A 124,586-nucleotide genomic window follows, 5' to 3' on the forward strand; every position below is an offset into this window, starting at 1 on the left:
TGCACCTATCGCGGTCGCACCAAAAAAGAATTCGGATAATATTAGATTGTGCGTTGATTTCTCCAAGCTAAATAAATTTGTGCGACGTGAACGTTATACATCTTCCTCGCCGGCTGAAGCTGTAGCCGACATTGATGCAGAACAAGCACGTTTTTTCACAACATTTGATGCTTTAAAGGGTTACTACCAGTGTCCTTTAGAAAACAATAGCCAACTGATAACGACCTTCATCACTCCATTTGGCCGGTACAAATTTCTACGTGCCCCATTTGGTATTTGCTCAATCTCTGAACATTACAATCGAAGAATGGATGAAGCTTTCTCTGGATTAGACAACTGTCGAAAGGTAGTAGATGACGTTATTATATTTGACTCTAACGTAACCGATCACATCAATAGAGTAAGAAAATTTCTTCAAAGATGTGCAGAACGAGGGATCTCTCTTCATAAAGAAAAGTTTATATTTTGTCAACAACGTATTAAGTTTGCTGGATTCGAATTATCCCAGGAAGGTTATAAAATTGATAGCTCCTTGTGTAATGCACTTAGTGACTTCCCAATACCTGCTAACGTCACTGACTTACGTTCGTTTTTTGGTCTCGCTAACCAGTTGTCTAGCAACAGCAAAACTGTAAGCAAGTACTTATTGCCTTTAAGACCTCTGCTTAGCAGTAAAAACGAATTTATCTGGACTCCGGAATTTACTGAAAGTTTTAAACAAGCGAGAAAAGCGTTGTCTGAAATCCCTCTTATTGCTTTTTACGACGTTAACAAACCAACGCGATTACAGACTGACAGCTCGAACAGTGGTCTAGGCTTTTTACTTCAACAATGCAGTGACAGCACCTGGCGTACGGTTCAAGCCGGATCGCGCTTTTTGACGGATACAGAAACTAGGTATGCCACAGTCGAAAAAGAAATGCTGGGTGTCACCTGGGCGATAAAAAAATGCCACAAATTTCTTGCAGGCCTGCCTCATTTTGACGTCATAACTGATCATAACCCTTTAATTTCGATTTTAAACCACAAGCGTTTAGATAAAATCGAGAATCCACGGTTACAGCGCATGAGGATGAAGGTCATGGAATACAACTTCACTGCTCACTGGCAAAAAAGTGCATCGAATCAAGCCGCTGACGCCCTGTCTCGTAGCCCTGTCTCGTAGCCCCGTGTCGGACCCTACACCAGATGATGAAATAGCAGAAAACGGTATCCAATCTGTGCACAGGTTTGCAGAACTCAACGCTTGCGTAGATTTAAATTTAAGGCTTGTCAATCTCAAGGAAGTCGCATCAAACGACCAATGTTATCGCCAACTAAAGCAGATCATCGTCGATGGATTTCCCAATTATAAATCTCAATTGTCTAATACCGTCCGTTAAAACCCTTTTGGAAGATACGGCATGAATTATCAGTTGACAATGACTTTATTGTGTATGGTGGTCGATTATTCATTCCGAAAAAACTTAGAAGTGAGATACTTGCTAATTTACACGAATCTCACCAAGGCGTTACCCGTACCAGGGAACGCGCTCGTTTGGCCGTTTATTGGCCCGGCATAGACCATGACATTGAAACCGTAATTTTATCGTGTCAAAAATGTCAAGATGACCTCCCCTCGTTGTGCAAAGAGCCAATGGTGTTGAGAAATCAACCCATTCGCCCTTTTCAGGAACTAGCGATTGACTTAGCTGAATTTAATGGACAACACTATCTAATTATGGTAGATTGTTTTACAGACTGGCCGTCAATTTATTTCATGAGGCATAGCACCACGTCTATTGTGATCATCAAAGCTTTACGTGACTATTTTACTCGCACTGCAATACCAGATGTTATTTGGTCTGACAACGGACCCCAATTCAAGTCTGAGAAATTCTCCAAATTTCTTGATGAATGGGGAGTGGGGCATCGTAGGGGAGATGTGTCACCAACGGGTCATTTTTCACATATTTGTTATTTTCTCTCCATACAAAGGTCATGCATCCTCCCTTTTTGGCATAACAGTAGGTTACATGCCCTGGTATATTTAGCCAAAAAAGTTTTTTAATTTTCCAACTACTAACTGCCGAAAAAGAACTTTTAAATGATAATAAAAAGTGCCCCGTTGGTCAAACCCCTATACGACCAACGGGCCACTGCTATTCGACCAACGGGTCACTTCTACTTGGCAAAAAGCTGATGCACTGGTGCTTATTTTGGACTATTTAATACACGAACAACATACAAACAACACAACAACATAAGCAACAAGCACTAGAAACATGCTTTTATTATGAAATTTCATTTCATATTTTCATATTCAATTCAATTTCATAATATGAGATTCAAGGGTTTTTGGTGTTTATTTTACTCTTTTTAAATCTCATATTTTTCTAAAGCTGCAGAAAACTGTAAGATAGGCTATCAGACAGGTGTTTTGTAGATGCCACGGGTGTTGGTGCAGTAGTTTTCTCACTATCCATTGATTCATTCTTTAACATAACGAGCCAACGTTGTTCGTGGTATATCATATTTTTTCACCGAGTTTGGAACAGAAATATTTTGTTTCAAAACATCTTCGACAGCTTTGTTGAGATTTTCAGAAGTAAACAACCCTGTTTTATTGGTAGTTGTTTTAATTTCTGACATCTTTAGTCTGACCACATAAAGGAAGACGTTGTTGAACAATTAGCTAGTGACCCACTGGTCAAACAGATGGGTGGTCCGTTGGTCAGATACATGATAGTTCTTGGATTTTATGACCTAGTTTAATGATGGATAAAATTTAAACATTTAACTCATTGAAATTTCATTAATCAATGAATAAGCAATCAGCAAACAAAAAATAGTCTTGAAAAAATAAACCGATGGGTGAAAAAAATTGCAGAAAAAAAATGTTCAAAATTTACTTTCTACCTTGTAAAACATACTTTCCTTCATAACAATATGAAAAAAAATTACAGGTCCTCGCAAGGAAGATTTCCAAAACCAAAAAGGTTAATCTTGATACCACAATAACATTTTTTGTGCTTCCAACTTTTATTTTAAGAAATAGAAGGGTGGTCCGTTGGTCGTACCCTGTCCGTTGGTGGAACATCTCCCCTACTTCTACTCCAACCTATCCGCAATCTAATGGGAAAGTTGAAGCAACCGTAAAGAGCATGAAAAAGTTAATTCGTCATTCATGGACGCATCGCTACCTCGACGAAGATCAACTAGCAAAAGCTTTGATGCAGTATCGAAATACGCCATGCAGGAAGGACGGATTGTCACCTGCTCAGAAACTGTACGGACGACCGACTCAAGACACCCTTCCAGTACATTATCGGGCCCTCTCTCATAAATGGAAGAGCGAGATGCAACAAGCTGAAACGCGAAAAGAAATGTCCATTGAAGACACCAAAGCCTACTACGACAATCGTGCTCATCGTCTTCCTGAATTCCCGATCGGAACTCACGTCGCAGTACAAAATTCGAACACCAGACTGTGGGACATTTATGGGAAAATAGTCGCTGTGGACGACTACCGGAAATACACTGTTAAAACTGCTAGCGGCCGATTGTTAATTAGAAACCGCAGATTCATTCGACGGAGAATATCTGCGTCTATCCCCTGGCCCATCGAGCCGCCGGACAATGTCAGACCTTCCGCTAGTGTCAACGTGGACTTGCCTGCTCGACCGCGCAGACAGGTTAAGAGACCGAATCGACTTATTGAAGATCCGAGTTGGCCTTAACCTGCCTGGTGGAATGTATTAATTTTGGTGTTGTATTTTGTAGTGTCATTGAACTTAAGGGGGAGGTGTTGTAGTATTTGCAATAATATGCTGGAAGCACTGCTTGTTGCAATCAGCGCGAGGAATGTCCGATTCTCCAGAAGCTACATTCTTGCGCTGACTGCAACGTGTTTATGTTAAGTTTAATCAGTTCGACTTATGCACTGGTAGAGAGCACACGTGTAGTTCTTTTCCCTCAGTTTTCACAAAATAAAAAGTATCAAACAATATCAAACAGACTTCATCAAGTTCATGGCCGCGTTGCGTTATGCTCCTACCCGCGTAACGCGCAACCGCCAAACTCACATCGGCGATGCCTTATTCCTCTGCTCCCATGTCTTCATTCGCGACGACTCAGTTAGATCACCACTGCAACGTCCTTATCAAGGTCCTTTTCGTGTTCAATCACGTTCTGACAAATATTTCACCCTAGACCTCGGTTCGCGTATTTCCAACGTATCCATAGATAGACTTAAACCATTCTACTCTCTTGCATCACTTGACGTCACCCTTTCACCTACAACCACACCTTGTCCATCGTCCGCATCTTCTAATAGTGAAGACAACTGTTCTACCTTTTCTCAATTGCCATTCTCCCTATCAGAATCCATCGTGCGCGAACCTTCGTTCATTCGCTTTCAGCCCAAAGCAACTCATAGTGGACGCATCATCGTCCAACCTTCCAGGTTTACAGACTATCCTCCACTCAACCAATTTTTTTTCTACAGCAATTAACCGTCCTGGGCAAGACGTCAAAACTGCATCCATTCTGCAATTTACCGTCCTGGGCAAGACGTCAAACCTGCATCCATTATACAGCAATTAACCGTCCTGGGCAAGACGCGAAAACTGCATCCATTCTTCCATTCTATAGTCACCAGTTTAACTACAGTCACGTGACGTTGCAACAACTTTTTGTACTCATATTTGTCGCTACTTTTTTTTAAAGTGACCTTTCAGCAGCCGGCATTTGCCGCCATGACACGTCATGCTACGTCATTGCAACAACTTTTTATGCTCGTGTTTGTCGTTTTTTTTTAATGAGTGCTGAGCCTACTCAGTACTCAACTCGTACGCCTGCATGTATCGCTATATTTTTTTTCATTATGTGTCCCATCGTCAGCCGGCGTCTGCCGCCATGGCACTGCCATGCAACATATTGCAACTACGTGTACCCCCGCATGCATCGCTTTTTTTAATGTGTCTGAACTGCTCATGTGTAACTTTCTAGCGGTCGCTACTTTGTCTCAATTTTGTTTCAGACGCGCCCATCAACACGGTTGCTGCGAGACTTGATGCGAGACTTCATGGGACTTCTATATTGCACCACGATGATGTCACGACAAGCTCCCAGATGAGACCACTTCAACATGGCACCACAGCACCCCATGTTCTCCACCACTTGCACTGAGTTGATCAGTCCCTCATCACATACCTTAACCACGAGATGCCTCCACGGAGATGACTTGTATACGGCTATGCACAGCCGGCGACGCAACCAGCATGGTAAACCCCATGTCTGCCGCTAGGCCTACTTCCTGCGACATACCTTCGACGTGCAATTGCTGCATCATTCATCATTCAAGCCTTCTCTGCGTCAGAAGCACACCGCGACGTCAACCAAACCAGTGCCGCTATTTGCGCCACTTTCGACATGCAATGGCTGCATCGTCACACAGCTTGCAATTATACAAGCTGGCCTCTTTCGTGTCATATTAGGCACACATCAACGGACTCACAACTCAACAGCTGTCGTGCTCGTCATCCATCAATGGACTACTAACTGAACTGCTCATCACCTGCTGTCGTGCTCATCATATATCATCGAACTTCCATATCAACTGCTGTCTCGTCCTCACTCATCAAAATACTCAAACTAATAGTATAACTCTAGAACATCTTTGTCTCGCACAACCGCGCGCGCACACCGTTAGGCTACGTACATTTTTCTTACTTTTCTGGTTTGCTTCCATGGGTGTCAGGTCCTACCTCTTCGGAGGCAGGACATGGACAGCCATGAACGCTTACCTGTTTGTATATATGCTTAATTTTTCTCTAAAAACGCTTGTAAATATTTTTCTCTCATGGCTGATTTTACAGTTGCGCCCCAGTATTAAATTTCAGTTCCTAACACTAAATCATAACTTATTGTTTTCGTCATTCACGACATCTCTCCTACGTTTCAATATCGTTTTGACGGGGGCCAACGTATGTACCGACTGCTGTCTTATATTCGTCACTAGCCAATATTCGGCAGTCCAGCGTTCTCATAATTCAACTGTTTCAAGTTTTATTAATTCATTTCCAATGCGCCGGCAGCACCGGCGGATGAATACTTTCGTGTATAAAAGACACTAGCATGGCAATATTCGCCCTTTTCAAATTGACACAACTTGGCGTTCGTGTTCTTGTCTTGGCTATCTGATGACATCGACATAAATGCTGGGTAATCAGAGAAATCCTTTTGAGAAGCAACAGTAGACTAGTGCTTTGTCTATGTACCGTATACAGAATGTTAGCTTAACCACTTCTGTCCATCTTGCGTAATCTGCTTGAGTCCTTTTCTGAATTAATTAATTTCACTTCTCAAATACTTGACCCGCGGTACTGCGTAATTTTTAGTTATCAGTTTGTGTGAGGTAGTTAGTAGGCACTTTAACATCACCCACTCGTCGAAAAGTGCCTGCTTTTCAATGTGAAATTGCTTTGTGTTTTAGTCACAATTTTTCTTCTCCATTGATTGCAGTCATTAACATCCTTTTTGCACTCAGTTCAGTTGCAGAAGAAAAAAATAATATTAGCAGAGGGTGGAAATCGAACCCACGAAACCGAAATTACTACTCCTCTGCCCTAACCATTAGGCAACGCTAGTTATAGCGAGGCATTCAGTTAAATTTCTTTGTATCAAAATTTTTCGAACAGAATATCACGTGTCGAGTCACATGACTGAAATCAGTTGAATCGCGAGTACGCTTTTCGACGAGTGGGTAATGTTAAAGTGCCTACCGAGGTAGTTAAGCAAGTTTCTCAAATGTTTAGATTTGTCCATATTTTGTGGCGATAGTGTATTATTCTTTTAGTATTTCTTTTAAAAATATTTTTCTTATAGGCTTGAAAAGGGCTGTATGATTAGCCGAAATCGTTAGCTTTTGGTTTTGTTTTTATTATGTTAAACGTAGTGTTGTTGCTGGGTTACGTCTGTTTATGGTTTGAAAAAGTTACCTCTCTACCCAAATTGAATTACATAAATAGTTTTGAAACTCTGAACGGGAGTTCCCCTGATACCCACAGACATCTTATTATATAAGATGTCTATGCTGATACCACGGTGATATAGTTTAGTGTTGCCATCTATGGTTTTAGCTTTGCCAAAAAAGTATTTCCTGATGTATTGTATGCTTGCAAAGAGAGTTGAGCATAGACTTGGGTTTGGATTTAAATCCGGCAGGAATTGAGGTCAACGACTGGATTTGGTAGAAGTAACAAAAACGTTGTGACGTGCTTGAGACCCAGGGCTTCCACTAGTGAGGAAATTTGACTTCAAAATTGATAAAAATGTAAAAATACACATTCTTGTAAGTTAGATCCACAGGAACAAAACTCCTTTCCTGTTTACATGATTTAACAAGCAAAGTGTTGTGCTTTATAAAGAAAGTGTTGCAAATACAATAGAATAAATAGTAAAAATATTTGACTTTTTCATTGACATTGCATGTGTGGAGATTCACAATAAACTGTGTGATGGTTAGGTAATTTTTTAAGCCACTATTTGTGTAAACTTTGGACAAGCAGGGCAGTAAAATTTATGGATAGTTGAACTAACCTTAGTTATAACATTACCCTGTTGCAGTGTCTTGACATGACATCTCTAACTTTTTGCCTGGATTTAACACCAACTAAAGCCTTTTGTCATAAAAGTTTTGGTAAAATGACTGGTTTAAAGGATTACAATTACGGTACCAATAAATCAAAAGACAAAGCATAAACAATTAGTGTATTAGAACTGTAAACAGTTATATTTATGTGATTTTGCAGTACGTTTTGTTAAGGATTTGTGTCTTGTTGTAAAAAATGAGTTGTCAGCTTCGAGGAGAAAGCTGGTACTCATGGTATGCTGCAATAGTGTTAATGAGCTGTTATGCTGTTGGGGAACTGGGACATTTTCTGATAGGGATTGTGTCACGTCCGTTGGCACAGGATATTGAATTTGGTGACCAAGGTTGTATTTCCACTAATTCATCTTTGGAAGAAGAGGCACAATTTAAATGTAGAGGCACTAATTTAACAAGGTAAGCAATTTAAAGTAAACTTGTGATTACTTCAAAGGTTACCTACAGAATTTTTTTGGACTTTGCATTCAACTTGAATAAATTCTAACTTGAATTGTGTGTACTGGTTTGCTGCAGTTGATGCTTTTATTTTGTTTTAGTTTTGCTCTATTTTCTTGGTTCAATCTCAATTCGTAGAATCAGCTACAGCAGCAGCCACTAAATATAGACAATAAATCCATTTGCAAATTAAATTGAATTTGCTTTGCAAAGGAATTTTTTATACGTATTATATATAGCCTATGCATTATCTTTTTAATATGAAATTCACCACTGATGAAATCTTAAGTCATTTGAGACCAAGGTGGATTTATGTAGCGGATTCTTCTGTATTATATTTAAAAAATTTCATCCCTGTCTACACCCCTGGACAGTGACCAACTTTTCTACTGTTACGAATATTCAACCTGTTAATCTTTCTCATAAAGAATTCAGTATTTCTTCTTGTGGATCTGCGTAAAGCCAAGCTACTTCCTCCATGACCAAGTCTATTATGCACCCCCGAGCCAACATTTCTTTTGGCAAAGCCAAGCCACTGTGATGCCAGACGCCAAGCAAGCTGAGAAAAAACGTTTTCTTGCTGAATTGAGTGCATTATGAAACAAGAAAATTCGTATCAAATTCAACCAACCTTACGTCAGACTTCTTTGACCAACAACACACAAATTGGAAGTGTAATCTTTCTTGTTCCTCGAGTGTGGCCCGCAGGAATGAACCACATCATCGATGCCTACACTAGCCTACTATTTCTTGTCCATTGAATCGGGATTAAAGTCTGCATGTCGAAAATGACAATTCTTAACGGAAATTGCCTGATAATGTATGAACATTGGGCGCTCTCTAGTCATGTCTCAAGTAAGTAGGCAATGGGCATTTACTTTTGTCTCCATAGCACATCAAGTAAGGCTCATACAAGTGAGTTGTATGTTGACAATACAAAAAATGCTCTGATGCCTTATCAATTTCAAATGCCTTATCAAGTATTTAGCTGCAAGACCACAACAACGAACTGCGAAACATGAAGCCATCTTTGTGAGCAAGTGTCTCTTCTGCAATCTTTTTAGTTTTGCATGAATACGGTATTCAGGTGGTTGCAGTATAATATTACTTTTGTTGATGTTGATTACTTTTTTTTTCACAGTTGTCCGCTATTGTCAGTGAATGAAACCAGATATTGTGAATGGAATTATACTGGTTCTGGCGTTCAATACCAAGTTCTGGCTGGACCAGCTTTTATTGCCATTTTTAGTGTCATGGGCATTGTTATTGGAGTAGTTGGTGATATGTATAACCGGTCAGTCAATAAGTAGCATTGTTAAAGTAGATTTAACAAGCAAAATGGTCGGAACACCTGGCTAATTTAATTAAAAACCCTGAAAACCATTTTGCTCCTAAGTTTTTGGAGAGCCACTATATGGACCTGCTTGTAAGTGCATGCTGCGCAAGTTAGAATCCCTTCAATCCAAGACTATCAATTTGGGCTCTTTATTTTTTAATTTGATTTAATTTTAACGAGTTGTTTTTATATAGCGCTGCATGTACATCGCAGAATGTGTCCAATGCAGCCGTATAGAGGCCCAACTGAGTACATAATTACCTGAATCCATTCCATTGCTCAGTGCCAAGCAGGAATTAGATTCAGTACCATTTTTAAAAAGTCTTTGGTATGAGCTGATGCCCGACAGGGCATCGAACCCATGCCTACCGATTCCGAGACAGACACACTAAGCCACCGAGCTGGTGGCTTACTGGTTAGTGCGTCTGCCTTTTCCAGTTTTAAAACACTAAAGAAAATGAAGGGTGGTACAAGCAAACATCTATTGGATTGGCCCAAAGAACTGATTTTAACAGTAACTTTAGTCACCCTGACATCCCAGTATGGTTATATCGGAATGGCCCATTTCGGTGAGTCCGATTCAGTGAGTCCGATTCGGTGAGTCCGATTTGGTGAGTTTCCTATTCGGTGAGAGCCCTGTTCGGTGATTTTTTTTTAAATTATTGGGTACCGTAGCCTAATTATCATTGCCGTTATAGGGTTAGGGGTTAAGGGTTAGTGCTTAGGGTTAAGGGGTAGAAGTTAAGGGTTAGGGGTTAGAGTTAGGGGTTAATGGTTAGGAGTTAAGGGTTAGGGGTTGGGGTTAGGGGGTTACGGGTTAGGGTATGATTTCAACATTTAGCGACGTTAAAACGATGTAAAAGCGGCAATGATAATTAGGCTACGGTACCCAATAATTTTCAAAAAAAATTTCACAAAAATCACCGAATAGGGCTCTCACCGAAAAAGGCTCTCACCGAATTGGACTCACCGAATAGTAGCAGACCCTGGTTATATACCTATAATAGAGTTATTTAATGTATTAAACATTAATTGAAAACTTAAACTGTGTATATATGATTTAAGTTTTAATCAATGTACCATTATTTTATTGTATCTGAAAGATGATTTTTGATTTTTTGACATGCGTAACATGGCATTTGTATTTTTAGTGTCAAAGTCATTGAAAACTTGTCTTTTTCTTTCAAGGGTACGATTGTTAACAGTTTGTGTTATTTGGTATTCTGCCATGTCTATAATTACTGGATTTACTGCTGAATATTGGCAACTAATTCTGCTGAGGTTCGGATTTGGTGCTGGGTAAGTTTTTAAAGTTAACCAATAGCAAAACTTCTTTTGCATAAAAATATTTTTTATTGACAAATTCTATCTGCTGGTAATCAATGTTAACCAACAATGTGAAATTGTCTTAGTTTCAGTTGTTGTGATTAACATATTACTTTTTGAACCATAGGCATACGAAGCCGAGTAACATGATCAAGTTTAACAACTTCATATAGAAACACAAAAAACTGCGCAACAAATTAAGTATCGAACGTTTTCGACATCACAAGATGTCCTCTTCAGGAATAATATACATACAACTTAACTACATCTGAATAAAATACAATGGTTAACTAAATCTATAAACAGGAAAAGACAAAAACTAAATCTATAAACTGGAAAAGACAAAAACTAGATTTAGTTAACCATTGTATTTTATTCAGATGTAGTTAAGTTGTATATATGTATATTATTCCTGAAGAGGACATCTTGTGATGTCGAAAACGTTCGATAGGCTACTTAATTTGTTGCGTAGTTTTTTGTGTTTCTATATGTAATAAACTTAAAGATGTTAAACTTGATTACGTTGCTCGGCTTCATATGCCTATGGTTCACCAAGTCAAACTCTCTACCAAAGCTCTACCGTATTATTACTTTTTGATTAATATTGTCCAGTTTTTAAAACACTAAAGAAAATGAAGGGTTGTACCAGTAAACATTTATAGGATTGGCTCATGATACAAGAGAAGGATCCACAGAGGGTCCTACAAACTTATATGCATAAATCAACAAGTGAATAAAAAAATATCAGTAACCTCTCAAGTACATGTAGCTCCACACAAAGTGAAAATTACATGACTTAATGACCCTTTTTATTTTTCAAAAGATAATGTCTAATTTTTAACTGCAGACAGAGACCAATGTTTCGATCTCTTCACAGAGTCTTCAGTGCAGTGAAATGAAAGAGAGTTGTCTTGAAGTTTCGGATGAGATGATGGTTTTCAAGTGAGGATTAATAAAAAAAAAACAAGACAAGTTCTCTCTACTTTCATTTTACTGCACTGATGGGATCCTTAAGATCGAAACATTGACCCCTGTTTGCAGTTAAAAATGTCTTTTTAGACATTATCTTTTAAAAAAGGGTTAATAAGTCATGTAATTTTCAATTTGTGTGGAGTTACACAAACTTGACAGGTTACTGATATTTTTTTTATTTACTTCCTAAAACATCGTTGGCATTTGCATAAAACTCATCTTCCCAACTGCTCAGTAGTTAACCCTTTTTTGCTTTCCACAGGCAAGTATCGTGATGTAATACCAGGATCCCCTATGCTTGTATAGTCGAATGATTAGTTTCCTTTTTAACTTTTCATTTGTTTTTTTGCCCTTCTGAGACATTTTGATTTCTTATCTGCAAGAAAAAAATATGCAAAACATTCATCACAATTGTTGTGACTTGTAAACACATTGTTTCGAATTGAATGTGGCACATGAACATGAAAGCAATGAATGAAAAAAGCGTCAAATTATATTACTGAATTCTACTATGAAAAGTGTATATAAAAAAATCGAAGAGTGCATTTTTAGTATCGCAATGTTTAAAAACCTTACCGGGTTAATTGTACAATCATCGGCATTTTGTCTTGATTTTCGCTGTTTAAAAGTGGCCAGTTCATGATCGTAGCCTGCTATTTCCTTGCAAGCAACCTACGCCCATTTGATGACTACTCTGTTCTGTGTGATTGAGCCATTCTTGATTTATTTCTCTAATAGCTTCATCACATGCATGCTGAAAATATGAAAGTGTGCCTATTCAACTATCATTGGTTCTGAATCTTAAAGTCTTCCATAAATTATATTCATAAACATTAAACAAGATATTTGAAAATCGTTAAAAAAAAAGAGTGAAATGTGCTCAGTATGGTGTCAATGAGGCTGGTGTTCACAGCTTAATGATGTCGTGCAGGGAAGCTGGTGTTTCCCCACTCACTGCAAGCATTGTTGCGGATAAGTTTGGTGCTAGAAGTCGTGGTTTGGCCATGAGTATTTTTAACTGGGGAATTTATTTTGGATATGGATTAGCCTTCACTGTGGGCAACTATGTAACGGATGCTGATATCTTGGGTCAGGTAAATTGCGAGACAATGTTTATATTTGTGCTTTCTACTGTGATGTTGAATGACTAAGTAGCTTTAACATTTGCTTTTAATACTGGGGTGGACATTTGGGAAATCTGCTGCTCATTTCACTGATTTGAGTTTAGGGAACATACTGAGATCTGCAGGCTACGTTACCACATAAGTTCGTTTTTTACGAACTCATGTTCAAAAGTCCACACAAGAAGCTTCTATTACAACTGAAAGAAAAAAGTGTGAAAGAATTGATCGATTTCAATGATATAACCTCATTTAGATCTAGTTATATGATGGTTTGTCAAACAAACGGCAGCATGTTTAACGGTTTGTTTAATTTGATTTTTACAGTTTGATTAAACTGATATAGAAGACAGTGTGTTTCGAATACACTTGCCATTGATGTAATTGTTTTTCTGTTTTTTTTTTGTTTTTTTTTATTGCATCAGTATGTATTTTTTTTTTATAATATGTAATAATACAAAATAAAATTTCTTGCGAATAGTGCTTATTGATTTGATAATTGTAATCAATATTATATATATAATATAACATAGATCCATGCTTGCAAGAAAACAATACATTTGCTTTTCAAAGTACCCTAGTGGTCAGGCTATGTCTCCTCGTTGGACGCGATTTTGCATGAATTTGTGTTTTAACTGTGAAATTCAGTCCGCAAAATAATCGTATGAATGCTCATAGACTGCTTGCAATAATTTTAAGGAAACCCAGTTACTGAAAATCTGAAATGCATGTAGCAACATTGAACATAAGAAGTATCAATTTTTGCTTTTAGCACCACCAAGATTTTGCGACATCAGTAAAATCCGCCCAAAGATTACGGGTGTAATTTACTAAATAAAAAATCCTGACATTACGATGTAGGTTTGCTCAAGGTTTAGAAAAGGCGATACTGTATATATTTGTTCATAGAAAACTGTAAAACACTGCTAGAAGAACGTTGTTTTACATTGCTTGTGTTATAATAATCAAAAACGTGTGCAACAAATGTTTTTAACGTCGTTGCACCAATACAGTTTTGTGTAACCTACTTTCTTACAATTGTGTTTGTAGGGTTGGCGATGGTCTTACTTTGTGACTGGAATACCCGGTGTTTTCTTGGCACTTTTGCTTGTAAGCACAGTGAAAGAACCTCAGAGAAAAGACCTGGCTGAAGCAGTAACGTCCACTGAACAAACAACCAAACAGACTGAAGCTTCAGACAACTTACTACCAGACAGTACAGACACTCCTAATAAAAACTCTGAACAGCGTGAGTACTTGTTCAGATGGCGTGAAAGCATTGCTTACTCATACTGGTCTTTATTCTGCTTTAAATACAAGCCTAAAATTGACTTAAAGGCATACTAAATGAAAATTTCAAACGGGAATTAAGCATTAAAATGAGTAAACTGAACATTCAAGAATACATTTTAAAAAAAATTATCGAAAAAAAATTGTTTTTGATGGCGCTGGTAAGGCCCAAAGTCCAATGTTTCATTTATTTTCATTTTTTTCAAAATGACCAAAAAGTGCAAACATTGCTCGAGACTACGTCACTAAAGACAGCAATAACAAAAGCCACGTTACCACATCTGATGTTTTGAGCAAACTGTTTGATGTTTTGATGTTGAAATGTGTTGTTTTGATGTACATACATACATAGCCTACAGTCAAATCGCCCGCAGTAACAATTATTGCGAGATTAGCTGATTGCTATAGTCTTTAGTGACGTAACTGTACAGTCGCACGCTTCGTTGCTCAGGCCAATTTCGTTTTGAAAGCTCGGACAAAAGTACGCGCACAATGGTGGTCAGACCGCAATGGGGCAAAATTTTATTGAAAATCGTTTTATGGTAGCCTGTTATACACAAAGAACGTGGAAAATCGCAAAGTCAGGTTTTTCCTTTAGTATCCCTTTAAAATAGTGCTATGTGAGTTGCACTTCACCCTCGATTGAATAAACACTATGTCTCCGGAAGTCATTGTTTTCTTAGCGTTGTTTTACAGAGAAGTCTGGTGTCCTAACGAAGCTGTGGAGAGCTTTGAAAATATTCGCCACAAATCCAGCTATTTTGGTACTTCTGTTAGCAGCTTCAATACGACACACAGGTAATTCGTGGGTTTGGCTATGTTGCTTTATATTTTACCCGATATAAAACTTTTCAATTCCATATGAAATTTTCGGCAAGAGTAGTATTAGTAAACAACTAATCATGTTGCTTTTTATATAAGCTATTGAAAATGTATGGATGCTTTATAGTTGCTGGGTAAAGTGATAATTTTTAACTTGTGAATTTGTTTTCAGCAAGTTTCTGTTGGGCTTATAACACTCAACTATACTTTGATTTCTATTATCCTGACGCCGACCTCGGCATCTGGATGATGCTTTGTTCAATAGTTGGTGGTTCCATTGGAATCGCAACTGGAGGGATCATATCAGATTTTGTTGTTTCCAAATACGGTAAGTATTAATTGTAAAGTTATTCCACCAAGTTCATGTGATACTTTCCCGCACATTCTGTCGGTTTCTGCCATGCCGGTGTGGAACTGTTGATGCCAGGGTCACTTGACAAACATTTTCTTGCACGGACAATCGGACATTAACAAGTTTCGCTCGTTATATGTATTCAATCACTGCTCTTGTGTTAAATACGTCGGCTTTTCCGGTTGACGGCTGACACTATGAATACATTACTCTCTCCAACTAAAAACTCCACATTTCTACACGACCATTTTTTCAGCTAATAGGCTACTCTACAGCATTTCACTATTCACTTTAAAGAACATCTGCTCTTTAAGTCTGGCCCTTATGATCATTTCGGAGTGTCTGTGCGCAGTGCTCACCTGCATCTGAACCATCTTGGAACATTTGGAATGGATTCAACACTCCTCAATTACGCCCCTTGAACACCAATGGGGGCTGTTTTTTGCGCTTTAGACTTACGTAGTTATTTTCTGTTTAGGTTTGGGTTAAATTAATGTTTGAGTTAGTGTTATAGTCATTGTCAGTTGTCTAAAAATACAACAGTTAGGCTAACATCTATTGAAGGATGTAGATCGATCTCTTTGTTATATCGTTGTATTCTCTCATTTGGTCTTCTACATCCTACATAATGAACCTGGCAACAACAATTCACTGTTGCGAAGTAATATTTTCGCATTAACTTCATTTTCGTCCTAATTGAAGGTTGCTTCGGTTTGCATGATTACGTCAAGAGCCGGCGTGCCGATCTTTTCTAGACTAATAAAACATGTTTCTAATTTTTAAAGTTTGGTCAGTTTACAAAAAAAATAATACATACAGTGTAAATACGATAATACGAGTTACATTTACACTCCCAGGCCAGTGTATTAGACAGGGGTTGACTTACTGGAAAAGGAAGGGAAACTGCCTCATCTTAACAACCTGAATGTGGGCTTTTCAAGAGTGATTTTGTGCTATAAAAATACACCAAAATATTGCTCATGCCAAGGTGGCCATTTTGATGGTGTTGGCCTTTATATCTCGAATCTTGATTCAAGACTGCAGTTCATCGTTGTGATGAGTATTGAGTAATCATACAAATATTAAATGAGGTAATGCTTTCAAAGCGCAAGTGCTTTGTAGTGTTTGTACAACTGATTTTGTGTCATCAAAAACTCAACAACTTTATTTTTGCAGGTGTCAGAACCCGTCTATGGGTATTGGTTGTCAGCCAAACTTTAGCTTCGCCTCTTGCCGCCATGGTTTTATACCTTCAGCCTCCATATTGTTTCATTGCTCTCCTCTGTGCTTATTTGTTCGGTAAAGATGTTTTATTTGATCGTTCAGAGTCTTGTTTCATATATTGGTTTAGTTCCATTATTTTATCAAACCGTCATAAAAATCTTGTATTGTAAACATTTGAAGTTGCCTAAACTTTGTCAATAGACTTATACTTTAAAGGTCCGTTATTTTTTGTGATTATTTCCCAAATGCCAAAAATCACTTTTTAATGATAAAAGATAGACGACTTGAGTAATCATTTATATCCAAGTTATTCATGTTATTTAAGACTTTTAAGTTATCCAAGTTATTCTGAGAAAAGTGTGTATAAATGGCTCTACAGTACCGTAGCCTATTCACTTTATGAGTTTCTTCCAGATTGATTTGTTCAGTTTATTTTTGTTGCAAGTCATGTTCTCAGTGATCAATCCTGTTCTTTGCTTGTAAGTTCTTTGGACAGATCTAATCAACCTTCAATTCTTTCTTTCACTTCAGCTGAGATGTGGTTTGGAATTCTTTTTACGGTTCTGGTCGAAATTTTCCCATTTAGCATTCGGTCAACGGCCCTCGCCTTGTTCATATTTGTGATGAACAATGTTGCCAGCAGCGGACAGTTGCTGGTGCCAACGTTGAAGCCTCTTTTGGGCTTCAGGGAGACTCTCTATCTCACTTATGCCGGCTTTTACGGCCTTAGTAAGTTTTTACGTGCAGGTGTAAGTAAACCAAGTGTTTGAATCTGGTGATGGAAAGAGTTAATCAAACAGTACTTTTTAAAGTTTGGTTGTATTTATTCTACATTTCATATCAAATCTTCAATGTACATGCGACGCTGAATCAACGAAAAAATAATGTTGCCAGTCATTAGCATGTGGGCCCCAACTAGGAGTTCATGATAATTATCCACATAGACCAAATAACTTTCAAAAAACAAAAAAATTGTGTGAAAAAAGTAGAAGTAATGTAGAAAACGATATGTTCAAAGTTGGAAGATTATATGACTTGAAGTGCTGGTGTGACTAAAATTACCAAGTACTTTGCTTTCATTCGAACTTTTGAGAACTCAAAGTGACATCAGTAAAATTTCGCGCGAACACCTACAACAATCTTAGTTCCAATATAAAAACGATTAGAAGTTCAAGCCTTGCTTCATAGGTTATCTTCTCTCTGTTAAGCTTGTTCCAAGTTTCCTGTGTTTTAAAAAACGACACTAAAAGCAACCGTTGCGTGACGTCATACTGTTGAATTAAAAACCCGGTTTGTTGGAAAAGTCTAAAAATTTTTAGGCACTGACTAAATCTAAGAGATGTTTATTGTCTATTCAAGCAACCCAGACAGAAAAATCGTCATTTTTACATTAATTCAGCGTCTGTAGACATTGAATAACTGTAAAAATGACGGATTTTGCTGTCTAGGAATTGCTTTCAAGTTTGTTTTTGGATCTACACAAAACAATGTGAACGGTATCAATGTAAGCGCTGCTTTTTGGTTTTCAGCCATAGTAGTATTTTGTCAGTTTGCTTGTAAGAAAGTGACCTATTGTTTTTGGCAAAAGTGCTGTGCTTAATCCGGCCGCACCTGACTTAAAGTTAAGATGGGTTCGGCTGATTTTTTACGGTACCGGTACACTAATAACAAATCACTTGTCCTCTGCAATTAAGAAGAAACTAACGATAAAGTGTTGAATGTTGATAGTCACAGAAGATGTTACGCTGACGATTTTGCCATTCGACCTCCACCTCCTGCAGTTTTACAATACGCAGCACGTTGTGTCGGTGCTGACGTTTCATATTTTATGCAAGGGTGCAATCGTCGTAAAAATGTTGACACAACCTCTAGCCCAGCAAGGCACTCACAGTAAATTGAATATACAGAGCCAAGTTTAAACCGACAAAACTGCTTGTTAAGAAGTTTCTGTGAATTGGTGTTGTGAAGTTGAATTAGAACCTCATTGGGCTGGTGTACTGCTAACAACAATTTATTTTCTTTGTGTTAAACTGTTAACGTCACTAAAAACTGACTGTATGCTAAATGATTTTACTTATTTTTACTGCAGCTGAGCATAAGAGACTAAGCTACCTTTCACGATAGCCGGTAATTTTTGGTTGTTACTTATTGTTCCAGTGCAAGGGTTCTCAACCGGAGTTAGATTTACCTCTAGGGAGTAAGATCAACTTAGCTTGGGGGTAATTTTTCAAAATAGACTTTGTAATTTTTGTCTCCTATAGACTGTTTTATTTTTACTCGTTATCAAATTCAAAAAAGTGATTATCGAGTAGTTAAAATCTTTGCTATTGAAATGTTATGTCAGAGATGGTTCAGGCCACACCGTTCTCCTTGCCCATACAAGGTTAGGTGACTTTCAAGAGGTTTAGCTTTAACTGGGATTGACCCAAAGTGAGGCGAACTTTTAAGCCTTCCTGAAGAATGTCAATTTCATCGCAAAGACCTACTGCGGTCGCAAGTTCATTTTCTGAAAAATGCGAGGCAACTCTAGATTATAATATCATAGCACGTTTGTGTAGTATTGAAGGCAGAAAGTTTATCATAACCCACTTGCGACTGCAGTCAAAATGATCTCGAGCATAATTTTCGCGAAGCTTGATATGCGGTAGTTTTCCAATGAAATATCTTCAAGCAGCTATATCTTTTTGTTCAACCTTCCTTCGCTAGGTTTTCTTTTGTTTTTTGCGATAACCATGCTTTGCTTGCCATTGCCACGTCTTTTCCTGAAGGACTTTCTGATTAATCACACCCATCGAGTCAACAGATCACTTAAACTAACCACATTGCGTGCGTATGCAATCGATTTCATATCACAAATGATTCTTGAAACTCTGCAGTATCTCCCCTGCACATGATACGATTATTCCAACAAAGTATGTGCTCCACTATCTTGGTTGTTCAAAGTTCAACCGCGTGATTGAAGATCGGAAATTCTGAAGATGCCAATAAACTTTTGTGTTCAGTCGTACGTTGTGTTTTTGTAGGTATTTCTTGACTCAAGTAGAGCTGTCCTGGAAATTGCTGGTTTGATGAACACTCTTGCTGTCATTGTGCCAATGGATGTATTGGTGTAGTTATGTCTTGCCGTTGATCAAACAGATAAGAGACATATACCCATTACTTTATCACATTTCTTCCCAATAATTTGAACACAATCCCACTGCTTCATTATCCGAAGTTTATTCTTGAAACTAATAGTGGTAAAAATCAACGCTTCTGTCCCGCTGAACATAAAATTTGGCTCTCTTTCTTTTGTCAAATATATGGTATCCAATGGTGGCAGTGATATCTTCACCAAAGACTGCCCTTCTGGAATAATTCTTTGATGTACACCAATGAATACCATGCCATTATATGTTTCTCGGCAGCCGATTTGTAGCAAGAATTGACAGCAATAGACACCGTGTTTCGCCCATGAGGCTGGGCTCGTCAGTATCGCACCACTAATTCTGCCACAAGGGTATTCGACCGCCGCTTTACCAGTCAGTCTTTACCTTTACCAGTCATTCACAATGCCATTATATCTTAAATCGCTCATTTTTTTGTCCCTTTGGTAAAAAGTCATATTTTTTTGTGATCTGTGTAGCTTAGCTGCTCACCGGATTGTCATAGGCTGATAACGTGGATACTTCTGCCTACAGTATAATATTTGTAAAGTCAAGAAATTTAAGCAGAGTTGCAAGAAATCAACACTTAAATTGTTACGGTAGTGTGCTAAAAAAAAACTGTACATGTAAAGCTCTCGGCTACTAAATATCCTCTCTCTGTTTTTGAGACCCCAATTAAATTATATTCAAAAAAGTTGAACTGGATTGCAAGCATTCGTAAGCATCGAAATATTTTCCTGAACAACACACCACTGACACCTAGTTATCATGGACTGAGCTAAACAATTTTATCTTTTATGTTCAAACAGCGGAAATGTGGTACGGTGTTGTAATGACAGTGTTTGTGGAAATGGTTCCAACTGATGTTCGGTCCACGGCGGTGGCCATGTTTGCCTTTGTCATCAGTAACATTGGTGGGAATCTGCCAGTTGTTGTGGCCTACTTGAAACTTGCCGTTGGTGGCCTACGTCAGGCTCTCTATATTGTATATCCTGGATTTTATTTGATAAGTAAGCTAGTTTTACCAATGAGTTCAGTTATTACTCTGATCCATGTGTGCTAACATCATACTATTATAATAAGATATCCATTTCTTTTGGCACGGTCGCTCAACTCACTAAACAAACTAATAATTTGTTTGTGGACGTGTCGTGTTTTGTGTGGACGTGGACATGTCATGACTGTTGAACACTGAACAGTTTCGATCCCTTTAACGTTTTGAGTTTTTTTTGTCAATTTGGATAAAAATAATTACGCATTATAGACATACTGTAGTTTTGCTGCAAAAAAAATACTACTTTGAATCTTGATGATATATTTTATTGTGTTCTAACATCATCAAATTAAATATTGATGACGCAATAGAAAGTAGCAATGACAACTGCTTGACGCTTTTACATTAAACATTTACAAGTGTTTAGTAACTTACAAAGTGAGCACTTTTTCCCGTCGCGGACATATTAACAACAAAAATAACAATGAAGAGAAACATAAAATGCTGTAATTGAATTAAAGTGCAGGCTACTTCAGTATGGTACGAGTAGCCCAACGATACAAAACTGCATTTTGACCCTGGTTGCACAAGCCAGACTTAGACAACTAAATAATTCTAGTTGTCTAATTCGATAAATTAGAGCGAAATGTCGGTAATTCTAATCTAATTCGGTAAAAAAATTGTTTGCTCTGATTGTAGTTCTTATCCAATGTCCAGTTTGCTAAAAATTTTAGTTTGTCCATCAGTAGTTTTTGGCAAATGGAAGGATAGCCTATTGCGCTCTTATCAACGTTATACAAAGAAAATGCAATAAAACGATCAAGATCAAAGTGTCATTTCATCCCTTGAGCAGCAAAGTCATGAAAATTTGATTAATTCATCAATTCACTGACGTTACAAAAAAAAGTATATTATGACGTAAGTTGTTTTGGCGCTATGATGGTGCCTGGTGGAATGACACTTTGATCCCGAGTTGCCACATTGGCGTTTTTATCCAACTTAAAAAAGATATGTGATTGTGACATCTTGTTTAAATTCTACTCTAATTTGTGAAAACTTGCGTAGCTTTAATTCTAATCTTAGTCTAATTTGTAAAAGTTTAAAAAAATGTAAAATTTAATCCAATTTCAAAATACTACAAAAATTTTAGTTGTCCAAGTCTGGCACAAGCCAATCGAAGCGGTTGCGATTAACACGAAAACACACTTTCATTTTTCATGATTTTTGTCTTGGAAGTAATTAACCGCTTTTTTTACATTTATGCTATTTGCCATTTTTTCCAGTTGCTTGTCTTTAATGTAAATAAAGATATTTATGACCTTGTTTTAACTTGAAGAAAATCATCCGTGATTAGACCCGGAGTAATCAGTTGAGGCAATCGCTGTTCTTTTTAAATTCTTTGGTATGACCCGACCTGGAATCAAACGAAGACCTACCACTGCCGAAGACATTAACCGCTCCGCTACTGAGTTGGTACGAACTGTGAACTGCATCACAGCGAAACGAAGGAAAACACAAACCAATATGTGTGCATTTGCTACGCCTGCAATAAGAACAATTCCTTACACAAAAGGATTAGAAATTTGGAGACTTCATCTCTTACGCTTTAATATTAATGCAATCAAATTGATTATATAACAATAATTTTTTCATTGCAATGAATGTGAAATCTAAAATAACATCAAATGTTATTTGCAATGCTAAAGTCTGATAGTGTGCTGGCGTTGTTTCCTAATTGCTCAACCGTGTCTGAAAAACGGCCCTAGACAGTTAGATACAGATATTTTTATGGAGTTCAGCTTTTGTAAAAAAGGCATGATAATTAACATCAACACATGAGTTTAAAAAAACACTGCAAGTAATGTGCTTGGGAGACGACAAAGATTGTTATTCGTGGTTTGATGTGGATTAGTAACCTATAGTTTGTACAAAGCTGCTCAAAGTGGTAGAAAAACTGTCGTAATCGCTCTTATTTTTAAAACTGCAGTATGACAAAATTATCACAATAAGGATAAATATATTAATTACCTTGATTTATAATTAGTTTAGCACTAAAGGGACCAAGGTTGCATGAACTTGTTTAGCAGTGTGGTAGCACTTACTAGTGGTGCGTTAAAAAAAACATAAGAAACTGTTCAAACATTATATAAACCCTTTCCTGTTACAGCAGTCATGTTGCGATATCTAGATTGGCGAAAAGCGTTGGCATGGCATATGCCTTTTCGCCATTAACGTGGCATCATATGAAGGGAAATGATAAGCAAGCAAATGACGTCTCGTGATGTTGAACACCTGTTTAGTTCAATTGATAGTTTCGCTTTTGTCCTATGTATCTCGTGGTGTGACTTAAGTTCGAAAGCCACTTACACTCGTTAAAAGAGGTTTTGTTGGGTGTAGCATTTATTCCACGTGACCAATGCAAGCGACTTGAGTGTCCCACGGTGGTTGCTTTAATGTCCGTTTATCCATATGTTCTGTTGCCACAAAGGCCACTGGTGGGCACTGCACGACAACGGGGACGTTGGCAAGATTATAGAAATTCAACTTTCCTGTCCGGTATTCCATACAATGATGACGACGGTCTGTGATCGTTTAAACGTTTTCAATTTTTTTTAAATACTTCTTCAAATACCGGAGCACAACAGTTAGGTTCGACCACTTAGGCTCCAGATGGGAGAACTCCTGCTGTTTTGTGCTTTAAATATCATGAACATACATATATGCGTGGTAACATTGCACTAACCCGCTGCTTTAACTGTTGTTGTATTGGTCAATTTGCATGAACGTATTTGTTTTGCACTAATATTTGATGTTGGCTGAGACACTGAGTCAACACCACTTATCAAACGGTTGGTCTCGTAACGAGAAGTTTATATTTTGATATGATAGTTGCATGGTTTGTGGCTGCATAGCCAGTTCGCGTTTGTTACACAACTTTACACTTCACTCCAACTCTAATTCCCGCACCAAAGCTGTTGCTTTTGTATTGTCAAATTTTTAGCTACTCCTTTCACCTTTTACAATCCATGAAATGTAATTACCAAAAATTTAAATTATTTTTACGTTGATTCAACGTCTAAGTGTCAATAAACACAATCCCAGCAAACATAAGTTATCTTTTACATCACTTCAGCGTCGCTCGACGTGAAATCGATGCAAAACGGAGAACTTCTGTTGGCTGGAAAATTGGTATGAGCATGTTCGCCTAGACCAGACAGACTTTTGTTATTGAAACGTCTGCCAATGGTGAATCAATATAGAAGGAAATGCTTATAGCTTATAGCTTGATTACTTAAAATCTTAAATGAAGGTCTGATGACGTCTAAGTTGGTTGTGATGATTCAATGGTAGTAACTCACTAAACTTTCAGATTAAAGTTTTCAATGTACTGCAAGAGAACGATTTGCAAACTAGTTTTAACTTCGTGGATTGTTTTGAAAGTTGAAGGCATGATAAGGTGGTAGTTGCTAGCTTTTACTTTTTTTTTAGTTTTTAATAGATTATTTTAGTTGGAAAAGTAACACAATCTCTCTTTACTACGAATAGTGTTATGATGTTGAAACGCAACACAGTGTTCATTTCTGTACAACTAATTCATTTTATTTAGGTGGACTTTTCTTTCTGTTGACTCAACTGTTGGTGAATAGAAACAGAAGTTGTCGCAAAGATGCGCCGCAAGAGGGCGAACAAGTGTCGGTACGAAGTAACGATTTTGCCCCACTCACTGATTGATGGTGTTTGTTGTGAGCCCAGCTTGGAAGAGTGGTTCTTTTCACATTGTTTTAACGTCGCCAGTCGTTGAGAAAATGTAAAAATGGAATTTTGTCGAGCTGGGAAATGGTAAAAGCAAGTTTACTCCCAGACAGCAACATCCATCATTTTTATGGTAGCGTATTGGTGACTTAATTTCATCTGTTTCATCGATTTTATAATGTTTGTTCATGAATAGAAAAGTTCTTCATGCGTGCGTGTTTGATTTACTCACAAATTGCAATGTTGTATGAAACTACGCTTTGAGCCGCATATGTTTATGACTGTGCCAATGTTAGATATGCATTATATATATTTCTTAAACTTGCAGATTGTACCGGAAAATATCATTGTTTGTGCGTTATAAAAATGTCTTCATAAACAATCTTAAAATGTTAAGCAAATGTTATCAAATATGTATTGTGAAAAAAGGAGTGTTCTTTCCTGTCTTTTCACAAGGATAAGAGTTAAACTGACTGGCAAAGGCGGTGGTCGAATACCCTTGTGGCATGAATTAGTGGTGTGACACTGACGAGCCCACCTCATGGGCGAAACACAATTGTCTATCGCTGTCAATTCTTGCAACAATCGGCTGCCTAGAAACAAATATTTATTGTTGGAAAGTTACGTTCTAACTAAATATGTTGCTGATAATATTTAAGTTGCATTTCGGTTTACGACAAAGTCCACGTGCGCGAACAACACTTTAATTTCAATAAGTAGCGCGCGAAGCTTGGTATAGAAATCAAATGGGGTTTGGGTGCAATCACATGTCTTTTTATTTCACTTCATACGAACATGCAATCAGAAATTTGCCTGGGCTAGCAGCTCACGCTTGTCGTCAATGTTGTACTTTTATGGCGAAGTCTTTATTTCATGCAATTATTATTAGTCGGACTACTCGTTCTATCGCGTCACAGTTACCACCATGTCATCAATGTGTGCCTGCGATGCATGCTTCAGCCAACAAAATCCGTCCTTGCTGCATTGATTCGGAGTGATTCATTGTGGCGTCTGCAGACGTTGAAATGATGGATTTCGCTTGCTGGAGTTTGTATAACCACTGTTCTTGTTTGTTTTCTCTTGTTGCAATGCTATGGTTGTGAAGCACGTTCACGTTGAAATTGCAGTAAAAAATAGTGGTAAATTTTGGTTGAAATGTATTTAGAACAACAAAATCATTAAAATATTGAAACATTTTAATATATGAATTAGTTTGTAAATATTTTGACATCTCAAAGTATTTGCAAATTCTAAGCGATAGTACCTGCTGATACTGAAGAACTTCACAATTCTTAGCCAAGAGTAGGCTAAAACTCCTAAACTATAGTTTAGGATTCGTTTTTTCTTATGTGTATGGTCCAAACCAACAAACCAGTTTGTATGCATTGATTAAACGTCTGTAGGCGTTGAATCAATGCAAAAAAGACTTATAGGAAATGACATCAAGTGTTCATTGTTGCTAAAGTGCTGAACTGGGCCTTCATCAGTGATAAAACGGTGATAGTGTGTCTTGACCCAGACAGCAAATCTGTCGTTTTTTACATTGATTCTACGTCTACAGATGCTTTACATGGGAGGTCTTACCTTTAATGTTTGATGGAGCCTCTCACCTGCTATTGAGTATTGAGATTGTTTTTCAGTTGAAGTTATGTAAAGTCTGCGTCCTGCTCATCATCATCATCATAATCCATCGTCGGTTTGTTCCCCACTAGTGGGGGTGGCCGATTGTTTCCGCGCAGCAATTGTTTTAATCCTTTTTCTCCATTTCACTCTGTCCCTTGCAACTTCCTCCTTCAGTCCGACTTTTTTAAATTCATCCCTCACTTGTTGTTTCCACGTTCTTCTTGGATTGCTAGTTTTGAAATAGGTTTTTAACCTGCCATGTTTTGATCTTGCCATTCTTTGTAGGATATGTAATTCAACACAGCAAGACTTGCTGATAAAGACTTGCGTTTACCTCTTGTTTGCATCTTTTGTGTTGAAATGAGATAAAGTTTCGTCTTGTGCATCCAATTTATCATGAAATAAATAAAAGGTGAAATGCCTCACAGTAAGCTAACTTTAAGAGACTACGTTATTCATTACAAGTTACATAGCATTGTTTTGATGCAAGTTACAACTAAACAGTAATCCATACGTAAGAAATCACAGTAAGCACCGAATGCGACGATTTGTTCAACGAAACGGCCTCGCTATTACAATGGGTGGAGGTCGGACCTTTTATGCATTGAAGTGGAATTGTTTTTTTCCAGATTTCACACATTCTTTTTGTTTATGTAAAGAATTCGTGTTAACCTGTAGCCTATTTGGTTCAGCTAAAACTTCCCTATAGCCTAAGTTATTTCAGCAACACATGGCCAGATAACGATTAGGTCTGTAGGTTACGCGCATTTGAGACGCTTATGTGCCAAAGTATTTGCAGATATCCCAAATCGTGGTGCAGCCAAAAACTGGCAGTGTGGCAATGAAGCTAAGAGGTGTAGCCTACTGGTAGCCTATAAATTCTATGTTGAAAACAATTTAAAGCAACAAAGTGGACGACCATTTTATTCGATACCGGCGCACTTGATCCTACATTTTGTCATTCTTTTCCGCTCATTGGCGTGCGGGTAGGCTATATTGCTTATTTTATAGTTACCGTATTTTTATTACCAAAAAACACGTTATTAACAAGACACTTGCGTCAAACTCCAGGTCGCGGGCCAAATCTGGCGCGATGCAACATTTTTTCGCCCGCAAGATGGTATTAAATTTCTTTTAAATATTGCACCATAAACAACTTTAAGTTATGATCAGTAATAAACTAGCCTAAGATAAACAATAGTGCACGTAGCCTAACGTGATTAAAACTTACGCACTGCAGACTGCGTTGTATATTTTCACCAACCAGAGTCCTCGAGATATATATCCAATCGCCATCTCCGCCTGAAGCAGACTGCGCATCAACACGGGTCATCTGCCTCCCCAAGCCACGGTTTTGAACTAGCTCGCCCAGTGTCGCCAAATTGAGTTTGGTCCATGCCTGGATGTTGTCATGCCATCGTTTTGGTTGTCTGCCTCATTTTCTTTTTCCGTTGACCTCGATACTGTAGCCTAATTAGCCAGATCAAAATGAAAAGTTTATCAAACGCTCTAATGGAGACTGGTATTGCGTATTTACAACAAACGTCATATTACCGAGCCTACATTTGACACGAAATTTCGTTTCAATGCACGCGCTTGTGTTTTATAAATAAGCTTAAAATGTTATGTTTTTTTTTTATTGTCGCTCTACAACAGCTACAGTCTTTTATAAATTTACGTTGATTCTACATGGTATTTACAATTCTTAGAGCACTCATTTTTTCTCCGCTCAGCGCGTTTTATGTTAATTGTTCGTTCAGTTCGTGTTTTTGGCTCTCAATCTCAGCAAAGCTGCTGTTCTAATAAAAGTTTTTGACCAGCTCAGTTGCCGAGTGGTTATCGCCTTCCGCTCTGGTGCTGGCAGATCTAAGATCGATTCCAGGTCAGGTCAAACCGAGACTTCAAAATCGGTAGGCTACCGATTGTGTTGTTTCTTGCATTACGCAGTGAGAATAAGTCCGGTAGGCTAATGATTAGTGAACCTCCGGCAATTTTTTCCGGCTCCGAGCCGCGAATTTTTTTCCGGCTCCGAGCCGCGAATTTTTTTCCCACGAACTTTCTGTTTCATTTCGGTAAGTGTAGCCATTACAGGTTACCGCGTGCGATTGATTCGTATAGAGTTTGTATTAATACCGTGTGAATGCAAGCATTTTTTCGTTGGTTTGTTTAATTCAGTGGTTTCATTTTGTGACTAACGTTCGTGAGAACAACGGTTCAACACCTATCGAAGTCAATTTTGTTTTCTTTGAATTAAGATTTTAAAGACTTTAGCAAATTCAAGCGGACCTGGTTCGGCTGTGGGGTGTGCGCTTAAGCAACTCATTTCAGTACCTCTCCATTCAGCAGCACCTAGTAGATCAGGGGTTTTCAATCTGGGGATCACGAACCGTTTTTCGGTGGGTCGCGACTCGCGAGACGCCTGAAAATTCAGTATATCATTTTCAATTTTTTTTGCCAGAAAAAATTACCAGTGTGTTTTTTTTCAATCGATCATTTCTCGGGAAGAGGTTATTCTATTGTTTAAGCTTTCAACTGTTGCAAAGACTTTACCATTAGAAAAGCATTCGATGTTTTTCACTTGGTTCCAAAGTTGCCAATTCCGCGGTTTTCCGCGGAATTTGGCTAGTTTTGTATTGGCATCGCGAGGCTACGTTGAATGCATTGAGTGGGTCGCGGTGCAGAAAAGGTTGAAAACTCCTGAATTAGATAGAATAATTCAAACACAGTAACACTTCAACAGTCAAATCAAATCTTCGGGGACTTCAGACAGCTTCAGTGACGAAGCATTTAATAGAATAGGTCTCATAGCATCTTTTCACAAATTGGGACTAGGCGGGCAAATTTTCAAAAAAAGGCACTTTTAGCGCGAGAGTTATGTTAAAAAGGGCACTTTTCGCGCGTAAATGATGGGAAAAAGGGCATTTTTTTCCCGAGCGTAAAACATGTAGGCTAAGCTTAAAAATGTAGATTGCTAAGGCAAATTGTGGGTGAAAAGGCATATTGTAACTATAGACTAAACTTTTGAGACCCATAATTGATTCCTATATTCATCCCCGCCCACAATATTTTGTAAATAATACTATAATAAAATTTAATCTAGCAACATTTAGTTGCAGAGGTCTCTTGTAGGCTACTAACGAAAAAATAAAGTAAAAAGAAACAACAATGGTAGCCTAATAGCCTATATGAAACACAACTGCTAAGATACTAAACATTAAGGATATTATAAGTAAGGTCAAAGGTAGACTCATAAGTTCTAAATGTATCCTAAAGCTTTCCATTTAGCTCAGTGGTTCCCAACCTGAGGGTAAATTACCCCGGGGGGGGGGGGGGGTAATTTGCCTATTTTGGGGAGGTAACGAGACCCGATTTGGAAACAATGAAGCAATTGAAGGTTGTGAACTTTATAAAAGCTAAAGAATTGAACAGCCGTCTTTTCAAGGAACTGTGCAAGAAGATGGGAGAAAGATACGAAGCATTACTGTATCACACACAAGTACGATGGCTGTCTCGTGGCAAGGTGATAACCCGTCTGGTCGAACATACGACTTGGCTGAATATTTCCCTAACCAACAGTGGATTTCCCAGCTGTGCTACCTGGCTGATATCTTTGGTGAATTGAACAAAGACCATCTTTTAATTCAAGGCAAAAATGTAACTGTGATCGACACCAAAGTAGCCGTAGCTGCATTTATCGCGAAGGTTAAATTGTGGAACAACCTAGTTGAAAGAGGCACAGTAGTGCACTTTCAGACTCTTGACATGTAGCCTACTTCGAAGGCAATGGACTTGAGTTGACAGCGGCGTTGAAGCAGGGCATAGCTGACCACTTAGGCCAGCAAGCCAAGAAGATGGACATTGGCCAACTACTTTCAGAATTTGGACACGGCTAGTCTCCAATGTTGCGCTGAGCCCTTCACATGTGATGACAGCCAGGTGGATGATGACGACTTTCCGGCCAAAGAAGAATTTATCACTCTCCAAACGAACGAAGCATTGAAACTTGATTTTAAGGAGAAAGGCTTGGATTGGAACCCTTCTGGTCAGGGGCGTTGACAGGGGGGTCTACGAGGTACTTTTGGACCCGGGCCCGGAATATTTAAGGGGCCCGGATTTAAAAGATTCCCTGCGACTTCAAACATTATCAAGATCTTAATATAATCAGATCTAAAGGAATTGCGATCAGAGGTTAAAACAGCCACTTCAGCCATCAGATGGTAAAGTACTGGGCCCCCTTCCGGGTGCCAGGCCCACTTCAGCCACCAAACAGTAAAATAAAAATTTAGTTTAGTCTACCCGAAACACGAATTTGAATATAAACAAGCTAATGTTTGTTTAAACTCAAAAACTGAAATGGCACAGGTAAGAAGATTGCAATTCCTATTTCTGGACTAAAAAATAGACGAAAACAGTTTTTCAGATTGCAGCAATCATCAAATGTTTGACCTAGGCCCAAAAACATTTCCCAAATCTAATTGAAAACTTTTTGACCGTCTGCACTTACTTTGCTGTAAATTCTCTTCTGGTGAACCTAGAATGACCAGTGAAACATCAATGGAATCGGGAAGTAATACTCTAGCGCCATGTGACAAATAAAAGTTCAAAAAAGCAACCGCTAGATAGAGATAGTAAGTTTTGAGGTTCGGGAAATTTTAAGATTGCGCAAGATTTGTTAAACAACCATGCATTTGGCATATCGGGTTTGCTCTATTTTTCTTAATTTTCTAGTTTGCACGGCATGTGTCATCCTCATTTTAACAGCAACCTTTACATTGATAACATTGTCGATGAAAGGGGCCCAAAAATAAATTGGTACCGGGCCCGAGAAATCCTGTCAACGGCCCTGCTTCTGGTTTGGCAGACTCCAGGACGCACCAACATTAGCGACACTGCATTAAATATCCTGACATCTTTTTGGCTCGGGTTCCAAATAGCGACTGTCAGAACAGCGACTGTCAATAGAGCGACCACACGACAGCGATTCATTTAAAACAGCGACTGTCAATAGAGCGACTACACGACAGCGATTCATCAAAAACAGCGACTGCCACAACAGCGACCTCACTTCTTTTATTAAATCCAAGGCTTACGCGCACATGCACTCTTTCACCCCCTCCACACATACCTTCCATCCCCCACACCTCTCTACACACGTATGCACGCACAAATAGGCAAACACTGCGTAGTGAAAGATTGAAACCAAAAGGGACTTTAAAACAACATTTTATTTGGACTATCCATAGAAGTCACATGATTTAAAAAGAAATAGGCTAGTCAAGCCAAACAACAGAAAGTCGTCAAGCCTTGCAATAAAATTCAGGGTCTAGAAAAAGATTGAAACCAAAAGGGACTTTAAAACAACCAAAAGTCTTGCAATAAGTCTGTTTAAACTTGTCTGATGTTTAAAAAAGTCTGTTTAAACTTGTAAACTAAAACTACCCTAAAAGGTAATTGACATGATAAAAAATACTTTACAAACTTTATCACAGATCAACTAGACTAGGCAATCATTGTCAAGCTGGTGCCATACAGAACCACCCAATTTGGCCTCCAAGTCAAAACCTGCTGACTGGCATGATATAAATCCAAAAACTTCTCGCTATAGCTAAATTGAAAACTAGTTGTGTTCAAATTTGGCGCCTACAATAAATAAAATTCAAAAATATGCCACATAGGTGCCAGATGGGGCATTTTTATGGCACTTAAAGTGTTAAGTCGCTATCATAACAGTCGCTGTTTTAATGCAGTCGGCATTTATACAATCGCTGTTTGGAATGTCGCTCACTTCATTACGTCGCTATTATGAAGTCGCCATTATGACAGTCGCTGTTTTGACAGTCGCTATCCGGCCTGGATGCCCATCTTTTTCAACAACGTATCGCTGTGAACAAAGGTTTTCAACTGTCTTGAGAATGAAGACAAAGAAGCGCAATCTTCTGGATGTCGAAAGCGACACAAGAATCGCCCTCACTAGCCTACCACAAAGCCCAGGATCACAAAGCTGGCGGCTGAAGTCCAGGTCCAACCTTCGCATTGAATGTTTACCACGCATTGTCATCTTGTATTCAGCATTGTATTGCATTTTGATTGTCATAGTTAACCCTTTGAAATTCATAGCAATAAACACTTTGTTTTTGAAAATTGATCTTGGGGGTAATTGGTTCACTTCAGGGCGGAGATTAGGGTAACAGCCAAAAAAAGGTTGAGAACCACTGATTAGCTGTTCATTCTTTAGCTTGGATCTACAAAAATTAAATCTTAAAAATTGCCCACCTAGTTTCAAACTAGGGGAGCAAAGAAAGGGCTAGGGGGGCAAGCAAAGGGACTAGGTTGGCAAGTGCCCATCTAGTTTATATGTGAAAAGATGCTATGATAGGTCTATGTTAAGTTAGTTACGAACACATCGTTTAGCGCGTGACTTCTGGAACGAAGACGCTTCAAGATCCCGGTTCGACTCTCGGGGTGTGCGCTTGAGCAACGCACGTTAAGGACTGCTCTTCATTTAGCGGCATCTAATGGATGGAATAATTCCCCGGCAACAAAACTTCAACAATCCGAAACTTCACTCTGTCAATCTCGGTGACCGGGTCTGCGTCAGTGATTCAAAGCCTCTACAGTCTACAAGTATGCGAAACTGCCAGGATTAAGCTCTGAAAGAAGCTTTCCCAGTTTGAGGATAAAGATTCAAACAATCTACTAATAAACACATCGAATCAAGATTGCAGCCCCTACATTACAAATGATCACGAGCTGCTAATTATGAAACTAGTTTTACGTAAGCTAACAATCTCTCTTTTTTAATCGGTAATCTACGATTGCACCAAGAAACAAAAACGTTATCGTTATATGAATGATTATGCGGAAGCAAGACTGCACAATTTTTAAGAGTATGCTTAAAATTCAATAGTGAGGAAAATTTTAGCATTCTTTTATGTGTCGTCATTTTGTGATACACCATTGCATTTGTGTTAAGCTGCTTTCTTTCATAAATTGGCGTAAGTTCACACAGAGAAGCAAAAACAACCGAAGTGACTATAGTAGACATATATAGTGACAACTTTGTTGCAAATCCCGTAATTAAATGTATAACCGCAATATAAAAATGACGGCCGTCTACAGTAATTGATTTGAACCATTTTTTATCTGCAAATAAGCTACTGAATAGCCGACAGTACGAACACGCCATGGTGCGTAACTTTTGGGGAAAATAACAATTTGTGTTAAAACCGGTTAAAACGTAAAAGCGTGATCTATTCAAAGATATCTAAGCTAAAATGCAGAAAGCACTCAATAATGACCTTACAGTTTTTTCAATATCCGTGTCAAAAAAAAATTGTATTGATCTTTATGATTGATAGATTACGTTAATTACGGTATACAGTACCTTTTCATATTGACGGCGGACTTTTCTAAGAAATATTTCACGAAGAAAGTTAGGCTATGTGAATAATACACAGGCAAAAACATTTCTGGATACTGAAAAGTTTATGTGTTCATCAGGATTATGATCTTTTTCTAGAAAGTTGCAACTATTGCTAGAAAAAAAAAACAAGATGGGCCTACATGCAAATTTTGTTTCGCAATAGATATGTGCAGATAGGCTATTCAAATGTCAGAGTCTTCAATAGCTGATCTGTAGAATTTACAAATCTGTACAAAATTTAACCAACAAGTTTTTAACAACATCCAAGGTCAGCATGGCTTGAAATTTCATTACGAAACTAGCAGGTCAGCTATGATGGATTACAACTACGCATAACAATGGCTCAGTTGGTTAGCGCGTGACTTTATGCACGAAAAAACTTCAAGATCAAGCAGCGCTGGTTCGACTCTCGGGGTGTGCGCTTAAGCAACGCATTCCAAGGACTGCTCTCCATTCAGCGTCACCTAATGGATGGAATAATTTCCGCCAATAACACTTCAACAATCGAAAACATCACTCTGTCAATCTTGATAACCGGCCCTGCGTCAAAAGCCTCTACAAGTATGCGAAACTACCAGGAATAACCTATCAAGGCTTTGTCAGTCCAAGGATGAAGATTCAAAAATCAAACTAACAAAGAAGTGTTTTTGTCAGCAGGTTCTATCGTTCTACTTTTACAACTAAACTGATAAATATTTTTTCAAGCTGTATTAGTGCTGGGTCTTCTATTTTAATTTGTTAAAATGTGAACAAGAGGACATGTGAACAGATTTGAACGTCCTCGGACAAGGTTTATTGAAAAACGCGATATGTACGTTAGTCCAAACGCACGGTAAGGCGACGTACGCTACATATAGCTTATGATATTCAGTGAAAAAGTAAGCTATATTTTGCAGCCTCCATGACCCAGCTTCTCTTGGCTCTGTCCACAACATTCATTGTGTGACAGCATCAATGAGTAAATTGATGCTTGGTCAAAGACATAAATTGGGCGATCTGTTAGACTTGCAATCCTGCATGTAAAACCAGGCTCCGTAAAACTAACCAAGCAGTGCGCCGGGTAAGTTGCGAATATCACTTGCTCCACTCTACAAACGCTAACATGGAAGACGTCTTGCATTTTTAACGAGCTCAGTTAAGCAAAGCTATTGGAATAATAGTGCTAGCTGAACTATATTATCTATTATTTAGTCTAATCGTCAAATATGTTTTAAAAATATTGTGTAGTGCTAAATTTTGTGTTGTTTATTAACGTCTCATTTTTTAGTGAATAACTTGATGAAAAAATAGGTTTGTTTTGTTATATTTAAGAGTATAAGCATAGATGACATCTATGGTAGGCTACTGTATTTAATATAAGCTACTTTTTTACGAAAGGCACCATGACCTACTTGCCAATATCACTACCAAGCATGCGATGTAAAACATTGCTAAGCTGACGTTACATCACGTTCGAAATTAAACTAAAAAAAAAGATTTTAATCTAGACATTGTCGCATTTTTCTTCTTTGATTTATCTTCTTTAATTTCTTCGGTTTGTGGATCTTCGTCTTCAATTACACTGTTTCCATCCTCTTCATTGTCATCTACGACTGTTCCATGAAGGTTTTCAATAACATTGTGAGGAATTTCCATGTTGTCATTGGATTCCTGTTGCTTTTTACGTGAATAATTTAATGGTCTGGAAGAGTGATCTGGAGATCTGCTTCGCTCTGGTGGACGCACAAACTCTCCTTCGTTTTCCTCCTCATCGGAGTAGATACTATCGACGTCGTCACAATTAGGCGGCAATAGCGAGTGTACTCGACCGTTGTTTGAGCGGTTGGCACCAAACCTATGTAGCAAAAACAAAAGCAACGTAAATGTTTATTTTCTTTACACATTTTAGCACCTTTCAAAATCGCTGTGGTTTTCCCATTCAGTCCTAAATGTGGTAGGTTATTTAAGTTATGTTTTAACTATAGTTGGGTGTCGGTACTAAATTTTAAAAAATCAGATAACTATTTTTCATAAAAATTATTTTTCACTTTATACCAATCAAACAAAAGTAGGCTATGGTCTTGATTGTTGCAAAAAAATGTGTTTATCTCGATATCCTACTAACTTAATGCGTGCTGATAAATATTGGTAACTATAGAACAGCCTCGCAAGAATTCAAATAATACATATTAAATGATTCACTTCGGCATCCCGTCATTATGGTTGATGCAGCCTCATTACAGTTGATGCAGCTTTGATGCAGCCTCATTACGGTTGATGCAGCTTTGATGCAGCATCATTACGGTTGATGCAGCTTTGATGCAGCCTCATTACGGTTGATGCAGCTTTGATGCAGCATCATTACGGTTGATGCAGCTTTGATGCAGCCTCATTACGGTTGATGCAGCTTTGATGCAGCATCATTACGGTTGATGCAGCTTTGATGCAGCATCATTACGGTTGATGCAGCTTTGATGCAGCCTCATTACGGTTGATGCAGCTTTGATGCAGCATCATTACGGTTGATGCAGCTTTGATGCAGCCTCATTACGGTTGATGCAGCTTTGATGCAGCATCATTACGGTTGATGCAGCTTTGATGCAGCATCATTACGGTTGATGCAGCTTTGATGCAGCCTCATTACGGTTGATGCAGCTTTGATGCAGCATCATTACGGTTGATGCAGCTTTGATGCAGCCTCATTACGGTTGATGCAGCTTTGATGCAGCATCATTACGGTTGATGCAGCTTTGATGCAGCCTCATTACGGTTGATGCAGCCTGTATTGAACTAGACCAGAAACATTGTTCTTAGCTCGCTTCACAAACATTGTCTAAACAACATTGTGCCGATATTCAACAATCAGAAACTCTTCTTTAAGACAAGTAGCCTATGGCAAGAAACAAACTTACAGAAATATATCTTTGCGAGTAGAATAGAGATCGTCTATGTCTTTGAGTACTTGATCAGGCTGGGCAGTAACTGTAACAAAGGCTAAATGTACATAAAAATTTGGTAATGTAGCCTATACTTCCGCATCGTAGCTAGGGAACTACATTTATTGAAAAAGCGCGGAGTTAGTGTATAAATAGGCTACATTGATAGAATGTCTTGAGTTTAAATTGTATAATTGATCGCTATTTCTTCTTTGTTGTCTGAAAACAGTTTACAGTTAGTTTTACATTTCACAAATCGTTTTGTGTTGTTGACAAACCAAGCAAATCTTTATTTACGCCATTATTATTATGATTATTCATTTGTATCAAAGAAGAATGTCTAAATTCAAATTATAGAAGAAAAAAAATACAACATAAAAGGCATAGGCTACAATAGGATACACGCAGCTGCGGTGCAAAAGTAATTGAAAAGAAATTACAAGCTCACTTTGTTCAAATAACCAACCAGTAAGATTTACAGTTAGCAAACGATGACTGTTGAAATCTTTGTGCCATGGCAGCTATCAAGGCATCAAATTGTTTGGTTGATGGCTCAGTTGGTTAGCGCCTGACAAGGCGTGACTTCATGAACGAAGAAACTTCAAAATAAAGTGGCGCTGGTTCGACTCTCAGGGTGTGCACATGAGCACAGCATTCTAAGGACTGCTCTCCATTCAGCGGCATCTAATGGATTGAATAATTCTCCGCCAACAACATTTCAACAATCGAAAACTTCAATCTGTCAATTTTGATAACTGGCCAACAGATTTCTAGATATGTATATCTCTGGCCCTGCGACAAAACCTCTACAAGTATGCGAACTACCAGGAATAACCTATCAAGGCTTTGTCAGTCCGAGGATAAAGATTCCAAACCAAACTAATAATATTAAACTGTAGCTACTAGGAAGTTGGCTAGGCACATTTAATTTCTTAGCGTTTAAAAATTTCTGCGTTTGTTTGAGATAAATATACTGACCTGTTTCCTACATCATAGACAAAAAAGTGTTAACTTGTTGGCAACGGATCATTACAAGCTAAACTATCATCATAAAAGTGTTAGGGTTTGTGCACAAACTGTTTTTTAATTCTTTTCTTAACTTGTTTGTATGTCAACTTTATTGGATAGTTTTTTATTACTTTTATTTTATAGTTATCTGTAAGACCCTATTAAAGAAATCAGGAGAAAATTATTGCTAAAGAGAAGACAAACGAAATTCGTCATGCAATCAAGGAAGATATTGTATCACCGCAGTGTTTCTGACCACAGAGCCTTCACAAAATTAAATAACATACCTTGATGATTGGGCAATGGGGTGACGGGTAACGTTAAAAGAGGTGAGTCCGAGACAGTGTAAGTTGAAGGTTGAGACATCAACTTTGATCTGGGTTCAGGTTGACCAACTATGTTTGTGTTATGGTTTGGTAAGCTGGACCTACTGGGGGGTTGTTTTGCCTGAAATAGAGGATCAGTTGTGCTTTCATCACTGGAAAACAGCAACAAAGACTTTTAAAGGTAGTAGTATTGTCATTTTTTATCAGTAAGCCTATTATGATGAAACTTTCGGACATAATTTCAATTTACTTATAGAAAAAATTAATTTAACAGGAATGGGGAGGTAGCCTATAGCCTAATTATTATTTTGAACTTATTGCGTCAACATACAGTAGGCCTACACTGCGATTACAGATGTAACACAACAAACAACAAGAAGCAGCGAAGGAACCAGTAACGGATCCATGAGAGGTCACTTGATCATGTGCTCCCCATTTAAAAAAAAAAAATTTTTTTTCGTTGTTGCACAATTTTCTCGCTCCCTTCCCTTATTCCCTTACTCAATCACATTTAATTGATCTATGACCAGGGCCTTAGAAATTGTATCTTTTCAGCAGTAAATACAGTAGGCTACAAGGGCAGTAAATTTTTGTGTCCATTAAAAACTGAGAAAACAATAGTCCGAAGTGAAGCACATTGCTCACACAACTAGTCAACAATAAATCAACTCCTCCCGGTGTTAATAAAAGTTAGTCTACAGGGTTACTCAACTAATCTTAACCAAGGTCCGGTTGACAAGCTGAATATTTTTAGCGGTCCGGTGAATAAGTTATTTCACACGCAACCACGAAAGTTAAACTATCTGTACCAAACCACATTTTTAGGTAAAATGTAGCTCGAATTGGATTTCTGAGAAAGTGTTGGGGACTCTGGGAGTCGAAGCCCCCCCCCCAGCAACTAGGGTAATCACAGTAAAAATTGCTTCTTTCAGTAGAAATCTGTTTAAAGACGCCCTGAAACATGGCAATGAGGTTATTTTTCCAAAAACTCAAGGTCCACCATCAACACCCAGAAGGTCCGGATTTGGACCGCGGTCCGCCAGTTGAATAGCCCTGGTCTATGAGGTGAAATGTGCCTTGCCTTGAGTAGTATATGTGCCTATTATGTGGCAAGGTGAGGACACCACGAACGGATGTTCAAAACTTTAAGGAAAGACTATGTGACACTGCACAACACTAGGCAAAACTTTGCCAAAAGTAAGTTATTGAAATCCTTCTGTGGCCATAAAGATTAACTACAATTTCAAACAAAACCTTGTAATTCTAAATTCTACAAAAATCTAGTTTTAATTGGACCAGTTTAGTCAAATAAAAAGTGTCAGTTGCAGGTTAAAAGACTGAATATTGGTGCCCAAATAACGCAAAAAGAGATGAAAACATGGTGGTTATGGCAACAATTTTCTGGGGCAAGCCTCCAACAACCCCTGTCAGCTTTTTATCTTTTTTAAGATCTCAATATTTACTTTGTTCTTTCGCCTGGAATATTTGTGTCATTGAAATTCTGGTGCCACTCCCAATTTTTTATCTAAATCCCTACTGTAAGGAACATGTATCATGTCAGCTACTTTCATTATTTTGCCATGAAGTGTTTTGTTGAGACACATCCACGTGCCCAAGAACAATGTGGAATTACCTACGTCCTTTCGAACGTCTCGCAGACGTTTACAATATTCCGCCAGCCAACCAACAAAAATAACTTTGTTGCATCGATAAAAGTTGCTAACAAAGTTTGGGATTTTGAAATAAAACAATAGAAGTTGTTAGTATAAAATGCGATGAAAAGTGTTATTGATGTGCAGTATAAATCGACAGTCAATTAATTTCTCATTTGCAAGTGCACTTTGGAGCTTAAAAACGCAAAGTTTACAAAAATCTTGAAGTAACGCATGTATTACTTATTTCAACCGCAGCTGCTCCAAACTCATTTTAAAGTGTCAAACGATGATTCTTTCTCACTAACTTCAGTTATCCCAGGAAGTATTCTATTGATAACTTCTCCTTCACTGTTGATTCCAAGTCTCCGTAATCGTGCAGCTCGACTTGCGCTGATGTTTTTCGTGCCACTGAAAGACAACACAATTATATCATTTTATTGTACAGGTAAATACCATTTTACGAACTGCTCTAAACGTAGGTCAGTCTATAGCAATAGTTTTCACATCATTTGTAACCGAAGTCTACACCTTTTCTGATAAATTTTGAGATTACTTAGCCTATATTGCATCCTTAGTATGTGAACAGTCGGTTGTTGTAAGAAGTGGACGATAGACATTTATGCTGTTTTTTTAAATTCATTAAGTAATTACTGCAACACATGGAAATTGAATTAGGCTATTATTGGTTTATTTTAACATATACAGTTCTCATGCTGTACAACTGTGTGCTGTTGTCTGTAGCTTTTAATGTTGTTTTGTTTTTGTCAACTTTTTAAATTAAAAAATGTAGGAATTCAATTAAATTTTTACCTTGTTAGTTGTGCTTTAATTACTAATTTAGTTAAAAGTAAGTTAATCGTGTTGTAGTTTGATGTATGCCTTGTACGCTTGTAGACTATCTATTAGGGTGGCTCGTTTTTGAACTTTTTTTTTTTAATTCTCTCGGGGTAGTGGGGAAATGGTGCCAATGAGTGAGAAAACGATCATGACAAAATTTGAGATTCGTAAAAAATTGTCTTCAGCCTCCTCATGGGGAGCACATGATGCTTTATGGTGGTGTATATTGTTATTGATGCTGCTTTTGCAGTAGATGTTAAGGTGCATTAGTGACGTTACCTCAAACATTCCTACCTAAATGTTTAGGTTTAGCTCAACAAAATGTGCTAGTTTCGTCCAAAGCTCTGTTCATAGATTGCACTGTACAGTGCAGTATACTGTAAAACTTTTTCTCATTATTGCCAATCCTGTTTTTTACACGTTTTATCCAACAGTTTGCTATCAAATATAGTGCTTCTGCTTCGTATAACTCAAATTAAATTCAACCTTGTCTGGTTGTTCAGTTTCGCTCTTCTTGGTGCGCGCATCGCGCAGATGCCTTCTTCGTTCATCTCGTCATCGTACCCCATCTGATAGTGTGCTGACATGACAAGTTCTTCGCCGTCATCTTGCCATTTTCTTCTGGTAGCTGGTGCAAACCTGTACATCAAACAAAAAAACAACCCGTTGAATTGTTTACAAACATCAGCAAAGTGGGGTTTTATATCTGTATAATCAATTAATAAAAATATCATATAAAATCTTCCAACCTTCAAAAAACAGAAAAACGAACAATTACGTGATAACAAACGAATGTAAGTTATCCCAGAAGTAGAATTCTTGTCTCTCTCTGTCCTTTTGAGGGTATTGAAGAAACTTTTTCTCGACCATCAACTTTTGCAATGTTTCCGGCATGTTCTCCCACGGAATTGAGTCCATCATCACGCAGAGTATGGTATCTTCAGGCTTATCCAAGGTTTGTTCCTGCATTGCCTGCGGTATTAAAAATGAAAACATTATCTGTCGTTTCAACGTTTTACTCACCAGCCCCTTTTAACCGTTGAAATTGCAAGACAGTTGATAAGATTCTGATTAGGCCTATATAGCACTGAAGTTTGTATGTCACTTATCTTTTTGACTCGCTTTTGATAATCAGTGATCAACTTGGGAATAGAATCATATTATCAGGTAAAGAACATACTCAGCGACTGAGGGTTGGAGATGAGAAGATAAGCCAGCTACGTAAAATCAATTTATTATATCCTGGATAAAGGTGTCAGGTGAAGGTGTTTACCAACAACCAGTTTAAAACCGAGGTTGAAATAGGTTTGTACTTTTGGAAAGCCAACGCCGTATCTGCTACGTCACCTAAGCTGTGCCAGTCCTGTTAGGCTTTAGCCTACTAACATAACTTTAACGTGTGTAAAGTATTTCTGTTTACTGTATATTTAGTTTGCTGTATCCTAACGCTTGTTATTTTTTAATTTCGATTGTGGCTTGCCAACATTCTTTTTTCTTTTAGACACATTTTATTCTCATTCATAGCCTCTTTGCCCTTGTAGTTTCTCATACTGGTCAGTGAGACAATACATTCCTTGAGCGTTTTTTTTTTTTACTTAAATAATGATTAAGTTCAAACCTGCAGAACATATCTGCAAGCTTTCTCCATGAGAAACTCATGTGTCACAATGAGAATGATCTTTTTAAAGGCGTCAATGCAACCATAAAGAGTTTCCGTCTGAAAAATAAAAATATAAATGTAATATGACTTAAATGGTTTAGCATTTACTCAATCCAAATGCATAACCAGCAGGCATAAGTTTGGAGACAATTAAAAAAAAGGAATAAACAAAATTTGTATACTTTGCACCAATGGGAATGACACGAATAGGCTATTTTGAAATGTTGTATAAAAATGATATTGACTTTTTTTTCAATTTAGCCTAATGAAATGAATCGATAGTTAAAAAAAGCATGACTGCTAAATGTTTTACATTTTGTTGAATGCCTCAGTCTTTACATTTATTTCTAAGTCAACTATATTGAATGAATGTTTATTACAGAGTAAGCGTGTCTACATAATTTCAATCGTCGATGATGCAAGAAAACCTGAGTAGCCTAAGAGCTAAGCAATAAAAATGTGAGCCACACATCTCACAGAGCCACAATCACATTATACCGACATCAACTTGAAAAAAAGTAAACTTAAAACTGCTAGAAAAGAGAAAACACTTTTACTTCGTCTGTTGCGAGAATAGTACGGTATAATTATACACAATGCGAATGAAATAGCATCATAGTAATCCAGGTACCACAACAGACAGGAAGTAGCGAAAGACTTTATCAGTCATCGAGTCAGCTGCTTCCCTGTTAACATATTAGGCAGTTGTTTAATAAAATAAATCATAGCGTGGGATAAACCGTAACACGTTTGGATATTAGTTTATTGCTTGACTGGTAGCCTTTCTAAATCAGTAAAATATATAAGAATTACCCGGATAGTTTTTCCGATTGTAAACACTTCAACCTGCAGCGGAGTGTTCACGTCTTCCGGTTTTTTATCAGAACCAATCTTTTCCGTATTTGGAGGCTGAGCAACAGGCTGAGCAGGATTTAACTTTGGTACTAAAGTATCCAGGGTCCACTTTTGGTTAGTTTCGTGGCATAAAATGGCCACTTTGTTACTTGGATTTGTCTGAAAATAAGATCGTCGTTTACACGACTTCAAAGAAAGAACAATACGGAAAGGTAAAAAAGTTTTGGATGACCATTAGTTAATAAATCGTTAGCCGGTTTTCTAGTTTAAGTAAAGATGTGTTATGATACTTAGAAATGATTTTAGCAGTGTCGAGTAGCCTATAGTGCTAGGCCTATTATTAATTCTTACCCACATTTTAAGCCATTTGAGTTTCGCAACAAAGCAAATGAATCTGTTACGGTAATATCTCTATGTAAACTAAGCTAAGCGTGGTAGGATCGAAAAGCAAGAGAAATTATTAATACATACGGTACGTTTTAAAATAATAGCTTGTATTTTCTACTGCTTGTGACATGCAAAACACTGTTGGATCAAATGAAATTCAAAACGTATCGTGAAAGTATTGTACTCTATATTCATGACTAGGTATTATAAAAATACAGTTATTGCAAATCACATGATTAACGTACTATATACCTGAATAGCAATGTCGCTTTCAATATCATACTTTGGGCAGCTTGAAGTCAATTTTGCTGTTTGCTGTGACCCTTTCATACAATTGCTGTCACAGCAACAGCTTCGCTTTCCAGAACGCATTCGTGTCACGCAAAGGATCACTGCGATCGCTATGAAAATACCGACCAGTGATACCGGAGCTGCTATGGCTGCCCATGGAATCGGTGTCGTTTCTTCTTCGCAAGTAAGTTCAGTGACAATGTTGACACTCATCAACGGCTTATTCCTCAAACGGTTTGGCTTGAAACAAGTATATCTTGCTGGAGACAGTAATATAAGGAATGGGTCAGTTTACATACACAGAGAAGGCTGTATTTGATTTCCAATACGTTTACATTACTTTTACATTTGTTTACATTACTTTTATATTATGTTTAGACCAGTATTAGCGTAGTTTTGTAATCTCAGTTTGTATGGTAATCAAACCAAATAAATTCACTACCGTAATAAAAATTTTAATACTGTATAATTCTGGTAGCCTTAAAATCTGAAAGATTTTAGTTATACAGATACGAAGTTCAATAAGTTGTAATATGGCTAGTTTTATCAGATGGATAACTAAAATGCTTCCGTGGGACTTTCTTTACTCAAAGACAACTATTTAAGTTCGACTAACCGAATTCTTTGACATCAAAATCACTTGAAAATTAACAACTGTGTGTGCAGCGATCTTACATGATGTAGCAGATAAGTAACGGAAGATGACGTCCTGGTTATATGATCCAGCGAGGAAGTGAAAAAAGTCCTTCAACTTGCAATCACACATGTATCGGTTGTAAGAGAAGTCACCTTCCCGCAGAGATGGGAATTTGCTGTTGGTGAGCCCAACGACTTCGGATATAAAATTTCTTTCGACGTACAATACTAAAATACCATGTTTTGGTTGTGGTTTAATTTGTAAATAGTCTTAAACGTGTGTGTCTTACTCTGGTTGCTTCAAACATTTCATGAAGTACAGGCCATCCTCCGTATCAACGCTAGAAGTTGAAAATTTACATAAACAGTAAAGTCTGTGTAGCCTATAAGTTATATAAAATCTGGAGTTTTTCGATCCAGCATTACAAGGCACAAAATATTCATGAATGTAATTTCAATTTCACCAAACCATTACGGCATTACCGCATTAGCAACATTATTCTTAACAATACTGAGCGATGTTACCCTCCAGATCAGTAAGTCCAGCTATCTCAAATTTCTTGATGAAATTTCTGCTTAGGTCTAGCACTCGGAGTGATTGTGGGTAAAGAAAGGTGTCACGGTGAAACGATTTTATCGCGCAGTTTGTTAAGTTTAGAACCTACAAAGTAAAATTAAACATTGACATTCGTTGATGTTTTATAGATACAATCGTCATTTTGACAAATGTGGGTATGGATTAAATGGCCTGGAAAAAAAGTGGGTAAATCAAAAGAGGAAGACTTAGTCAAGATGTAAGCTTTCAAACAAGGTCAGTGGAAGAGAAGCCTTATAAACATAGCATGCATCGCAATTGAAGAAATAACCAATTACAGCTCATAGAATCATATAAGCTTAGGAATCAGAGAAAAAATACGTCTCAGTTTGGTTTGATAAACAAAACAAAAGTATTATACGAAGTATTTTTGAAGTAAAACCTACAATATCAAACCCAAACATAAAGCTCAATCTCTTTTATCACTTCTTTGCAATGTCCTGTAGACTTTACGAAACTTACCTCTAAATGTTGCATGGAAATGAAATCGTCGACGCATAAAACTTGTATCAAATTATCGTTCAGTTGCAGCTCGATTAACTCAGTGAGTCTGGATAATTCACTTCCTACTCCAAAGTCTGAAATAACGAAATAGCGCTATTTATCAAAAATCAACGAAAGTTTCTTTGCTTTAATGTAAATTGTAAAAAGTTAAATGACAAATATTTGTCTTTTCTCAATTCCTCTTTAAATGATTTTCTGAAAATAGGGCCATGTTCCTTTGCTGTCTAGCCAGATACGCCGTTTAGTTCAGGCGTGCCAAGATAAGACCGATTAATATGAATTCATTCCTTTCATTCGTTATTCTCCCAGTTGACTTGAAGACTCGAAAATCAGCAAAACCAGTTTATTTCACTCAGTGATTTCTTTGCACACAAATAAAAACGGATGACGCAAGCATTTCATTTGCCTTGATATAACAAAAAACAAAAAACATCCGCATTTCATTATTGCCACAACAGTTTCTCAGATGTGGGCTAAATGAGTTCGGAAGCAACGTCAGCTAAACCATAGATACGTCAAGTTACCTGTGAAGTCGTTTTCATCTTCTTGTACGTTAAAGTAGTTATATATAGCTTCTCGACTAGCACAGCCGTTGCGCTTGATGGCAGATATTCTGCAAGTTAAACAAAAAACAACAATAGTTAGCATTTGATAAAGGAAACGTAGAAATACGTATTCGCGATCATTATTGTCATCAGTTTCCGATCAGTCGACGTCGATTTTTGGTAACTTTTTATATTATTCCTTTCTTGTCGTCTCTACATTGGTTTTTATTTCAGTTCAGACATTTTTTATTTTTACCAGCAGCCATTATTATCACTGTGATTTAATATCACATTCTTTGCAAAAACAGTATGATTCTTAAAAACTTACTGATTGTGCGACAAGTCCAAGTATTCCAGACTGCCTGGTAGGCTACGAGGAATATCTTTTAAACTGTTTCCGGAAAGGTCTAGTTTGTACAAAGCTTTTAGACTGTCAAAGGCGCCATCTTCAATGGATGACAGTTTGTTCTGCACAAAACAATTAAGTTTATACCTAAAACAAAATTTCCCCATAATTTTCCAGGAAGAGGAGGATGTTATATGTTAAACTAGTGCATGAAATCACTGTGACATTACAAAACAACTTAAAATGAAACTCGGCAGAGTGTGAACTAGATCAGGGGTCTCCAAACAATGGCCCGTGGGCCGGAACCGGCCCGCAATCTGATTTCATCCGGCCCGCCACGTGCTGCGGAAATAACAGCTGTAGTGTAAATGCCCTGTAGTGTATCATAGCAGGAGATAACTTTTTCTGCAACCTTTCGATTTTCATCACAACTTTGCTATTCCACCGCTGACTTTGTTATTTATTGTGCTCAATTCAAGTCAATGGAGATTCTAAACAGTTGTATATCTTTTCGCAATTTGTATCCGGCCCGCAGCTGTTAATCCCGCAGCAATCCGGCCCTCAGAGAAAAAAGTTTGGTGACCCCTGAACTAGATCAATACAATGATACTGTGCTTTTATATAACATTGTAGATCTAACTAAACTAACGCACATACTTTTTTGTTCTCCGCGCTTTACTAAGCATACCAAAGCAGACTATTGGAATACTTTCCAATGAAAAGAGGGTTTAGAAGAGAATCAAACTTGACTTTTTACCTTCGGTTCACATCCACGGATCACTAGCTCCTTTAGCATGTAATAACCTTGGAAGGCCGAACGAGCTAACACGCTCATCTTCAGACAAGAAAAATGAAGATTTGTGATGGAATTAGGAATTCGCCTTTCTGGTATGTCAGTAAAGTTGTTATTCGAAAGTATGAGATGGTGAAGTCGAGTCATGTATACTCCTGTAATGAAGTGACGATACAATATGTGGTAATATCTTCCTCGCTAAGTTATCATAACATGTCGTGTTCCAGATGGGCGACTACTGCTTGTATGATCTGTGCAAAAGCTGCATCATGCCATACGAAATATCCATTTTGATTCTTCACATTGATTCTTACCTGTTGGCGTCTGGGGTAGGCCTAATCTATCATCCTCTCGTTAATCAATTTGTTTTCGCTGTATTTAAGTGTTAAGTAAGAGTGCGTGTTTTCTCATGGGAGAAACAGCGTAAATAAAATGATCAAGCAATACTGGTAGGAAATGCTGGAAGTTAGAATATTTTGTCTAATTTTTAACTTTAACTAAAACAAGGATGTAGCCTAGCTCTGTTACAATAAAGCTACAATGCGAAGTTGTTAGCAATTAGCATCGTATCAACTTAACACACCGTTGTCGTCATGGAGACGGGGAAGTTCTCTTAAGTTTGTATGTGAAATGTTCAATACAATTAAATTCCTAGCTGCCTCTGATAAATCAGCCAATGAGAGATTATATAGATTATTGTGCGACAAATCTATCCATTCCACTCGTCCGAGGTCTTTGAACGCATTACGTTCAATGGTCTGCAAATAAAATGCAACAGATGGTTATATAGCAGTGACGATCGGTGAGGGAAAGCAAGGAAAGCAGTGCTTACCTGAGCGAAAACTATGCAAAATATAATGACTGAATTCTAGGTTTAACTTCTTATTATTTTTATCAAGTCTATTTTAACTTGAAAATTACTGTGTTCGTGACTAGAATTACTCGTAACGCTTGTGAATAGTCTAAGTCCTCATCAAACCGCATTTCTTGCCTATAAATGCCAATTAACGCAAACGCTTTTGTCAGAAACCATCACTGAAGCTCCAGGGAAATCAACTTTCAAAGTTGCTTACCCTACATTGAAAAACGCCTTCGTTTTATCCAATCCTCAATCGTTTTGCAAAACGACACCAGCTGCTTAGCCAATCAGATGTGTTATCTGGTGTTGTGGTTAAAGTTGCTTTCCCAGTGACGTCATGCGTATCTCATAGTGGCTGCTTTTGGTTTCAGGCGAAAGGAATACAACCTCTACGCATGAGTGATTTTCGGGCTTGTAACTATAGGCTACTGAGTACGCTGAAAATAAAGCTGGTTCTCTTACCAAAAAAAACATAGATTCTACAATAAGACATGCAATTCCAAAGGGTACATTAACCAACCAGTACTGAAACAGCACAAGTGTTTTTTAAATTCTTTGGGTCAATAGACTGACATCACAAGTTCAGAGCAAACATACTTGTGTTCTTCAAGAATGGACTAGCTTAATTTATAGGCTAATTATTTGCTCTTTACTAGTGCACCAGTCCAATGCATGTCGTAAATGCTTACAGATGACATTGACAATAAGTTTTTGTGCTCAGTCTAAAAAAGCAGCCAACATTCTAAACTAGTCCCAGTTTGATTGATTGATTGAATCTTTATCCTCGGACTGGGAAAGTCCGAAGATTTTGTTTTGGAAATGCTCTCAGAGCGCACCAAATTGGAAGTGTTTTTCAAAAATTTCTGGGGGAGGCCCCCCAGACCCCCCGCTGGAAGTGTTGCCTTCGGCAACACGCCTTCGGGCTTCGCCCGACGGTTACGCCCCTCGTGCCTACTACCTTGCTGCAGCATATTTCCAAGTTGCTTTCCCAATGGTTTAAGCCACCGAACGTCACTGTTATATAGTATAACAGTAGAATATAACTCTCGATTGAATTGGACTAAATTAGAATTACCAGAAAAAAATAAAAATAAAGCGCTTTTGTTAGAATGGACAAAAATTTAGAAATTTACCACCAGAAATAAAAAACGGTAAAACTTTTAGTTCTAAATATTTTCATCACAATAGCTCATGTGTCAAATGCTTCTTAATGAAGTGATGCTACATAATCAAAATAATCACCATCTTTTGTCGACAGGAGATCACAATAAGTTTCAGTTCACCATTTGATTTCATGATTTCTTGTTTAAACTATTGTAGACACGGAATCCTTAAAGGAGACTGTTCATATGAAGTTGAAATTTTTACTTGTGCAAAAGAATATGGTCAAAATAAGAGGTCGTTTTATAATTTACAACTTTTTCGACATTGCATATCGGTTTGGTTTTGAGTCTTTATCCTCGGACCGACAAAGCCTTTGATACGTTATTGCTGGTAGTTTTGCATAGGCCTGCTTGTAAAGGCTTTTGACGCTGGGCCGGTTACCGAGATTGGCAGAGTTAAGTTTTCGATTGTTGAAGTGTTGTTACCAGGGAATTGTTCCGTCCATTAAGAGCCGCTGAAAGGAGAGCAGTCCTTAGAACGCATTGCTCATGCGCACACCCCGAGACTTGAACCAGCGCCGCTTGATCTTGAAGTTTCTTTGTTCACGAAGTCACGCGCCAACCAACTGAGCTTTATCACAAGAAAAAGCTCGTGTATGAAACTATTCAATAATTGCATTTATCTCACATGTATCTTATTGTTGGATAGATCTATTGATTTCAGGTATCTCAGTTCGCTAAGAGGCTTGGCTTCTACGACACCTATGCGATTGTAAGCGAGATTTAAAGAAGAGGCATCGGCTGGAACTTTGTCAGGAACTTTTGTTTTTCTCAAACCAAAGCATCGAACATCTTTGTTATCTGAAAGCACAACATACTTGAAATATCATTGTCACAAAGCTGCATGAAGACAAACTTTTTTTCAAAACGAATTGTTTTTACCTTATAGAATAATGTAGGCTACGCTAATGAAATTCAACCAATCAGTGTCATTCTCAATGGCTGAGCTGGATCGTCATGTCATACTATCTTTACCTGACCATTTAATAACTTTATACTTGTAGGACTATGCTTTTTTTAAGTCTTTTTTATGCCCTCTTTCCATGTAGGCTATTGTTTTGTTTTCCTGTTTTAGCCTACTTTGCCTCTCAACTGCTTCTTCAAGTGCGAGCTGTTTTCATGGGCCTGCACTCAGGGGCGCCGGAAGCGGGGGGGGGGCAGGGGGGGCGAATGCCCCCCCTGCCCTCAAATTTTCTGCAGATGGAGGGGCAGGGGGGGCAATGGTGCCCTTTTAAAGTCTTTTTTTAAATATATTTTTTGTTTGTCGATCCAGGTTTACACCTGGTGGTTGAAGATTCCCTGAGATTTATATTAAGTGGACGGAAAGGCAAGGAAGCCAATCTTCGTGTCCACCTTCAGGCATGCCTTTAAGTGTCCTGCCAAAGACACAGCCGCATGCTCTTGAGCGGTGCTGAACCGGCGCCCTTTCGATTGCCGTTCCAGGGCTCTCACCACTCGGCTATGCAGCCGACGTTTAAAGTCATGTAAGCAACTGCACATTTTGCAATATAACAATTTCTGCTATTCGCTTTTAGCCTAATTATAATCTTTCATTTTTGCCTCAAAATAATATTTACAGCACAAAATGTTGCAACACAGTACAGGCCATAAAACTCGTTTTTTTTTCGGCAGCCATCGTGGCCTACCGGGAGCTCCTTCTCGGCGGCCAAATCTGCGTGCTTGGAGGCCAAAATAAAAATAACGATAGCACAAGTGAATAGAATTAAACTTGCAACAATGCTAAAATGATCACTTAGCGTTGTTGAAGTCTGGGCCTGGGCGACGTCCTACAAGAGAATCGTTGCACCACGCAATACTGCTTTATCGGGATTGTAATCCAGTAGGCTACTATTCAAACGGTCTGCAATGTGGCTGATTTTATAGAAGTTCGCCACTCCCCTAGAATTCTTTTTAGCAACGAAAAACAACGTTCGACATGTGTTGACGATGACGGCAAGGTAATAAAATAAGTATTTCAATGATTAAAACATTACTTGTAGGCTTTAACTGCCCTTTATCAGAACTGACGATGCACTAGCAAGTGCGAAATATTTTTTCTGTTTCATCTACTGACATCTGATCCCTGTTGCCTTAGCAATTGAGGTTTTAGCTATTTCAATGATGTACATTACTAAAAGAAGCATATAATTTTTGCAAAATATGATCAAAAAATGTTTTCTCCTGGGATGTCAAATAGCTTAGTTCTCCTTTTTAACAACGGTTCAATGTCCGACAACATCGAATCGACATAAAAACGACAATATTGCCAGTCGATGTAAATTAGCACTTCGGATTAAGACTTTGTTAAAATAAACGTCGGGAGTTACAAACAAGACTTACAGCGCTGGCGATCGCAGATGGATATATTCCATCAATAACAAATATTCCCCGCACAATGCAACAGTGGCGATTATGACGCGCTAACCTAATTTTGCGTCACTCTTTGATACTGCATATTTTCGACAGTTAATCCACGATCATTCTATTGCGAAATTAAATAATTGGCTAGAAGAGATCGGCGGCCAAACTTCGCCGATTGAGGAGGTAGCACCGGCGGTTCATTCAACCACTACTTAGCGGCCATGGCCACAGGCTGCTTTAAGGCTTGACAGTAGGTTACATCATTATAACATAGGATGGTGCCCTTCTTTGTATACCGGATTATCATTATCGCTATATTTTATCTTGAAACTTGAAAAAAAAATTGGCCTTTTACTAAACAAAAGTGGCCTTTTTTCGTAATCTTGCCCCCCCAGTCAAAAATCGTTCCGGCGCCCCTGCCTGCACTTCCATGCATTCTGATCGGAACCATGGCAACCTGGTAGCCATGCCTGAACATAGATTTTTTTAGAGACTTGAATTAGCTACTTTTTGCGTTCTTCCGTTCGCTAATGTGTCATCACCCACATTCGTTACTCTTGGTGTAATGATAGTAAAAATACCTTCTAGCCTACACCATGAATGACTTCTATAATTTAAGCATAAAGTTGTTACCATTTCCCCGAACAGTGCAAGAACAACTTTCAGGGCAGCCGGAGTTAGTTCGTTTAGCTCGTTTAATGCGAAATAATTCTGTTTTTTCCAAAAAAGAATATCCCAGCTTGTTTCTGTGTTGATGGTTGAACTGATGACTTTTCTTCAATGTTGTTCTGCTGACGTCACTTTGGACTAGTTCCCAACAAAAAAGTAATCCCATAGCGGGTAAGACGCTTTGCATCTTCATTTTGATGAGAAGCAAAACAACAGTTTATTGCTTCACCAATTACAGATAGGCGACCTGAATGTCAAGTCGTATAAATTCTACGTGGGAAAATTCATTAAAAATTAGCACATATTTTAATATCTTGTTCCGTGTTTAAGACTAGGCTACTAAAGCAATCGTCACATTAATCCATTACTTGCAAGCATTAGACCCACCAGCAGTTTCCAACCAGTGGGGCATGACAAACTGGTGGACCATGGAAACATCTTGAGGTGACCCACAGACCAATTTAAAAATTGCTTTTCATTTTCTTTTGTGTCACAGTAAATTTTGCACTTGCGTGTTTGTTTAGTAGTTTTGATTGTAGTAGGCTAACAATGAAAGATGCTGTTGTTTTTTTGCTACAGTGGTAATTTTCTTTCTAATTGTATTATTAAAATAGTAGTTCAGGAACGACTCTGCTTGTAGACATGTTTGAGACTTACCAAAAGCAAACTATGGCCTACAGTTTTAAACGCACTATAACTGATTAGAGAATGAGCTGCTCATAGCTTGAATTTTATACTTTCGCTGCTCCCAATTGGATTAAAAAGGATTTTGGATTGAAATTAGTAGGCTACCTGACGGATGAAAATAGGCCATGCAATCTTACTCTTGCAAAGAGACTACACAATTCCTTGTGCTTTATGCTAGTACAAACTAGGCATGTATTATTCCACAGCCAATGACAATACTCAAGAACTGTAGGCTATGTTGCTGCAGCATCGTTTCCTTAAAAACTTGTCGAACAAGATCGGATAGTTGGTTGCCTCTGACTTGAATGTGCCTGAAGCAAAATCTTAGTCAATTTGTTATTTTGCGTAGTATCGACGTATGAAAAGCTAAAATGACTGACTTCGCTAGAGGTGACGTTCTATCAAAAGATTTATCTACCAACTTGTTTCAGTTTGATCAAATCAAAAGCCATCAAGATTGATAATTAGTTTTTTTCTTCTTTATAAAAAAAAGGTAAAAAATGTCTATTGCATCAACGTTGATAAAAAAACTGAAAAGCAATTCGTAAAATAACATGTAGCCTATATAAAAGCTCCAGTTGTTTTTGACTATCTTCATGGGGTGTAGGCTATAACTTTCTATAATTCAAACGTGTGCCTGGCAGACAGGGCCGGATTAAGGCGGGGGCTGACGGGGCTGCAGCCCCAAGCCCACCAAAAAAATAGGCCCACCGATAACAACCTACTAAAAGCAACTGACAAGCTTATTATCAGGATCGAAAGAATAAAATACGAAAAACATAGAACGAATGCTAACTGTGTAAACCAGGGGCACACCTCTCCAGGAGGCGTCAGATAATATCCAAAGGCGCGCGAGACCTAGCCTGCTCTACAACGTAAAATCGTTATTTTGTAGTGTCACACGAAGCTACTCAATTGCTGTTGCACGGTGTTCTTAAACGTTCAGCAAATACTGAGTAACTTGTCTTCTAAAATCAAGCTCTGGTCACTAAGAATCCAGCGTTGTTGAGAAGATAATTTGGACCCGATAGCCTACTTTAAATATCTCTTTTTGTTAAAGCAAGACTGCGCAACTCAAAATAGTACAAGGGCAGCAACAAAGAAAAATTATCTTATGCAGGTGGCATACAAACAAACGGTACAAACGGAAATAATTTTTGGCCCGGTACCAATGACATTCTCAGGGCCTTAAAACAATTAAAGAAAAATATTACTAACCATTGAGAAAAGACTTATATTCAAAAAAACGTTAGATCAACGTCACTTACAAAATAAATACGACATCTCACTCACAAAATAATGTAGACCTACTTATATGGATGGAAAAGCTTGAAACCGTTATTTTAATTGAGTTATGGTCGTGCATAATGGAACGGTTTCATAAAACCAGTCGGGCGCTGCAGGATAGCAAAATTACTTTGAATAAGGCAACAAATTTGCTTCAGGGTCTACATGACTTTGTTCATACATTAAGATCCCAATTCAAGAATTCAAGAAAAGGGTTGTCATCATTAGATTGAAAAAATTTTAAGAAAGAAGAGAAGAAAAGTATGCTTGGATAGCGAAGGTGGATCTAAAGACACATCACTTGATCTATCGAGCAGATTCAAAGTAGACTCATATTTACCAAACATTGATCAAATTATTTTGTGTATGAAATCTCGAATTGCAGCATACGATCGTCTTCAAATAAGATTTTTGTTTCTGGCGGAGTTAAACACCATGTCTAACTGTAAAGTTGAAGAGAGTGCTAAAACATTGCTTCACTATTATCCAGATGATCTAGATCGCTGCCTAAAAAAATGATTCATCTTTATGCACTGCTAAAACAACACCATTTTAGCAGCGAATGCAGCAAAAAACTCAAATGTTTGGATTCATCAATAAAAATGAGTTGATGTATGCATTTCCTGACGTATCTGTTGTACTAAGAATATATCTTTGTCTGATGATTTAAGATTTTTCAGGCGAGCGCTCATTTTCAGTGCTTAAAAGGCTGAAAGAATCAACTGCGTTCATCCATGGGCCAGAAAAGATTGCATTCCTTAGCTCTACTCTGCATTGAAAACAAAATTTTGGAAAAAATAGTCACCGATAATGTTACAGCTTTGCTTTGTCTAAATCCAGAAAACATGTCATTTGAATGTGTTTAATAAGTAGCCTAAATACTGTACTTCGGGTATAATTTTTGCTATTTTATTTTAATTGTGATTGGTACAATGAAGGGAATGAAATATAGGCCTCAGAATACCACATAGCCCCAGGTCCATCAAAACCTTAATCCGGCCATGCTGGCAGACACAAACTTACCTAAATACAGCTGTGTCAGATTTTTTTTAAAACTTTTGGAGTATTCGTTAATTTCATGAAACGCAGTGCATTAAAGTTGTGTTATAAGTAGGGCAAGTTGTTGCAACTTTTTTTACAGCTTCCTAAATACGCATAGTTTATGTAGTATGATGTTTTAAGCTGTTTGTAGGAATTTTATATTTCAACTTATTTCTATTTTACATGCAACTTTCATCAAGTATTGCGCAAAATGTAAAGGTGTGATTTAAAAAAATACTATAAAACTGTTTCTTGTATGGTTCTATTCTCTTTGATTTGCATAACAAAGAAATATTTGGCATTATATGTAAATTGATCGCCTGAGTAACTCACTGTCGTTTAAATTTGACAGCTCTGCAGGAGCTGACAGCGAAATTCTGTGATGTAGGTTTCAATTCTCAAGAACATAAAAATGTATGCATGATCGATAGCGTATAGAAAAGAAAGAAAAAAGCAGACATCCTGCAAGTCTTTAGTTGTTGGGTTATACAACAGAATCTTTCGAGTGTCTCATACCCTAATAATTTTAAAATACTTGTGCATAAATGCAACTTTTGTTAAAATTAAGTGCAAATTTCTCATGATTTTAATGCAATAAAAACTTGCCCTAGTTATAAGTTTATGAGCTTTGGTATTATTTATCACATTGCAAGCAGTTTGAAATTCAAGTAATGTCTAAGGGGTGATTCTTTGTGATATCATCCAGGCCATGTCACACATGGTCACGGGTTTTCATGAAATTTTATGCAGTTGTAGAACTTAGTTTTCTAAGCAAAACGTTGCTAATTTGAGAAAAATTGGATCAGTAGGCTACCATTGAAGTTTTGCCCTTTTAAAAATAGAAAGCTTTTGTATTTACCCCTGGTTCACTCAAACATGAAATTAAAAAAAATCAAATTTGTTTTAAAATTGTCACAACAGAGTTTTTAACTTCGAAGTATGGAATCTGATCAATTTTTATAATTTTTGTATGCAATCTTTTAAAAGCCATACAAGATTGCGTTGCAAACAAACAGCAAGCAGTAACTTAGCCTATTCCAAAAATAATACGCGTCTACACTCTACAGCAGTGGTTCCCAACCTTTTTTGGTGTCGGAGCCGAATTTGAAACTTCAGAGTACATATGGAGCCGCATGAAAACATTCAAATAATTATAACGAAAATTTTAAAGCATGAAAGCATGTACCAACGAATAGCAACACTAACAAGAAAAATAACACAAATCAATTTAATGTCCAACTTGGCATTGGCTTTGAGCCAAGTTTGTCAAAGCGAGGCACAAATGCAGAGGATGTAGTAGCTGCTTGAGGTGGTCATCGGTCAACCGATTGCGATATTTATTTTTGATTCTGATCATTTTCCTGAAAAGTGCTTCACATACGTAAGTTGATGCGAATACAGAGGCGTTTTTCTGGGCATTGGTTTTCAAGTTGGGATACTTCCCCTCTGGAACTCGATCGACTCCAAAATTCAAGTAGGTCTTCACTTTGAAATAATTGTTTGAGCTCGATATCTGACTGCATGTCTAGCAACTCCAATTGAAAATTATCAGAAGCAGTGGCCACATTAACTGCAATAGGATTTGCAAACATGTTCACCATTGGCAAAAATAAATTCATTCCGTTAATGCGGCGGTTGAACTCATCAATCAAGTTACTGCTAAGTCTGCTGTATGCTTCAAATGATCCATTGGTTCGATGGTCAGATAGCGTTGGGAAATGTGTTGTAACACCACCTGCAAGCTGCGTTTTCCTTCAGATTTATTACTAACCTTGAACATATTTGTTTGCTTATTCCGTGCCGACTTAAGAGATTCCAACTTTCTTTTCCTTGATTCTCCTTGGTAGCAATCATATTTTGTACAATGAGTTTTGTAGTGCCTCTCAATGTTAAAAGATTTTACACTACTTATCACCACAGGCAGTGATGGGCATTATCGGCGATAATTTATCGGCGATAATTATCGGCGATAAATTTTTATCGCTTATCGTTATCGCTCAATTATTTTTTCAGTTATCGTTTATCGTTATCGCCAAAGGCAATATTTGATTATCGCCGATAATTAATCGCCGATAAATTTTATTTCGGATCAACACACAAATGAAAAGGCCATGAAAAGTAATACTTTGACTAGCCACCTAGTTAATGAAACTAAAATTAAAACCTCTTCTTCTTCAGTGCCTGAAGTGTGTGTGCACAGGTCGTTGTCAGGGGAGGGGGCACGCCCCCCTGCAGCGACGGTCCTGACAACACAATAATTTTTAGAGTTGCAAATTGCAATGCAATAAAATGCATGCAACAAGTCTCTTGTTGTTTTGCTGCAATCGGCAATCGCGAGTGAATTTTACAATTAAAATGTAAGCGCACAGGCGGTACAGATTCCTTTGAAGCGAAGCGAAAGAAATTGGCAAATGGTTTGTGAAAGTGTCGCAATACGAGGCCGCCTGTACATCGGAAACATGGTCTTTCGCGCCACCTCACGATCAACTATTTTATTCTTGTGTTTTCATTTTTCGTTGGAAGTGTTAGTTTTTAGTAATTGTCGTAAAAAAATAAAATCTCTCTCGTTAAAACATGAAACTTACTGTTTTAAGCGCATTAAATCTTTAGATGAGTAGATTAACTAAAATTGCAAGAACTTGCCTTGAGACGTGCGGTTACGTCACAAACTCAGTTTAAAAGACAAAATTCACACACAATAACAACACAAGATCGGTTATAGACTGTAAGATCGATTTTTTTCTAGCTTGGCGATATAACTTTAATCCAAAAATAATAACCAAATGCGTAAGTAACCTTTCTCATTTACCTATGCGACATAGCCTACCTCAATCAAATATTTTTATTCCCACTAATACAGTGCCTCATATTGTAATTCTTATCTCAACAACTCAGCATTCTACCATTGCTTTAATGATAGTGTTCACAAAGAAAACAAAAAAAAAATTATCTGAAATTATCTGTAAATTACCGGTACGATAATTATGTTATTGTTCTTAAACAAACACGACTAATTTGACAAGCTTGATGGATTTCCCGGTATGCACACTTTTACTGCCAATAACGCTTAAGATTAGTGATAAATTTTCAAGCATTTTGCGTTTTTTGGAATTTTTTCAATTATTGCTGACTTTGCTGTAAACAGAAAGCGATACAGCCTACAAAGTTTGGAATTTTTTATGGTATTTTCATTTGATTTAATTATTTTGCCTACTGCACGTATGCGGCAGTGTAACTCAATTGATAAAAGCATCCAACTGGTATCTGAAGGTATAATTATAAGCACGGCGGTTACCTCAGTGGTTTGATTCTGGATCAAGAGGTTGAAGATTCGATACCTACTGCCGCTGTTGCGATTCTATTCATGCATAACTTACAAAAAGTTTTGTCCCTTTACTGTAGGCTATATTATGTTCGATTTTTCGTCATGTTGATGAAAACAGTTCGTGCTGCATGGGATGGGGCAGCGCTAATCAAGAAAAAAAAAATTATCGTTATCGGACATTATCGGCGATAATTTATCGTTTATCGCTTAACTTTTTTTTGATTTATCGTTTATCGTTATCGCTTTAGGCATTTTTCATTTATCGATTATCGTTATCGCTTAACTGAAAAATGAGTTATCGCGTCCAACACTGACCACAGGACATAGAAGGCAATGCGCTTTGTTGTCTACCTCAATTTGAAAATACTTTTCTTCCCAAGTGCTTTTGGTTGAATATACTAAAACTTAAGCGAATGGCTGATTATCCTATCACAGTTTTATAGCGGCAATAACTTACTGCTTTTCTCAGTCTGTTTTAAAGGACCTACCAGAAATTTTACACGTTTTGAGGTGTGTTGAGCACCACACCATATCAACCTAATTATTTCACTTAATGGTTTATAATTCACAATAAGCCGACAATGGGCCATTCACAACAGTAGGCCTATAAAGTAGGCTACAAGGTGTAAGATGAAAAGTTCACTGACAGTGCAACCTCTACGACACCACGACAATGCAGTTTGTTAACAATTTTGACTTAGTAAATAATTTTGACAAGTCAAAAAGTAATCGCCCTAATTATTATAATTAGATTTTTTGTGGAATTTTCAGGGGTCAATGAGAGCGGCAAGAAGGCTAGCTTGGAGCCGCATGCGGCTCTAAGAGCCGCGGTTGGGAATCACTGCTCTACAGTCTAGGCTACTTAGTGATCAACATGATCGGCAGTTCGCCACAGCCAGTGCTCACTCGCTGGGGAACGTGGCTAAATGCTGTAGTGTAGAATACTAAGCCAAAAACCTCGTGGAAGTGGGTCACATTGCCAGTTCGTTTCAAGGCGATGATGTTTGGTAAAGCGAGCAAAAGCAGCTGCGGTGAATGACTGTAAAGTTATAGAGTCTCTGATCAATATCCAGCACGACCGCAGCTAATCAAAAAGATGAAGAGCTCCCACTACACAATTAAAGAAGCTCGCGCCGATATCTCAAATCTGAAACAAGACTGCGTGGACATTGGTTCTTATATCAAGAAGCGCGCGATGAAAAACTGCGATGTAGACAACATTGTCAGCATGAAGGTGTGTCATCAGCAGTAGGCAGGGGCGGCGCCAGCCAAAAATGAGTGGGGTGGACAAAAATATTTCGAGGTAATATACTACCGTAAAGTATGGTCACTAAGATTACCGATTGCGATGTGACTCACTGCAGCTCGGTTGTGAAATTTATTGAAAAATGAACAAAAGGAAATTGAAAAGGGGCAAAAGCTCGTTTTACATTGAGCGCACTCTAAATTATGAATAAAAGAATAGAATGGGGCCAAACGCTCCCATACATTTCCTCTGCAGTCCATAGAATTGCCGACTACGATCTTGATGTTAGCAAGCATGTCGTTATTTTATGTCATGGAGCTGCAATGATAGGCGGCCTCATAAAAATTTATTGGGTGGCCCTTTAAACAGAATTTAAAAAAACCTGGCTATTACCCAATAATACCCATAGCCATAGGTTAAGAATCACTGTCACAAAAGTTTTATTTTGCGCTCGCAGGTCAATTTAAAAGCTTTCACCAATTTTTGAGGACCAGTGTTATCGGCAATGTCTCGCTCACTGCTGATCTGCACCAGATGTTCAAGTCTTTGTGATGACATGGCAGGTTGCAGATAATAATAATTTATTGTCTTAACTTTGCTGTGGATACGTTCACAAGATGCCACAGTCATGGGCAAAGTAGCAACAGTAGCAATAATTTGAAAAAATTCGCTGTACAAATGATTTAAGATCGTTTTGTCTACACAATTTCAAAAGTGAAGGCAAACACAACCACGCGGTCTTGGTCTATCCACTTTGGTGCTTTTTAAATTCTAGTTTCCACTTGTGACAATTAGCTGACCTCAAGAAAAGAAGATCCCATTGCTGCCCAACCTGATTTTCATCGAAATTATAGAATTTGACTAAATATTCAACTTTAGGCAAATTTGATGGAGACATGTGCGTGAAATAAAATGCAGTTGCATTTGACATTAATTCACATGCTTGACCCGAGTAACGCTTTTTAAGTTCATTTAGCATTCTGTCAAAGGATAAAGAAAAATCTCTTCTTAACTTTTCTGTAATGGATTCAGATTCACTCCACGGAAGACTGTTGCAACCTATCAATCATATCTGACCATCTCGGAAATGGCTTGGTGGGTAGCGACTTCACGACTCACTAGTAATTTGATTTCTATCCGCAAACGGCGATGAGTTGAAAACCAATTTGTTAAAATCTTCCTCTGAACGCAGTGAGTCAAATGCTCTTTTCAAGTCGTTGATAGCAGTAACCCCAGTGGTGAGATCCATTTCTTCACTTTTTAAATAATCTGAAGCCTGTTTACTTAGCGAAGAGCATTTATGAGGAATAAGACTAGCAGTAGCAAATTCAGTTTGCTTGATGCGGAACAACAAACCAGTAGCTACACCATTACCTTCGTTTGACATTTGTTGGAACATTGACAGCAGTGCTGGATATAGCCTACATTAATAACCCATCCACATCATCTGAACGTGCAGACCATCTAGTAGCCTATCAGATAACGAGTGCAAGCAATTTTTCTAGACGTGATTCCCTCCTTTTTCAAATGCTCTTTAAAGAAAAAAATGTCTCTTGGGAGAACAGTCCATGAAGTGGTAGATGTTACCAATTGTTTTGACTGTCGCTACGTTTTCAACACTGTGCCCAAGCACAAGATTTAATCGGCGTGCAAAACAATGAAAATATACCGACAGTTTGGCACCCGCTGCAACTAGGTGTTGCTGTACACCTTCATCCTTTCCTGACATGTTGGTGGCCCCATCAAAACCTTTGCCTATTAGGTCTTACAAAGCTTATGTCTCAGCTGTGATAAAAGCCATCACCTCAAAATGATAAAATTAGACTAGCCTACAATCAATCAATACAACAGAGCGATAACAATGAAGATTCTTTATTTCTTCGTATGTCAATGCTGCAAAAGTAATTCATACGTAAGAATTTGAAATTAATTTATGACGCAGTCACTAGGCACCCTTAACCCCCTGCATACACCCCCAAGTTTTCTCATCGGATCTCGACGAATTACAAAATTGACCCTAAATAGGAGTGGGGTGGACATGTCCACCCCAGTCCACCCCGTGGCGCCGCTACTGGCAGTAGGCTATACAATGAACTTCAGTGCTGCCAGGCAACAACTGCTGCTGTTGAACGTTCTTTCTCCATTTTTGGCAAGCTACTTCGGAAGGAAAGACAGTTCCTACCAGAAAAGTAGAAAAGCATCTCTCGTTGTACTGCAATATATTTTGACTTTTTGTACAATAATACGTTATTTAACTACTTGAGTTCTTCATACGTCAAAATTTGTCAAAAAAAGTTTTTTAACGTCAAAAGTTGTCAAAAGCTTCAATTTTTAGGTCAAAAAATAATCGCCCTAGTTATAACCCATTGCAATCCCATGATATAACCACAGGACTGATTTAGCGTAGCCAATCTTTATTTGAGTCGATACAAAGTGGAAGAATACTTCACAATGACTTGACTTAACAGTATTTCTTTGTAATGGGACAGCTGCTCTTGGTCACGTAAAGACAGCAAGTACTTATTATCTCATTTATTACACTTGCGTGGCAAACAATTAGCCTCTATATTAGCTTTAGTACGATGACACAATACAGTAAATAGAGTATGCAAGAAACACAGTGAAATAAGCTTAGAACATGGCTAGCACTGCCCACACTATATTGCTCAGTATACACAGTTGAACAAATAATAGCATTTTCCTCATAAAATTATAACCGAAAATTCAAGAATGCTTTTTTAACATTACTGCGGCGTTCTACAAATCATGTTATTGCTTGTGGTTTGCAACAGGAAATACTTCAATCCTAGAAGCCTTAAACGGTCATTTTGAGCGGGTTGAATTCTGGTAATGCAAACTTTGATGTTTCAACTGCTAGCCTATCAACAATATACGTTTCTACTGCACGTTATCCTGACTTTATGACATTTCAAGCAAACGTAAGAAACTTTTCTTTAGATCCTTCACAAACAAACTGGTATTTAACATCAACCTGATGGACTGAATTCCAATAGGTCGAATCACTGATGATGAAAATATCTAAGTAGATGGGTGCGAGTGTGAGAAGTTTTTTTGTTGTTGTTGTTAACAATGCAATTAGTCGATAAGATAACAATTCAGTTGATCTGCAATAGGTTTTCTGCCAAGACAGCAAGACTGATTAACTTTGCTGACAATCTGTCAAAATGACCGCAATTGCCATATGAATCAAATTATATTTAAAGGCTTCTTGTTCTGGTGCTATTGTATTCTATAGACTTTAAAAATCAAAGCAGTTGTATGGCTTGTTTGATCGCAATATTCAAACAAAAAAATGCTCAAAACCCGGTTGAAAAATTTTTGGTCAAAATGACCGCGAGGGTTCTGACAGACTGTAGTGACATAAAGGGGCGCCTAATATTAATGACTGAACAAATTCACTTTTGCAAGTCAAGAAAACATAGTTAATTAACTCTCAGTATCGTTTACCTGAAGGTGTGTGGCTAGTAGAACAAGGCAAGATATCATCAATATACGGCAGTACAAAGTCTCCAAAATCAACTGCCACAAACAGCAAAACCCGTCATTTTTACATTGATTCAACGTCTGTAGATGTCAAAACTGACAGATTTTGCTGTCTGTGGTTACCACAATGTTTCAAGGAAATTGCTTGATGAAAAAAAGTGAAACAATTAAACTATGAAATAGACACAAGCCGCATATAAATTGATCAGATGCTTTGTGTGTTGTTCACTTCATGCCCTAGTTGCTTAGGTTGTCGGAAAGGTAACGTCACAGCAACAAAAGCCTACTCACAGTAAAAGTGGAGTTGCCTACACCAAGGCTACCTGGTGATACCGCATTATTTGACACATTTTACGCACTTCTGTAGATTTGTCCTCTGTTGCTAATAACAAACTTTTTGTTTCATCATCACTGCATGACAATGACGTAGCGGTAGGTAACGTGACGGACGCAGTGAACGATAAGAAAAAGGGTTTTTAGAAAATTTTATTTAGACTATTAGCAATAATTGGCAATATCTTCAACGTCTGCAAAACTTGACAAATCATGCCGTATCTCCAGGCAGCCATCCCTACACTATTGGGCAGGGGAAGGTATGCAAGGGAAACCATTCCTTCCCAGTCCATGTACATAAATGGAAACATTGGAATCAATAGCAGGGGTTAACGAAACAACTTTAAAACTGAAACATTGCAAGAAGATCAAAGAAATGCAAAAAGAAACAAAAACTGCTTAAGCTTTCAATAAAATTTATCAGCGCGGTAAGAATAGCTTAACTGCAAAGCAGGTGAAACAATAATTTCTTAGCAAATTTACAAACAGGGAAATTCATCGAGTGCAAGTCACCATAAAAATGACCTGAAATGTGGCTAGATAATAATTTTTAACATAAGAGACTTTTTCTCAAACCGTATCAAAACTTAATGAGAACACTTCTATTCTTTCAGGTTACTGCGGCATATTATTGGAACACTTGGTGACTGGGCCAATATCAAAACGTATTTGAAACCATGAGTTAAAACACAATCTTCTGGAGTTGGTTACTTACGACACTTTGCCCGTTACAATTTGTAAAAGCAACGTGCAACACTTCACTAATTTGATCATTTTGTTTAGCAACGCCGGATTTGAACGAAAAATCAACACAACATCAAAATACGAGCAGAAACACTTCATGAATTTCCGAATACAACAATAAAGTAGCAACAAAATCTGTCTTGAAAATATATTTTACCCTTTGGGGCGGAACGGACAGCAGCTCAATGAAACACAGCAGCAGAGCAATGTACGTTACAACGTCAAATTTTAACGACACAGGAACGTTGTTACTACGTCTCAAAGTAACTCGAAAAAACGTTTCAAGTAAAATCTTTGAAAAACACGTATCACCACTAACGTTCGATATTTTACAGTGATTGGATAGATCGAACAGCAAGATAAGCATCCTAGCAAAAATGACAAAGTATTGACAGCAGTATTGACAAAAGTTTCGAAGACAGTTGAACAATAACTTGAGCTTGGATGTGCGACATTCCAAACTATATTAGAAGACTTGTGTATATGTTTGAGTCTGTCGTAAAAAGAAGGCCATTCATTCAGTAATGCAAAAAAAAAAGAATAAAGCTAAGAAAAAGTGGCAGCTTACAATAATCTTTGTTGTATCTAACAAGTATCTTTGTTGTTGAGACACAATTGCAAGGATAAAGGTCTGTTTACAAAACAAAATAGCTTCCATTTAAAGATATGACGTTGCAACTATTTTAACGAGGTTGTTAGTGCAGAAGAATGGTTACCATAATGGAGTCAACGAACTCCCATGGAGTCCGAGGGAAACTTTAAGGGTGTCCTTAAACGCACTGATTCAAGGAGAAAAAACCCAAAACTTATATATGTGCATTTAACAGTACTTTGGCAAAATTTTCACGCAGGTCACTCTTACAAATCTTGCTGTTGTGCAAGCTTGATAACTATTTTAAGGGAGTGCGTTGCCACTGAGACCAACTGATACAGAACATCCCCTCTTGCGATAAGAAATCATTTGTGTAGCCATGAATCGCTCTGTTCATTGCTTCTTTGTTCTTCAACACACATTTTGTTCTTTGGCGGTGAACGCATTCAACAAGCCAGACAGCAAAAAAGGTCATTTTTGCGTTGATTTAACTCTTGCAGACATTGTGAAAATGTGTGGGTGAATCCGAATCAATGTAAAGTGATGGGGTTTGACAGTGTGCGTATTCGAACAATCAAAATTAGTCCAAGAACACTTCTTCATTTGGAAATACAGTTATTTTCGTGTCGATTAAACATCAACTGCACGAAAAAGTCCATCATTGCGAGAGAACCGACTTGTACCTCACAACGTGCCTGCGTTGCCACAACTGCGTCATGACAGAGTAGAAGGCGTCGTATGAACGAGCGGGGCTGTTCCATACAAAGTGCTGATAAACTTCTTTCAACTTGTCCTGCATGGCTTGCAGTTGTGCCGAGGATACGCTCCTCAGAATTTCTTTCAAGTCAGCAATCTACATAAAACAGTTTCAAATATTACCGAAGTATTGTCGTGAAAATAGGAGTCAACAACTGAGATTGTTAAAATATAGTCTTAATATAACATAAGCCACCACCGTTAGTATGAGAATCCAGGCAGCAAATTGGTTCTTTTTTAAATTGCTTTAACGTCTTCAGACGTTGAATAGATGTAAAAAAGGACTGATTTATTCAGGGTTGTCGGTATTTTACCCGACCCAAAAAAACTCATAAAAAACCCAAAGCATCATATTTTGTCCAATTTTTATTAGAAAATTAAAAAATGAACAAAAACACTACAAGGCACCTAGCAAACTTAAAATTAGGACTTAAGGATGTGATTGTAAAGTAAATTTCAAAGGAGAAACTGAAAACGCAGTGGATATTGTACAGCACACAAAAATCAAGTAATGCCACTTTGCACTACACTAAAACTCATTTATGCAAGAAGGCCTCATAGTTAAACTGGTGAAAGTGCTACTCTACTATAGTCTGTTTAATATGATATGCAATTTTAGGTGGCTATTCTTGAAAAGAATTTACCAATTACAGATTCTGGATTCTAAAACCTGATAAATCTTCACTGTTAAATGGATGTTTTTAACTTTTATGTAATAATTCTGTCAATGGGCTGTTTCTGATTTTTAAACTAAAATGCTACGCAACAAGAAAAAAACATGAATATATACATCAGAGTGTCAATTTACAAAAAGCTTTAACTACTGGCACCCAATTCTTGAGTACTCCAAATGTAATGGCTGATTATCGCAAGTGAATAATTACTTTTCTTTGCAAAATGTTTCTCTAGTTTTACCAGGCATTTGTTGTTTTATGCACAAGATCACTCTTAAATTGACACCTGCACTATATACAAAACTGAAAAAAATACAGAGTTTACTAAATGACCAACATGATCTCAAACTAAAAGGTTCTTGCATACAGCTGCTTCGACTATTTGCAGTGTTTGGTTCTGTCATATTGGTGACTGCAACTGCAAAGAGTTCACTTTTAACAAAATCAGAAAGTTAGTCTGTGTACAAAATTAGAGATCTTGCAATGTATCTCAAATCAAGTCAAGCTTATTTCTCTGTGCGAGCTCTGTAGAATGTGTAGACCTTCACCAACTTTTCCGCCTTTTCAGTTCCTAATCTATTGCGCAGCTTAGACCAAACTAGACCATATGCGGAAAACGTGCGTTCAATTGCTGCAGAGCTAGCTGGGCATGAAGCTAGTTGACTCATAAATGAGCAAAAACCATCTGGCAATTTTTTTGATTTGGTTAGACTGCGCTTTTCCATAACCTTCCACCACTGGGCAGGGCTAAGTTGACTGACGACACTCTCACAAAATAAGGCTTTTGGATAAAGTGCAAAGTCATCGATTTTGAAGGCCATCACTAAACCAATCCAATCAGGATGTTCCTCCATAAGCCATTTATCAGCTGCATCTTCGTCTTCTTCTCGAAGCCTTCTTCCACGAAACCGCACATCCATGATGTTGGCTACAAAGTGGAATGGTTGCAAAGCCTGGTTCATTCTTCTGGTTATTTCGTCCTTGTATGGTTGCAAACTTTCATGCTCAAGTAAATCTAACCACAGCTCCACGGCATGACCAATGCTAGTGCTATCAGCTTGAAGCAAATCTAACACTCTTCCAACCTCTTTCAGTTGTCGGAGGAGGTGGGTCGACTCTCGTAATATAAAAAGATTTTCTAAAATCTTAGTTATGTTGTTAGGGATTACTGTATTTTGTTCATTTGCGATTTCAAGGTAGATATGATGATTTTTGATGAACGTACCAACACAGTCTTTTTGCGAGTTCCATCTTGTGCAGTTAGGAATTTGAGGCATCAGTCCCCCTTTTCCTTTGAGCCATCCATGCGGTTGATGATGGTTTCGAAAGAACTTTTTAACCTCTACAACTTGCTTTAAAACAGTTTTTGGAGTCAATTCGTTTTCCAAGAGGTTGATATAATGGGCAGAACATCCATACGTGAGCAGAGATGGGATCGTTTGCACGAGAATTTCAGCATTTTTACCATTTTATTTTCGTTATCAGTGCAAATAGCAAAGATTTTTTTGCTAAACTTTTCTTCACATTCGTTAATCACCGATAGGGCGTTTTCAGCACAAAACTCAGCTGTCTTCTTATTGGCTTCACAGTCTATTGCCTTCAGCAAAAAGGAATGAGTACCAGTGTGGACGCTAGTTGCAATAATTGGGTCATTTCTCACATTTGACCAACCATCTTGTAAAAGTGTCATTGACACGTAGTCTTGGACCAACTCTTCCTTAATTTTATTTTCCACTTCAGCAGCTGTGTCGTTTAGTAGAGGTCCTGACAGGTCAAACCGACTTGGAGGAGCATATCCTGGCCGTAATTCTGTTATCATTTCTAAAAAATGGTTGCTACTGGCTATATTGAAGGCAATGTTGTTGGCATAAAAGAATTTAGCTACCTTCCTGTCCAATGATGTTTTTTGTTGTGGTGTGGTTTTAATTGAAAAATCGGTCATGGGCAACTGTTCCATTAATTTCATCTTTTTTGGTTGTGCGGATGGATTCGACTGTGCTGATGTTGAACTACCAGGTTGCTTCTGACTTTCAGATGAAGTTGGAGATGGTGAAGAAGCATCGATTACACTGGTCTACAAATTTCAACTTTTTTTTTCAGGTTTGGGTTTTGACAACTGCTTTTGGCTAACTTTGGGGCGCTGAATCCGAAAATGAACTCAGATTTTCTCTATCACATCAAGTTTTCTTTTTATCGTTGCCATTATTAATGAAATTGACCAATTTTTACCCTTTTTAGTGCAGTAAAATGTCAAATATAATTATTTTCTGACAGCTATAAACTTTCAAACATAGAGATATTTTTACACTAAATTCATAAATTGGTTCAGATTTCCTTTAAAATAAAAAAAATTCCTGTTATGATAATAATCGTAATAGGACATAGTGGAGGTTGGTAGCGTTGAGTTTTTCCATGCTGGCTTGAACTCTCTGTCTTGGCTTCTCAGGCGTTATCTGTGGGTCAGCTGCTATCTCTGTGCAGCAGGGTTACCAGATGTAAATTTGGCAAGGAGCCAACTGCACGTTCAAAAAGGGCCAAAAAAGAGCCAACTTTTTAAACAAGGGCCCCAATTTCGTTTATTGCAACAATATAAAAGGGCTTCTTCTAGAAATGGGATTACCACAGTATGATGCAGACGAATGGAGACTTTTCATTGATAGCTCCAAACGAAGTTTGAAGTGTGTTCTACTTCACAATGGTAACGTGTACGGTTCTATTCCGATAGGACATTCGGTGACAATGAAAGAAGAGTATCAGGACATCAAAACCTTTCTTGAAAAGTTAAAGTACCATGAGCATGGTTGGCTCATCTGTGTAGATTTAAAAATAGTGAACTTTTTGCTGGGGCAACAAAGTGGCTACACAAAATACCCATGTTTCCTATGCTGCTGGGACAGCAGGGCCAAGGATCAGCACTGGAACAAAGAAGAGTGGCCTCCAAGGCTCACCTTGACACCTGGAAACAAAAATGTCATACGTGATCAGTTAGTTGATATCAAAAAGATCCTCTTGCCTCCTCTTCACATTAAATTTGGTCTAATGAAACAATATGTAAAAGCTTTGGATCTTGAAGGAGAGTGTTTTAAGTATATATGTTATGCTTTTCCTGGTCTCAGTGAAGAGAAAAAAAGAGCTGGGATTTTCAATGGACCACAAATCAGGCAATTGTTAAAGGATGAAAATTTTGTAAAATCAATGTTGCCATTCGAGGCTAGAGCTTGGAATGCTTTCGGTGCTGTTGTGAGAAATTTTTTGGGAAACAGAAAAGCAGAAAATTATAAAGATCTTTTAAGGGAGCTACTGCTTAGTTTTGAAGATTTGAGATGCAGGATGAGCATCAAAGTTCACTATTTGAAAAGCCATGCGGATGAGTTTCCAGAAAACCTTGAGAAAATTAGTGAAGAACAGGGTGAACGTTTCCACCAGGATATTAAAATTATGCAGGAACGTTGTCAAGGTCGGTGGGATCGTCATGATGGCCGACTATTGTTGTAGTTTTAAAAGAGAAATTCCAGATGCTGCTCATAAAAGAAAGTCCCTCAAAAGAGCTTTTTTAAGCTTATAAGTGAAGAGTTCATATTTATGAAAGCTCTTTTTTTGACTGTTTCTGAACTCGCCCTGCCCAAGTCCCTTTGAGTCAATCTTTATTTTGGCGATTTGCTATTTCTGTGTGTGTCTTCAGAATTTCTGCACTCCATTGGAATGTCTATGTGCATATTGTGTGAACTGTAGGCTATAATTCAGAAAATACCTTGTCACTGACCTATCGACATGTTCGTCAGCATAATGTAGCGTTTGATGTTATTATGGTTGCTCTTTTGCATGCCTATTTTTTATTCCAAGGCATAAAATTTTAATAAAGACAACGCAAATTTGTGTGAATATAATATAAAATGCTTGTTTGTTCATTAAAGCTAGATTATTGCAGGTAAAACAGTGTTTATTGCATCAGAATTCCTTGTTTTGACAACAGAGGGGGGGCAAAAATTGATTTTTTTCAAAAATTAGGGATGTATTTCATATCTCAAAAACGTGATGTGATAGAGAAAATCTGAGTTCATTTTCGGATTCAGCGCCCCAAAAGTAGCTAAAATAGGTTGTCAAAACCCAAACCTGAAATTTTGTGTAGACCAGTGTTATAATCACTGGGGCAGTTTCCATTGCTGTTTCAGAGCATTTACCTAAATGGCTACGCAATCGCTCAATCTTGGCACTGACTAGTGCATCGCAACTTTTACATCTAACTTTATTTCTATCTTCTGTAGTTAAGAACTTGCTCCACTCGAAAGCCTCTTTTCTTTCGCTGGCATTGTGCACTTACAAAGTTGTAAAGTAAGATTCTATAGTACCGTATACTTTTAACAATTTTCTCAACAATAGGCTTCTGCAATGCCACAATTACATTACGCATTAATGCTTCACACTCTAACCTAAATTTACAGTTTATAGAACCTCTGAATGGACAAGAATACAACCTTAAGCCTCAACCTTAACCAATGGTAACTAACATTTACACAACCAGCTTGCTCAATTGCTCATCTATTACTATAAATGATAAAAAAATATTTAAACACGATGGCATAAATGCTCCTTGCCTTCCAATCTAAAGCAAATGATGCAATAATGTGATTTCTACCAAGGTAGCATCAACTTGGTATAGAAATCAGTGGATGATGCAACATCCAACTTGATCTTGAAATTAATGGATGATGCAACATTCATGCAACAACAGCCCTAGTGCTTTATAATTATTGAGTTATGCCTGCATGTAGGGAGTGAGAGGCACTTCATAAGTAAAAAGCAGTTTTGAGGTGAAATAAGCATGAATCTACCTTTTTGCATGTTTTGTTAAAAAAAACAATAAAACTCAAAAAACCCGGTTTTTTTCGGGTTGGGCTTTTTTTTAAAAAAACCGGGTTTTTCTCAACCCTGGATTTATTAGTGAGGAGATGAACGTGGAACCATATTACCAAAAATGTTGCTTTTTCAATACCAAACTCGTTTAGAAAAACAACACATCTGTTGAATGGTTTTGACTCAAGTTACACGGTTCGAAACGGAAAGAAAACATTGAGGAACATGAACAGAATAACGTCAATGATATCGTTCAGTCGCTGGTTTGTGTAATATATTGAAGGTTAGTATAGGCATCTGCATCAAAGTACCTATGCTCAGCTAACAAAATCCGCCCTTTTTACACAAAAAAGACGGATTTTATGAACTATTAACAACAACTAGAAAAAACACCAGGCCATTAAAATACCAAAGGATCGTTTAAATGTAAGTATTGAAATTAGTTTGGACTAATGACAGAAAGCTTTGTAAATCAAATCAACACAAAATCATTAAGCGTGGAAAACTACGATCTAATGGAGACAAGTGGCACTTGAGACGTAAGGAAACAATAAATTCCAAAGTCAGAACAACACTCAAGATATTAAATCAGCACTCAGCAGGCAAAGCAATAAACGAGTTTTCGGACATCGAATAAACGTAACTTCAACGAACGTTTGCAAGACAAATAAACACTTGTTGCTCAAGTGACGGACTTATCAAGGAAATTAAATCGTTGACGCAACAGAGCCATGAGGCACAACTTCTCCAACCATGCCAAGAACTGGCAAACATGAATTCAAGCGACATTTCTTAGTAAATAAAGCACGTTTCCATTTTTAACAAACAAAAAGCTAAATTATTGTTCTACCATATTGCATGGGCCTATCATATTTTCATTACTCAACATGAGGACATGTTTCGTAAACTAGTAAAATGCAAGTAAATTTTTGCGTTTGAAGATTTTTTTGCATCTTGGCCTATAGGTCTATGTAGTAAAAGTTTCAGTTAAAAAAACAAACGAATTTATTTGTCAGATTCAGCCCATGAACATTTGTTTGTTCCCTTAACTTTTTTCAATAAGGAAAAATCAACTTTAACGAGATTATCAAATTGTTTCCACGAAATATGATTGAAATTGTTCAGTTAAGATAACGAACTTAACGTCTCTTTTTGCAATATTGTGGCTACATCATAGAAAAACGTTTTCTTCGTTTGAATTATCAGCTACAGCTATTGCAGACATTTAATTGTGCGATTTGACAGTTCGAACAGTTAGATCGAACACGAACAGTTTGAAATCATCAATGCCAACGTTTTATCTGCCAGATACTTCACAAAATGCTAATTGCTAAATGTTATCCCATTCTTTGGTTTGGGACAGAAGCATCCAATCAAAACAGTAAACTCAGAAAATGAAGTGGTCTATTAATCCAAGTAGGCAACACAGGAGTCATACAAATAAAATCCATCTGATATGGTCATCGAGGCCAGCACTACCTCTGTTTGCCACAGAAACAAATGTACCATATCCACAAGCAATCCATTCAATTTTAAAGTTAATAAATCATTTTCTTAAACAAGGATACTTCTGTCACAGACCATAGAAAACAAACTTTTTCTTTTTGGTATTGTTTGGCCATATTTAGCTTTCGCCAAAGCCACATAAAAATATACTCCTATTGAAAATGAAAGCAAGAAAATTAAAAATGCAAAAAAGAGGACATTTGAGCATTTTCAAGTGTTCTCGAAGGACAGTTCATTTTTTATGAGAAGAGAACAAACCCTCGTAAAAGAGGACATACGGTAGCCTCAATATTGCCAGAGCAAATGCGTCTTCATCTGACTGTTTGTCTGAGTTAAAATTATCACAAATTATTTGCAGTCATGTCTGTGTTAATGATACACTGCGTCAAACGCATCACCGACGACAAAAAAGCGTCAAATAATGTTTTGCAAACGTCTACTTTCCAATCAACTTACCTGCGACTCTGGTATGATGACTGAAAACTGATTCCAATCAATGATCCCTTGCAAGGGCAAGTGGTAGTGGTCGGATATGATGACCGGAACACAACCGGAATAAACCGCTTCGGACAATCGGGGACTCCAAGACTAGAAATAGAGATGTTTTAACTTTTTTTTCGAAACCTTTAAAAGGTAATTAAAACTAATAGATTTTCATAGAACACTAGAGATTGTTACCGCGATGATTTGGCAAGTTTGTTTGCCGGCTAGAGCACTGCATTTCAAAGTGCAGGATTTAGCAGCCTCCGATCTGTTGAAGACGTTCAGCCATTTCTCGTGAGACGAGTTGCTTTATAAAGGAAAGCGTTTCACCGTCTCAAAAATCAATCTCCTATTTTTCAAGCATTGATTTGTAAGGTTACTGAGCTGTTGTAAGCATTGTGGCACAATACATGGTCTTCAAATTCTGATCTTCCAACATGTCTTCACTAACAAAGCGCGATTGCAAAATTGACTACGTTGAAAAGCTAATGGAACCATCACAGTTGACATATAAAGGTTCAGATTCAACATAAAGTATCACTATAAAATGGAAACCAAAAGAGAATGATTGGGACGAAAAGTTGCCCGGCCAGCAAAATTTGTCTGTTTTTACATAGTTTGAACAACGTAGAAACAACGTGTAACTTTGAAACGACGTCGAATACCGTTGAAACGATGTAAAAACTGCAATTTTTGCTGACTGGGTTATACACCAACCTCCCTTCCTCTTATAATGAGACAAAACTTCGCTCGCTTGAGGTAGTCCATGTAGGAATTTAGAGCCAGTTCGTGATTGATGAGGACTATGTCACCATCTTGGGACCACTTGTTCCACAACGAAGGTCGGACCCTCCCGCTGCAAGAAATAACTAGTTGAGTGCTATCTCCTCCTGGTAAAATAGTTTCGAAGTAAATACAAAAATTATCACTTGTTGATGATTCTTTTGGGTTTGTTTACTGTGAATATGTTATTTTGGTGTATTTTTTCGCTACCTCTCTTCCCACATCACGCCAAATATGATTCTCTCGAGAATTTCCCATATCAGTACACACTAAGACAATTTTCTTTCTTATTTGTATGTAAATCGTTTAGAAACATTGTTTCTCCTTTTACCACGGTGATACTAAAGTATGCAAATGCAATTGATATTATGAAGAATGCTGAAGTGTGAGAGTGAATATTAATATTAATTTAATTATGAATAGACAGACAAAATAAAGTAACTTTAGCGGGTTTAACACGTTTTATTACAAAGAGATATAACATAATTAAAAAAATCAACTCAAACGTTTTCGACACGTACGTGTGTCATTATCAAAAATTACTTAACTCTACAATATACTGATTATATAATATATACATAAAAAATTATAAGATAAATTTGACTATGCACTATAATTACTTAGAAATAGCTGCCATGTGCCGAAGGTCGGATGTAACAATTCAGTTGCGTTTAGACAAAGATCATTGTAACTAAGTAGTTAGTATTGTGCACAGTAAACATAAAACCTACTAATATCTACGTTTTAATAAGTACGGTATTTTTGAGGCACGACATTTTCTTTCATCGGAACAAAAGCGTTTTAAAGTGCCACCGCGCGTTGAAGATGGTTGGTTGATCAAAACTACTTGTTATTAATGTTCAATTGTTTACAACTAAGCTGATGTCTGTTCTTACAAACAGTGAGCAAACAGTTATTACCACAAGATAAGAGGTGTACTTGGGGGGCTTTAAATAGGATTAACTCACCTGGTAAGATCTCCGGCAAAAAAAGCGAAAACCAGTCTTGAATTTGAGCTGAACGCCGCTCCGCCTCTCCTATTGGCTAGCCCGCTCAGCCCCATTGAAGGCGTGGAAGGTAAACTGATATCCTAAAGCATTACAAAACTCTAATGTTCAAAATAATCTGTCAAAGTTGTTTCTTATCGTCTCTAATAAATAATATTCAGTTGCTCGTTTAATTACATACGGTGGTTGGTTTTGTGACTTCCAGCACTTCATTAAAATCTTCATTGGTTCTTTTACTTTTCATATTATTTTTGTTTTGACAAACTTTATGATGCCTTTAACTACGAACTTGGGCGCTTCTATGCAATGCTCAAATTTCTCATAATGACATAAAAGTGACAAAAACTATTGCTGCAAACACACTCAATCCAACAAGACTGTGGCTCAAAAACTAAAGCGAACTTATGCAGCCGCCACCACTAACGAAACAAGATAATCAAAATTATGGACCATAGAGAGCTGTACAAACGTAGTAAACAACTTTGTGACAAAGATATTCACAATTGTCACTTACTTTGTGAGGAACAAAGTAAGGGTCGTCGTAGTCGGCTGTGTTCACCAACGCAACAGCATTCTTTAGCAGGCCATCTCCCACTGCTGCCCCCAAGTCGTGAGCACAAATGTAGAAGTGGTCACTCCCACCGGACCAAGACCAGTACGGGTGGCTGGGATAAAAACATTGCTCATAGTAGTCGAGTAAATTACAGTAGAGGCATGCATAGTGAAAATAGAGTACACGACACACGTTTGCTAAAATGTCTTTTAATCATATTCCATGCACAAAAGTTTTAAAGAAATTGTGCGTCAAAGGCAATGACATGCAGTAGCAAGGCAGTGTGTTGCAATTGCTGTGTTACCAGCATCACCCTGTCCGCGGCTTTTCGACGAAATTTCGCAATTTGCGGACATTTGGATGTCTCAGTAATAATTCAGCCAGACATGTCAAAATCGACTGAGAGATACGCATATTTTGGATATGAACTCTATTATTCTGATTTGTGTTTTTTGCCAACATTGAAAGAGTTGCTAAACATAGCCTAAGCCAAGTAGGAAACGTCCATAGTTGAATAAAACGGAAATTAGTACAGTACTGGCAAGCTTCATTTGAGCGCAGTAACAAAGATAATAATGTGACTGTTTGCAACGATTTTCTACCAAAGGCTATCACAAGTTGATACAATATGATAAATTTAAATCCATAAACTTGTTTTTAATGATTCTTTCCACAGCAATAAGCTCACTTATAGTACATCCTTTATACTTATATATGCTTATATCCTTTGCTTAAAGGAAAATGAAATGATTTATAGTTATTTCAGGAAACCTACTTTTTCTTTATCTCTTCCAATATCTCTCCTACAAAACGACGAGCCTGGATGAGCCCTTGATGCTCGTTGGTGGCATCTAAAATGTAGGAGGAGCAGCGGATTGGGATAAAAAAGAAGGTCGCTTGATCTCCAGACTGATGAGACAAGAAGAAAACAGTTTATCGATCAATAAGTTGTTGTTTTACATCGTAGAAAGGGATACTTTGCTGGATCGGTAGGCTGTTTTATCGAGCTTATGGCCTACAAGACTAACATCACTGCCATAATGGCTAAAAAATGCTGCAGTAAAACTATCTTGAAAATGTTTCACTTTTAAATTGAGCTGTAAAACAATTTAGAGATGGGATGGGTTGTTACAACCTATAACCACCGTTTGAAACAGAAACGTGTGCCTTGAAGCATTGAGTTCTGTCGAATTCAAGAGAGGCTATTCATCAGAAGTACAAATTTTGGGTCCACGTCTTTTAGGCGCAGACAGTTAGGCGCCGGTCAGATAGGCGCGCACACTGTGGCGTCTGGATATTTAGGTGCGGAGCACTGTGGCGCCCGTTCATTTAGGTGCCATTTCTAGTAAAGTCTGCAGATTGTATCAGCTTGGCAGGTAGGGCAATGCTTTTCACACAAAATGTTATATTGAACAAAAAATATGTTGTTTTATTAATGCGCGTGTGGAGATGAGGTGCGAGACAATGCTCTACTATTCTAGATATTAGCACATCTCCACAGGACATTTGCTATGCATCCTGAACACAGGTTGCAGCCAGATAGAACTTTACTTAATCTGTTATCTTTCGCAATTACTTCTACTCGGGATGGATTGGTCGTGTGGCGACTTCGTATGAGACAACGCTCTACTACATGAATACATTTCTATTTGCAATATGAACCCTGGCTACACGTTGCAAGCATAATGGTGCGACTTTGCTCGTTATTAAACCTAGTCTGGGTTTTGACGGAAAACTAAGTTACTTTTCACTCTAGCCTACCACCCGCTTGAATATAGGCTACGGTATATTTTTTACTGATGTTTAGTGTAGTTATTATTTGACTCACTACAAGTGATCTCAGACATGTTCAGAAAGTGGAATACCGTAATTTATTGATAAATCTGGACTAACAACAAATAAATGCCGAACACGCGCATTACAATACAATATATTTTTCTGTTCAATATAACATTTTGTGTGAAAAGCATTGCCGGTTTAAGCAGCTTCACTCACGGAAGCCATGGCATATTTTTCTGTTCAATATAACATTTTGTGTGAAAAGTATTGCCCTACCTGCCAAGCTGATACAATCTGCAGACTTTACTAGAGATAGCACCTAAATGAACGGACGCCACAGTGTGCGCACCTATTTGACCGGCGCCTAACTGTCTGCGCCTAAAAGACTTGCTCTCCAAATTTTCACTGGTTCCATATTTGCAGGCCTTGGATTCAAAGTAAAAAGAGCGGATTTTGATGGCTGGGATAAACTATTATATTGCCGAGTGGCGAGTATCCAACTTATGAATAGAAAAACCTCGCACAAAATTAAACACAATTTTTTTGAGTTAGCAAGTATCATAAGTTGTAAAATAACTTGAAAAAATAAAAACCTTAAATACAAATACTTTTGATTAATTTTTTTATGACTGATGTAGTCCGAACTGATGTATTTTAACCGACCGGGACTTGCCTGAGTAATAAAAGGCGATCGATGAAGTATCTCTACAAACTTTCGCTCGACAGCATAGCCCCCTGTCCGATGAGGGCGGTGCTCACTTCCAATATTAGTTTGGTAAACGAATATCTGAATGATGAAAAAGTAGCTAATATAATGGTATAACGTGTAACGTACTGCAAACAATGTCCTTGAAAACGAGCAATCGATTCTCTACTTTGTCAGGTTGGTGACAGAACAGAGCGCCGTAGTAAAACAGAATTCAATTATCTACTGAAAGTGTAATTTAACCTTAATTGATTGATGCTGCTGTTGCTTTTTTGTCTTGTCTTGACCGTTGTCGTTGACAAATAACAAAGTTTCACAAAATAGAACCCAACAAAACTGAGGTTGATCAAAAATCAGGAATTCATTGATGACATCAGTAAATCGTTGACCAGACAATTTAGCACCGCGACTACTTTCTATAAATGAAATCTTGTTGCCAGCAAACCTTTGTTAAAATACTTAAAAAGGTTTCAACAAAATGACTGGAAGTGGGATAACTAAAACCGAGTTTATTTGAACCTGTCAAACGTGTTCAAAAGACAGATCAGCAACCACAACCAACAATGCAGAATACCTTTGATGAAGTAATAAAATCCTGAAAGAAGATTCTTAGCGAGTCGGAGTAATAGCTGAGTGGTAAAGCATGATCATGGCAGAGAACATTAAGGAATATTAGCAAACAAGAAAATACAAGCTATCAAGCAGGACTATCATACTGTGAAGATGGAAGCGTTCTTCCTAACTATCAGCACTTATCCATGTAGAAAGAAATGAGCCAACAAAACCAGCAACCGCCAAGGGAAGACATTGTGAAGAAGGGAACGTTCTTCCTGACTATCAACACAAGGCTGAATAGTGAGCACTCACTAGTACAGCGAGCAATTGTAATTCGCTAAGCATAACGGTGTAGCTTCCACGCTAGCCATTTAAATCATCCAATCAACTATCTGCTTCTCGGAAGTCGATTGTAGCAAGAATTGACAGAAAGAAAATGAAACACTCTACTAAGTATGAATTGAAGCACAACAAAAAAAACCGCAGAGAAAATTAAAACAAAACAGCAGGAGCGTCAAAAATAATACTGGAAGACTCACCTTCAAGTTGATCATCATTTCGGAGTAATCCGATGATGGCGCTGGAACTGGTTTAGCGGCCTGAAATTAACAAAATTTATATTAGATTATAACTAAGTTGAATACTTACACAGTAATGTTTATGTACATTCCTTATACAACTTTTACTGATACATTTCACAGGTCTATACAATATATTTAAAATAAGATTCAGCAGTTGCAAACAAAAGCGCTCCATGCACCACAGTCAGCAGAACCAGTGATAAAACAAAAACGGTAAAAACTAATTGCTTTTTATCATTTAGCAAAGATTTTACTTTTTCCTGTTTATACTTTTCAGCTTGCACGTGATCATTACTTCGACAAGATACTTGAGGTAGCGGTGGACCTTTTATGTCAGTATTTACCGTTATTAATAAGTACAGTCTCATAAACTTATAGTTATATGAGAACATTTATAATATAGAAACTTTAAGTTTCATTGTTGCGCACAGTCCAAAACTACAATCTATGCAACCAGCAACAAACAATTCACTGATACAGTGTCAACTTTCAAAATACCATGATACATAAAATGGCGGAAATTACTCAGTTGTTTCATAGAGAGGATGAAGTTCCGCGTATTGTGCTTTTTGAGTAAAGCTTCAGCCAAGTTTGTATATTCAATGCCATACGGTCAATCAGTCATACATTGTAAAAAGTACAGGTGATAGGCTACGCTCTGCCTCGGCACCTGACTTGGTGAAAAAAAGACAGTTGAGTTCGTACAGACGTGGTTGGAATCCGAATAGCCGCCCTTGTGGCTGTGCAGAGTGCACTCCGGTAACTACTGGACGTCCAATGGGTATTGGGTACTAACTATACTAACTAATGTCACTTACGATAAACATGTTTTAATGCAGAGACTTTTTGTGGCTGTTGTGAGCCGGAAAGGCCCGTTTCGGTGAGTCCGATCCCTTAACGGGGGATTTTTTCAATTTTTTTTTTAATTATCTGGTACCGTAGCTTAATTATCATTGCCGTTTTAGGGTTAGGGGTTAGAGGTTAGGAACTCACCGAATCGGACTCACCGAATAGTAGCAGACCCGTTGTGAGAAGAGATTTCTACACACTCTTACTATGCAGTAAAAGTTGATGATTTTACTTAGTGTTTGCATTTTGGAGAAAAAAACACACACACACACAAGGAATGATTAATTTCAATTGAATGCAAACGAAAAATTTGGTAATGAACTTACTAGGCTATACAATATGATAAAAAACAGTAAAAAACATATGTACGGAAAACTATACAATAGAAAACCGTATTAGCATGAGTAACATGAACTATAAAACCATACAAAATAACCACAAAATAGACCACAATTTTTTTGCTGCATTGTTAGAATTTGCATCAAACAAATGTTCTCGGACGAAAAGATTATTGGGGTCAACGTCAAACAAACCACACAACTTTGACAATGACAGACGTGGGCTACAAGGCATAAACTTCAGGCGTTTACTCTGTACTTGCTGTAGTATAAATCTCTATTGTCAAAATCGAAGATGAGTAGTCATGTTCATTGTTCAAGACAAGCCACTGGATTGAAACCAATTGTTGCGACAACGTACCTTGCTGGTCGACTTTAGTTTCACATAAAGATGAGATTGTGAAGATTGTTGGAATGATGCGGACGTTTTCAGCCAGCCATTGCTGTTAAAAGCTAGAAAAAATCACATATTGAAGAAACAATACGGCAATACCAACAGTTAAATTTTTGCACATGGTATACAAATTTCAGGGTCCACGTCTTTTAGGCGCCGGTCAGATAGGCGCGCACACTGTGGCGTCTGGATATTTAGGTGCGGAGCACTCTGGCGCCCGTTCATTTAGGTGCTATTCCTAGTAAAGGCCTACCTGCCAAGCTGATACAATCTGCAGTAATTGCCGTACCTGCTAAGCTGATACAATCTGCAGACTTAACTAGGAATAGCACCTAAATGAATGGGTGCCACAGTGCTCCGCACCTAAATATCCAGACGCCACAGTGTGCGCACCTATTTGACCAACGCCTAACTGTCTGCGCCTAAAAAACTTGCTCCCAAATTTCAAAACCACTAATCTGTTTATATCATTGTTTAGTTGTGATAAAAAAAACTTTAATATTCATCACCAAAATTGTGCCACCGATGTCATATTCTACATGAAATTGGATTACAAAATAGCTACTGTCTAAAGCAGGGGTTCTCAACTGTGGCCCTCGGCCTCCCAAGGGGGCCACAGAGCGTTTTCAGGGGGCCACGATAAAAGGCTTCATTAATGAATTATATTATAACATGTATTAATTGACAGAAACGTAGAATTGTGACACAAAAAGCACTCATGTAGGACGTAGGTGTTAGTATCGTAAAGCTAGCTAAAAGCATGGTTTTTCATCGTATGTTCTATCTCACTGCATGTTGCATCATCTTTTGTGATTGTAACGTAACAAGCAAGGATATGCTTGATTTATTGCCGTAGTCTATTACGAAAAAGAACGCATTGGCGTGGCTTTGTGATGTTTTCATTTTGTTAATGAAAAACGTGTACAGCAGGTTTAGTTAATTGGATTTAGTTGTAGTTATAAACTGAATGTTAAAGTAAGACTGTGTGTTAAAGTGAGACTTTTTAGTGGTAGATTCGTCTTGCTGTATCAAAGACTGAGCCGAATATAAAACGCTTGCTAAAACAAAATCAGGCCAAATTTCGCATTGAGGTATAAAGCATTTAATCACTCGTTAAATGTTTTCATTGATTTCGTTTCGTTTGTTGTTCTTTAAACAAATATATTTTTATTTTACTCAAGGGGGCCACGGTCTTTTAGAGCCACAGTCTGGGAGGCCATGACTCAGAAAAGGTTGAGAACCACTGGTCTAAAGCATAGATATACTTGTGAAAAGCATTGACGGTATTATAGTTGAGTATACAGGGTCATCAGTATTTATCGTTACAACTTAAATTGGTTGGATTTATAAAATGAAAGAAAATATAGAATTTTTGCAAATGTATTATTGTGGAAAAAGCAATAGAGAGTTAATACACAAAATATTATTCAATATGTCCTCCATCTGCGTCAATAACTAGTTGAAGACGTTTAGGAAAAGCCTTGCATGTGTCACGAATTACTTTCTGAGGGACTTTGGCCCACTCCTTCTGCAGTTTCACCTTCAGAGCTTCCAAACTTTGATGGTGAGTGGCCAAGACCTTGCTCTCAAGGTATGACCAAGGAGATTCAGATCGGGGGAAGATGGGGGCCATTCCTCTTTGGGAATGAACTGCGGGACATTCTCGGAAAGCCACTCCTGAGTCTTTTTAGCCCCATGTGATGGTGTAGAGTCCTGCTGAAAAGACCAGGGACGTTTTTTGAAGTGCTTCTGGGCCCAGTGCAACAATGCGCCAATGAGGATGTCATCTTGATAGTTTTGCTGGTTCAATTTCACCCCCTGGTCAACAAAAAAGAGGGGTCTTTTACCGGACTCTGTCACGGCTGCCCAGACCATCACTGAGGCGGCACATTGTTTCCTTGTCACCACTCGAGATGCTTCATCCCCATCCCTCGACCAAACCCGATCGTTTTGGGTGTTAAAGTGATGTTCAACATCAAATTTCTTCTCATCACTGAAAACGAGATTGGTAGCATGTCATCCTGAATGCAGGAAAGAAGAATCTAGGATCTTTGGAGTTGTTTATCAACAACTTGAGCAGAAAGTTGTTGTGAAGAAAGGGGCGTTCTTCCCGGCTATCAGCACAAGGCTGAGCACTCACTAGTACAGCGAGCTGAGCACTCACTAGTACAGCGAGCTAGAATACGGTGCGATACTGATGAGCCCAGCCTCATGGGCGAAACACGTGTCTATCGCTGTCAATTCTTGCTACAAATCGGCTGCCGAGAAACAAGTTGTTGTTTCTTGGCATGCTTGAATGGAGACATCTTCAGGTCCTTTCGGAGTAAAGTTGACATGGTCCCATACGACACTCTCGACTCTTTAGCCAGAACCTCGATGGATGAAATAGATTGTAACGCGAAATATTGATGACCCTGTATTATAAAAACGTATGTCTGTACCATTATGGTCTGTACTACGTGGAAAGACTCTTTTGCATTCAACAAATTTCACACAGATGCTTGCACCAAGGAAAGAAATACTTTACACAAATTAGATGGTACAATTCATCAATGATAGAAAAGTTATAGCTTTGCAAAATGCAAATTGCAACATAATAAAAAAACATCTTTAATAAAGCCATATATATGCTAACAACAGCGTCTGAGTTCGAGTAGTCTGACCACAAAAGTTTAAAAACCTGGAACTTTTAAAAGAGATAAAAAACAATATATATGTGTTATTGTATAACCAGTCAACCACTTGGTTTCATAATTACTGTTCTACAAAAGTTTATTGAAAGCAATTGCATTATTTGGAATTTTTGCAGCAAATTGAACCAATTATAAAAACGGTAAACTATGAAAAACCAAGCGATGAAATTAGAAAATAATTTTATATTGAAACATTTGTGAATCTTGCATACTATTTTGCTTACCCACACATTCATCAAACATGTCACAAACTTTTCGAAGCGAAGCAATATCAGGAGCTTGCACGTGAATTAGATCCTAAAGAAGAAGCAAATAGAAGTGAAAAGTTTAAGTGTTTATGCTGAAGCTATAACTGAATACAGCTGCAGAGGGTTTGCTGTGAACTTGTTGTTTTCGTAAATCGATAGAAAACCTTAAAAGGTAGCGTATTTCAACATAAAGTTGTTCAACCCTTTACTTACCCTTGCAGACACATCGCTGTGCTTTAGAAGTCTATACTCATACTCTTGGACAATTTTTACATCTGAATTACTTTCAGGTGCTTTCGCAGAATGATCCACAATCGCCTGTGAAATAAAATTTAGTTGACAGTAATAAGTTAAAAAACAAGCGTTTCACGGTAGTTTGAAACATCAAAAGATGTTATTTAAGTGCTGCCATCATACCTATGCGATGTAAGGAAGATAGTAGAAAAATAAAAAGAATCACCAAAACCAAACAGTGACATCTCTAAACATATATATATGGAAGATGATGGTAGGCTTGAGTGAAGAGTAACTTAGTTTTCCGTCTACCCTAGGTTTAATAACGAGCAAACTCGCACCATTATGCTTGCAACTTGTAGCCAGGGTTCATATTGCAAATAGAAATGTATTCATGTAGTAGAGTGTTGTCTCATAGGCAGGCGCGGATTTATGGGGGGGGCCCGGGCCCCCCCCGAAATGTTGCGAGGAATTATTGTTGAAATTCTATGTATCCGCATCAAATCGTTTGATATGCGTCTACACAACTGATATTAGTCCCACGGCAGACTTAACTTATCTGGGAGGGGGGGGGTAATTTTTTGTTATTATTATGGTTAAAATCATCCATCGATCAGACTCCTTTATTCCGTTATACAACTGTAAATGCATTTTAATAGCAACATTTGTTGGAGCTGACTCAGCTGAAACCAATGCTGAACCAAATGACGTCAGTTGAAACAATCTGAAACCTTGAATGGCTGTTTTATAGTTTTTAGCCTTCATTATAATTTCAATCAATTGCCGTCTATGCTTGCAAACATACAAACATCCAATTGGTCATGGACACTGCATACAGGGTTTTAAACCAGATTTCAAGTTTACTTTGCATGCTTAGCAATTTTTATTCAAGCAAAATGTATTTTTCAAACATTCACAATTGATGAAATGGCTGTTTCTTTTAATGTATATTTTATTTTATGGCATATCGTATATGTCGTAGTATAGTAGCGTAGCCAAGGGGAGGGGGGGGGTTACAACCCCCTCCCCCTTTGGCACGCGTGTGACATCACGATATTGAGAATAATGCTTTCAGTCTCTGTTTCTCTAAAATAAAGTTTTCCTAATTTTAAACGAAACTGCATTAAAAGAGCGAGTTTTGCCAATACCAAACATTTAAATATCTCAGCCAGGAATTAGCAACAAGAAAACATAGAGACTTAGGTTTATTACCGAAAAATCCGAAGAAAACATGATCTTATCACCATTTTACAGGAATATTTATACCCACATTTTTGTTGAAAATGCTCCCAGAATGCACCAACTTCAAAGCAATTTTTCAAAATTTTCTGGGGGCTGCCCCCCAGACCCCCGCCGCTGGGTGTCGCATTTGGCGAAGACGCCGACGGGCTTCGCCCGCCGGCCGTAAAAACCCCCCCTTTCAAAATTCCTGGCTACGCTACTGTCGTAGTATCATTGTTAATATCTGTTTTATCTTTTTCTTTCTGTTTAATTGATTTTCAAATTTTCTGGCCCCCCCCGAAAAAAACTCCTAGATCCGCGCCTGCTCATAGGTACTTGCCACATGACAAATTCATCACGAGTAGAAGTAATTGCGAAAGATAACAGATTAAGTAAAGTTCTATCTGGCTGCAACCTGTGTTCAGAATGCATAGCAAATGTCCTGTGGAGATGTGCTAATATCAAGAGTAGTAGAGCGTTGTCTCGCACCTCATCTCCACATGCGCATTAACGAAACAACATATTTTTTGTTCAATATAACATTTTGTGTGAAAAGCATTGCCCTACCTGCCAAGCTGATATTATACAATCTGCAGACTTTACTAGGAATGGCACCTAAATGAAGGGAGCAAGTCTTTTAGGCGCAGACAATTAGGCGCCGGTCAAATAGGCGCGCACACTGTGGCGTCTGGATATTTAGGTGCGGAGCACTGTGGCGCCCGTTCATTTAGGTGCTATTCGTAGTAAAGTCTGCAGATTGTATTATATAAGCTTGGCAGGTAGGGCAATGCTTTTCACAAAATGTTATATTGAACACAAAAATATGTTGTTTTGTTAATGCGAGTGCATTTATTTGTTGTTAGTCATGACTTCAGTGAGTGAAGCTGCTTAAACCGGCAATGCTTTTCACAAAAAATCTTATATTGAACAGAAAAATATATGTATATTGTTTTTTTTAATACGCGTGTTTGGCATTTATTTGTTGTTAGTCCAGGTTTGCGTTGGCGAAATCTTTATCAATAAATTACACAGGCCAACAAAAAAGATAAAAAATTTTGTGTCTGCAATGTAAGATGTGATTTGGGGTATATTGAGGCTGCTGATTTCAAAAATCACATCAGATTTTACCCATCACATCAGGTTTTTGAGATTTTTGCATGATATTTTTTCTGATAATATTGGCTTTTTGGCCGAATTTTCTCTTACTGTTACCGTTTTATAAAGACCTTATGAGCCAACAGTGTTTGAAAATTTGTCATATTCATGGAAATGATTTTATTTTGTAACATTTGGATATGTATGATGACACCATGACCATTGGAGTGACCGACCTACCTTCCGAAGGTACACTAGTCAGAAGGCCCCCCTAGCTATTAACCCCCCTACCATAAACCACCCCTTACAGGCAGAGGTGTTTTTTGTTATTTTTTTTTTAATATCATTTTAAAGTAAAGTATGGTTTTCACAGAATTTGTCCATTTCCAAGCCTTACATTGTTGCTCTTGTGTCAATGTGTCATGTAATAATAGGCACACCAATGACATCATAATGGTTATTATTTCTTAACAATCAGCCTGTTAGTTGAGGTTCAAAATGGCTGCTCTTTTAAACCTGACTGAGTACTTCCCTATTGTGTTTTCTGTCTGAGAACATTTTGTGTAGGTTAGTTAGTGGGTGTTGTGAGTGGAAGGTATTGAGATGGAGGATTGCACTGTTGGAAAAAAAAGTAGTAGTACTTGTCATTTGAAATCAATATTTAATGATTCGAATATTTTTTCAGAAAGTAAGCAAAATGATGATTGCAAATTGTTGACATTAGCAGTTCCTCTTTTTCAAGTTCAATCCCAGATTTCCATAGAACTAACTTTGTTTCAGTTTCAGAAAGGTCAGACAAAGCTCTGTAGCCGTCTTTACGGCTATCCTGGGGTATCTGCTTGACTCGAAGACCCATGGTCTCTTCGCAGATTCCCGTTGCTGGAAATTCCTTTTTTATTGCTGTATTTATTGTATTATATTTACCTACAACGAAATAAAATCAATCAATCAATATACCATTTCAAATGACAAGTACTACTACTTTTTTTTCCAAGTTCAGTGCAATCCTCCATCTCAATACCTTCTACTCACAACACCCACTAACTAACCTACACAGGGTGTTCTCAGACAGAAAACACAATAGGGAAGTACTCACTACTCAGTCAGGTTTAAAAGAGCAGCCATTTTGAACCTCAACTAACAGGCTGATTGTTAAGAAGTAATAACCATTATGATGTCATTGGTGTGCCAATTATTACATGACACAAGAGCAACAATGTAAGGCTTGGAGATGGACAAATTCTGTTAAAACCATACTTTACTTTAAAATGATATTAAAAAAAAATAACAAAAAACACCTCTAATTTTTTTCTTTTTTGTAATAAAAGACATCTTTGATTATCTTACAAAAAAACAATTTTCACTCTACGTGGATTCCCACAAGGCTTTTTGGGCGTCTTTTTGCGACCACCCAAAAACAATAGAAGTTGCTATAACTTTTTTTGTTATAGTAATACACAGAAAACACTTGCATTTTTGGAATCTTCACCCTTCAAAATAGTGAAATCGAATGTTTGATCACCTCTCTATCATCAGGGGGCGCAACAAATGACATTTTTGTGTTTGGCAACTCATCAGCGCCACCAAGTGATCAACAAATTTCAAAATGGCATATCTGGTGAACCGGTTGATCAATTTTCATAATTTTTTTTGTTGCATTCAGAATTTCATGCACATCAACATATTTAAAAACAAAAAAATTCTAAGAGGGGCGGGTTGACTTTTTGAAGAAAATCTGTTGAATTATAATGGAATGACTCTTATGTGAAACTTGTCTATGACTTTCATATTAGCAAGATGTTAATTCTGTTTGTGGTGTGAATAAGCAGCAGAATGACATCTTCAAAAAAGTGTGAAAATGACCCTGATGTTTTTTGTTACATATGTGGCAGTTATAGGCTACTGTTCGTAACCAAAGGCAAACCATAACAAGTTTTGTGAAACAAGCATACATACTTTAAAATTCGCCTGGGTGATCAGGACAAATCATGGGCTCCACACATGCTGCATGTAAAGCTTGTGTGGAAAACCTAAGACGATAGATCAATGGAAATCCTAAATCCACTCACAATATTCACAAAAATCATGCTTTGCAAGTGAAAGTTTGTCCAGAGTAACGTTTCCCAAATGTGCATGTGAATTTCCTTTTTTCTGTAGAATTCAACCTATTTTTAAGTGTCTATTCTATTCAATTTTATTTTTCTTTGCTGGCGCAAACATAACAGCGAATGACACTACAAACACACAACTGTAGCACCAATAAAAGGAAAAGATGGCAAAGCGAAAAGGTTTAAAATATGTATTGGGGATTTGCAAAGCCACCAAACCTACTTCTTAACACGAAAAAAATAACAATGTAGCCTACTCTTGTAAAAAAAAATGACGTTGAATGTTAGCAGATAAACTTTGAAGAATTGGGTTCAAGTTACCACACTTCAATAAAATTAAAAAAAAATAAAACAGGTCTTGAAATACCTCAATGTTTTCATTAATATTATGTTTGTATCTCTTGTGTAGACTTTAGACTTTATCGTGATGAATTTAGACTTTATCACAGACCTTGTTAACAAAAAAGAATTCAAATTCCATGAAACGCCATAGTCTACCAATATAGATCAGGAGTCGATTTTACCCATTTTTACCAAAACAGCATTCAGATATCATAAAATCCTGATGTGATACAAAAAATCTGATGTGATTTTTGAATTCAGCACCCAAAATATACCCTAGAATGACATTTACTATGCTGACACAAAAAGTGTGTTGGCTTGTGTTATTCAAGTTTCCGAACTTGACTGAGTGCACTTTTAGTTATATAAGTCAAATAATAACTACATTAAAAATCAGTAAAAAAATATACCGTAGCCTATATTCAAGCGGGTGGTAGGCTTGAGTGAAGAGTAAATTAGTTTTCCAGTAAAACCCCGCCTAGGTTTTGCCAAAGCTAAGCTGATACAATCTGCAGACTTTACTAGGAAATAGCACCTAAATGAATAGGCGCCACAGTGCTCCGCACCTAAATATCCAGACGCCACAGTGTGCGCGCCTATTTGACCGGCGCCTAACTGTCTGTGCCTAATAGACGTGGACCCCTGTCTACTGTATGGTTTACTGCACTGAGGAGACCTTAATGTCGATACAGTGGTGTCCTGTCGGGTCTGCTACTATTTGGTGAGTCCGATTCGGTGAGTCCGATTCGGTGAGTCTGATTCGGTGAGTTCCTAACTTCTAACCCTTAACCCTAAAACGGCAATGATAATTAGGCTACGGTACCCGATAATTTAAAAAAAAAAATTGAAAAAATCCCCCGTTAAGGGATCGGACTCACCGAATCGGACTAACCGAATCGGACTCACCGAAACGGGCCATTCCGGTCCTGTCTGCAGTTACAGTTTCATATATATTTATTTGTTTTGCGATAGTGTTGTTTGACTGACAAAGTTAACCAAAACACACTTCCCGTGATATTTACTGCATTGTATTACGTCTTACATGTTATTAGTATGCAAGTATTTTTGCTATAACACACTACATGCAGTTTACTGCATTGTATGGAACTTAACTCCTACATGGGTTTTCACATATGTCTTCCAGGGCATTACGTCAATGTTAGACAATGGCAGTCAAATTGAAGGGTTCATAAAGTTTTGCACGACAGTCCACACAGACTAACAGTAAGTGTTCACAAACAACAATGCACTATGATTTTTAAGGCTTAAAATTGTTTTTGTTGGCAGTCAGCATACTAAAAAATGATCAAGACGCCTCCACACCAACAGGCATCCTTTCAATATAAAAGCATAGCACATTTTCTAGCATAAAATAATCTAAACTACCGTACTACAATGTATTGTAATGCACAATTTACTTGCTTGGCAACTAATAAATTAAACCCATTTCAAAGGTGCATCAGTTCAATTCAATTTATTTTTCTTTGACGAAATACAGCAGCAATGATGAAGTTACAAAATACGTACGTATGAAATAAAACTAACAAAACAAAAAGGTGACAAAACCAAAAAAGCTTAAGACGTGCAAACGAGGCAAATTTAATGGTTACATACATGAAAGTAAATTAAACAGTTAAACACGGCAGACAAACAACTACATATATACCTTAATTAATACGACCAGAAGAACTGCAGAAACTAACAGAATGACCAAAAACTTGAGCAGGAAACATGGTAAACTCTTCTTCTCAATTGGTTTTCTAGTATACGGCATACTGGAATGCTTCTGGTCAACATGTAAAAATTCAACCAATGTATAATGTTTTAAACTCTCATTACAATGACACTCTATGATACCTGGGCCAGTAAAACAACAAAAATCAAAAGCCTACTCCAGTAGCTGCAAAATAAATCAACATTTATGCACTAAACAAATTGACACTAGAGAAGACTTTTATTTTATCTTTTGCGAGAATAGTATGATACAATTATAACCAATATGTATATACAAATAAAATAGCAACATAGCAATCTAGATACGACAGCAAGTAGCAAAAGAATATAGTCATCAGGTCAGCTGTTACCCTGTTCTTAATGTGACAAATGTCAAGAATCAACAAATTACGTATAAATAATATCAAGATACAATCAGTTCACTTTGTTTGTAGCCTATTTAAAAGGGTCTGCTACTATTCAGTGAGTCCGATTCGGTGAGTTCTTAACCTCTAACCCCTAACCCTAAAACGGCAATGATAATTAGGCTACAGTACCCAATAAATAAAAAATAAAAAATTGAAAAAATCACCGAATAGGGATCGGAGTCACCGAAACGGGCCATTCCGTATTTCAAATCATCACAACGAAAAACAATATACGGTATATGTCAAACATAGTAGAAATCTAGAGAAAGATAGACAACAGCCAGACTTTTGGTGGTTATTCACAATAATATTGTTTTAGAAGAGAATTCGCTTTTTTGAACCACAAACAGGCAAGGCACAACAGGGTTGAGCAAAATAAGGATATATTTTACTTATAAACTGAACTGTGCCTTGTTTGTCTACTCACAATAAGCCACCGCCTGGTCAGAGATGTACAAGAACACGGACCAGGATCATATCATGGTCTGGTCAAATTTCATGTTTGAAGTTGATTGTTTACTATAGGCCTACAGGCAGAGATGGACAAGACCAGGAAATGGAAGGCATATTTTGCAATGGAAAAGATGGAATGCAAGATTTGAATGATGGGAAGGCAGTCATCCTAATTCTAGTACATTCTTTTGTGGCTGATGGAAAGCACAATTTTCAGATTTCAGCAAGCTCTGTTCTTGGTCGCTTCCCATGCGCATTTTGAAATTTAATCCTTTAACAGAGCAGGCAAGCTTCGACTTTAAACAGGTAAAAAAAATTATATCTAATTACTAGTCCCAATATAAAAACATAGGTCCAAGAAATATAGGACTCTTGCCTGACTCTCTGTGGTCAATAAAACAATGCTTGTACACAACTATGTTACATAACATGCACCCAAATTAAACGTCCTGTCTACCCCTAAAATATGTCCTGAATGGCGTAAGTTTTTTTTTTTATGTCAATTATATATTTGTTCATTTGAATATCAAATAATGCAAGGTGGTTTACTTTTTTTTATGGATAATTTCTTGTGCATGCAAATTTGTATTTTACATTGATAAATCTTTCAAAATTTCGTCTGCGAAATTATTTCTATTGCAAGTGTGCTTTTTCTAGTATATATTTTTTATCTCTCAAAAAGTTAGGTCCTCTCCCACCAGGTCTTGATAAGCTTCACGCGAAGGTTTAGACAAAACGTTATGGGATATTTTTTCCATCACTTTGGGATCGGTTAATGTATTTTTATGGAGCTGCTTTTTCGCTATTTCCGTGGGAGGTTGGAGTGAATTCTTTTATGACACCAGAATATTCCACCACAGCTACCGCTTTCATTCCTGGTCAAAATGCCATATACTGATTCTTTTCTTGAAGCAAGGTTGCCGTTTTTAAGTTGGGTAATATCTATGCACTGCAGCTTGACAGCTCTTCTTCTTTGTAGGTTAAGGAACAAGAAGAACGTAGCCTATTCAATTCTATTTTCTAATTTTTTTAGCGGAACAGAACAAACTATTTCTTAAATAAATAACTTTTATAACCATTTTTTAAGACATATATGTGTTGGAAATAGTTCCTTTTCTATCGTTCCAAACATCATCGGGTTTTTTCCGCTTCTTTCATCTTCAGTCTCCTTCCACCAGCTATGTTGATATTGCGTTGATTATTCACAGTAAAAAAACATTACTTTTTGGGCCACTGAGAATGTTGTCTAACAAGCCAGCGTTGTCTTTACAAAGTTCCTTCAAAAGTTGCTGGGGTAATAAAAATTTTCCACCTATTGGAAGAGGATTATAGCCCATTTGAGAACTCCCTTCAAATTGTTGTTTATGATTCCTTTGAGGAAAGGAACCTTTTATTATTTCCTGCAAAGTAAACAATATTAGGCTCACTAGAAGCTTTTAAAGTTTGAAACTAGGTTGACCTATTTATTAGTATTTAAAAGAAGTTTTAATAAACACACATTTTCATCATCATATGTAGACTATATACTTTAATTTTTCTTTTAATATTTCTTTTAATTCTGTTGACTAGAGTTACTAGGTAATACAGGTTAAATTGAAGTTACACACAAATCGTTAGGACAAGAATGAATACTGAAAAGTTTGGGTGTTCATCAGGACAATTATCGTTTCTAGCACTAGTTGCTACGTTCATTGGATGAAATTGAAAGTAAAGTTAACAACAAACGAGATGATTTATTGCTTCACTGACGTTTCGCGCACCATGACAATGCGCATCCTCAGAGCGAATAACATACAAAATAAAATTTCACCAGGTTATATACTGCAGTGCGATTGAAGGCAAGAAAAAATAAAACACGCAATATTTTAAAAAATTGGCCAATGATGTGTGAGCGGTTACTTTCCAGTCCACGTTAAATTACGTAAAAACTTCCAACAATAAACTTAAAAATTCGAAGCAGTGACGACCAACAGAAAAAAAGTGCGATTGAAGACAAGAGAAATAGAACACAATGTTTTAAAGATTGGCTAATGATGTGTGATTACTTTTGACGTTAAATTACGTAAAAAACTTCCAACAATAAACATAAATTCGAAGCACTGAAGACCACTAAAAATTTGAGACAAAATTAGATTGCATTAACGTTTCCAATTGTGTTTAAGTAGGCTTGAAGCCTGCATGTCAATAATGATTTATATATAAGGTTTTGGTAAAAGGTTTCCGTCGTTCCGGTTGAGTACATTGCAATGTTTAACAATGTCATTATAGGATACTGACTAACTGAAGACTATCCTATCTGTAGTTGGGCAAAGCTATGCTGTTCTTACAACTTGCCTATTACCTCGCCTTGTCCACTCCTAGTGACTACCTACTATTCTTCTAGAAGCGAACTCTTATATATAGCGACCTTTCTTATCTGTGTTTCTGATTCTGAACACCTGGTCGGAAACTAGGCTATTTTCTTGATGTAAAAAACTTGCATAATAAGTAGGCTTTATTGTGTTCTTTTATTGTGTGCTTCTGCGATTATTTTCTCCTGTATCAATCACCTGCTTTACGTTATATATATATATAACGGAAAGGAAATCTTAAATTTGTTTTCGTCATCATGCATTGGCTACATAAATCCATCATTGTTAATCTTTCAAAGGATGGCATCTCCCCTGGTGCGAGACAAATTTCCTGCAGATGTCCAGACTTCCCAGCCAGCAAACTTCTTTATAATGTTTAATTGTTTATACATGGCATGCATTGTGATTCAACGTTTGCAGACGTTGAATCAATGTAAAAACGACGGGTTTTGCTAGCTGGGTTGTGTGCTTTTGTGAATGTGCAAAATCGCCTATTACGTAATCACAGAAACTCTTTTAGTGGAAGGAAGTCGAGTTGCAACCGTGTTTATTTGTCTACTATTCTTTATACACATTGCAAAACATTTCTGCAATCTTAGAACAAGTGCATAAGTCAGACATAAATACAAACTTGCAAACACGTTGACAACTAAAAGTAGCCTACTTCGGTTATTTTATCTATAAAAGAAACCCGTTGTGTCGAATAGCACGAAACGTGTGTGGCGAAATGTTTGATGGCAGGTGTTAGAACTTCAATCAAAGCATTTTCCCGCAGTGTTCAAAATGTTCTGGAAGAGAACTCCTTTCTATAAAAATAGCGGCTTTTTTCATCTGTAGCTTATTTTTTCATCTAGGCTGTTTTCTACATGTGAAAAACTTTCATAGCGAGTATCCAACAGACATTTTACCAGAGCAATATTGTTAATTGGCTCAAACGGCGAAATACAAACTGGCATAGACACTGGCGCCGACTTACGGGGTGGCCACACCACCCCGTAACCGTTTAGGTTACATTACTTACTGCAAATAAATGTAATTTGAACGGACGTTTAAATGTTTTTTTGATCATTGGTTTTCGCTTCAAGTCAACGTAAAGCAAGAGGTGAACCAATACAGTGTTGCGAAGAAAATGATTGTTTTTGTCACAAGCATGATACTTGCGTAACATCAAGCAAGCTATGTGAAGATTATGCAACACGTGGCTACGAGTTTTTTCCTTGTTGTTGTTGCGATTGTTTTATTTGTTACTTGTCATAAGTCATTGTTACATTTGTTATGTTTACAATGAGATTTATTAATCAATAAAATACGATCTTTCCATTGCTTCCCTCAAAAATATTTTTTCTAAAAATTTTTAAACTGCTCATAATATCGCTATAAATTATGACAGCTATAAAATACTTGGAAATAAAACTATCTCGATGATTGATAGCTCCACCCCTTAAATGAATATCTATTTTTAAATTTCATTAAAAAAATGCAATTTTCGAAACTTTTTGAGTTTTATTTAAAAAGTGCCCTTAGTAAAGTAGCAGTTTTAACGTTCTGCAAAATTGCACATTTATATACCGGTACATGATTCTATTCGAGGAAAGCTATACTTTTGAAAAAAAAGTTTAGAAAATATACTTATCGTTGCCTTCCACCACCTGCGAGGCGGAGCGATCGTTTAGTTAGTGCACTCAGGCGCATAAAAATCTACTTGCGATCTACCATGATGCAACAGCGATTGAACCACGTCCTAATTTTAAATGTTTATCAAGCTGAAGCTTCACGGTTACAACTTGACCAGTTGCTTAACAGTTGGATTGACAGAGCTGCTGTTCGCAAAAATACTTTTGCCAAACGTTAATTGTCAGAGCAACAACGTAACAATAAAATTCACGACATATCTCCTGTGCTTTGTTTTAAAGTTGCTTTGTAAATTATCGAGCTACAAATCAGGTGTGAAAAGACAATTGCATCTACGAAACACGCTTAGTAAAAATCAAACAAAAACATGCAGTTTGAAAGTTTTTAGGTTGCCATATTGTGCTATCCGCCACCCCGTGCAAAAATAAAAGTCGGCGCCTATGGGCATAGACATTGACAACTCAACGTAGCCTAGGTTATTTCATTTATAAAAGAAACTCGTTGTGTCGAATAGCATGAAACGTGTGTTGGGCAATTCCACGTTAAATGTACTCCAGTGGTAAAAAAATAAAAATAAAAAAATAGAACACTGAAAGGTTTTAACTTGTAGTGGACACCTTGAACTTTCATGAAAAAAAGTTTTTACAAGTTTTAACCTTGGAAAATATGTGTTTTTGGTGCATCTACTGAGGTACCTTGAAGAAACAAAAAAAGTTTATATTTTAAGTAAATTTTCAAATAACCCCCAATTGGCATAGAACAACATATATTTGTGATCTGATGAGTTTTCTGAACAAAATTAATGTTCTTCTAAAGATTAACATTATGTGAAATTATGTAAAAATAGTTTTATGGTTTGTTTTTGACAATTTAAAGCAGACCGGAGGACAATGTCCCGTTAGTCACATATTTTCACAAAACATTTTTTCTCACCAAATTGTCTAATCCCTCAAATGCCATACTCCAGGTTAATTACAGACATCTTTCACAATTTCACTAATTGTTTGTGTGTGTTCTAATTGTTTTGTCCAATGCCTGTAGTCTACACCTCAAGTGATCTGTTTCCCACCGCATAATTTACTCGCAATCATTCTCGTATCATTTGTTCAGTTTGTGCTTTCAGTCCAGAGTGTCGTTACAGTTACAGTGCATAGTCAAATTTATCTTACGATTTTTCATTTTATGTATTGCAGATTTAATTCCTGATGAGGACACACGTACGTGTCGAAAACGTTTGAGTTTATTTTATTTAATTATGTTATATTTTGTGTGAAATAAAGTATGCTAAACCCGCTAAAGTTACTATGTTTTATTTCTCTATGGTTCAACAAAGCAAACTCTCTACCAAAGCTTTATTTATATGATGTTGAAAGACACTTTTATTTCATGACAATGTTGATGTTTTATCTCATTTTCTGTATGGTTATGAAGCATAGGGCTGCTTACCTACTGTATACGGAATTTAGTGGGCGCTGGTCCAATGGTACCAAATTGGTAATTGGTACTACCAATTTTTTTTTTGATTTAAGGAAGATATGTAATATGAAATGCAAGTTATGGTTCATGCTAGTCCTTTAACAAAACAAAAACGAATGTATACATAGCTTGTTTATACAGATAATACTAAATTACTTGTATAATGTATTGTATATACATATTGAATTATAATTGCTCTGGCTGTCCAAGTGGCAAACAGACACACTATTTCATCCTCTAATGCTTCCTCAAGTCTACCACATGCTCTTAAAGAGAGGCATTGTGGGTAGCATTTTAAATAGATACTACCAACAATACACCTTTTAAGGGCTTGGGGAGTGTGCTAGATAATTAATCATGCACTGGTAGAGCTTGAAAGTAGACAACCACAACAATCTTTTGTATGATTATTATCAATAAACTAAAACTTTAGTTGTGGTGAAAAATTGTTTTTTAGATATTGTCTTTTCAGTGACACTAATAACTATTCAAAAAGCCTGATCTGTTGTTAATGATAAATAATTTGTGATTATTATATATTTATTTGTATCAGACAAGGTTGTCCATATTAAAACCAAAACACAAAAAGACAAGACGTGAGGAGTCACTTGGATGACATGTGCAACAAATCATTGTAGTGCTTAAAAAATGTCGTTTTATAGAAAGCGTCTGAGGACATTAATGCTATGATGAGAGAATTGAGAGATTAGTAACAACGTTTCACAAAGGCATAAACTGTTTTCCGCAATAGAGCATCAAAAGTTATAACATTTGCATTAACTTGACATTCACGTGCACTAGTAAAGCGAGGCATATTGTGTAGAATACGAAATGAGTCATTATAGGCAATTCTAATCTGATTGATCGTAGAACAGCGATAATTGTGCCAAAGTTGACAAGCATAAAGAGATGTACAGTAAGAGCGAAACAACACATTTTTTACTCTTTGTGAACATTTGCTATACCGTATTTATTTTTTAATTTGTTTACAGTACAATAAAGAGATTTAACTTGTCGCAGTATGTCCTTGTCATCTGATAATGAGGACATGATATACACACCTAAAAACTTAATATTTTCTACAAACTCGACCGGTTCTTGGTCAACAATAATCTTTGGGGAAGCAAACAGATCGAAATGTTTGGGCTTAAATAACACCCCAAAGGATTTTCTACAGTTAAATGTAATGTCATGTTGCTTAGCAAAGTCTTGGCAGATTTCAATCAATTTACGTAAACCAACAAGGCTGGGACAAAAGCAGCAAAGGTCCTCAGCAAACATAATGTGATTTACCAATGCATTCTCTACATAGCAACCCAATTTAGACATGTTAAGCTTTTTGGATAGATCATCAACATAAAGGGCAAAGAGGTATGGACTCAAAACCCCACCCTGCCTCACCCCATTTGAAACATGAAAAGGCTGAGAGAGGTGGCCACCCCATTTTACACACATAGTTTGATGACCGTACCAATGCTGTAACAAACGGACAAATTGCATAGGCACTCTTCTTTCAATCATTTTTTTAAACAAAGTGTGATGATTAATTTTATCAAAAGCTTTAGAGGCATCTAAAAACATGGAAAAGACAGGAGCAGTAATAAAGATGGCCAAATCTGCTGCTGAAAGAAAAAGGAAACAGATTCAAAAAATGAAAGATAAGGGAACCTATGAAAATTACTTGAAGCAACAGAAAGAAAAAATGAAAAAGTTTAGGGCAAAACAACATGAAGTTATACAAAAAAGGTCAAACATTGAAAAAAATAAGGTTGTTGAAGCAAAAAGAATGTATGAGCGACGGAGAAAATCTCCATACCGAGAAGCACAGAAGAAGATTTCTGACTCAGTTGCTCCTTCTTCCTCCCAAACTGTTACAGTGTCTCTCTCAGACTCTGCCTGCAGGAGCAGATCAAGCTACAGTAAAGCTGTAACACATGCGAAAAGAAATCTACCATATAGCCCAAGCAAAAGGCGTGCAGTTGTTCGAAAACTTGCCTGGGAAGAAATGACCAAAAAAACCTTTGCAGTCAAAATAACCAACCCAAAGAAGAGAAAACTAACAGAAATAGACAAAATGGATATAAGTAATTTCTATCAGCGTGATGACGTCTCAAGACAATCACCAGAAGTGAAAGACTGCATCAATGTTGTAATTAATGGAGAAAAAGTATTTAAGAGAAAAAAAGAGAAATCATTGTAGCTTAGCAGTGGTGCCCCAAAGTACTGGCACCCATTGAAATGTTTCTGTGATTCACCTGGGGTGCAACACTCATTTTAGTTTTACAAAATTGTTACCGTACTCAGTTCACTGATTAATACAAGAAAACAACAACAAAATAATGAAAATAACATGGATGTCCCGTTAGTCACAAAGGCTATGTCCCGTTAGTCACAATGACACACTTCATTTATGATGCAACTGCCAACATACACTTTAAGATATTTCCAAACTAAACCATGCTGACATTGCCTTGATATTTACTAGGGTGGATCAAAAAAAATGAATTTTAGGGTTCAGCTTAGTGCATCTGCCAAAAGTTGCAGTTTGGGCTATCTTTTACATTGGTACTTAAAAAAACATTTTTTGACCCCGTTTGGCCCCTATCCAAGAGCTCTCTAGTGGCCGCCGAGCCAAAATTCCTTAAATTGGCTATAATTTTTTTTCTAGTGGGTGCAGGCTTGTGGTTTCGGTATCTATCCCCACTAAATCAAGTCTTGGGAAGTCATTTCTGCAATCTAAAATCATCTATGGGCGAGCAAAATGACATCGGAGCCTTTATTCAGCAAAAATGCTTGAAAAAGTAGGAAATTTATTGTTTTTTTTAAAAAAGGGCAAAGAAAAACAAATTCATAATGCTTCTTAAGGTATTGCTGTTAATACACTAAAGCAAACATATAAAAGCAAACAATTACCGTATGAAGTTTTGCAAAAATGCCTTTAATTTGTGCGTCCAGTTATCCATAGCATTACAGTAATGGATACTAAATGCACAACAACGAGTTCAGGCAAAATCAGTTTGTTAGTGTTTTGTTGAGGAGCTTATATCGAATCCTGCAGACATATCTTTCTTAAAATCAATGAAGACTGATAGCGACAGGACAGCCACAATAGCCGGATTTGACTATTTCATTCGCATGATTCAGAAGGAAAGAAAATAGGATTCTGAGTGCAAAAAAACGACAAAAATACTGTAAAAAAGAAACACAAAAACTGCTTCTACTGTAGCTCTTAAGATAAGGAACTTCTCTAGTCAGCTTGTTTACAATGTTTACATCACATCGGTGAAATCGTTGTGTCACGTATTTTTGAAGACTTAAAGCTACTACTGCAGTATCATAGCCGATGCGGCCTTTGATGAACTAGATGCTCAGTTCGTAAATTCTTCCAATGTTCCCTTTGTCGTGCAGTGTCCCAAAGTGTTCTTGGTTGGCTGATTGATGTATTTCGTTGAAAATTAGATATAAATGTTGTTCGTTGCCTGCCACGAGCACGTCTCCCGAGAAGGCGACCACTTAGACAAAGATTTTCGAATTCTTCTTTTCTGATGATGTGACCGAGAAATTTGAGTTGCCTTTGAGTTATGTTGTTCAATAGTTCCTTATCTTGATGTACCTGGTTTAAAGCTAGAGGTTTCAAAATGACCAGAAATGAGTATCTTCATGAGACTCCGCAAGAACTGGGATTCTATTCCACAGTGGCCAACTGCTAAGTACACTGGATATCAACAGCTTTCCAGTCAGTAACAACACACGATCTCATTCAGAACCTCAAAGATGACGTTGTTCAACTTTCACAAAGCAAATTGTTTATTTGAGGCAACTATAAAGAACTTATGAACTTCTGCATTGCTTATATCAGTCCTGGTCTACAAAATGTGAAATTCTACCGTCCTGGGGCCACACACAAGGCCAGATGGATAGCCAAATTGATTCGTTCCTTTTAATTGGTGCTCCTGGAAAATCAAATACCGGTAGCTAAGTTACCTTAGGGAACTATCACATCAGTTCCACAAGTGGCTAAACTGAAAGATCCCATGAACTTTATTTCACTTGTTTACTGTACATATTGGTTTCGGTGTAGTGTTGCTGTAGATGCTCCTTGGAACTGTTTGACTATGTACAAGAACATTCTCAGATACGGAGCAGTGCATAAGTTGATATCAGATGCCGCTGAACGTAGCTTCAAATGTCACTTTTGGTATCTCTCTGCTGAGATGGTACCACTGTCACTGTTCAGCTCTGAAGTTCAGGAAGTGTAAAAACATCAAATGGCTGATGAACTTATACGTATGTAAAACCTACAGATCCTGTTTTTACACCAGCAGATCGGTTTGGCACTGGCTAGCTGCAGGAGACCACGTTTTCCATCGGAGATCAACCTGGAATCAAAACTGACAGATTTTATCACAAAGGACTCTCGGTTCTTTTTCTCTGTTTTAGAGATGAATGATGATTTTCTTCCTTTATCAGTAGAGAAATGGTCTAAGTCAAAGTCGTACCAGAAAGCTGTTTACAATACAATGTTGGTTCCATCAATGTCACAAATGATGTGGCTGAACGTGGAGTTACACTGAGCACCGATTACCTACATAGTGCCAGAAACGAGGAACACTATCAAAACACTTTACAAATAGTGGAAGCCAACAGAAAAGACACACCTAATTTGAGAAAGAGAAAAAACTAATATCCTCTTGCACAGATGAGACTAGTCGATCACATTGCCGTCTGTGACAAAGTGTGTTTGTAAAAGTTTGCAGTTATACAGATTCAAGTTTCATGTAGCAAACTTACTAGCCTATTGTTAACCTTCTAGATGTGTATTTGATCTATTTCCAGTGCGAATTTTAGTAGAATTTTAGACCACTTCCGCTCACTGAAGTTGTATTTTTAGCTATTCCAACGCGCAAAAATGTGAATTCACAGAGAACTTGCAGAGACAAGCGTATTCTTTTAATTCCCTGTACAATAGATAGTCGAACAGGCATACTTTTCATGAGTTTTATGCATATTATTTTGTTAAAACATGGCAAACCGGAAAATTTGAATGGGATGGTGGCCCACATAAACGTGCTCCAATTCTATTGATTTTTGGTCCAGCAAAGATTCTTGGCTAGTGGAAGAATCTCACAAATCTACAAGTCAATAGTACTAAAAAAGGAAAAAACAAGGGGGTTGTGTGCAGTGTGCATGCTACCCAGGATGTGCTCAATGGGATGCTTATTCAGAAGCCACATGCAAGTTTTGCCTCTAGTAAACATCATATAAATTCAATTAAAAATAAACCATTGAAATAAACAATATCTAAAGCTGTGATAAATGCAATAGTTAAGTTTACACTCGGACCTCACATCACCACCACCTCGACCACCTCATTGGACTAGAGGCCAGTTTGCACACAAATGGTCATATACTAGTGTGTTATACCTAGGTTACACTTTTTTTAGTATTTCATCCATAAAACTGCCCAAAATATCTAAAAATGCCATTTCTTCCCAATAAAATGCGTTTTTTAGAGCTAAAATGTCATTATGCAATTTTGGCTGCCCATGCATCATTTTAGACTGCAGAAATGACTTCCTAAGACTTGATTTAGTGGGGTTAGACACCAAAATCATTAGCCTACACCCACTAGAAAAAAATTTATAGCCAATTAAAGGAATTTTGGCTCGGCGGCCACTAGAAAGCTCTTGGATAGGGGTCAAACTGGGTCAAAAAATGTTTTTTCAAGTACCAATGTAAAAGATAGCCCAAACTGCAACTTTTGGCAAATGCACTAAGCCGAAATCAAAAATTCATTTTTTTTGATCCACCCTAATATTTACACTACACAATACTGGCATTTCAATAGAATTCGTGCTGTCAATGAGCAGACTTTTGAATTTGCATTCACAGCACCAATTTTTAAGATTTGTCCCTTGTCCCGTTACTCACAACAAACTTTTACATTTTTGAAAAAAGTAAAAAGTTCATGAATTTCTCAAATAGTGCAAAGTTTAGGTCCAAGTCACTGATAACTAATCTCATAGGTTTCATGTTTTTACATCATCTTATATTTCTTAATTACATCCAAAAGCAGTCAAAATGTCCCGTTAGTCACATTTGGAATTGCCCATTGCAAAATGTTTGATGCCAGCCAGACGTTGGAACTTCGATCAAAGCATTCTCCAGCAGTGTTCAACATGGCGGCGCTGACGCTTTGGGAGTTTTACGTAAGAAAGTTTATGTAAGAAAGTTTACGTAAGTCAGCACTTTTATGATTGCATGACGTGATGCCCCCCGATTGTTCCTCGACCTGACGACGTTTAGTCCTCTCTGTTTTTTTCTTTTTATTTCGTTTTTTTCCGTAAGGCACGGCGTTTGTCGAATAGTGATGGCACGTGTCGAGTGACCTCGTCACCAAAAAAGGCAAAAATCGCAGCCCTGGTCATGAGTTACCAAGGGGGGGGGAGGGGGGGCTTGTATATCAGCTCCTAAATAAGTACGGTAATACACCATGCAAGAAGTATCTTAACACATTCAAACCTGCTATTGCATAAACACCACATGATCACATTATAGGAACACAGTAACACTCAATTAATACTCTTAACACTCAGTTATCAAAAACATTACAGTATTGTATCATTACAGTACAGTATTTTTTTGATACATTACAGTACAGTATCAAAAAATTGTGAACACTGGCACTACATGTAAGATTGTAGGCTATTAGGTAAGCGGTGAAAACAAATAAAAACAAAAAGGGTAAAATGAGACAAATTACACTCATTTACAGAGGAACATCAGTCATTGGAACAGAGTACAGACTGAATAGGTGACAAAAAATAGTACAGTATATAATCTTAATAATACAAAATTACATTTGTTAGACCACTCTGCATCAGCGTTGCCCTTGCTGTTCATTAAATTTATTATCAACTGGTACTTTAAAAGTATGACCTTAATACAGGTTGCCATTTTAGTTATTACAAGAAATTGCACATATTTCATAACTTTATGAATCAGAACATAGCCTACTGCTTTACAATAGCATGGTTTACTTCGTTTGCACAATGTCCAGCCAAAAAACTGCTTATCAGTTAGTTGGATCTCGGACATTTATCACCTGAAGTCCTGGACATCATTTACCAATTATCACTCTCATCTTTCCCACCCCGACTCCTAGTAACCTATCCCTAACACCAAAAATGTACACTGTACAGGTGATGATGATGACATATGAGCGATCTTTCCAAGCTAGATTGGAGGGCAGGAAATTTTGAGCCACTCAACAGTCTCGTCGTCCAGGACCCTCAGACCATGCGCACCGTGTGGAGGCCGGTGGGTTAGGCAGTGGTGGATGACATGGTCTGCGGTCTGTTCCGTGGCACCACACTTGCATTCTGATGAAGGAGCCAGGCTCCACTTGTGCATGTCCGAACGAAAGCGGCCGACGCCAGTTCGCAGGCGGTTAAGCCTGACCCAAGCAAGCCTTGCGAGGGACATCTCTGGTGGACGGGGATCGGCGTCGGTGTGAAGTCACGGAGCATGGAGGTGTGATTTTGCCACTCCGTGTTCCACATGTAGTTCGTCCAGTGTGCCGCACTTAAACCAAGTTCTTCTGCGTTCTTCAGTAGTTGTTGTGCGGCAGGCACAAAGGGGCGTCTTGATTTTAGCCGCTGCTTTATAGGTCGGAATGGCCCGTTTCGGTGAGTTCGATCCCTCAAAGGGGGATTTTTCAATTTTTTTTTAAATTATCGGGTATCGTAGCTCAATTATCAATGTTGTACGCGTCATTGAAATAATTTGACGGCGTCAGCGTCAGCGCGAATTGCGTAAAAACTTTACGGCGTAAAGGACTGCGTAAGCTCTTAAAGAAATTGACGGCGTCAGCGTCAGCGCTAATTTCTAGCGCTATTTTTTGCCAGCGTCTCATAAAACGGAAATATTTCAATCAAGTTCAGGCTAACAATAACTATAATAAAGAGCAGATATTATGTTTTGAGACTGTATTGTAATAGCTGCTCAGCCAATTAGTTATTTCCTTGCAGAAAAACAAGCATTTCAAAACGTTTGTCTGACAATCTGCTGCGTTTGGGACGCATATTCAGGGGCGCCGGAGCGATTTTTGACTGGAGGAGCAGGAGTATTAAAAAAGGGCACTTTTGTTGCTGAAAGGCCAATTTGTTTTTAAGTTTTAAGATAAGATATAGGGGAAAGTCGGGTTAGTTGACTCAGCAGGTTAGTTGACTCACCGCCAGTTTCTAACAAGCCATGCGTAAAGGCGCGAAAGTTATTCCGTGGTTTCATTGGTCAGATCATTCAATGACGGCCATGAAAGGTTCACATGTCTGAATGCAAGGGTTGAAAAGTTATGCAAGAAAGTATGTTTTTGACTACAGAAAGTAAAATTTGATAAGGGTGGTACGTAAGGTTGTATCTCTTATTGTCGATGAATGTATGAAATGATTTTTTTGGAATGTTATACCTTAATTATGATTGCAAATTGTCTATAACTTTGGTTGGTCTTCTCAAAGCAGAAAATCAAAGGCAGGCATTTTTTCTGATTAAGGCACTGACAGGTTAGTTGACTCATTGGCGATCGTCCTAGTTGACTCAGTGAGTCAATTAACTTACTAGGTCTACATATTAGTAGATTTGTTTTGAATTGCAACCAATTGTAGTGTTCGTTCGTTAACTACTACTGTGTTTTGTTTGCTACTAAAGGGTGGTTTCAACTTCTGTCCGGCAGGAAAAAGCTCCATCAAGTGTAATAGCCTACTGTATGGATGCACCAGCTGGAATTATCTCAATTATACAAACGCAACAGCTGATTTCGTTTGTCAACCATTAACTAGGTGCTACACACAATTTCTTTAATGCCAATACATGCATTTCGCATAAATGTCCATTTACTACAATACCTATTCAGCGTGAGTCAACTATCCCACAGGGTGAGTCAATTAACCCACATCATCAGGTTAGTTGACTCAATTCGGTAACAGTTTTGAAGCATTTGAAAATTATACCTGAAAGCTCATTATCGCACTGAAGCAAGTCCTGAAGTTAAAGTGAAGCTTTCTTTATATTTGCTGTAGTTTGCAGCTTGGTAGAAAGAAACTGTTTGGAGTTAGATGCATTTAAGTAAAAAATGAGTTAACCCGACCTTCCCCTAGCGATAATGCTCATCTATCAGCTCATTATCGAGTAATGATACAAATGTCCGCTATACAAACAACAATGGCACGGAAAGGCATCATGCTATTTTATAATGATGTAATATAACTTACTGTGATGGAAAATTTTGTGTCGTGAATATTATTTTGAGGCAAAAATAGAACATTATAATTAGGCTAAAAGCGAATAGCATAAATTGTTATATTGCAAAGTGTGCAGTAGCTTACATGACCTTAAAAGGGCACCATTGCCCCCTCTTCCCTCCCCATCCACAGAAATTTGAGAGCAGGGGGCATCCGCTCCCCTCCTTCCAGCTTCCGGCGCCCCTGCGCATATTGTCCTTTCCAAGTGAAAACATGCGTTCCACAGCAGCGCTGGTTGGTATTGGTGTGTTGTATTTCAAAAACAAGTTGAAAACGTTTAGTCGGAAAGGTATCACTGTTCCAAGCGTGCTATGATAGTTTAGCATGTATAAATCTTTTAACGAGGTCCACTGCACCAACATCGCTCTTTTCAGGGGCATAGAGCTCTTGAAATAAAGTATATTCAACGTCCGCGATGCCATTCATGGATTTTTCGCTTTCAGTCTCTGATCCCTCGTTCTCAATACATGGGTGATCACCATTTGATGAACTTCTTCCGCGTGTATTCCAGGGAGCCATTCCAACCAACGCAAAAGCCGGTAATTCGTAGCCTATGAGTCGCGCTGGTCAGAATATATTGTGAAACTCTTATTGTGAAACGAGATTTTCCATAAAAACAAAAAATGACGCTTAGCGCTTGACGCTTAAAATCGGCAAAATAGTTGACGGCGCTATCACTTCCGTCAACTGAAAAATAAATTGACGGCGCTAGCCTCAGCGTCAACAAAAAGTTGACTCCGTCAAATGACGCCGTCAAATTGACGGCGTCAACGTACAACACTGTTAATTATCATTGCCGTTTTAGGGTTAGGGGTTTGGGGTTATGGTTAGGGGTTAGAGGATAGAAACTCATCGAATCGGACTCACCGAATCGGACTCACCGAATAGTAGCAGACCCCCACTGGCTGCCAGTTTCCTGCTGAGTGCAGGAGTGCCAGGTCGTCTGTGTAAGCATATTTCCTGGAGATGGTGGGGGGCAAGTCGTAGGTGTATATGTTGAACAGGAGAGGAGCCAAAACTGAGCCCTGTGGGACGCCGTTTTTAAGTCGGCATAGTCTGCTTCGACGACCGCTACCGGTTGTGAGGGTAAAACTGCGGTTTTGCACAAGTTCCATCATCATATGGACCATGTGTCTGTCAGGGAGCAGACGGAGTAACTTGCAGGTAAGGCCGCTATGCCATACGGTATCATAGGCAGCTGTGAGATCAACAAACACGGCGCCAGCCTTCTTCTTAGCCGAGAAGCTGTCCTCAATATCTTGGGTCATAAGTGTGACCTGATCTACGGTTGATCGTCCGTGTCGGAAACCAGCTTGTTCACGGGGGAGCTGCGGATCTATTATTGGTTCGACACGGGCATAGATGAGTTTCTCGAGGATCTTGAAAGGGATGCAGAGCAGAGAGATTAGACGGTAGCTCTTCGGGTCCTCTGGGGGCTTCTTCGGCTTAGGAACTGCAAACACAAGGGCTCTTCTCCAGATTCTGGGAATTCTCAGGTGGCGCAAACAGAAGGAAAGAAAGTCTTTTAACCAGGACTTCAAGGAGGCAGCAGCATGGAGTATCAACTCCGAGCATAGGTGGTCAGGGCCCGGGGCTTTACCTGGCTTTATGTGCAGGAGGGCGGCGGAAAATTCTTCCGGGGTGAACTCACCCCAGATGTTGTCCCGTCTGGGGTTGTTACCCTCCAGAGGTCCGTCATTTCTTGTAAGACGGATCTATCTGATTCACGGTCTCTCGATTTGTATTTCCCGTTCTCCACAAGTTGTGAGGCGATGGAATTTGCTGAAACAGGACATTGTTGACGAGAGGCACGTGATCTGCCAGTTAGGTTGTTCAGTGTACTCCATGCTATGCGGCTGGAGTGCGTGAAGTCAATTGATTCAACGGCTTCTGTCCAGCGCTCCTTCCTCTTTGAGTCCAGCCTTGCCAGCAGAGCTGTTGGTGTCATTGCCCTGAGGGGCGTGGAGGAAGTCGGAGTAGAGGCTTTCGCACTCCTTATCCCAGCACGGTATGTAGGTCTTTCGTCGGCTGCGGGGGATGGATTGTTTTGCCGCTGATGTTATTGCATCACAAAAGTCCTGGTAGGCTTCTTCCACGTTGTTGGTGTGAGGAGATGGGAGATACTGTGTAGCTTCATTGGTCAGGACGCTGTAGTAATCTCAGTTAGCCATTCTGAAGTTCCATCGCTTAATAGGCTTGCTCGAGACAGGCATTATGAGCGTTGGAGCCGTGATAATCGAGGGTCGATGTTGGGACCTGGGGAACTTCTCTAGCACACGTCTGTCCGGTTGGCAATTATCGGGGTCATCACTTGCGAAAGCCATATCGGGGTTTGTACCAGTGTTCCAGCGTCCGGAGAAGAAGCTCGCTGCACCTTTGGGATCGTGCAGTAAGGTGAGGTTATTATTGGCTGACCATGAGGCCAGGCTTTCTCCATCGGTGTTGGTGGTCTTGTAGCCCCAGTTAACGTGGTGGCAATTAAAATCGCCAGCATTTAGGCTGGGTTGGGGGAACATTGGGATGGCTGTTGGTGTTAAGCGTGAGGGTGGTGGCTTCTATACAATATACATTGATGATGTGATGGCCAGATATGTCTATGCATAGCCACTCTACCTCCGATTGGGCACTGGACTGGTTTATTGGCGTCCAGCCCAGTTGCTCATGGACAAACGTGGCGAGGCCGTGTTTCTTGCTGATGGTTGCGCCTGCGAGTGCGTGAAGTTGGGTAGGCCTAATACCAACTTATCCACAGATGTGCAGTGGGTCTCCTGGAGGAGAATAACGAGGGCCTGATGTTTTGTGGCCAGATACTCGATGATGCTGAGCTTGCTGGCCGTAATGCCCTCGGTGTTCAGCTGCAGTACGGTGGGTCGTCGGTACTTTTCGACAGAGGAGCTGCCGCGCCCTGGGAAGGGTGTTTCCCTATCCACCCTGCACTGAACCTGGGCCTGGTTTGCTCGAGTGTGACAAACTTCGCTTCGCATATTTTTGTTTTGTTTTATTGTTTTATTAACTTTATCCTGCATTGCGGGAAAGCGGACTTGAGCGCTATGCATCGGTGTACGCCTTCCGACGTACACCTGACCCACCGGAATGGCCCGTTTCGGTGAGTCCGATCCCTTAACGGGAAATTTTTTTAATTTTTTTTTAAATTATTGGGTACCGTAGCCTAATTATCATTGCCGTGTTAGGGTTAGGGGTTAGAGGTTAGGGTTAGGGGTTAGGAACTCACCGAATTAGACTCACCGAATCGGACTCACCGAATCGGACTCACCGAATAGTAGCAGACCCTGACCCACGTTGCAGCTGACTGCAATGTCTGTTTCCGGTTGTCTGCTCTACTTATAACTTAAATTTTGGTACTACCCATTACTCGAAATCGATCACTGGGTAGAGGCAATTATCGTAAAGTTTCTTGCCCAGAGAAACAACAGCAAGTGCAGGTGGCTGGAGTCGAACACACAGGCTCTCGACTGCTAGACCAACGCGCTAACCACTCGGCCCACTGCTGCCTATCTTTTTTTCTTGAAGATATGGTACTGACGGGAGGTACCACGAGAAGATGCTTGTTCTTCTCCCCAAATGTACAGGTGGTAAATGCCCAGTAACAAATTAATCATCTATTACCGGTAACAAATGCATTTTTGTGTTTAGTTCAGTTTTCCTTGATGTGGTAACTTGTTCAACTCTATAGGCTAGACCAGGGGTCACCAACTGGCGGCCCGCGGGCCGCATGCGGCCCGCCACGCTGTATCGCTGCGGCCCGCAGAAAGTATCAGCGCACAAGCAGGGCTGGATTTCAGCCGGAGCGGTCCGGAGCGCCGCTCCGGAAGCTCGATCAAAAAATTGACTTCTCCGGAACGGCGTTCCGGAAGCTCAAATATTTTATACTCTTATTATGCTTTGCCCTGTTCAGTGAAAGTAGCCTATATCCATAATTCTTGATGAGTCGAACACGTTAAATCGGGTATTTACTCTGATAATATATCTTCGTACCAGTCTTGACGGAAGCGAACCTGTGAATGTATTTGTAGATCTTGTTGAGCTCGCTAGTCTTACGGCGAATGGCATCTTTGATTCCCTGAAAAGCTGCCTAAAATCATATGGCATGTCTACAACATTTTTATCTTCTTGTTTGATTGGTGTTGTATGTGATGGCGCGGCTGTGATGATAGGTCGCAAAAATGGTGTAGCAATATGGCTTCGTGATTAATTTCCAGACATTGTGGTGTGGTATTGTGCAACCATAGATTGGAACTATCGGTTCGTCATGCTGTAAAATCAGTCAGTAATTTGAATCGATTTCAATCTTTTATGGACAAACGCTTTAGCCTTTACCACGCTTCTCCTAACAATAGCAGGGAATGGGTGAATGTGCAGCGGCTGTTGAAGAGCAGTTGTTGAAAATCGGAAGAGTATAGGCCTACTGGACGCACGTTGGGTAGCCTCGAGTTTCCGCACAGTTAGTGCCGTCTGGAATGATTTCCCAGCACTTGTCAAATTTTTCAAAAAAGGAGCTATTAGCAACACAAGAGATTCTCGGGAACGTGCGAAATATCAAGGACTCTTGTCGAAGATAACATCCACGGATTTCTTGTTGGACTTGGCTTTGATGTACGAATACTCGCAAGAATTATCCAAAATAGCCTTAGCCTTGAACTGTAAAACAGAGCATGTAGGCTATACTATTTGAGATGCAGATAACAAAATTAATAATTTTGCAAAATTATTTGAAACACGAAGGAACGAACCCGGACGACAATATGGCATTGCTGAGGATGCTGAAGAAAACTTAGAGTTCAAAGGTGTAGAATTACATGTAAACAATTGCAGAAATAGCCCGCTAATCAATCCCCGCATATTCTACACTGTAAATCAAAAAGTGTAGTTTTAACCACTTCTAGGGGTGGTCTAAAAATTCCACTTCTACTTTTTCATTCCCACCCCATAGCCTATTGGGAAAGATGGTCATTTCCACCCTACCAAAGGGTGATATTTTCCACCCAACAGAGAAGGGTGTACAATCACTTTGGAAATTCCATCCAAGATCGCTTGTTGAATTCAACAGGCTTGTCATTTATTAACAGCTGAAAAATACTTGATTCAACTATTTGGCCAGAGGACACAGTAATGACACACGGAGAAAACGAAATCATTGAAGTGGCAAAGAGATTACGCTTAGATGAACGCGAAGCTGCTGTGAGAGGACTTCGTGAATATATAACTACGAAAAGAAGATCCCAGAGTCTTCAAAATTTGATAGCGTCACTATAATCCCTTCCAGTTTCATCGAGCAGTGTGAGCGCGGATGTTCACAAATGAACTTCATACTGACATCTGACCGTGCTTCTCTACACACTGTAACTGTTTCAAGTTTACTCTTTATACGAATGATCCGTCTTACACTGAGAAATTTTTAACCAGCGAAGTAGGCTATGTTGGATCCTGATTACGCCATGGACGTAACCCGGCAATTGAGACCCGAAGTCGCCAGAGGTTTTATGATTTTGAATACGATAAGTGTCTTAAAAATTGTAGGCTATAACTTGAAAAATCAAAAGTGGAAAAAACTAAAAACAATTTTTTTTCTTTTTTTTTTCTAGGCTATAACTTGTATTTTTTTGTATTATTGTTTCACTAAAATATGAATATTTGCATTGAACAACGCTATACCATCTATAGACCATGATAATTACTTTAGCAACGTTTTAGGTAGGCTACATCAAGTGTGTTGTTTCAAAATCTTATAAAGGCATATTTCTGAATTTCTTCTACGGCACCTTACAGCGCATTTGGAAAGTAACAAACTAGCGCTCCGGAAGCCAATCTTCTGGAAATCCACCACTGCGTACAAGTATAACCAAAAATACTTTTTTTGAGGAGTTAAAGAGCACGAAGGCAAAAAATACTTTCTGGGAAGCATATTTTCGCTTTGCATACGATTCCACCGACCGACCAATCAGATTATAGCCTAGTTCTAGGTGGGGGTTGTTTAAAGTTATTCCAATGCGATGTCCAGCCACATTGACCCAGTGGTTGATTAAAACGTCTGGTTTCGATTTTCTGTAAGCATAGAGTTGCTTATTTTAAGTTTGCAAATATCATGTAAACACTAGTGTGCGTTTCACCGTTATTGTGTTTCACGAGCAGTATTCTCTTTATGCAAGTTTTTGTAGGCAAAATAGGTCGGTGTGCCAACTCAATTTATAATAAATTGGCAAAATATGGAACGCTTCACGATTTTGCGTGTCATCCTTGCGCAGGGACCATGCTAATCTTCTCTGCATCGTTCCAATTTTAGTATATGTACTGCCAAAGCAAGTACTGCAAAATGTTGTTAATCAACAAATTCTTGCCACGCTAATAAGCACCACATGTGACAGTTGTCTATAATAAAGAAAGACGGTTTTATAGACTCTCACAAAAAGAATGAAAAACCAACTCATTGCTTTTTTTGAGGGAAGACTGTTCATGAATTACGATAGAATTACGATTTTTCGCTGATTTCCACAAACGTTTGTTTCATGGTGCCTGGTGCCTTTTTCCCTGCTATTGGAGATATGTTTGCAGGTCACTATTGTTGCCTGTATTGCGATGTGTCAAACATTTCCTTGTTTGCTGAAATTGTTAATTGCAAGATATCATTTGTGAAGCGAAGTGACAACACCACTCTTGCTTGGCGATGAATATTCTGATGAAACCACTCGCCTCGCTATAAGTGCGCAAAACAAGTGGCCATTGTTAAAGAAGTCAAAAGTGTTGTTAAAGGAGCTTGGCCTGGTTGTTCGACTAATTGTAGCGTTGTTCGACTAATTGTGTTGCTGCGGTATTCTAAGACAAATATTAACAACATGTAACGCTGGATACTGTATACGAAATCCGTTATTTTCTAGCATAAGAGTCAACTTACCTAAAATTGTATTACTGCGGCCCGCCACAGCTCTCCTTAGTGTCAAAGTGGCCCGCATGCAAAAAAGGTTGGTGACCCCTGGGCTAGACTATCTCTTTTTTCTCCTTGTCAGTCCAGTCTTCGAAATTTGCCTCGGCAATCGGCAATTGCCGAGGCAGATGCATGAATGGCACATTAGCCTCGGCAATAAAAATGCCGAGGCCACACGAGCGCTTATAAGGACCACAAGATTACAAAAATAACCCTAATTTTCTTAGACCACACCAGACTAGGAGGTTGATTCAATCTTACTATTGTTTGATGTTTTTATTTGGGTTACTTTCTATTACGCCGCCGCTTTGACACGTGCCCAGTTGGGAGAATTGAATCTTTTATAGAAATATCACCCTATTTGCATTGATTCAACGCCAGTAGACGTCAAATTATTGTAAGCATTTACTCCTTATCGCGCTTCGCCTTTCGGTATCTCGTCCAGCTGTATCAGAAACGATCGCGCCGCTTTCACGACAAACCACACAACATCAACAGACGTCGAATACATGTAAGTAATAGGTTAACGCGTTAACCTTTAGAGTGAGCTTTCATAATTGCGGTTTGTGATAGATGTCTGGTTGCGTAACAACAACAGGTGCAATTTTATGCACTGACAATGCTCATGTGAACTATAAAAAAAGTTCGCAACCTTATAAATACTGGCTTAATTGTTACGCAAAAGTTATTCTTTCATCGAATGCTTGTTCTTTACCAGTGTCATTGCCAATATAAATCATGGTAAAGGAAGATACAGTTAAAAAGTGGAATTTACCTGCTATAGGTTATGAAACTGAGGGGACAGAAGGAAAAGTTAGTGTAGTATTTTGCAAAATTTGTAAAGAATTTTATGACGGAAACAAATTGGAATTAGAAAAGCTACGGGGCCCAGTTAAAAAAGTAGTACAAAATTGGACAAATGGTACTTCGGCAGTGAACAAAAGTAATGCTTCCGATCATGTGACATCGCGCGTTCATGAACGGGCAGTTTTGCGTCTTCAAGCTTAAGCTTCAAGCGTCTTAAGACATGACGTCGTCGTCATTTCTTATTGGGCATTGTTGTTAAGCAATACAACCGGTCGGGAAAATTAAATCGATTTGTGCTGACTCGAACGTTAAATCAACCCAAAATTAACATACTTTCCCCCCCCCCCCCCGTGAGTTATTTAACATGAATTATCGTAACAGCGTGCGTATCGCGTTGCTCGCTTTATCGTTACTTTTGGTATTATTACATCACAACAAATCAAACAATGCGGTCTTGATAGACTACTCTATTATATTTTTCGCTTCTCGTTTTACATGTTGTTGTAGCCTACAATTTTTTCGTAATAAACGTTCACAGCAATTGCCGAGGCAATTTCAACTTTTGCCGTTTGGCCTCGGCAACGTTTTTGCCGAAGTAAAAATATGCTAATTTCGAAGACTGCAGTCACGTCCTGTATAGGACACTATACATATCGTATAGCAGGCCTCGAAATTCACGGCGGACACCGTAGACATGTCCGCCGTCACAGCATGTGATGCCCGCGGGAAGTACCATCTAGATCGGTCATATTTTTCCGCCGAGAAATAACACAGGTACTGGCGATACAAATCGTCATTGCATAGCACGAACAATTGTTGCGATAATATATTTTCCGCGCATTCTAGCGCGCATCTAGAAAATGTGAATTACTGTATCCCTTAAATTCCATTCAAGCAGAAAAACTTTCGATTTTTACGTTGCTTTAACGAGTGATGACATTAAATCAGCGTAACAAAGGTGAATGCTTCGCTAAGAATCGATGGGAGCACGCGTAACTTAGTTCAAGTCTTACGTCACAATGTCTGGCTTTGATCTTCCAGTAATATTGATAAGGCAAGGTCGGTTACAAAATTAGATTATACGAGTAGTCGAGTAGGCTATTACAGCAAGATGCAGCAAAATTTGTAAAGTTTTGGTAGCCTATTATAGTAAAAAAGAAAAGGCCCATGGAAAATTTACTTTCGCTCACATAACAGGCAAAAATATATATATATACCTAAAGAAAAAAGCCCAGTGAAGCTTTGCAAAGCAGAAAATAGTAGCGGTAGTGTGGAAGTTTCCCGACTTGTGCCCAGAGCATTGTGCCAAGAAAAAGCCAATTAGTATTCATTAAACATACACATATAAAAAGTGCACAACCAAATAGTGTCCCACCGAACTTTAACTTCAGCGACAACGGAGAAACATAGTTAATGAAAAGACAAGCAACTAGAAAATTTTCTAGTTTCGGCTTCAAAACGACATTCGATCGGACACTACAACCAAATATAAGGTAGAAATTACTGCTCCGATTGACGCTAACTGAATTTTTTAATAAAAATCGGAAAAGAAAAAATTAAGCCAAAAAAAGCCAAAATTATGTTGGCTTTTTATTAATTTGACAAAAAAAATGATGAAACATGAAAAAAGCCAGAAAAAGCCTAATTTCTCTGGCTTTTTTTTTATTTAAAAAAAATAAGCCTAGGGAGTTGAAAAACAGCCAAATTCTCAAAATCTGGCTTCAAAAAAGCCAAATTGGCAACCCTGAGTCAAGCGACCGAAAGGGGTAACAACTAGAACATCCCACAACTAAGGCGAAAGAGAAAATTGAAAAAAGAGAACTAATCGAGAAATAGTTAAAACATCGCACTCTCGGGTTTTTTGGCGCTAAAAGTAACTACTTTCAATTCTCTCATTTTCGCAAACCATCATTTTTTCTGATTAGTTTTCTTTTTTCAAATTTTCCCTTTCGCCTGAGTTGTGTAATGTTCTAGTTGTTACCACGGAAAGGAGGGAATGGAAAAGAGAGTGAGAGAGGTTCCGGATGGCTAGTGGCGACGGAAACCAGCTGATCATCGTTATTCCGGTCGTTTTTAAAACTTTGGAAAGGGAATATTAATAAAATATTCTTTAAAATTGCTAAAATCAAGAATTCCCTTTTTAAGACAAAAATTTTCTTGTAAAATTGTTAAAAATCCTTAAAAAATCCTTTCAATCTTCATTTCCGTTTTTACCCTTCTTAGCGTCGAGAAATCCCTATTTCAGGATAAAATCCTTCAAAGTGGAAGCACTGCCAGTCGGCCACCCTCATTCTGGCAAAATAATTCGACGCAAATGCGCAATCCGCCTAAAAAATGATCTTTAAAAAATTACGCGGTAAATAATGCGATGAAAACAGCAACACTCGTAAGGTGATAAAACCACTTCTCGTTACCACATCACAGTAAATGTTATATTTTTTCCATGGACAAATGAACAGTAAACACAGAAATTTAAATAAACAAATGGACTTGTCAAAGATAAACTAAGTGCAATTGCGAAAAGTAAAACATAAAATCGTAAATTATGACTGATTTATGTGATTCGGCAAGAAAAATAAGCATCACAAAAACGTCTATAAAAATACTTTCCCTAAATATTTTTCAGAATTTTCTTTTTGAATTAAATTTTTTGTTCAAAATTAATTTTTTTTTTAGGGGTGTCAATCTCGTGATGTTGCAGACGAAGGAAACGCGAGCCAAATGATTTAAAATGGGATAAATACTTGTATTTAAAAATAAATAAAGATTTTAACGTTTTAACATGCCTTCAATTAATCATCATTATGTTTCTTTCTCGTATGGAGGGTTGGATACAATGCGCCATTGTTCTCGACCATGAGCTGTTTGTACAGCATTTTTATAACTTAATTTTGTCCATTTAGTGATGTTTGATGTCCAAATCATTCTTGGTCTGCCTTTGTTTCTTTTACCGTTTATCTTCCCTTCTATTAATGATCTTTGTAATGAGTTTTGCCTTATTGTGTGTCCGAAATATTTCAATGTTCTTCTTTTGACTATTTGTACAATAATTTTGCTTGAATTAAATTTGGATAATATTTCATCGTTAGTGATCCTTTGTTTCCATAAAATTTTTAACATTTGCCTGTATGACCAGAGCTCGAAGGCATCGATCCGTTTTTCCATTTTTTGTGACACTGTCCAAGTTTTAGAGTTGTATAAAAGCGTTGACAAGACATAGCATTTTAATATCCTTTGACGAATTGATAAATTTAAACTTTGATTGATTAAAACATTTTTCATTATTCCAAACATAGTTCTTGCAATTTCTATCCGTCGTAGAATTTCAATTAAGCTTCAATCAAACGGTAGCCACTTTAACAAGTAGAAATTCTGCCACTGCGAATGACTACAATGCAACCGCCAACCAATCAGAACATGTTATAAGAGGCTACCGTCCAATTGTGACCCTTCTAGGACTTATCCAGAGAGTTAATGCTTGTTTTGAACTTTATTTGGTAATTACAGAAGAAAAAGAGCAATGGCAGTGGTGGGAATCAAACACGCGTCAATGAAATGACTACTTTCTAACCCTAACCCTAACCCCTAAGCCAACCAGCTGACAAAAAATTCATCACTTAATTTGCTTTCTATCATCTTCTTTTCGCCATTTTTTACGTCACTTAAACCGTAGCTTATAATTGGTTGGCGGTTTCATTCTAGTCAAGTTTAGTGGCAGAATTTCGACTTGTTAAAGTGGCTACCCAATCAAACATCTATAAAAATGCTTTCCCTAAATATTTTTCGGAATTTTCTTTTTGAATCGTGTTCAGAATTAAATTTCCTTTACCGGGGGTGTCAATCTCGTGATGCGGCAGACGAAGGAAACGCGAGCCGAATGATTTAAAAATGGGGTAAATATTTTAAGTATTAAAAATAAATAAAGATTTTAACGTTTTGACACGCCTTCAATTAAGCAACTATAAAAATACTTTCTCGAAATATTTTTCGGAATTTTCATTTTGAATCGTGTACAGAATTAAATTTCCTTTCCAGGGGTGTCAATCTCGTGAAGCGGCAGACGAAGGAAACGCGAGCCAAATGATTTAAAAATGGGGTAAATATTTTACGTGTTTAAAAATAAATAAAGATTTTAACGTTTTGACATGCCTTCAATTAAGCTTTTAAATTTAATAAGAAAGGAAATTTAATTCTGAACACAATTCAAAAAGAAAATTCCGAAAAATATTTCGGAAGAGTAGCATATTTTAGCATATAGCATAGAGTAGCATATAGCATCACGAGATTGACACCCGATTGCTCAGTTGGTTAGCGAGTCACTTCATAAACGAAGAAGCTTCAAGATCAAGCGCTGCTGTTTCGACTCTCGGAGTGTGTGCAATGTGTATGCGAGCTACGCATTCTACGGACTGCTCTCCATTCAGTAGTATCTAATGGATTATGGATGGAATAATTCCTCGACAATAACACTTCAACAATCGGAAGCTTCCCTCCGGTAATCTCGTTAACCGCCCTGCGTCAAAAGCCTGTAGGCTCTTCTTTCAATTTAATAACTTACTTTGGTCACAAGCACGTGCACGTTTCAACGTTTGCGTTTTGTCTCTTCCACCTTTTCCTCCACCTTTGCTAGTTGGCGTGTATTGTTTTTGTTTTGATGGTTAGAAATAAAAACAACCGAACTGGTTTGATTGATTTGCTGCAATAAACCACTTTATATAACCAAATTGATTGATTGATTGAATCTTTATCCTCGGATTGGGAAAACTTCTTGCAGAGCTTAATCCTGGCAGTTTCGCATAGGCTACTTGTAATGTAGAGGCTTTGATTCACTGACGCAGGCCCGGTCACCGAGATTGACAGAGTGAAGTTTCGGATTGTTGATGTCATGTTGCCGAGGAATTATTCCATCCATTAGATGCCGCTGAATGGAGAGCAGTTATTAACGTGCTTTGCTCAAGCGCACACCCCGAGAGTCGAATCACCGCCGCTTGATCTTGAAGCGTCTTCGTTCCAAAAGTGACGCGCTAACCAAGTGAGCTATCGGGGCGGGTATATAGCCGTAGTATATAGGCGGGTAAATTCGGCTATATAATCCAGTTTTTTTTAGCAACGCAATTTCAAACTTTATAAACATTTAAAATTGGGTCAAAGAAAGCAAAGTTTTTTTTTTAATTCACAAAACAGAATTGTAAACAAAGTTAAATGATTTGTTATCATCCATCAACATCAACAATCAACATATTATACGAAGTTAACTTATTTATGATGACCAACGCAAGAAAACTTTTTAAAATTGAAATGGCAACTATGATCAAATTACAATTTTGGTAAAGAGCGGTAGGCACTTTTACGTATTACACTGCCCGAAGAGGTAACCGCAACCATGCGTATCGTATATGACATTACTGGTGTTTTAGTCACAACTTTTCTCATAAACTCCATTGTTTGCAGTCACTACGATTCTTCTTGCACTCAGTTTAGTTGAAGAAAAAATAGTATTAGCAGAGGGTGGGAATCGAACCCATGCAATCGAAATTACTACTCCTCTGCCCTAACCATTAGGCAAAGTTGGTTGTGGCGATGCATTCAGTTAAATTTCTTTGTATCAAAATCTTTCAATAAAGGCGACCAGTTAATCACGTGCTGAGTCATGTCACGCATGATAGCGCTACCAACATCAGCATGTCGTATGTCACACATGGTTGCGGTTGCCTTTTCGGGCAGTGTAATACGTAAAAGTGCCTGCCGTAAAGGGTTACCAGAAGGGTTGCCAATTTGGCTTTCTTGAAGCCAGATTTTGAGAATCTGGCTGTTTTTCAACTCCTTAGGCTTATTTTTTAAATTATAATAATAATAATATTTATTTGCATCAGACAAAGCTGTCCATATCCAAAACACAACAACAACGAAATAACAACGAAAAACAGCGAAATAATACACAAACTGCAAATGCACAAAATCTCACTAAATAGGCGATCTACTGTTACAAGTTTACAGACAATGGTACAGTAGTGTTACAAGTTAGAAGAACTGAAAGTATTCAGAACGATAACAACAATCAGATGACATGGCAGCCATCAAAACTAGATAACGGCATACATAGAATTATTATAATGAAGACGGTAATTTGATAAACAATGGCAATCGGACCTCATCAGGGAGGCAACAATAGAGTTAGACGATACTTCGCATCTTCCAACAAAAGAAAAAACATATTTCCGAAGTAATGCATCAAATGTTATAATGTTGCACAAGACTTGATGTTCACGTACGCTATAGTGTTTAGGCAAATTGTGTATAATTCTAAATGCATTATTGAAGGCAACACGCAGGCGATTAATGTCACGTTGATGATAATTTTCCCACAGATGACATGCATACATTGGAGTAGGCCTACAATATGAACGGAATAAAACATTTTTAATATCATTGGAGCACTTGTAAAATTTTGATTTTAATTTGTTGGCAGAACAGTAGATTGATCGCACTTGTCGATTTATATCCTTGTCGTCACACATTGCGTGTCAAGAAAAACACCCAAATATTTGACACTGTCTACGAATTTGATCTCACTTCCATTGAGCCGTACAATTGGATTCAAATCTTTAAGTGATTGGTTTGGAAGTAGCCTACATAGCAAATGACTTTTTGCAGTTAAAAATGACATCGTTAGAAAGCGCATAATCTTCACCCACGTTCAAGATACTCTGCAGACCATGAACACTTGGAGAAATACAACAAATATCATCAGCAAACATGAGATGATTGACAAGTGTATTACCTATGTAACGGCCTGCCTTGGTTTTGCTTAACACAGTCGATAGATCATCCATATACACGGAAAATGAATAAGGACTGAGGACACCACCTTGTTTGACACCATTGCTGACAGAAAAATACTGTGAGTAATGACAACCCCAGCGTATGTACATCCGCTGATGGGTATACCAATAAACTATTAGACGAACAAGACATATCGGCACTCCTCGTTGAATTAGTTTCTTGGCATAAAAAATATAAAAATAGCCAGAAAAATTAGGTAGCCACTTTAACAAGTAGAAATTCTGCCACTGCGAATGACTACAATGCAACCGCCAACCAATCAGAACATGTTATAAGAGGCTACCGTCCAATTGTGACCCTTCTAGCACTCATCCAGAGAGTTAATGCTTGCTTTGAACTTTATTTGGTGATCACAGAAGAAAAAGAGCAATAGTAGTGGTGGGAATCGAACCTGCGTCAATGAAATGACTACTTTCTAGCCCTAACCCTAACCCCTAAGCCAACCAGCTGACAAAAAATCCATCACTAAATTTGCTTTCTATCATCTTTTTTTCGCCATTTTTTACGTCACTTAATCCGTAGCTTATGATTGGTTGGCGGTTTCATTCTAGTCAAGTTTAGTGGCAGAATTTCGACTTGTTAAAGTGGCTACCGAAAAATTAGGTAGGACTTTAACATTACCCACTCGTCGAAGAGTGCCTGCTTTTCAATGTGAAATTGCTTTGTATTTTAGTCACAATTTTCCTTATAAACTCCATTGATTGCAGTCATTAAGATCCTTCTTGCACTCAGTTCAGTTGCAGAAGAAAAAATAGTATTAGCAGAGGGTGGGAATCGAACCCACGAAATCGAAATTACTACTCCTCTGCCCTAACCATTAGGCAACGCTGGTTGTGGCCAGGGGCGCCGGAAGCGGGGGGGCAGGGGGGGCAATGGTGCCCTTTTAAAGTCATGTAAGCTACTGCACGTTTTGCAATATAACAATTTCTGCTATTCGCTTTTAGCCTAGTTATAATCTTTCATTTTTGCCTCAAAATAATATTTACGGCACAAAACTTTGCAACACAGTAGGCTATAGGCCTTAAAACTCGTTTTTTTTTTCCGGCAGCCGTCGTGGCCTACAGGGAGCTCCTTCTCGGCGGCCAAATCTGCGTGCTTGGAAGCCAAAATACAAAATAAAATCAACGATAGCACAAGAAAATAGAATTAAACTTGCAACAATGCTAAAATGATGACTTCCCAAGTAGCAAAGATTGGCGTCTAGACAGCTACACGCTAGCGAAGTTATTGGCGACGCGCCAGCGATAATCGCCAGCCAGCCGCCACCGATCTGCTCATCGTTTAACCGGCGTAACGCTGGCGAAAATCGACAATAAAGTTGGCGGCGCGTAAACGCCCCGAACACGAAAGTCGCTCAAGTCAGTTAACGGCGCGCTGTCTGTACGTCAACAAATTTCGCTAAACTTACTGGCACGTTTTTCGGGCTGCGCGCGCTGTCGCTGGACTGACGAATGTCGCCCTGCTGAAGCCCTTTTTTTCGGCCACCAGCAGCAGCTGTTGTTTTGCGAAATTATCAAAACAAAACACTAAAACTTTTGGAAGCATTTTGTGTATTAATTGTCTTTTTGTGGTTAAAGCCAGACGCAATTCAAGAATGTAAAACAACGAAAACAATGAAGATTTTTAATACACAGTCTTAGTCATTTACCCTAGGGTAAGGGTAAGTAAAATTTACTCCCGATTAGAAACGAATTGTGTACTACTTACTACAGTATCATAACTATAGTTATAAAACTATAACTATATATAGTTATATTTAGTTATTTTCCGTTATATATAACTATATATAGTAATATATAACTGTAAAGTTATACAACTAGTTTCGAAAACCAAGAAATTTAATAGAATTTCTTCCTTAAAAGTTATTGCTTGCGCGAAAACTGTCAAAATTCACTTAACAGCTGTGGGGCTTTTACAAATAAGCAATAAGCATATATGATAGGTATTCCAATACGTCAAAATTACAGCACTGGAAGAAAATACACAGCAACATCAAGAACACTATTGCTTCCACTGTACTCTATGATGTAGGCTAATAAAGATTAATACATAGCCAGCAGAGAAATCCAAATTAATGAGTTTTTTGTGCTATCTGGCTTTGATGGTTGCCACCACGGCAACCACAATTATAGGGAAGGGCCGCCTGAACGACGACCACAACGCATTTTCGTTTGCACATTTGTTGTGGCGGTCATGCTGGCAACCTTCAAAGCCAGATAACACAAAATTCAAACCCTCATAACATAAAATTCAAAGAAAATGAAGGGGTGTACCAACAAACATCTATAGGATTGGCCCATGATACTAGAGAAGGATCCACAGAGGATACAAACTGACATGAATGAATCAACAAGTGAAATAACATAGCCTACCATTGCATGAAAAAAACGTAAACCCACGTAGGATATATGCAGTATATCAACAATCATGAGTGATTATTGCGTTTCGACATCCATTAAGTAAATATGAAAAAAAAAACTGGGAACAGGTCGTTTTGACGCCAAAGAGCTTGGGTTCGGGGCAATGTTAGGGATTAGGACTGGCGGCAAAACATGCCTACGAAAACACGTTTGAATAACAACAGTAAACATATTAAAAGTGAACACTAAAAGGTCAACAAACAATCAAAAAACGGTAGCGTTCATGTGTTGTCGGAAGTTTTATCTGCGCCGAAAGTTTTGTTTGCCCAGTTCTTTTTTTTTCGTTTCTGTCACCAGCCGCCTTCAAATATCGCTTCATTGCAGATTCGATATCTTTGTCCGTCGCCTTGGCTTGCCTTCGAATCACATCTGTAATAATACAAAATGAGCTCTCTGTGAAAACAATTTTGCTCACAACAACTTAATTACACTACTAACTCACAATTAAATGTACTGTATATTGGTATAAACCTCCAATGACGTAGCAAGACGGGTAGTAATATCAAAAATACGTCAAAAATTGTAATTAGGGAACGTTCAAATATTACGTAACGCCTTCGACGGGGTGGGGGTTATGTAAAGCGTTACGTTAGCGTCATATTGGGGGAGGAGGTTCAAGCCAAACGTTACGTAACGCTTTCGATAACATAAGTGATATATATAATATACCGGTAATTCATCAGTGATAAACTCAGCATTATTGAAACATCTTTTGTGATAAGGTGCTGCCGAAACCAGTGTTTTATCCTGCAACAACAACCACGCATGTGATATTGAGAAGGGAGGGCTAAATAGTAGAAGCTGATCTAATACTGGACGTTGTCACATTTTAACGTTTATATTACAGAAAAATATTCCATTCCTTGATAAATCTTCCAATTTGTCAATCCTCAGTTGATTTGATTTATATTTAACTTGCATTCATAAAAACAAAGAGGCCTGGCATTTTCCGCCATCGTTCTGTAGTATGCATGGTGTTAACATTGGCAGCACTTATTACTGACGGTAGCTCGTAAAACTACGTAAATATACAATTATATAAATACAAACTTACCAAATAACACTTTTTTATTTTCAGATCAAGAAAGGCAGTTTTTACATTTTTTCCAGTCCAATTAAACTGAGCGGCCAGATCGTCATTCATTAAAAGTCGCATAACTCTCCACACAGTTTCGGTACAATCGACAATCGTTTCCTCCAACCGTTGTTATTTTCCATCGCTGTTAAATGAACATCCACACGTTACTCAATAGTCAGTTTAAAACTGAACAAGGTAACAAGCCAAGTCTAGATCGTGAACTCAAACCAAACAACTACACGTTTTATATATTGGTTAATCGTTAGGTTATGCATTAAAAATCATCATAAATTGGTCTAATAAACATGATTCTATTTTACAAACTAAAGTATTTCTGCACACAAAATGTATGTGGAAGCGTTTAGAGCAGTGGTTCCCAACCTTTTTTTTGTCACGGACCCCTTTAGACAAATTATTAAATCTGCGGACCCCTACCTATATTTTGCCTGAAACTCAATTAACACACCGGTAGCCTACTATTGACTATTGCAAAGAAATTTATTTTCGCACCAGTCAGTTCAATCACAGCACTATTGACTATTGTAATAATTATGCTACTCAACTACCGTACGGTGTCATATTGCATTATCGCTGTGACTCCTGCGGCAAATATCAGTTGCTCAAAGTTGAAAATGAATGGATTGTTCAAGAAATGTCAGCAGTATTTGAACATTATGGTGACCGAAAGTGCCATGCCGAAACTTTTTCAACGTAAGCAAATTTAATGAGATGGTTGTTGTTGCCTTTCCTGAACT

General features: G+C 37.9%; 3 protein-coding genes and 1 non-coding gene across 4 annotated transcripts; 1 reads left to right on the forward strand and 3 right to left on the reverse strand.

Annotated features, from left to right (window-relative positions):
- Positions 1 to 7,799: 7,799 nt before the first annotated feature.
- LOC145768711 (uncharacterized) lies at positions 7,800 to 26,473 on the forward strand. Its single transcript, XM_082580286.1, has 10 exons — positions 7,800 to 8,047; positions 9,228 to 9,380; positions 10,611 to 10,721; positions 12,652 to 12,814; positions 13,892 to 14,090; positions 14,828 to 14,929; positions 15,126 to 15,281; positions 16,482 to 16,604; positions 17,061 to 17,258; positions 24,277 to 26,473. The coding sequence occupies exons 1-10, from the start codon at positions 7,830 to 7,832 to the stop codon at positions 24,399 to 24,401; spliced, it is 1,548 nt and encodes a 515-aa protein (XP_082436412.1). The 5' UTR covers positions 7,800 to 7,829; the 3' UTR covers positions 24,402 to 26,473.
- Positions 26,474 to 34,224: 7,751 nt separating this feature from the next.
- On the reverse strand, positions 34,225 to 52,066 carry LOC145768921 (uncharacterized). Its single transcript, XM_082580525.1, has 18 exons — positions 51,838 to 52,066; positions 49,472 to 49,644; positions 47,405 to 47,579; positions 46,786 to 46,976; positions 46,011 to 46,150; positions 45,662 to 45,750; positions 45,096 to 45,211; positions 44,564 to 44,699; positions 44,078 to 44,266; positions 43,364 to 43,662; positions 42,683 to 42,883; positions 41,828 to 41,926; positions 40,988 to 41,181; positions 40,696 to 40,848; positions 39,678 to 39,780; positions 37,679 to 37,838; positions 36,360 to 36,429; positions 34,225 to 35,302 (listed from the first exon to the last, which is right to left on the reverse strand). The coding sequence occupies exons 1-18, from the start codon at positions 52,064 to 52,066 to the stop codon at positions 34,927 to 34,929; spliced, it is 3,093 nt and encodes a 1,030-aa protein (XP_082436651.1). The 3' UTR covers positions 34,225 to 34,926.
- Positions 52,067 to 61,426: 9,360 nt separating this feature from the next.
- LOC145769445 (uncharacterized) lies at positions 61,427 to 90,283 on the reverse strand. Its single transcript, XM_082581088.1, has 12 exons — positions 90,058 to 90,283; positions 83,605 to 83,709; positions 83,368 to 83,440; positions 80,418 to 80,509; positions 78,828 to 78,887; positions 77,701 to 77,814; positions 76,024 to 76,157; positions 75,210 to 75,360; positions 74,657 to 74,778; positions 73,623 to 73,761; positions 72,879 to 73,010; positions 61,427 to 65,485 (listed from the first exon to the last, which is right to left on the reverse strand). The coding sequence occupies exons 1-12, from the start codon at positions 90,163 to 90,165 to the stop codon at positions 65,291 to 65,293; spliced, it is 1,425 nt and encodes a 474-aa protein (XP_082437214.1). The 5' UTR covers positions 90,166 to 90,283; the 3' UTR covers positions 61,427 to 65,290.
- Positions 90,284 to 111,961: 21,678 nt separating this feature from the next.
- Positions 111,962 to 112,068, reverse strand: LOC145769744 (U6 spliceosomal RNA). The gene has a single exon (XR_014289065.1). It is a non-coding gene; the product is annotated as a U6 spliceosomal RNA (small nuclear RNA).
- Positions 112,069 to 124,586: the final 12,518 nt, after the last annotated feature.

This window comes from Aplidium turbinatum, chromosome 4, assembly GCF_918807975.1.
Source record: "Aplidium turbinatum chromosome 4, kaAplTurb1.1, whole genome shotgun sequence".
Lineage (NCBI taxonomy): Eukaryota > Metazoa > Chordata > Ascidiacea > Aplousobranchia > Polyclinidae > Aplidium > Aplidium turbinatum.

Coding starts and splice junctions, on each gene's coding strand:
- LOC145768711 (XM_082580286.1), top strand. CDS start 7,830: ATGAGTTGTCAGCTTCGAGGAGAAAGCTGGTACTCATGGTATGCTGCA. Junction 8,048..9,227: donor AGAGGCACTAATTTAACAAG/GTAAGCAATTTA, acceptor TTTTTTTCACAG/TTGTCCGCTATTGTCAGTGA. Junction 14,091..14,827: donor TAATAAAAACTCTGAACAGC/GTGAGTACTTGT, acceptor GTTGTTTTACAG/AGAAGTCTGGTGTCCTAACG.
- LOC145769445 (XM_082581088.1), bottom strand. CDS start 90,165: ATGCCGTATACTAGAAAACCAATTGAGAAGAAGAGTTTACCATGTTTC. Junction 83,710..90,057: donor TTCTGGTCGTATTAATTAAG/GTATATATGTAG, acceptor TTTATTTCACAG/GCGATTGTGGATCATTCTGC. Junction 77,815..78,827: donor AAATGATGATCAACTTGAAG/GTGAGTCTTCCA, acceptor TTCATCATTCAG/ATATTCGTTTACCAAACTAA.
- LOC145768921 (XM_082580525.1), bottom strand. CDS start 52,066: ATGAAGATGCAAAGCGTCTTACCCGCTATGGGATTACTTTTTTGTTGG. Junction 43,663..44,077: donor TTACTTATCTGCTACATCAT/GTAAGATCGCTG, acceptor TACTGTCTCCAG/CAAGATATACTTGTTTCAAG. Junction 36,430..37,678: donor CCCATTGCCCAATCATCAAG/GTATGTTATTTA, acceptor CCTTTGTTACAG/TTACTGCCCAGCCTGATCAA.